The sequence below is a fragment of the Cuculus canorus genome, chromosome W (assembly GCF_017976375.1).
Source record: "Cuculus canorus isolate bCucCan1 chromosome W, bCucCan1.pri, whole genome shotgun sequence".
Taxonomy (NCBI): domain Eukaryota; kingdom Metazoa; phylum Chordata; class Aves; order Cuculiformes; family Cuculidae; genus Cuculus; species Cuculus canorus.
Window position 1 is genome coordinate 6,804,623 of NC_071440.1, and position 144,179 is coordinate 6,948,801.

Here is a 144,179-nt window from a genome sequence, read left to right on the forward strand (position 1 = left end):
GGGAGGAGACTGGCCTGGCTGAACAGGGAGCTTTGGCTGGGACTCAGGAAAAAATGGAGAGTTTACTACTTTGGGAAGAAGGGGTAGACAACTCAAGAAGAGTACAGGAACCTTGTTAGGTTGATACAATATGTGGAATATTTTGAAGTGGAATATTTTTATTTAAGCTAAAGTACAGTTAAGTTTCATCTAAGCAGTTGTGGTTTTTTGAAAGTTAGACAGAATGTCCCTCTGATAGTATGTTTTCTTTCTCTGACAGCATGTTTTCCTTAAAACAGTGTTTTTCAGACACTCCTTTCTTTGAAAACGGTAAGGTCTTGTGTTCAGTATGATATGTGCTGAACAGAATGTCCCTTCTTCCGTAATCACCTCTTGTTTGGAGCTTTGATCTATCTTAAAGCCAAAGCCAAGCAGAGAGCTGGAGCCAGCTCCAAATGAGCAAGAGTTTTGACTGTTGCAAAGTTTCATAATCCAGGAGGAAGCAGTTAACGATCTGCAACGCCATCTGGACACTCAAGTCTATGAGGCTGAATGGGATCCACCCAATGGCACTGAGGGAGCTGGTGGAGATGCTCGCCAAGCCAGTTTTATTTGCTGGCATTTGTGGTATCATTTTAGCACCCCAGATGGGACTTGCTTTCAGGATTTCAGATCTGTGGGGGTTGAGCATGCTCTAGCCGGCAACCCAGAACTTCTTGGGAGGGAACCACCACCCTCTCGGATCGCATCTTGGAAGTAAGGATTCCACTGCTAAGAATGAAAGAATTAAAGCATCCTTTCTGGATTTTGGCTTGGTTGCCTGCTCGTAAATCAGAGGCGAAAGCCCTGCAGGGTTGGGCTAGAAAGGTACTTAATTTGGGTTTGGGGTTAGAGTCCCCAGCTTGGTATTTTGCTATATTTGTTAATCTGGATTTTGGTATTTTGGTATCTTGGTTTGGGGTTAAAGTCCCCGATTTGGTACGTAATCATGATTTTGGTTTTGATCTGTTTCTTGTTTGTCTTTGTAATTGTCTGTGTGATTGTCTGTGTGAAGGGTTAGAGTCGTAACTGGTTTAAATTTGGAAAACTGACTTTGGCACAGCTTGCTCACCTGTTTTGTGTAAACTGACTTGGTATGGTTTGCTGATTTGTTCTGTTTAAGTTCTTGAGGCTGCAATCTGTTTTGGTTTGTTTGTGATTTGTCAGCAACCACCTGTTTTAATATGGGTGCAGGATTATTGCAAGAAGGTGTTTGTGTTGTTTAGAAATCCCCTCTGTCGTGCATTTTAATGCATTGGAAACAACTAGGTGAGCCTCCAGGGGGAACAGCAACAAAAAAAATTTAATTAAATACTGTAATCAGTGGTGGCCATAGTATAAATCAGATGAAGGAGAGCAATGGCCTGCTAATGGGTCACTGAATTATAATGCTTGGCTGCAATTAATGCTTTTTCTAAGAAGAGAACAAAATGGGATGAAACTATGTATTCAGATATGTTTTATACATCGTAGAATTACTCAGAGCAGCAAAAAGAATGTGGTATAAATTTAGCGCCTAGTAATCTCCTTGATTTAGCCTTGGAAAAAGATAAGGGAAAAGCTTTGAAAAATGTTGTTCTGCTTATAGTATTGGGCAAAGATGTTTGCAAGTTTATGAACAATAAGAAGGCAGTGAACCTGAGGACAAAATTGGCTTATTGATTGCTCCTGCATTCCATCTTGGAGGGTTTCACAATGAGGGATCAGAAGTAGATGAATGAGAGATGCTCAGGGTGGTCGTTCGTTAATGGGACCAGAAGGTTTCAGTCCGACAGCAGGGTGAACAAGAGGTAAACAGGGAGAGGTTATACAAACTCCCTTCTGTCAGGCTGTGGGAAATGCAAAACTGATGATTATAAAAGTCCCTATTTCCTGTTTCTATTACCGATTTGAACAATTGGAAGTCAGCAGCTGGAAATTATAGAGACGATCCAGATGGGACAGCCAGCGGGTTTGAGAGAATGGTTAAAAAGCAAGACTCTGACTGGAAAGACATTAAGGTGATTATGCAAGTGTTGTTTGATGATTCATAAAGCAGGTATCAGGAGTTTTGCAGGGAACAACGACTACTGTTTTCAAGGAGCTGAGGCATGAGACTCGGGAAAGCTACTGTGTGTTACTTGAGTGGCATGCAGAAATAGGGAGAGAAAAAGATTATTAGTGGTGCTAGAAGAGAACACTTGTGGAAAAAGAGGATATAAAGAGGATACAGGGGAAGGGGCCAAGGCTGGAGCCCCTTACCACAGAAAGTCCATGTAGAGTCAGGAGAAAATCAGTGTGCTTGATGTAAATAGGAGGGGCACTGGAATCAGGAATGCCCTCTTTTGAATTCAGGTACCCTTCTGAATCCCCTGTTCTCTGTAGAGCAGGGTTAAGGGCGAACGGAGGAATTTTCCACAGAACCTCTGGTTAAAATCAAGCCGGGAGAAGAGGAAACTGAATTTCTGGTGGACACCAGGGCTGTGTATTCTGTACTGAATACTTTGAAAGGATGATGGTAAATGAGGAGGGGAGTTAGCAGAACAGACACCTTGGAATTCCGGAGGGCAGACTTTGGCCTTTTTAGGAACCCAGTCGACAGAGTCCACTGGGAAGCAGCCCTGAAGCGCCAAGGAGTCCAGGAGTCCTGGATGTTCTTCAAGAAGGAAATCTCAAAGGTGCAGGAGCAGGCTGTCACCATGCACTACAAGATGAACTGGTGGGGAAGATGACTGGCCTAGCTGTACGGGGAGCTTTGTCTGGGACTCAGGAAAAAAAGGAGAGTTTACCACTTTGGGAAGAAGGGGCAGGCAACTCAGGACGACAACAAACATGTGGTGAGGTTATGCAGGGAGAAAGTTAGGAGGGCCAAAGCCCAACTAGAAATTAATCTGACTACCGTGGTAAAGGACAATAACAAAAGTTTCCATAAATATATCAGCAGCAAATGGAGGGATAAGGAGAATCTCCAGCCATTATTGAATGTGGAGGGAAACAGCGACAAAGGAGGAGGAAAAGACTGAGGTGCTTAATGCATTCTTCGCCTCAGTCTTTAATAGTCAGACCAGTTATCCCCAGGGTCTTCAGCTCCCTGCAGTGGAAGACAGGGGTGGGGAGCAGAATAACCCCCCATAATCCAGGAGGAAGCAGTCAACGACTGGCAATGCCACCTGGATACACACAAGTCTATGGGGCTGGAAGGGATCCACCTAACTGCACTGAGGGATCTGTCAGTGGTGCTCACCAAGCCACTCAATCATTTATCAGCAGTCCTGGCTGACTGGGGAGGTACTAGTAATCGAAGATTAGCAAATGTTACCCCATCTACCGGAAGGAGGATCTGGGGAACTATGGGCTGTCAGCTTGACCTCAGTGCTGGGGAAGGTCATGGAGTGGTTCATCTTGAGTGCCATCTCACAGCACACACAGGACAACCAGGGGATCAAGCCCAGCTGTCATGGGTTCATGAAGGGCAGGCCCTGCTTGATCAACCTGATCTCCTTCTTTGACCAGGTAACCCACCTAGTGGGAGCAGAACAGAGCTGGAAAATATTTAAGGATGCTTTCCATAAAGTGCAAGAGGGCTCAGTCCCTGTATGTAGAAAATCAGTCAGGAAAGGGAAGAGATCAGCATGGCTGAGTTGAAACCTGATGGTTAAACTAAAGAAGAAGAGGGAACTGCACAGTCAGTGCAAGCAGGGACAGGGAACCTGGGATGTGAATAGGGACGCTGCACAGTTGTGTAGGGATGAAGTCAGGAAGGCCAAGGCGCAGCTGGAGCTGAAATTGGCAAGGGAAGTAAAGACTAACAAGAAGGGCTGTTACAGGTACATCAATCAGAAGAGGAAGGTCAAAGAGAATGTACCCCCACTGATTGTTGGAAATGGTGAGCTCGTATCAATAGATGAGAAGGCTGAGGTACTTAACAACTTTTTTGCCTCAGTCTTCACTGATAATCACTCCTCACCCCTCCTAGGTCATGGGACATCAAGATGGTGACCAGGGGGGTAAACCCCCTCCTACTGTAGTGGAGGATCAGGTTCATGATCACCTGAGGAACCTGAATATATAAAAGTCTATGGGACCTGATGAGATGTATCCTAGAGTCCTGAGGGAATTGGCTGATGTGGTTGCCAAGCCACTCTCCATGATATTTGAAAAGTCATGGCAATCAGGAGAAGTCCCTGGAGACTGGAAGAAGGGTAACGTTGTCTCCATTTTAAGTAAAGGTAGAGAAGATGACCCTGTGAACTACCGACCTGTCAGCCTCACCTCTGTACCTGGGAAGATCATGGAACAGATCCTCCTAGAAGACATGCTAAAGCACATGGGGGACATGGAGGTGATTAATGGCAGCCAGCATGGCTTCACCAGGGGCAAATCCTGTATGACCAACTTAGTGGCTTTCTATGATGGGGTAACCACAGCAGTGGACATGGGTAAACCAATGATGTGATCTATCTGGACTTTTGTAAAGCCCTTGACACTGTCCCCCACAACATCCTTCTCTCAGAATTGGAGAGATGTGGATTTGATGGGTGGATGGTACGGTGGATAAGAAACTGGTTGGATGGTTGTATTCAAAGGGTAGTGGTCAATGGCTCAAAGTCCAGATGGAGATCCGTGATGAGTGGTGTCCCTCAGGGGTCCATACTGGGACCAGTGCTGTTTAATATCTTTATCAATGTTACAGACAGCAAGATCGAGTGCACCCTCACCAAGTTTGCAGATTACACCAAGCTGAGTGGTGCAGTTGCCACACCGGAAGAACGGGATGTCATCCAGAGGGACCTGGACAGGCTGGAGAAGTGGGCCTGTGAGAACCTCATGAGGTTCGACAAGGTCAGGTCCTGCACCTGGGTTGGGGCAATCCCTGTTTTCAGTACATGATGGGGAATGACGTGATTGAGAGCTGCCCTGCAGAGAAGGACTTGGGGGTGCTGGTTGATGAGAAGCTCGACAAGAGCCGGCAAGGTGCGCTCACAGCCCAGAAGGCCAACCCTATCCCGGGATGCAACAAAAGAAGCGTGGCCAGCAGGTTGAGGGAGGTGATTCTGCCTCTCTATTCCACAGATTTCAATCTGGTGAGACTACAGTCTGATCCCCAAACATAGCCACGGTCACTCGGATTTGATCCAACACACACCGTTACCAGTCAAGAAAACACTGTGAGATCAGTGAGAGAGAGAGAGTGGGAGGGAACATGCAGTCTCTCCAGTGGCAGCTCCAGTAGTAGCTTCTTCTGGTGGTCCAACTGGAGTGATGGGTGCACGCTTCTTGTGGCTGCTTGCGAGTTTTATAAGGTCAGTCTGTGCCCTATCAGCATGTGTGTGTGTGTGTGGGGGGGGTGTCTTGCCATGCTTTTGCAGAAACTCCTTTGGGAGGGTCTGGTGGTTCCAGGGCAGGCAGACGGGTCTGAGGAGGAGGGGGCAGTGCCTGCCGCTGTATACACACAACCCCATGTTGGGTGCCAAGAAACTGTCACAGTTTAGCCCTGGCCCAGCCTTAATGGCAGCTAAAACCGAGCAGTTGGGCTCCCAATTCACTGCCCCCCACCCCAGGGAAAGGGAGATGAGAGGAAAAGATCTGCGGCTTGGAATCTAAAATTACAGTTTTAATAAAATAATAATAACAAAAAAAAAACCCCAATATATATAAATACATGAAATCATGCCCTCAGCCCTTGATGATGGTACATCACCACAGATGCTGCAGAGCAAATTGGGGAAGGGCCCTGGGCTAAGAGGGAGCTGGATCCAGGAACTGGATTCAGGAACATGTGGATCTGGGATTTGGGGCAAACAGACAGACAAGGTCCTCACTGGACATCGGCCATCAAAGGAGAGACCCTTGTGATTCCCTCAGTTTATCCCGAGTATGACATGTATGGCAGGGAATCCTCTGTTGGTCAGGTTGGGGTCAACTCTCCTGTCTGCTCCTCCCTGCAGGTGTGACCCTTTTCCACCCATGTCCATTACAGCTCCACCAGCTCGAGGATGGCCTTGGTTTCCATAGGGATAAATGTAAGTAGTGGTCTTTCTCAATTGGCGTGTATCGGCAGCAGACATGGTAAGTGCTGCAGCCGGGCACTAGATAGAGGCAAAAGGGCAGTTGTCAGAATAGGGGAAGCCCAGGAACCCCAGAGGGAGCGTGGGGTGGGTGGCCCCTGACTCCCAGAAGCAGCAGTTCCTATGTGGTGGCTGACGCGGGATGGGGGGGGGTCCTGAAAGCAGCCATGGGAGATTTAAACAGCCCCGTGGGAGCACCAGCAACCGGAGCACTGCGAACAGGAGCAGGCAAACAGGTGCATAGTGCATCAGAACAGCATGGTGCAGCAGTTTGCGTGGCAGGGTGAGCAGGGAGGGCACTGGAGATTGGCCAGAAGGAGCAGAGTATCATGGTGGCCACTTGGCAGGAAATTAGGGCTGCTTCGAGCTCTGCACCAGCCATGACTGATGCAGCTTTGCAGACAGAGACCCAGTGGGTGCATGCTGACACCCAGACTGCAGGCTGCAGGGCGTGTCCCCCTCTTGCACTGATATCGGACACCAGTGGGGAATTCACCTATGGGAGGTGTGCTCGGGTGGGGGAACTCCTCTGCTTGGTGATGGAAGTCAGGGAAGAGATGAGCAGGCTGAGGACCATCAGAGAGTGTGAGAGGGAGATTGACTGCTGAAATAACACCTTATGCTCCCTGTCTCAGACCAAACAGGCAGGCATGTCTTGTATTACAGAGGACACCCCATCCTCTCTCCATTCAGCCAAGAAGAGAAATTCAGGAGATGGAGGGGAATGGCAGCAGGTTCCTGCCCACCTCAGCAGGCGTGTCTGCCCTGTGACAACCTCAGACTCCCAGGTTCCCTTGTGCAATAGATATGAAGCTCTGGAGCTGGAACCAAACCTCAGCAAGGATGGTATGTCTCATAGCCTAGAAATGTACCCTACATTAAGATACCCAAAGCCCTCCATCAAAACAGCATCTGATAAGAAGAAGAGGTGAGCTATTGTCATAGGGGACTCCTTTCTGAAGGGAACAGAAGGACCCATCTGCAGACCAAACCCATTACACAGGGAAGTTTGCTGCCTTCTTAGGGTCTCAGTTAGACATTGAGAAAACTACCAACTCCGGTCAGGCCCATGGATTATTATCCACTGCTGATCTTCCAATTACATAGTAAAGAAATCTCAACAAAAAAATTGAGAGTAATTAAAAGGGATTTCAGGGCCTTGGGAAGTATAGTGAAGGGTTCAGGGGAACAAGTTGTTTTCTCCTCTGTCATTCCAACTACTGGCAATGATGAGAGAAAGAATAGGAAGTGCTGGGAAAGAAATAACTGGCTCTGAACCTGGTGTGAGGAGTAAAATTTTGGGTTCTTTGACCATGGGTTGACGGGCAAATTACCAGGCTTGGTATCCAAGGATGGGGTACACCTGTCCCCTAGGGGCAAAAGAGTGCTTACCAAGAAGATAGCTGGACTCATTAATAAAGCTTTAAACTAGATGTGAAGGGGGGGACATAACCTGGGAATGGCACTCCAGTTTTTGAGGGATGATGTGCTGGCAAGGACCCTTGGTCTGCCACCTCACAGGAAGTGAGAAATAACACATCTAATGGCTCCACAGAAGGGTTAGATAATTCAGTGAGTAGTTGCTTAGGAATTAAGACTGCTCCCCTTAGGAGCGTAGTGGGATCAACAGCTCAACTGAAGTGCATCTACAACAATGCACACAGCATGGGCAATAAACAAGAGGAGCTAGAAGTTACTGTAAGGCAGGAGGACTACGATATAATTGCTCTCACGGAAACATGGGGAGATGACTCGTATAACTGGAGTGCTGCTATGGATGGCTACAGCCTCTTCAGGCGGGGTAGGTGAGGAAGGAGAGGCGGTGGGATAGCCCTCTATATTACAGTTGTTTGATTGCCTTGAGCTCAGTGATGGTGATGATAGGGTTGAATGTCTATGGGTAAAAATCAGCAGAGCACCCAGTAAGGCAGATATTGTGGTGGGAGTCTGCTATAGACCACCCAGCCAGGAAGAAGAGGCTGATGAGGTATTCTACAAGCAACTGGGAGAAGTCTCACGATTGCTAGTCCTTGTGGGAGACTTCAACCTACCATGTGTCTGCTAGAAGTATAATACAGGAGAGAGGAAACAGTCTAGGAGTGCATGGAAGACAACTTCCTGACACAACTGGTGAGTGAGCCAACCAGGGAAGGAGCCCTGCTGGACCTGTTGTTTATGAGCAGAGAAGACCTTGTGGGAGATGCAACAGCTGGAGGATGCCTGGGGCACAGCAACCACAAGATGATAGAATTCTCAGTTTTAGGAGAAGTAAGGAGGGGGGTCAGGAGTACGGCCACCTTGGACGTCTGGAGGGCAGACTTTGGCCTGTTGAGAAGTTGCTTGGGAGTCAGTCCTTAAGGGCAAAGGAGCCCAAGAGGGCTGGACACTCTTCAAGAAGGAAATCTTGGTAGCAGAAGAGCAGGCCATCCCTGTGTGCCAGAAAATGAGCCGGGGGGAAGAAAACCAGCCTGGGTGAGTAAAGAGCTCTGGGTGGAAATCAGGAAAAAGACGAAAATAGACAATCTTTGGAAGAAGGGGCAGGTAACTCGTGAGGACTACAAAGATGAAGTGAGATCATGCATAGATAAAATCAGGAGGGCTAAAGCCCAATTAGAACTTAGACTGGCCCATTCTGTGAAAGATAATAAAAAAGCCTTCTACAAATATATCAACAACAAAAAAAGGACCAAGGAGAGTCTCCATCCCTTCCTGAACGCAGGGGGAACAATACTGACAAAGGATGAGGATAAGGCCTTTCATGCCTTTGCCTCAGTCTTTAATATTAAGGTGAAATGTTCCCTGGGTACTCAACCTTATGAGCCAGTATAGAGGAAGAGCAGAACAAAGCTCCCATGATCCAAGAGGACATGGTTAGAGACCTGCTCAGCCATTAGACATTCAGAAGTCTATGGGGCCGGATGTGATCCACCCAAGGGTATTGAGGGAGCTGGTGGAGGTGCTCACCAAACCCCTTTCCATCATCTCCCAACAGTCCTGGCTGACTGTGAAGGTTCCACTTGACTGGAAATTGGCAGATGTTGCACCCATTTACAAGAAGGGTCAAAGGGAGGATCCGGGGAACTCCAGGCCTGTCAGCCTGACCTTGGTGCCAGGAAAGGTCATGGAGCAGGTCATCTTGAGTGCTATCTCACAGCACACACAGGACAACTGGGTGATCAGGCTCACTCAGCATGGTTTTATGAAAGGCGGGTCCTGCCAAACTAACCTTATCGCCTTCTATGACAAAGTGACCTGCTTGATGGACAAGGGAAAGGCTGTGGATGTAGTGGACTTGGACTTTAGTAAAGCATTTGACACAGTATCTCACAGTATCCTACTTGAGAAACTGGCTGCAACTGGCCTGGACAGGCACCCTCTGCTACATTAAAAACTGGCTGGATAGCTGGGCCCAAAGAGTGGCAGGGAATGGAGTTAAATCCAGCTGGAAACCAGTCACAAGTGGTGTCCCCAGGGCTCAGTGCTGGGTCCAATCCTGTTTAATATCTTTATCAATGACCTGGATGAGGGGATCGAGTGCACCCTTAGCAAGTTTGCAGACAACACTAAACTGGGAGGAAGTGTCGATCTGCTGGAGGGTAGGAAAGCTCTACAGAGAGATTTGAACAGGCTGTATTGATGGGCTGAGGCCAATGGGATGAGGTCTAACAAGGCCAAGTGCCAAGTCCTGCACTTGGGACACAACCCCATGCAGCGCTCCAGGCTTGGGGAAGAGTGGCTGGAAAGCTGCCTGGCAGAGAAGGACCTGGGGGTGTTGGTCGACAGCAGCTGAACGTGAGCCAGCAGTGGCTCAGGTGGCCAAGAAAGCCAATAGCATCTTAGCTTGTATCAGAAATACTGTGGCCAGCAGGACCAGGGAAGTGATTGTACCCCTTGTACTCAGCACTGGTGAAGACTGCACCTTGAATCCTGTTTTCAGTTTTGGGCCCCTCACTGTAATGAAGACATTGAGGTCCTGGAGCATGTCCAGAGAAGAGCAATGAAGCTGAGGAAGGGGTTGGAGAACAAGTCTTATGAGGAGCAGCTGAGGGACCTGGGGTTATTTAGCCTAGAGGAGGCTGAGGGGAGACCTTATTGCTCTCTACAACTACCTGAAAGGAGGTTGTGGAGTGGTAGGTGTTGATGTTTTCTCCCAAGTAATAGGTGATAGGACAAGGGGGGAATGGTCTTAAGCTGTGTCAGGGGAAGTTTAGATTGGATATTAGGAAAAATTTCTTCACCAGAAGGGTTATTGGGCACTGGCAGAGGCTGCCCAGGAGGTGTTTAAAAGACGAGTAGATGAGGTGTTTGGGGGTATGATTTAGTAGTGGACAGGTATGATTGGAGTTGATGATCTGAAAGGTCTTTTCCAAGCTAATGATTCTATGATTTTGCGATTCTGCATAGCAGCACCCTGTGTTATCTGTTCTAGAGAGAAACACTGTCTGAAACACATGCAGTTCACTTTCAGAAACTGAAGTTACTCAGAGGAGGCTTAGCTGAAAAGTTAGAAACTGATTCTGCTTCAGCGTAGACCACAACATTTGCAATTAAGAGAACAGAGAAGCTGGGTTATAAAGGAGAAATCTCTACCCTTTTGGAAATGAAATGCTTTGAGTTGTAGTAAATTTTAAAGAAATGACCAGTGCAGCATGAATGTATGCTGAATCAAATAACATGTGAAGGTTGGAACCATGGGGCGTTGTGTGTATGTCTGTGTGTGTAACTCAACACAATATTTCAAGAATTTTAGCTTGACATGTAAAATGAGAAGTGGCAAAGCTATGGCTATTCAGGAAAGCATGCTGCTATCACTAGGTAAATTTTACTAACTCTTTCTTTTCTTTAGCAAGCATGGATGCAAAAAATGTGATATTAATGCAGTTAGATAAAGGAACAGCAGTTATTTATAGTATAACAGAGGTCTTTTTCCTATCTCTCCTCTAGAAATGCTATCAAAATACCTCCACAAACACCACAAAAAAAAAACCCAAAACCCAAACCCTGACAACTTTCAAATATCCCTGCACATCTGACTTTGGAGATCACTATAGAATTTGGGAGACTTTTCTTGAAAGAGTGACATGAAAGAGAAGAAGTAATAATTTGTCTGGAGGTCATAAATCAGATGCTCCTGAATGACCTTTATCAAAGCCAAGGAGACATTACATTTCCAATATCTTTTTTGCTTTTAACAAATGTTGCACATATTTTTAATAGTACATAATTGGACATTTTGCTACAAAATAGTTCTGGAGTTAAGAATTTGATAGCATTTGAAGGATTAAATATTTATATGTTGTTTAAAATCATATTTTCACTGAACAGCAAACACTTTTAGAGAAGATATTAAACCTCAGGTTTAAACAATATAGTCTACAAACCCTATTTCATAGTCCTATACATGTTTGATTTAACTCTTCTTTGTACATTTTCTCTTGGCAGCCACCATCAGACATTGCAAACTTATATGGCAATTAGTCTTTTTGCTAAAGTACCTGAACATCTATCCCTAAATGCAATGAGCTTTTGTGAAGTTCCAGTCTATATACCTACTCAGCCCTGTTTAGCATTTTCTACTCTCTTGTCAGGGCCTGCTCCCGACACCACTAGTGTTTGCACGCTGTGCCCCCCTCCCCCCGCAGAGTCAAAGGGGGGGTCCTTTGAGATCTGCATGGCAACTCAGAGGCCAACAAGTCTCCCAGGGTAAAATCAAATGCAGTGTTTATTTTGGACACAGCCAAAATCACAAACCAGATACTTGGGTGCACTCTGAGAAGCAACTCCCCAAAGTTGCAAAACCACATCCCAGTCTGGTCAGATCACAATCTGATACCTTGAACACAGCCAAGGTCGTAAAACAAACTACAACACAACTTGGATTCAATCAGATACACACAGAAGTGCCAGGAATTAAAGAAGGTGCAGTAAGATAATTAAGAAAGAAAGAGAGGAAAAAAGTAGCAAGAGGGGAAGAAAAAAAGGTCACCATTCCAGTCGGGCATGGTGGTTCCTCTGGAAAACGTGGTCCATCTGGTCAGCAGCAATTCTTCAGGAACATGTGGTCCGGTAGTTCTTCAGCAGCACTTCTCCAGGCTGGTCCTATTGGGGTGATGGGCACGCACTCTGTGCCTTCTTGGCAAGTTCTATCTATAGGGCAAGTCTGTGTCCCATTAGCATTTGAGGGGTAGTTTTGCTGTGCATGCACAGAAGCTCCTTCAGGAAGGTTCTCAAACACCTCCTACCCACTCCCGCCTCCCCATGGCAGGTGAGGGGAGGGCTGGAGCAGTGCCTTCTCCTACACCTCCCCTTTTCATTGTTAACCAGGAGCCACAGAAAAGCCTCTCAGGCACAGCAGCCCTGCACTCAGACAATGCACTCAACACAATACTAGTAAATTACTGTCTTTACATCTCTCCTGAAGGTTCTGCCTTCTATTAGTAAACTTAGCCCAGTTTAACACATAATTAGCCATCACTTTCTGGTTATGATCCAATGCAGAAGACATGGAATAACTTTTACAGCAGTATCTTTATAAATGGTGGATAAGTAAAAACCTAGAGAGCATATGCAAATAGACTAATTTGCAGGAATGATCACATTTGTGCATGTATATATTTGTACAAATCTCTTTTTCCAGTTGCTTACATATCTGGGGCTATATTTTTTTCCATTGGCAAAAGAACTTTCTACAGAAGGTTTCCTTTTAGGATCTTTTCATATTGGCCAAATAGCTGGCAGTAAAAAAGGGAAGCATATTGACTTCCCTGGCAGGGGCCAGATGGGATCCACCCAAGAGTATTGAAGGAGCTGGCAGATGTCCTTTCCAAACCCATTTCCATCATCTTCCAGCGGTCCTGACTGACTGGGGAAGTTCCACTAGACTGGAGGCTGGCTAATGTTGTGCCCATCTACAAGAAGGGTTGCAGAGAGGATCCAGGGAACTACAGGCCTGTCAGTCTGACCTCAGTGCCAGGGAAAGTCATGGAACACGTAATCTTGAGTGCTATCATGAAGCACATGCAAGAGAACCAGGTGATCAGGCCCAGTCAACATGGGTTTACAAAAGGCAGATCTTGCCAAACTAACCTGATTGCCTTCTATGACAAAATGACTCAACTACTGGATGAGGGAAAGGCTGTGGATGTAGTCTTCTTGGACTTCAGTAAAGCCTTTGACACAGTTTCTCACAGCATTCTCTTTCAGAAACTGTCTGCCTCTGGCCTGGATGGGCGCACACTCTCCTGGGCTGAAAACTGGTTGGATGGCCGGGCCCAGAGAGTGGTGGTCAATGGAGTTAACTCCAGCTGGAGGCCAGTCACAAGTGGGGTTCCTCAGGGCTCGGTACTGGGTCCAGCTCTGTTCAATGTCTTTATCAATGACCTGGATGAAGGCACTGAGTGCACCCTTAGCAAGTTTGCAGATGACACTAAGCTGGGTGGAAGTGTGGATCTGCTGGAGGGTAGGGAGGCTCTGCAAAGGGATCTTAACAGGCTGGACCACTGGGCTGAGGCCAATGGCATGAGGTTTAACAAGGCCAAGTGCCAGGTCCTGCACTTGGGGCACAACAACCCTATGCAGTGCTACAGACTGGGGGAAGAGTGGCTGGAGAGCTGTACAGAGGAGAAGAACCTGGGGGTAATGGTTGACAGACGACTGAACATGAGCCAGCAATGTGCCCAGGTGGCCAAGAAGGCCAATGGCATCTTGGCTTGTATCAGAAACGGTGTGACCATCAGGTCCAGGGAGGTTATTCTCCCTCTGTACTCGGCACTGGTGAGACCGCACCTTGATTACTGTGTTCATTTCTGGGCCCCTCACCACAAGAAGGATTTTGAGGCTCTGGAGCGTGTCTAGAGAAGAGCAACGAAGCTGGTGAGTGGGCTGGAGAACAAGTCTTGTGAGGAGCAGCTGAGAGAGCTGGGGTTGTTTAGCCTGGAGAAGAGGAGGCTGAGGGGAGACCTTATTACTCTCTACAACTACCTGAAAGGAGGTTGTGGAGAGGAGGGAGCTGGCCTCTTCTCCCAAGTGACAGAGGACAGGACAAGGGGGAATGGCCTGAAGCTCCACCAGGGGAGGTTCAGGCTGGATATCAGAAAAAAATTCTTCACGGAAAGAGTCATTGGGCACTGGAACAGGCTGCCCAGGGAAGTAGTCGAGTCACCTTCCCTGGAGGTATTTAAGGAACGGGTTGATGAAGTGCTTAGGGACATGTTTTAATGGAGTGTTAGGAATGGTTGGACTCGATGATCTAGTGGGTCCTTTCCAACCTGGTGATTCTATGATTCTATGACTTTGTGCAACTGTTGAAGAAGACAGCCTTTCTGCTAGGTCGTCATATGTTGGCTTGCAATTATTTATATGTAGTTATTAATTTAGTTGAGTAGAACTTTAAATTATTGTGTAGTTAGATTATGTCTAAGAACAAGTAAGATCAAGCGCTAAATCTTATTTCTCATTTCCTCCTATAGTAGTTCTCATTTTCCCAGTAAACATCTGTTTTCACCTAGGTTATGATAGATGTAGATTACATACTGTACCTTAGCGTGGATGAAGCTCAAGATGACTCCACAAGTTGGGCTGTTCAGTGCAGTTATTATTGCTCCACTTCTGGACATTGGATGCTACAGAATCTTGAGGTCTATGTATGACAGTTTCTAGTGTAGGTTGGGAATATAATGTCTGATAAATGGTAAACATAAAAACCCTCTTTTTAGTTATCAGTAATGAAACTGGTTGCACGGTAGTGATTTCTTTTTGTAAGTGTCATGCTCCCAATCCAAAAGCTACACACTCAGGTCTGGGCTTCTTTCAACCTGCGCAGTCAAATGAAAGGGGTTTGTTTATCTGTGTGGTGATCCAGAGGCCGAGAAAGTCACTCTCAGGGCAAAAACCAAAAGCAATATTTATTCTGGCTCCAACAAAAATAAACAGACCAAAATACTCGGGTGCAGAGTTGAGATATGGGGGCGCAACTTCCCAAAGTTGCAAGAAACAGATTTCAATCTGTTCAGATCATGATCTGATCCCTGAATGCAGCCAAGGTCACTCACCCAGAGAGAGAGAGAGAGAGAGAGAGAAGAGAAAGAATCACCACATCGATGGACAGCAGCAGTTCCTCCAGAACACTGGAGGGGGAGCGCCTGCTGCTGCACCCCCTCCGCTATTTGTGACACAAAACAAGGGCACAAATGGCCAGCCTTTAGACAAAATGTTTAAGGCAAAGAAAAAGCAAAGTCAGACTTTACAGTGAGCCTTCCTCAAACTGTTGAGGAGTTTGATATGGAAATGTTGGGTTGAGGTTTTTAAAGTTACTTTTAAGGATCGGTATTTATGCAGTTCCTTCTGCTTATTCTTTAAAATATAAGACTCCTGTAACTTGTAGCCATTTCAGAAACTGATGAACTGTTTCTTGCATCTCCTAGTCTGACTGCTGTAGAGCATGCTTGTCGCTGTTGAGAGACGACATGGTGATGTGGAAGCAAGTTTCTTTATTGAAGTTACATGGCTGGCTGGCGCGTGCTTGTTCTTATATGCGCCTCTTATCCCCTTTATTAACACACGCATCTCCGCATGATTGGATTAGCTTATACATAAATCTGTGAATGGATGGTACTACTTTCATGCACGGTCCTATATTGTCTGCCCACTTCCCGTCCCATGATCTCCTTCCGGGTATGGTCAGCAGGGGTCCCCAGCCCGCTGTGGACCTCCACAATTCCCCCTTTTTGTATTTGTACTAAAGAAAATTGCCTGTTAAAAATTGCCTGTGTCGTCCACTGCGGGGCCCTTCACAGCAGACACACAATGCAGGGCAACATTGATAGCACAACCACAAACATACCCACTCTTGAAGCAGGCAAGTAAAGCAGCATCAGCATTTGACCGCGCTGAGTAATATCGTAGGTACATCTGAAAAGTATACAAGCATTGACTTATACTCCATTCCTACTGATCCTAACAGCTCTAACTCGTGGCTCCGGTACATGACTTATACTCTCTTTCTACTGATCCTAAAAACCCTAACTTGTGGTTCCGGTATACGATTTATACTCCAGTTGTTATGGCAGTTCTTTGATGTTAGCAAGGGTTATCCATCACACACATCTCCGGCTGTTTGATTCTCCACACATGGTCTCCATGGCTTATCCACAACAGGGCGAACACAATGAGCAGGGTACCACCGAGGTCCTTCATCTGTGGAAACACAAGCATACCCTCTACCTCGAGTTAATAGCTTGCACGGGCCTGACCATTGACCACTTTGAAGGTCCTTCACTTGAACCTTCACTCCATCAGAGATAGCTGTGGTAGCCTTCAAGGATTCAAAATGTCAAATCATTGGGGGATTCTGATGTTCCTCACTGATAGTTAAGAAATTTAATACATACATCACCTTGTTCAGCCTTGCTTCAGGTGATTCCCCAGACATTCCCGCTTTTTGTTTTTGTAAAAGGCACTTAAGTGTACCATGGGCACGTTCTAGGAGTGTCTGACTAGTGGGGGAGTGAGGAATACATGTAGAATGGCTGACACCCCAAGACTGTAAAAATGCTTTCACCCGCCCAAAAACATAAGCGGGACCATTGTCAGTTTTAATTTGTCGAGGAACACCACAGGTGGCAAAGGCTTTTTGCCAATGCCTAATAGCATCTTTTGCTGTTTCTCCAGTATGTGCAGTAGCAATAATGACAGAAGAAAAGGTATCAATTGATACATTTACATACTTTTGTCGGCCAAATTCCATAATATGAGTTATATCAGTTTGCCAAATTTGTAGGGCCTGTAAGCCTATAAGATTTACTCCATACACTGTTGAAAAATGTTGTCCTTGACAATCGGGACATGAGGCAACAATAGATCGAGCTTCAGTAGTAGAAAGTTGAAACTGTCTCTTGAGTGCTCTGTGACCCTGGTGAAAAAATTGATGAGAAGCAATTGCTTGTTGCATAATGTTTGGTACTGGTCCTAATGCTACCGCAGATACTAATTGGTCAGCCCAGGCATTTCCTTCTGCTATAAAACCAGGTAAGTCAGTATGGCTTTTTATGTGTAGAATATAATAGGGTAAACTACGTTTTTGAACCGTTTCCCACAGGAGCGTCAGAACTCCAAACAACAGGTGGTTTGTCACTTGTCCAAGAACTGTTTTATCCAATCTCTGCACTAGGCCTGCAACATAAGCAGAGTCAGTTACCACATTTATGGCTTGTGGGAACTGTTGAAATGCCAATGTGACTGCTCGTAATTCCACCACTTGTGGGGAGCCTTGTTGATGCTCAATTAAATGTTGCCAATTTTGTCCATCAAACCATGTAACAGCAGCTTTTCCTGTTTTCCCAGACCCATCTGTGAAAACTGTGGGTCCGTCAACAGGTGCTGTTTGGCTTAACAATTTCTGTGCGATAGAGATTTGAGTTCCCAGTTTACAAAGTGGATGGGAAGGAAAATGATAGGATATCTGGCCTGTAAAATTAAGTAGCGCAGCTTGAAGTGCAGAACTATTGGCAAGACACCATTCAAAATATTGAACTTGTAGAGGAATAACAATAAATTCTGGATCTCATGCCAATAGTTCTACACACCATGTTCGCATTTTTGTAATGAGTTGAGCTAACAGCTCATATAATCCTGGAGCAGCCTTTTGTGTTCAAAATGGTAAGAAGATCCACTCCAATATATGGAGGGGGTCTTCCCACCCCTGATCCCACTGCACGAGCACAGCGTAGGGCATTGTGCCTTCCACAAAGACCAATGCCTGCACAATTACAGTCAGGTCAATGCACCAGACATGCTTTTCCTGAATGGCTTGTTCTACAAGTGTCAGAACATTTCTGGCTTCCTTATTTAGAATCCTGGGTGCTGCAATATCTGTGTCCCCTTTTAACAGATCAACTAGGGGTTGTATTTGTGATGACATAAGGCCCAAATAGGGTCTCAGCCAATTTATAATTCCAACTATTTTTTGAACATCATTTAAAGTCTTGATTTCAGTTACTATCTCAATTGCCTGAGGTTGGACTGTTTTGGCCAGCACTTTCATGCCCAAGTACAATCACGGTTGAACATGTTGTACCTTTTCAGGGGCAATGACCAGGCCATAACATTCCAACGTTTGTCTAGTGTCCCTTTCCAATTCTCCTAATTGTTCTGACATTGCAGCAGCCAATAAGATGTCATCCATATAATGACAGCAATAGCATTCAGGATATTTCTGCCGCACAACACTCAGTGCCTGGGCTACAAACCATTGACAGATGGTAGGTGAGTTTTTCATCCCTTGGGGTAAAACCTTCCAATGATATCTGTTTGTGGGTTCTGCATGATTAGTCAAAGGAACTGTAAAAGCAAATTTTTCATCATCATTTTCATCTAAAGGAATTATAAAGAAACAATCTTTTAAGTCCATGACCAATATGTCCCATTGCATTGGAATCATTGTTGGGGAAGGTAGTCCCGGCTGTAATGCCCCTGTTCTTGCGAGCACTTCATTGATTTTTCGCAGGTCATGTAATAATCACCATTTTCCTGATTTCTTTTTGATCACAAAAACCAGTGTGTTCCAAGGACTGTGTGACTCTTCAATATGGCCTGCAGCTAACTGTTCTGCCACTAATGTGTGCAGGGCCGTGAGTTTCTCTTTGTTGAGGGGCCACTGATCCACCCACACCGGCTTGTCTGTGAGCCATCGCAACCTTAAAGTGGGTTTTTTAGTGCCCTGCAGGATAGTGACCCCTATGGAAAATCCGTTGTGATACAGACTCCCCATTGTCCCAAACAGTCTCTTCCCCAGAGGTTTAAGGGGGCTGGAGTAATATAAGGTCGTACAGTGGCATTTTGCCCTTCAGGGTTTGTAATAATTACAGGTTTTGCTGCTATGAGACTAGTAGCCATACTTCCTAGTCCCACTACTCCTGAAGTTGCAGGTACCACGGGCCAGGAATCAGGCCAGTCCCTTCGAGCAATGATAGTAACGTCAGCCCCTGTGTCAAGCAGTCCAGATATTTGAATGGAATGTGGATAAGCAGTGTTCACAACAAGGATACATTTCATTTGTGGCCTTGTGTCTGAGAGAGGTTGTGACCAATAAATTTGAGGTGGTCCAGTGGATCGGGGGGGGGGGGGGGGGGTGTGATAGTAGAAACCATTGCACAAATCTGTCCTGTGAAATCCTCGTCAATTACTCCCACATGAACTAGAATGTTTTGTAAGATAGCACTGGAACGTCTGATAAGCAAGGCACTGAGTCCATGACTGATGGGCCCCCACGCTTTCAGAGTGACCTTGTGTACTCCCTATGTATTAATTGTTACTGTGTGGACAGTGGATGCATTCATCTCTGATAAGAGGTCGCAAAGGCCTGGGGACGCATTGCAGGAGACCGAGTGTTCTTCATGGGCACGGGTATTTGTGTCTGGGCGCGCCCCCCTGTGCTCTGTCTCCCATTTCCCAGCTGTAGCAACTGTCCATTTATATGATATTTGGACTGGCATTGCTTAGCAAAGTGTCCAGCTTTCCCACACCTGAGACATCTGCTAACAGCTGATGTAATCGCTGATTTAGCAGTGACACTATTCATTTTTTGTCTGTTTGAACAGGCAGGTTTTAGATGCCCAGTCTGGTTACATTTATAACATACTTTGTCAGGTGTTTCCATGGCTGCCATAGCAGCAGCAAGAGCAGCCATTTTTTTGGTCAACCAACCCCATCTGGGCACAAGCCATGATCATAGTTTCAAGAGTCGGTTCACCTGGCAAGACGTATTATTTTTTGACAATCTGCATTAGCATTATCTCACGCCAGTTGTGTGATCAACATTGTTTTGACATAGTCATCAAAAACTTGGCATTCTATAGCAGCCCATAGCTTCTCTACAAATTGTAAAAATGGCTCTTGAACTCCTTGCTTAATTGTTGTATATTTATCCTTCGGTTCAGCGATCTTGGCTGTTCTCATCAGTGCAGGTCACATTCCTTTAAGGTTGCAGTTATTGCCTCGGGCAACGCCCAAAGTCCTTCCTGCATAGCCCATTGTTTTACCTTTTGCCAAAATAAACAGGGATCATATGGTCTCACAGCAACCTGTGCCAGGGGTAAATCCCATGCCTGAGGGGTTTGAGGTTTACTAGAGGAACACCCAGAGGTTGGCTTGGCGTTAGCCTTGATCTTTCTGTTTTTTGAAGCAGTCGCCTCACTGCCCGCCCCCACCACGGGATTGTCCCAATCGTCTGGCTCATCTGGCAAAGGTGGACGTACAAAGGGATTGTACGCTTTGGGCACTCCTTGCTCTTCAGGGGGCAGTGGAGGGGTTAACTTGCCATCCGCTTTGTTTATATATGGGACAAGACAACTTTTTTGTGCAGACCGAGACAGTTTATTCTTTGGGCGCGTTACTGGATTTCCTGAATTTAGATGTTGAAACTCAGATAGAGATGCAGAATCTGGATCAGCAGTTAATACAGAAAATTCCTCTTGCTCCTTTAACAGATCCTCAGCAGATGGAGGCTCATCTTGGGAGGCAAGGGGTGAAAGATCTTGCTCTGCCCAATCCTTCTGTTTTTAAAGTCTCTCAAAGTATCAAACAAAAAATCCCATGTGGTTAACAAGGATACTGACTATTTGTGTCCGTGTGAAGCGCTATCAAACAGCCTGTTTCCTATTTCTTTCCAATTCGAAACAGTAAATGATATTATTATATCTGGAGTATAACCCTGTCTCTTGCTCCATAAAAGCATCGTTTGCAACATCAATTCTTCTAGGTTTACCCCCTTCTTTTCTAGTATGTGGCCCCTCACCACAATAAGGATGTTGAGGCTCTGGAGTGTGTCCATGGAAGAGCAACAAAGTTGGTGAAGGGGCTGGAGAACAAGCCTTATGAGGAGCGGCTGAGAGAGCTGGGGTTGTTTAACCTGTAGAAGAGGAGGCTGAGGGGAGACCTTATTGCTCTCTACAATTACCTGAAAGGAGGTTGTGGAGAGGAGGGAGCTGGCCTCTTCTCCCAAGTGACAGGGGACAGGATAAGGGGGAATGGCCTGAAGCTCCACCAGGGGAAGTTCAGGCTGGACATCAGGAAAAATTTTTCACGGAATGGTTCATTGGGCACTGGAACAGGCTGCCCAGGGAGGTGGTTGAGTCACCTTCCCTGGAGGTGTTTAAGGGATGAGTGGATGAAGTGCTGAAGGTCATGGTTTAGGGAGTGATAGGAATGGTTGGACTTGATGACCCAGTGGGTCCCTTCCAACCTAGTGATTCTATGATTCTATGATTTGCTTCCACATACTTATAATCATTTCATCCTCTTTTGTTAATGAGGCTCCCATCTTTTTCCCCAGCAGCTCACCTGCACTCGGTGTCTTCTAAAAAGTCCTGTAACCGGAATTAAGCAGCTATGCTAGCTGCTCCTCTTGGCTATTCTCGCCGAAACTCTTTTAGCAGCTATACTCACCACTTCTGTTGGCTGTACTCGCCGAAACTCTCTCAGTGGCTGTGCCACCTCGGGGAACCCCCAAAATTAAATCTCTCGGCAAACTGCTATCTATATCACGTCGAGGTCAGCAGATGTCGCTGTTGAGACACGACACGGTGATGTGGAAGCAATTTTCTTTATTGAAGTTACATGGCTGACCGGCCCGCGCTTGATCTTACACGCACCTGTTATACCCTTTATTAACACATGCGTCTCCGCATGATTGGATTAGCTTATATACAAACTATCTGTGACTGGATGGTACTACTTTCTTGCGCAGTCCTGTATCGTCTGCCCACTTCCTGTCCCATGATCTTCTTCCAGGTATGGTCAGCAGGGGTCCTCAGCCCGCTGTGAACCCCCACACTAAAGCATGGTATTGTCTCCTGTGTTAATGTTCTGGTTATCTCCCGAGCGTTGGCTGTTCTAGTAGGGAATGCCTCCGGCCAACCTGAAAAGGTACCAGTTAATACCAATAAGTATCAACATCCCCCCTGTCTTGGGAGTTCCAAAAAATCAATCTGCCATTGTTGCCCAGGCCCATTGCCTCTTCCAATATGGCTCATATCTGGTTTGGGGTAATTTTGCGTTTAGTCTGGAGGCAAAGGTCACACTGCTGAGTCACTTGTCTCACAGTGGTGCATAAATTTCTAGCTGCAATCCCTTTAATTAGGTGTCTATATAAAGCTTCTGCCCCTGCCATGTCTCTTCCTGTGTTCTTCCCTCATCAAAGACCATGTTAAATAAGGGGGAATGATTAGTTTCCCTTGTGGAGTGAGGACCCACCCCTCTTTATTATATGACTCTTCCAGGTCTGTGATAAGTTTCTGATTATCTGATCTTCCTTAGTATATTCTGGCTTACCTTCTACGGAGATTCACCTGTCAGGGATCAAAGCCCCTTTTGATTTTACCTCACCTTTGGCTGCCAGTTTTGCCTCTCTGTCCGCCAGCTCATTTCCTCTCCCCAATTCCAAATTCACTTTCTGGTGCACCTTGACGTGCATGATTGTTGCTTTCTCAGGTAGCTGGACTGCTTCCAGCAGTCTCAGGATCCCTCTGCATGCTTGATGTTTTTGCCCTGGCATGTCTTTTATTGCTTAAGACATAGCTGCTTCCATCTGTGAACCAGCTTTCCGCGTCTTCCATGGGACTGTCTTTCAGGTTGGAACAGTTCAAGTATGTGGCCTTGATGGTCTCTAAGTAGTCCTGGTGCACTGGTTCTCCTGTATTTCCACTGAGAAAAGAAGCTGGGTTGATGATGTTAGTAACCACAATTCCCACATTATCATGTTCCAACATTATAGCTTGGTATTTTAGGAACCTTTGTGGAGAAAGCCAGTGCCCACCTTTTGCTTCCAGACACTAACACAGTCATTTTCTGGCCCAGGGTAGATCTTTGTGCCTCCTGGATGTTTAGCAGGATGGCCGAAACCGCTCGTAAACAACCAGGCCCTAGGGTAATCCCTTGCTTCTCATAAGAGAAAAGGAAAAAAGGCTTACTCACATCTGCAAGTCCTAAGGCCGGGGCTGACATCAGGACTTCCTTCAGCTTTTCTAAGGCTTGCGTAGCCTCTTTGCTCCATTGAAGGTATTTCTGTTTGGCGGTGGTTAGTGCATACAGAGGTTTAACAATCAGTCCATAGTTATAGATCTATAGCCGACACCACCCGGTCATCCCCAAGAAAGCTCTTAACTCTTCCACTGTTTATGGTCTCGGAGATTGGTATATTGCCTCTTTTCAGGCCTGTCCCAAAGTTCTTCATCCAGCACTGATTTCATAGCCCAAATAGATCACCTCACGTTGCATTAGTTGGGCTTTTTTTTTAGATAGCCGGTATCCCAGGAGCCCCAAGAAGTTTAACAGACTCATGATCCAGGTCATGCAAGTGTTGTCTTGGTGGCAATCAGGGTATCACCTACATACTGCAGCAGTCTCCCTTCCTCAGGTGGCGCTTCCAGGCCTCAAGATCCTTTGCAAGTTGATTACCAAATATCCAGGTGAGTTGAGTTCTGCACTCTCTTTCAGGGTTTTCCCATTGAAATGCAAATATTTTTAGTTCAGGTATTAATACAGTTAACAGGGTATATGGATTTGCCACCACCAGGTAAAGGTCTTTTGGTTATTTTATTTACAGCCCATAAGTCCCGGGCACATCGGTGGCCCATATCTCGGGGTATACCTGGTTCATGATTTCTTCTCTGATTTTTCCTTCTGTGGGAACACTGACTAAGGATAAACCCATTATTTGTATATACTGCTGGTCATTTACCTCCTGAGTAATCTCTCCCTTTTCAAATTTGATTATTGCACCCAATTGTTCTAATAAATCTCTCCCCTAAAGTGCCTTTGGGGAGTTGGGCATATACAAGAATCTGTGGATGCCCCATTGTATTCCCTGTTTATATCTTAGAAGTTCACAAAATAATGCCTTTTCACTTTGGCCAGTTGCCCCTTTTTCCACGATGTAGTCATTTCCTAGGGACATCAAAGCTTGGTTCAAAACTGAATATGTTGCCTCTGTGTCAACTAAAATTCTACTTTCTTCTCCTCTTTCCCTGGCTTCATTATAACTAGTGGATCCGCTAGGGTGGATTCCCCAGGTCCCCGTCAGTCTTCCTTCACATGAGTCACTATTCCTCTTTTAGTCTGGTCCAAAACCAAAAAAAACCCTAGTTGTAGTATTCCTACCCTTGACCCAGGATCCAGCGGTGTGTTGCAGCACATTATATCCCTCAGTCGATTTAGGAATTCAGGTGGTGATTTAGAGGGACCTTGTTTACTTGTTTGGGAATGGCCCTTTTCATTCCCTTCCAGATTCACTCCTGATATACCTGTAATTTTTCTACATGTTTAGATCTGTCTGGATCCCACATTGGGTCTTGGATGGGAAATAATCTTTCCAAATCCCCTACAGTTTTAAAATCAGTTTTGTTTTGTTTTGTTATTTCTTCTTGGTCTTCCCAGAGAGGTGCCTGCAAAACTGTCAAAGCAGACCTTTTCCTGACACAGGAAGATTCTGGGCTATCCAGGGGGTTAGGGGTCCTGTCCGAGCCTGTGTCCTATTCCTGTGATCAAGGGGGAGTCTTAAGCAAATCAGGTAAATCTTTTTCTGGCGTCTGGTGAATTTTATTTATTCTTGTGCACCTTTGTCCTATGCTGCATGCCAAGCAACACCGCCTCAGTTTACCTTTAAATTCTTTGTTATTTTCCCGCTCAAGGGTGAGTACCATAGGGTCCTGTGGCAGTACAATCCCACAGTCCCTTTGCCACTCCAGAGGGTTTCGGAGGGTGAAAAACACTTCATTCCACTTTCCCTCTCTCTTTAAAAAACAACATCAGTTGCAAAATGGTACTGCAATACTCTTCTTACTCACTGAGCCCCCAGCTCCCCCCGCCAATTCCTTCCAGTGCATTCTAATGGGCTTGCCCGAGGAAATTCTGCTCAGTTTTGCCCCCATTATACTACCTTCCACATCTATCTTTCTCTAACTTCCACACAAACTGTTTAAACACTTACAAATGGCTTGTCCCTAAGTTCTCAGGGACTTCCTACAAGACTAGTAGCAACAACAATTCCCGCCCACGGATTATAAACACTCAGGTCAATAGAGTGATCCCAACCTAGCTGAATAGCACAATAAAATCTTATCATAGTCTGAACACTGAAGCCTGATCCATTCCCACAACCTGCAGAATTCTGTCCCCCTTGTCCATGCAGACCTTTTTGCTTTTACACTTTCAATTTATTTATTTATCTATCTATCTATCTATCTATTTATTTATTTATTTTCCTCACACAGTACACTTAACTCGCGTTCCAGGAGGGGGAGTGTTAACTTATGAGTTAACACAATGAGTGTTAACTTATGAGTTCACAGCAATGAAACTGCTTAACAGATAAGGCTAAATTGCATTCCAGGAAAGGGGGGGGGGAAGGGAGGGGCACTCTGAGCTGCTTCTCCCATTTTTCTCCTTTTTTTTCCTTCTTCTATGCTAGGTATTTTAAAATTTCACCCTTTGCAACCTTCCATTCCAAAGGTCCAAGGTAAATATGCCTATCTTCTGGCTCAATGGATGTTTGGAATTGAAAGTTTTCATAGGTGCTTTCCTGGGATTAACCAAGACAGACAGGATTTCTAAACAATTTGCAAGTCTTTCAACATTTTGAGCACTTAGTCTGTCTCTGGCCCCCCTGTCTATGCAGGAATAACGTCCCCCGATAAGTTATCCCTCTCAGTTCCGCTGGTACTCTATTATACATCAAACAATTCACAGAGTACACTTATGACACAAAACACACAACATATAACAGTGATCTCTCGCTTCGTTCATCTCCATCTGCTTCCTTCACAGGAGAGCAGAACCGGGGATCATAACTCTGCACTCGCTTCATGCTCAATTGCACGTCTCATGGTACCATGCACTCACATACAAGCACTCCACAACATATGAGAAGTTTAAAATGAGCTCTTAGCGACGTTAGAATATGCACGATACCGGGACGGAAATCTTACAGTGCAAATATATGATGCTAGCTACCATACAGAGTGCTCCAGCTATCCCAGCGAGGAGTGCCCAAGTTACCATACCATACTACACCACACCATACCATACCACACCATACCATACTCGTGAATTCACTACTTTCCCAAGGATGGGCAATATCACTCCCTCACCACGCGAAAGGGGGGATTTATAACCCAAAATGGGTTATAAAGCAGGTATGTTTATTTCCAGCGCTGGGGTGCAAGGGGGTTCTCCTCCTAGCTTGCACACCGTATAACTTAACAAACAGCTACTTATAGTTTAAAGACATGCATAGGTATAAGCACCTACTACATATTCATAACTTTTTCCCGCTTCGTATTATAAATAGTTCTAGAAGGTTCTTTCCAGTCTTGCGACTGCATAGTGCCTCCTGGTGGTCATGGGCCGGGGTCTTAGGGATGAAGTGGGAAGTCTTCCTAAGGATGAATTTTTTTTCTCCTCGAACTGTGCACAGGCACAGTCCCTTCTGGTTGTTTTCAAACTCCTGAAGCAAATGCAGCCAACTTTCTGCATTCCAATGCCCGCTTATCAGTAAGCTTCTGCTAACTATCTCTCTCTTGTTATCAACTTCCAAGGTCTCCAAGGCCGTCTCTGACAAGCAGTGCCAAGTTCCAGTGAACATTCCCAACCCCCCCTGTCTGCTTTCGCTCATCAAGGATGTTGTGGGAGACCATATGAAAGGCTTTACATAAGTCCAGATAGATCACATCCATTGGTTTTCCCGTGTCCACTGATGTGGTTACCCCATCAGAGAAAGCGACTGCGTTGGTTAGGCAAGATTTGCCCTTGGTGAAGCCCTGCTGGCTGTCTTGGATCACCTCCCAGTACTCCATGTGCTTTAGCATAGCTTCTAGGAGGATCTGTTCCATGATCTTCCCAGGCACAGAGGTGAGGCTGACAGTTTGGTAGTTCCTAGGGTCATCTTTTCTACCCTTTCTAAAAAAGGGGACAATGCTGCCCTTATTCCAGTCACTAGGGACTTCCCCTGACTGCCAGGACTTTTCAAATATCATGGAGAGTAGCTTGGCCACCACATCAGGCAATTCCTTCAGGACTCGGATGCATTTACTTGTAGGATCAGTTTTCTGATGACTAACTAGATAAAATTTTAGCTGCTCTGCCAAGCTATGTTGCTAGAAGGGTCTTCAGTACTCCTCTCCTTCTCCACAGAAGAGGATGGTTTTCCCATAACTATTCAAATATTGAATTTAATTTAATATTATTTAAACATCATTTCCTCCCACGTTTTTTTCACAAGGCAGATAACTACCTGACAACTGCTGCCATCTTCTCCAAGAGTTCATATTTTCCATTCAATTAGGATTGCACAACATTGCAACTTCCCCTCCTTTCTTCATTTGCTCTTTGCTTCCAAATTACAGCAAAATGCATATGCTTTGTTTAACCAACTCTATTTAAAATTATTTTTTCTCAAGCTCTCATCTAGACAATTAATTTAGCTGGCCTAAGACCGTGAATTTATTACTTTGGTAATGAAGCTTAAGGAGGAACAGCAGTTGGGAGGACAGTTCTCATCTCTCTTTTCCTGGCATGCTCAAATGATTGGAAACTCAAGCATCCCCGATATTTATCACTCCACTCTTACTAAATAATTCTGTCTTAAATTTCAAAGATGACTGCATAACATTTTGATTCTCTATGCTTGTGAGAAAGGCCTTTAGAGGGATTACAAAATGTAACGCAAACATATGACAATATATTTTAGTACATAAAACAGAGAAGGTTACAAAACCCTATAATATGTTGTTAGTATTTTTACTGGCATCTCACCAGTAGTATAAGTCTGCATTTACAAATAGACTTATCCTAAGAAAGCAACCCTGTAAATTATTAGTTGGCCTCTAAAATGGGCCTATAATCCTGATTTAGGCCTGAATAAGTATCCACATCACAACTGACAGCATGACTTCACATTCTGTTTTGACAGCATTGCAACAGCAAATGACTGAATAAACACATTGAATACATGGTGGTTTTGGGCTGGAAAGATGCTTGTTAGAACCAGCTAACAAGCTAACAAGCAGCTTCCTATTGCCTTTGCACGGTCATTATCTATCTTGAGGTTAAACCACAGCAACCAAAACTTCTATCAGCAAAACGCTGTTAAAAACTTCTGAACAAGAAATGTTGTCATCTGCCTTATTTTTCCAGTCTTTCCCCATTTTCCTGTATGTTCATCATACATGATTTCATCCTTAGTTTCCACCAGCGATTGCTGCACCATAACAAGAAATCAAGTCTGTAATTTCTCTCTGTACCATTACTCAATTAAGTTGCATAACATAGAGAGATATTTCAAGTTATCCTGTTAAGAGTACATTCTGCAAGAATGTTGACTAGGGCATGGCACACCTTTACATTAAACTAAATTACATGCATTATTTTATAGACTAAATTTTTGGAAGAAGATGTGGGGTTATTTTGTTTCTCAGGGAGCAGAGATTCTTGGTATATCAAAACAGAAACATAGAGAACAGGAAGTTCAACTTGATCAGTAAATAAAAAAGAGATCCTTTTCAATTAATTCAAGCAGGCCTTGAATTAATTGAAACACAAGGAATACACTTCCCTGAGCTGCCACATGTGCCATACTAAAATTATAGTCCAGTTTGTATTTCTATATGACTTAACCTTTGCAATCTGAGAAATGACATTAAAGAGATGCACTAGATAATTATCAGTCTTCTGCTCCTCCTGCTTTTTACTTTTTGTTCTTTCTAGTCGGCTTTTGTTCAATTTTTCTCAACTTCACCTGCTGTGGTGAAACACAAGTTTTATGTTCCAGCCGCACTGGAAATTTTCTAATTTATCATTTTTAAATTTAAAACAACTAACAGTTTGGTATGATAAGATTTAGACACTGGATGTTTTTATAATGAAATGAATAAATTATATACCTCCAAGTTCTTTTATATTCAAGACTGCATTCTGGAATGGCACCACTTTTATGCTAAAACCTAAAAAGAGAAATTAAGAGTATTAGTAAGTTATTTTTTAAAGAGGCCATTTGAAATCAACTGCATACATTCACAAAAGAATATTTTTTTCACCAAGAAGTAGGATTTTGCATGGGAAATTCTGTTACAATACAATGTTTAAAAATATCGATTATAAGATGGGGAAAATAAATTAGTATTAACAATGAAATTTCCAAAGATACTATTATATAACTGACATATATTAAATTCAACACAAAACTTCCATCCAACCCATCTACCATTTGGTAAGGAGTTAGTACCGAATATACCTTTATAAAATGACCTTTGAATATATCTGGAACTAAAGTTTAGATTTCAAATTACAAGTAAATATGAAGTAATGCTTCCGCGATTTTTAAAAGACGTGGAAGAAAACATGTAATTCAAATAACTGTTATCTTACATTCAAACTTCACAGGTTTTGGTTAAACCTAGAGGAGTAAACCTCTGCATAAATGTTATTAACAGAAAGATGCGTTTACAGACCTGAGTGGTATGTATTAAAGTGGTTACAAGCATACTAGAAGCATCTATGAATCCTCTATTAGCCTATTCATAGAACCACAGAATCATAAAATGGTTTGAGTTGTAAGGGACCTTAAAGATCATCTAATTCCAATCCGCCTGCCATGGCGGATCACAATCCTTTATGAATAGTTCCTCTCCAGCTTTCTTGTAGGCCCGTTTCAGGTACTGGAAAGTCGCTAAAAGGTCTCCTCGGAGCCTTCTCTTCTCCAGGCTGAACAACCCCAACTCTCACAGCCAGTCCTCATAGCAGAGGTGCTCAAGCCCTCTCATCATCCTCGTACCCCTCCTTTGGACTGGTTCCAATGGCTCCATATCCTTCTTATGTTGGGGATTTCAGAAGTGGACACAATACTCCAGATGAGGTCTCACAACCGCAGAATCACCTCCCTCGACCTGCTGGCCACACTTCTTTTGATGCAGCCCAGGATACAGTTGGCCTTCGGGGCTGCAAGCGCACATTGCTGAATCATGTCCAGCTTCTCATTGACTAGCACCCCCAAGTCCTTTTCCACAGGGCTGCTCTCAATCATGTCATCTGCCAGTCTGCACTGAAACCGTGGATTGCCCCAACCCAGGTGTAGGACCTTGCACTTGGCCTTGTTGAACCTCATGAGGTTCTCATAGGTCCACTTCTCCAGTCTGTCCAGGTCCCTCTGGATGGCATCCCGTACTTCCTGTGTGGCAACTACACCACTCTGCTTGGTGTCATCGGCAAACTTGCTGAGGGTACACTCAATCTCGCTGTCAGTATCACTGATGAAGATATTGAACAGCACTGGTCCCAGTACGGACCCCTGAGGGACACACGCTTGTCACAGAGATCTCCATTTGGACATCGCACCGTTGACCACAACTCTCTGAATACAACCATCAAACCAGTTTCTTATCCACCGTACCATCCACCCATCAAATCCATGTCTCTCCAATTTAGAGAGAAGGATGTTGTGGGGGACCATATCAAAGGCTTTACCGAAGTCCAGATAGATCACATCCATTGCTTTTCACGTGTCCACTACTATAGTTACCCCATCAGAGAAAGACACTGCCTTGGTCAGGCAAGATTTGGCCTTGGTGAAGCCATGCTGGCTGTCTTCAATCAACTTGCAGTACTCCATGTGCATACTCCATGTGCATAGCTTCTAGGAGGATTTGTTCCACGATCTTCCCAGGCACAGAGGTGAGTCTGGCAGGTCAGTAGTTCCCAGGGTAACCAGGTCCCATAGACTTATATACGTTCAGGTTCCTCAGGTGGTAAGGAACCTGATCTTCCCCTACAGTGGGAGGGGCTTTACCCCCCTGCTCCCCTTCGAGCAGGTCTCGACTCGGCCATGCTGGTCTCTTCCCTGCCTGATTTCCTACATATGCTTAGGGACATGGTTTAGGGAGTGTTAGGAATGGTTGGACTCGATGATCCAATGGGTCCTTTCCAACCTTGTGATTCTGTGATTCTGTGATTCTGTGATATGGGAACTGAGCTCTCCTGTTCTTCATGGAAAGCATCCTTAAAGATCTGCCAGCTCTGCTCTGCTCCCTTGCCCCTGGGGACCATATCCCAGGGGGTCCTACTGACTGACTCTTTGAAGAGCTGGAAGTTTGCTTTCCTGAAATTCAGGGTCCTGACTAGACTCCTCGCCTGTCCCATATCCCTCAGGACCTTGAACTCCACAAGTGCGTGATCACTGTAGCCCAGGCTGCCTCCGATCTTGATGTCACTGATGAGCTCACTTGCGTTGGTGATCATCCGGTCCAGTATTGCATCCCCTCGGGTGGGGGTGTCTATTAGCTGGGTTAAGAAATTATCTTCAATGCACTCTAGGAGTCTCCTGGATTGCCTACAGCTCGCCATGCTACTTTTCCAGCAGATGTCAGGGTGGTTGAAGTCCCCCAGTAGGATGAGAGCTTGCAAGCATGAAGCTTCCTGTAGCTGGAGGAAGAAGGCTTTATCGGTAGGCTTCCCTTGATCAGGTGGCCTGTAGTACAAACCAACCACAAGGCTCCCTTTGTTGGTTGTGTTTTATAAATCTGTTGCCTTTGTTCAGCCTAACTGCTACAGTAACTGTTTTTATTTCTAAAATATGCTTTTATAAGGTGTTGAAGGAATTTCTTAACTTTCCCTGAACATATCTTTTGCTTCTTTAAACCAATGAAGACTTTCTGTAGTACAAACCAACCACAAGGTTCCCTTGCTGCCTCCATCTTTTATTCTGACCCACAAGCTTTTAACCTGTTCATGGCTACTCTTCAAAGACAGCTCTTCACACTCTGACCATTTCCTGATACAGAGGGCAATGCCTCCACCCCTCCTTCCTGGTCTGTCCCTTCTGAACAGCCTGTAGCCATGTAGCCTGTAGCCATTTTGGCAATATGTATAATAATTTATCATCTATAGATAAAGAACCCTATAAATGTTCTGCAGTCAGTGAGCTATCTTTTTATGAACACATTCTCTTCGGATGAACTGGTATTTGCAATAGTGCGTCACTGATGTGTGTTCAGTTTTTCTGCTCCAGTCATCCTCAATGAGAGACCCTGTGTAGTCATGTAGACCAACTAAGTTAGAGTTGTAAGGACTGTTTCCTTACTCAATGTAGTGATTTGCTTTTTGTTAAGATGGAAATAAAAATCAGTTAAATTAGCAATGAGCTCCAATTCAGGTGTGGAGGCTCAGGTTTGTATTGCTGAAGGGTCAGGAGCTGGTACTTTGTAAAGAAAGAATCTATGAGAGAGGAGTGGTTGCACAAATGTGTTTACCTTTCCTTGCTACAGCAGATATATTCCTCTGATATGAATGCAGCAAATATTGGGGAAAAAGATATTTATATGTATTGGGGTGGGGGGACCTACCTTCGACATTAGGGGCCTTGAACAGCCTTGTCTAGTGGGAGGTGTCCCTGCCCATGGCAGGGTGGTTGGAACTGGATGATCTTTAAGGTCCCTTCCAACCCAAACTATTCTGTGATTCTATGATTAGTAGGTAACTATATCCCATAACTTAAATATAGACTTTGTAGCTTTCCCATAAGGGAGTATTTTCAGGGTTATTTTACATAAATGTTTCCATATTAAAGATAAAGAAGGGTCTGATGAATTTTTCTAAGGGCTTAAGGGACCTTTTTTGATTGTCTTGGCGTAATTTGGCAATACTGTTTGAGATGTTAGCAAAACTCTGAAGTAGGCCTTGTGTAAGTGATTTTTATTTTTATATTGTCATTAATCCATACTTCTCCAGGGAAAGTGAGAGATCTGCAGCTTTATGACTAGAACTATGTCAAGCAAAATTTATTTTTTTACAAGTTGTACTCTTTAACACCTAATATTGTAAGGTAGGATGAGTGCTGTCCTCCTTCAAAACATGTGTCAAAGCAAGCCCAGGAAGGACATCAATGGAGCGAAGTTCTCTGATTCTTTCCTGTGACAACAGGGAGATCCTGGCCAGCAGCTGCTCAGGATCTGCTCTGATGTTCATACTAGGTATTGCATGCAATTAGCTCAGGAAGCACACTCATGCATACTCAATCGCAGAGTTGAGTAGAGCACGTGCCTATCTCAATGTACATGCAGTGTTCATGCTATTCAGGAAATGGATGTCACTTTCCTCAGTTTAGCTCTGAGGTTTAAATGAAATGTTAATGGGTATATTTATGTTTTCTTATAAAGCTCTTACTAATTTGAGTTGAGCTGATTTCAGTTTAATTCCTGATTTTCCCAAAATAGCACGTTGCAATAAAAATCTGCTTCTCTCTAGCACCTTTAAATTTATAAACTTGAATTTTAGTACTTTGTTAAAAAACATCTGCAAAAAATTAACTTCTTCCTTTTCTCTCCCCCCTTGGCAGTGTTTTAGAGCACTTTGCTGCAAGGGACCACTACCACCACAACCTGAATATGACTTGGTTTGCATAGGCCTCACCGGTTCTGGCAAGACAAGTCTTCTGTCACAGCTTTGCGGTGAAAGTCCAGAGGCTATAGTGTCTACCACAGGTAGGATGCTGCCTTTATTCCATGGTGTGCTGTAATGTTGCCTAAAGGTAACTTCTGAAACACATACATAGCAAAGACGGTAGAGTACTTCACCTTAGTTATCTTACTTTTGAAAGTACCTAATCAATTGCTTTGAAACTACCACTACTTACTTTTTCAGTATTTGGTCATACACTGGGGAATATCTGTGAAAACATACAATTTGGGATATTTTGAAAGTCAGAACATACATTGTGGTGTAAGTAGAATCTTTGGAAATAGACATTCAAAGTTTACTGTAGACAGAACTTAAAAGATTTGTTTCTTCTTTTTCGGTTTTTAAGCAGTCTTGTTAGACCAAAAAGGAGAATGTGATATAAAATAAAATGAGACAAATGATACTCTGAAACTTCCATTGCAATTTATTTCTTCTCCTACTCGGTCAGTACTGCCTTGTGGTATATGCTACCAAAAGATTAAAGGTAATGGAAATGTTTATTTCTGTTGATAATCCTTTCTTTTAGATGAGCAAAGAGACTTGTTTATGTAGTAAGGGTGGACTGAGATCAGAGAATCAATTTACAAAAAGCTCCAGTGACATTGGGAAGATACATAGCTTGAGCAACAAACATGAGGAGCTGGAAGCTACCATGCTGCTAGAAAGCTATGACCTCATTGCCGTTACTGAAAAGTGGTGGGATAAATCCCATGACTGAAGTGTGGCTATCGATGGCTACAGGCTGATGATGGCTATATCACAGAATAGTTTGGGTTGGAAGGGACCTTAAAGATCATCCAGTTCCAACCACCCTGCCATGGGCAGGGACACCTCCCACTAGACAAGGCTGTTCAAGGCCCCTAATGTCGAAGGTAGGTCCCCCCACCCCAATACATATAAATATCTTTTTCCCCAATATTTGCTGCATTCATATCAGAGGAATATATCTGCTGTAGCAAGGAAAGGTAAACACATTTGTGCAACCACTCCTCTCTCATAGATTCTTTCTTTACAAAGTACCAGCTCCTGACCCTTCAGCAATACAAACCTGAGCCTCCACACCTGAATTGGAGCTCATTGCTAATTTAACTGATTTTTATTTCCATCTTAACAAAAAGCAAATCACTACATTGAGTAAGGAAACAGTCCTTACAACTCTAACTTAGTTGGTCTACATGACTACACAGGGTCTCTCATTGAGGATGACTGGAGCAGAAAAACTGAACACACATCAGTGACGCACTATTGCAAATACCAGTTCATCCGAAGAGAATGTGTTCATAAAAAGATAGCTCACTGACTGCAGAACATTTATAGGGTTCTTTATCTATAGATGATAAATTATTATACATATTGCCAAAATGGCTACAGGCTACATGGCTACAGGCTGTTCAGAAGGGACAGACCAGGAAGGAGGGGTGGAGGCATTGCCCTCTGTATCAGGAAATGGTCAGAGTGTGAAGAGCTGTCTTTGAAGAGTAGCCATGAACAGGTTAAAAGCTTGTGGGTCAGAATAAAAGATGGAGGCAGCAAGGGAACCTTGTGGTTGGTTTGTACTACAGAAAGTCTTCATTGGTTTAAAGAAGCAAAAGATATGTTCAGGGAAAGTTAAGAAATTCCTTCAACACCTTATAAAAGCATATTTTAGAAATAAAAACAGTTACTGTAGCAGTTAGGCTGAACAAAGGCAACAGATTTATAAAACACAACCAACAAAGGGAGCCTTGTGGTTGGTTTGTACTACAGGCCACCTGATCGAGGGGAGACAACCAATGAAGCCTTCTTCCTCCAGCTACAGGAGGCTTCACGCTCACGTCCTACTGGAGGACTTCAGTCACCCTGATGTATGCTGGAAAAGTAGCATGACGAGCTCTAGGCAATCCAGGAGACTCCTAGAGTGCATTGAAGAGAACTTCTTAATTCAGGTAATAGACACCCCTACCTGAGGGGATGCAATACTGGACCTGATGGTTACCAACGCAAGTGAGCTCATCAGTGACATCAAGATCGGAGGCAGCCTGGGCTACAGTGATCACGCACTTGTGGACTTCAAAGTCCTGAAGGATATGGGACAGGTGAGGAGTATAGTCAGGAACCTAAATTTTAGGAATGCAAACTTCCAGCTTTCAAGGCGACAGTCAGTAGGACCCCCTGGGATATGGTCCCCAGGGGCAAGGGAGCAGAGCAGAGCTGGCAGATCTTTAAGGATGCTTTCCATGAAGAACAGGAGAGCTCAGTTCCCATATCACAGAATCACAGAATCACAGAATCACAAGGTTGGAAAGGACCCATTGGATCATCGAGTCCAACCATTCCTAACACTCCCTAAACCATGTCCCTAAGCATATGTAGGAAATCAGGCAGGGAAGAGACCAGCATGGCCGAGTCGAGACCTGCTCGAAGGGGAGCAGGGGGGTAAAGCCCCTCCCACTGTAGGGGAAGATCAGGTTCCTTACCACCTGAGGAACCTGAACGTATATAAGTCTATGGGACCTGGTTACCCTGGGAACTACTGACCTGCCAGACTCACCTCTGTGCCTGGGAAGATCGTGGAACAAATCCTCCTAGAAGCTATGCACATGGAGTATGCACATGGAGTACTGCAAGTTGATTGAAGACAGCCAGCATGGCTTCACCAAGGCCAAATCTTGCCTGACCAAGGCAGTGTCTTTCTCTGATGGGGTAACTATAGTAGTGGACACGTGAAAAGCAATGGATGTGATCTATCTGGACTTCGGTAAAGCCTTTGATATGGTCCCCCACAACATCCTTCTCTCTAAATTGGAGAGACATGGATTTGATGGGTGGATGGTACGGTGGATAAGAAACTGGTTTGATGGTTGTATTCAGAGAGTTGTGGTCAACGGTGCGATGTCCAAATGGAGATCTCTGTGACAAGCGTGTGTCCCTCAGGGGTCCGTACTGGGACCAGTGCTGTTCAATATCTTCATCAGTGATACTGACAGCGAGATTGAGTGTACCCTCAGCAAGTTTGCCGATGACACCAAGCAGAGTGGTGTAGTTGCCACACAGGAAGTACGGGATGCCATCCAGAGGGACCTGGACAGACTGGAGAAGTGGACCTATGAGAACCTCATGAGGTTCAACAAGGCCAAGTGCAAGGTCCTACACCTGGGTTGGGGCAATCCACGGTTTCAGTGCAGACTGGCAGATGACATGATTGAGAGCAGCCCTGTGGAAAAGGACTTGGGGGTGCTAGTCAATGAGAAGCTGGACATGATTCAGCAATGTGCGCTTGCAGCCCCGAAGGCCAACTGTATCCTGGGCTGCATCAAAAGAAGTGTGGCCAGCAGGTCGAGGGAGGTGATTCTGCGGTTGTGAGACCTCATCTGGAGTATTGTGTCCACTTCTGAAATCCCCAACATAAGAAGGATATGGAGCCATTGGAACCAGTCCAAAGGAGGGGTACGAGGATGATGAGAGGGCTTGAGCACCTCTGCTATGAGGACTGGCTGTGAGAGTTGGGGTTGTTCAGCCTGGAGAAGAGAAGGCTCCGAGGAGACCTTTTAGCGACTTTCCAGTACCTGAAACGGGCCTACAAGAAAGCTGGAGAGGAACTATTCATAAAGGATTGTGATCCGCCATGGCAGGCGGATTGGAATTAGATGATCTTTAAGGTCCCTTACAACTCAAACCATTTTATGATTCTGTGGTTCTATGAATAGGCTAATAGAGGATTCATAGATGCTTCTAGTATGCTTGTAACCACTTTAATACATACCACTCAGGTCTGTAAACGCATCTTTCTGTTAATAACATTTATGCAGAGGTTTACTCCTCTAGGTTTAACCAAAACCTGTGAAGTTTGAATGTAAGATAACAGTTATTTGAATTACATGTTTTCTTCCACGTCTTTTAAAAATCGCGGAAGCATTACTTCATATTTACTTGTAATTTGAAATCTAAACTTTAGTTCCAGATATATTCAAAGGTCATTTTATAAAGGTATATTCGGTACTAACTCCTTACCAAATGGTAGATGGGTTGGATGGAAGTTTTGTGTTGAATTTAATATATGTCAGTTATATAATAGTATCTTTGGAAATTTCATTGTTAATACTAATTTATTTTCCCCATCTTATAATCGATATTTTTAAACATTGTATTGTAACAGAATTTCCCATGCAAAATCCTACTTCTTGGTGAAAAAAATATTCTTTTGTGAATGTATGCAGTTGATTTCAAATGGCCTCTTTAAAAAATAACTTACTAATACTCTTAATTTCTCTTTTTAGGTTTTAGCATAAAAGTGGTGCCATTCCAGAATGCAGTCTTGAATATAAAAGAACTTGGAGGTATATAATTTATTCATTTCATTATAAAAACATCCAGTGTCTAAATCTTATCATACCAAACTGTTAGTTGTTTTAAATTTAAAAATGATAAATTAGAAAATTTCCAGTGCGGCTGGAACATAAAACTTGTGTTTCACCACAGCAGGTGAAGTTGAGAAAAATTGAACAAAAGCCGACTAGAAAGAACAAAAAGTAAAAAGCAGGAGGAGCAGAAGACTGATAATTATCTAGTGCATCTCTTTAATGTCATTTCTCAGATTGCAAAGGTTAAGTCATATAGAAATACAAACTGGACTATAATTTTAGTATGGCACATGTGGCAGCTCAGGGAAGTGTATTCCTTGTGTTTCAATTAATTCAAGGCCTGCTTGAATTAATTGAAAAGGATCTCTTTTTTATTTACTGATCAAGTTGAACTTCCTGTTCTCTATGTTTCTGTTTTGATATACCAAGAATCTCTGCTCCCTGAGAAACAAAATAACCCCACATCTTCTTCCAAAAATTTAGTCTATAAAATAATGCATGTAATTTAGTTTAATGTAAAGGTGTGCCATGCCCTAGTCAACATTCTTGCAGAATGTACTCTTAACAGGATAACTTGAAATATCTCTCTATGTTATGCAACTTAATTGAGTAATGGTACAGAGAGAAATTACAGACTTGATTTCTTGTTATGGTGCAGCAATCGCTGGTGGAAACTAAGGATGAAATCATGTATGATGAACATACAGGAAAATGGGGAAAGACTGGAAAAATAAGGCAGATGACAACATTTCTTGTTCAGAAGTTTTTAACAGCGTTTTGCTGATAGAAGTTTTGGTTGCTGTGGTTTAACCTCAAGATAGATAATGACCGTGCAAAGGCAATAGGAAGCTGCTTGTTAGCTTGTTAGCTGGTTCTAACAAGCATCTTTCCAGCCCAAAACCACCATGTATTCAATGTGTTTATTCAGTCATTTGCTGTTGCAATGCTGTCAAAACAGAATGTGAAGTCATGCTGTCAGTTGTGATGTGGATACTTATTCAGGCCTAAATCAGGATTATAGGCCCATTTTAGAGGCCAACTAATAATTTACAGGGTTGCTTTCTTAGGATAAGTCTATTTGTAAATGCAGACTTATACTACTGGTGAGATGCCAGTAAAAATACTAACAACATATTATAGGGTTTTGTAACCTTCTCTGTTTTATGTACTAAAATATATTGTCATATGTTTGCGTTACATTTTGTAATCCCTCTAAAGGCCTTTCTCACAAGCATAGAGAATCAAAATGTTATGCAGTCATCTTTGAAATTTAAGACAGAATTATTTAGTAAGAGTGGAGTGATAAATATCGGGGATGCTTGAGTTTCCAATCATTTGAGCATGCCAGGAAAAGAGAGATGAGAACTGTCCTCCCAACTGCTGTTCCTCCTTAAGCTTCATTACCAAAGTAATAAATTCACGGTCTTAGGCCAGCTAAATTAATTGTCTAGATGAGAGCTTGAGAAAAAATAATTTTAAATAGAGTTGGTTAAACAAAGCATATGCATTTTGCTGTAATTTGGAAGCAAAGAGCAAATGAAGAAAGGAGGGGAAGTTGCAATGTTGTGCAATCCTAATTGAATGGAAAATATGAACTCTTGGAGAAGATGGCAGCAGTTGTCAGGTAGTTATCTGCCTTGTGAAAAAAACGTGGGAGGAAATGATGTTTAAATAATATTAAATTAAATTCAATATTTGAATAGTTATGGGAAAACCATCCTCTTCTGTGGAGAAGGAGAGGAGTACTGAAGACCCTTCTAGCAACATAGCTTGGCAGAGCAGCTAAAATTTTATCTAGTTAGTCATCAGAAAACTGATCCTACAAGTAAATGCATCCGAGTCCTGAAGGAATTGCCTGATGTGGTGGCCAAGCTACTCTCCATGATATTTGAAAAGTCCTGGCAGTCAGGGGAAGTCCCTAGTGACTGGAATAAGGGCAGCATTGTCCCCTTTTTTAGAAAGGGTAGAAAAGATGACCCTAGGAACTACCAAACTGTCAGCCTCACCTCTGTGCCTGGGAAGATCATGGAACAGATCCTCCTAGAAGCTATGCTAAAGCACATGGAGTACTGGGAGGTGATCCAAGACAGCCAGCAGGGCTTCACCAAGGGCAAATCTTGCCTAACCAACGCAGTCGCTTTCTCTGATGGGGTAACCACATCAGTGGACACGGGAAAACCAATGGATGTGATCTATCTGGACTTATGTAAAGCCTTTCATATGGTCTCCCACAACATCCTTGATGAGCGAAAGCAGACAGGGGGGGTTGGGAATGTTCACTGGAACTTGGCACTGCTTGTCAGAGACGGCCTTGGAGACCTTGGAAGTTGATAACAAGAGAGAGATAGTTAGCAGAAGCTTACTGATAAGCGGGCATTGGAATGCAGAAAGTTGGCTGCATTTGCTTCAGGAGTTTGAAAACAACCAGAAGGGACTGTGCCTGTGCACAGTTCGAGGAGAAAAAAAATTCATCCTTAGGAAGACTTCCCACTTCATCCCTAAGACCCCGGCCCATGACCACCAGGAGGCACTATGCAGTCGCAAGACTGGAAAGAACCTTCTAGAACTATTTATAATACGAAGCGGGAAAAAGTTATGAATATGTAGTAGGTGCTTATACCTATGCATGTCTTTAAACTATAAGTAGCTGTTTGTTAAGTTATACGGTGTGCAAGCTAGGAGGAGAACCCCCTTGCACCCCAGCGCTGGAAATAAACATACCTGCTTTATAACCCATTTTGGGTTATAAATCCCCCCTTTCGCGTGGTGAGGGAGTGATATTGCCCATCCTTGGGAAAGTAGTGAATTCACGAGTATGGTATGGTGTGGTATGGTATGGTGTGGTGTAGTATGGTATGGTAACTTGGGCACTCCTCGCTGGGATAGCTGGAGCACTCTGTATGGTAGCTAGCATCATATATTTGCACTGTAAGATTTCCGTCCCGGTATCGTGCATATTCTAACGTCGCTAAGAGCTCATTTTAAACTTCTCATATGTTGTGGAGTGCTTGTATGTGAGTGCATGGTACCATGAGACGTGCAATTGAGCATGAAGCGAGTGCAGAGTTATGATCCCCGGTTCTGCTCTCCTGTGAAGGAAGCAGATGGAGATGAACGAAGCGAGAGATCACTGTTATATGTTGTGTGTTTTGTGTCATAAGTGTACTCTGTGAATTGTTTGATGTATAATAGAGTACCAGCGGAACTGAGAGGGATAACTTATCGGGGGACGTTATTCCTGCATAGACAGGGGGGCCAGAGACAGACTAAGTGCTCAAAATGTTGAAAGACTTGCAAATTGTTTAGAAATCCTGTCTGTCTTGGTTAATCCCAGGAAAGCACCTATGAAAACTTTCAATTCCAAACATCCATTGAGCCAGAAGATAGGCATATTTACCTTGGACCTTTGGAATGGAAGGTTGCAAAGGGTGAAATTTTAAAATACCTAGCATAGAAGAAGGAAAAAAAAGGAGAAAAATGGGAGAAGCAGCTCAGAGTGCCCCTCCCTTCCCCCCCCCTTTCCTGGAATGCAATTTAGCCTTATCTGTTAAGCAGTTTCATTGCTGTGAACTCATAAGTTAACACTCATTGTGTTAACTCATAAGTTAACACTCCCCCTCCTGGAACGCGAGTTAAGTGTACTGTGTGAGGAAAATAAATAAATAAATAGATAGATAGATAGATAGATAAATAAATAAATTGAAAGTGTAAAAGCAAAAAGGTCTGCATGGACAAGGGGGACAGAATTCTGCAGGTTGTGGGAATGGATCAGGCTTCAGTGTTCAGACTATGATAAGATTTTATTGTGCTATTCAGCTAGGTTGGGATCACTCTATTGACCTGAGTGTTTATAATCCGTGGGCGGGAATTGTTGTTGCTACTAGTCTTGTAGGAAGTCCCTGAGAACTTAGGGACAAGCCATTTGTAAGTGTTTAAACAGTTTGTGTGGAAGTTAGAGAAAGATAGATGTGGAAGGTAGTATAATGGGGGCAAAACTGAGCAGAATTTCCTCGGGCAAGCCCATTAGAATGCACTGGAAGGAATTGGCGGGGGGAGCTGGGGGCTCAGTGAGTAAGAAGAGTATTGCAGTACCATTTTGCAACTGATGTTGTTTTTTAAAGAGAGAGGGAAAGTGGAATGAAGTGTTTTTCACCCTCCGAAACCCTCTGGAGTGGCAAAGGGACTGTGGGATTGTACTGCCACAGGACCCTATGGTACTCACCCTTGAGCGGGAAAATAACAAAGAATTTAAAGGTAAACTGAGGCGGTGTTGCTTGGCATGCAGCATAGGACAAAGGTGCACAAGAATAAATAAAATTCACCAGACGCCAGAAAAAGATTTACCTGATTTGCTTAAGACTCCCCCTTGATCACAGGAATAGGACACAGGCTCGGACAGGACCCCTAACCCCCTGGATAGCCCAGAATCTTCCTGTGTCAGGAAAAGGTCTGCTTTGACAGTTTTGCAGGCACCTCTCTGGGAAGACCAAGAAGAAATAACAAAACAAAACAAAACTGATTTTAAAACTGTAGGGGATTTGGAAAGATTATTTCCCATCCAAGACCCAATGTGGGATCCAGACAGATCTAAACATGTAGAAAAATTACAGGTATATCAGGAGTGAATCTGGAAGGGAATGAAAAGGGCCATTCCCAAACAAGTAAACAAGGTCCCTCTAAATCACCACCTGAATTCCTAAATCGACTGAGGGATATAATGTGCTGCAACACACCGCTGGATCCTGGGTCAAGGGTAGGAATACTACAACTAGGGTTTTTTTTGGTTTTGGACCAGACTAAAAGAGGAATAGTGACTCATGTGAAGGAAGACTGACGGGGACCTGGGGAATCCACCCTAGCGGATCCACTAGTTATAATGAAGCCAGGGAAAGAGGAGAAGAAAGTAGAATTTTAGTTGACACAGAGGCAACATATTCAGTTTTGAACCAAGCTTTGATGTCCCTAGGAAATGACTACATCGTGGAAAAAGGGGCAACTGGCCAAAGTGAAAAGGCATTATTTTGTGAACTTCTAAGATATAAACAGGGAATACAATGGGGCATCCACAGATTCTTGTATATGCCCAACTCCCCAAAGGCACTTTAGGGGAGAGATTTATTAGAACAATTGGGTGCAATAATCAAATTTGAAAAGGGAGAGATTACTCAGGAGGTAAATGACCAGCAGTATATACAAATAATGGGTTTATCCTTAGTCAGTGTTCCCACAGAAGGAAAAATCAGAGAAGAAATCATGAACCAGGTATACCCCGAGATATGGGCCACCGATGTGCCCGGGACTTATGGGCTGTAAATAAAATAACCAAAAGACCTTTACCTGGTGGTGGCAAATCCATATACCCTGTTAACTGTATTAATACCTGAACTAAAAATATTTGCATTTCAATGGGAAAACCCTGAAAGAGAGTGCAGAACTCAACTCACCTGGATATTTGGTAATCAACTTGCAAAGGATCTTGAGGCCTGGAAGCGCCACCTGAGGAAGGGAGACTGCTGCAGTATGTAGGTGATACCCTGATTGCCACCAAGACAACACTTGCATGACCTGGATCATGAGTCTGTTAAACTTCTTGGGGCTCCTGGGATACCGGCTATCTAAAAAAAAAGCCCAACTAATGCAACGTGAGGTGATCTATTTGGGCTATGAAATCAGTGCTGGATGAAGAACTTTGGGACAGGCCTGAAAAGAGGCAATATACCAATCTCCGAGACCATAAACAGTGGAAGAGTTAAGAGCTTTCTTGGGGATGACCGGGTGGTGTCGGCTATAGATCTATAACTATGGACTGATTGTTAAACCTCTGTATGCACTAACCACCGCCAAACAGAAATACCTTCAATGGAGCAAAGAGGCTACGCAAGCCTTAGAAAAGCTGAAGGAAGTCCTGATGTCAGCCCCGGCCTTAGGACTTGCAGATGTGAGTAAGCCTTTTTTCCTTTTCTCTTATGAGAAGCAAGGGATTACCCTAGGGCCTGGTTGTTTACGAGCGGTTTCGGCCATCCTGCTAAACATCCAGGAGGCACAAAGATCTACCCTGGGCCAGAAAATGACTGTGTTAGTGTCTGGAAGCAAAAGGTGGGCACTGGCTTTCTCCACAAAGGTTCCTAAAATACCAAGCTATAATGTTGGAACATGATAATGTGGGAATTGTGGTTACTAACATCATCAACCCAGCTTCTTTTCTCAGTGGAAATACAGGAGAACCAGTGCACCAGGACTACTTAGAGACCATCAAGGCCACATACTTGAACTGTTCCAACCTGAAAGACAGTCCCATGGAAGACGCGGAAAGCTGGTTCACAGATGGAAGCAGCTATGTCTTAAGCAATAAAAGACATGCCAGGGCAAAAACATCAAGCATGCAGAGGGATCCTGAGACTGCTGGAAGCAGTCCAGCTACCTGAGAAAGCAACAATCATGCACGTCAAGGTGCACCAGAAAGTGAATTTGGAATTGGGGAGATACAGATTGCTGTGTATGAGTTAACACTCCTCCTCCTGGAACGCGAGTTAAGTGTACTGTGTGAGGAAAATAAATAAATAAATAAATAAATTGAAAGTGTAAAAGCAAAAAGGTCTGCATGGACAAAGGGGACAGAATTCTGCAGGTTGTGGGAATGGATCAGGTTTCAGTGTTCAGACTATGATAAGATTTTATTGTGCTATTCAGCTAGGTTGGGATCACTCTATTGACCTGTGTGTTTATAATCCGTGGACGGGAATTGTTGTTGCTACTAGTCTTGTAGGAAGTCCCTGAGAACTTAGGGACAATTCAGAGATATTCAGCTTCTAAAAGCATTAAAGCTAGATCTGTTTGCTATCAATCATACTCAGCCTACTTTTTCCAGTGGTGCCTAAGCCCTGGCTCTGTCACGTAATTTCCTCATTTTGTAGATAAGGGAGACCATTTGCACTTGCTTGTGGGTCATAACTTGAGTCCTGTGGAAGCTCAGATAGGGATTGAGTGGTAGCCATCTTTCCACTGTTCTTTGAAAACATTATTTTTCTACAATTGACTTTTTATGGCGTGAAGAGACAACCCATTGCTTATCTTATTCAAAACAAGTAGGAGCCATGTAAGCAACACCTATCAAAGCTATGTACAATAGGATAAACAAAACACAAAATTTCCTAGTTACATTTTTTGTGAGGTGGAGGACTGCTTTATTTGTTGAAGGGATGCTTTGTGGAGAGAAAAGCAGAAACTTTGGTTTGCTAAAAATTCTCTATCCATTTTCTCCATTTGCTCCATTTTCTGCAGGTTGAATCAAAGGGTACAGCAGGCTAGTTTAGTATCAGAAAAGATTCCTACGTTTTATGAACACACGCCATTCCCTCCACCCCTGAAAAAAAGTTTTTATTTTTTTATTCTAGCCAGAAATGACTTTGACCCTTTCAAAGGCTAAAGTGGATTCAAACTCTGTGAGCCAGTCAGCAGAAGGGCTTAGACAGACAGAATTAACACAGCTGTGGTATGTCTACTAGTCTTAACTGCCATAGAGATAGATGCATAAAGAGTGTCTTGAGCTTTATTTGAGATTACCTGCACTGTTACCAAAGGTGTGACTGCAGCTCAGAGGAAGGAACTACCCAGCTGTCAGCTTGGGTAGTTGTGCCTCTGCTTCTGAGATCCCAGTAGTTATAGAGTCCATTAGCGGATGTGGAGAGAGGGCAGAGATAGGGTAATAGGTAGAAAGGAAACTGGTAGGTGATTTTCTTGTTGCAAACCATTCACTTTGCTTGCCCCAGAGGACTTACTGTGTGTTTGTGCCTTTAAAAATTAAAAAAAAAAAGGGGGGGGAGGAGATGATTTTGAGAATGACTGTCATACATAAAGTCCAGTTTAGTGTGGTGTGCCATCTACTGCAAACTATTAAAGCTTTAGACTTAAATAAATTTTAGAGTATATTGCAGGGCACATATTTTCTTATCTTCCTTTTAAAATAATCTGTAAAATTTTTTATGAACTTTTATGAGCTTTTAATTAAGTTCATGGTCCTGACTAGAACAAGAGATTTTTCTTTCAAACTGCATGTTTTATTTTAAAATGGTAGTATAATACACATGCTGAAATAGATCAAACTGACTTTTTGCAGGCAAGTGTAAATATGGTGTTTTAAAAATTTCTAAGTGCTTGCAACCTAAATATTATTTTAAGTTTTAAATATCTGAATAGATGGAGGTTCAAAGTTGGAGACAGCACCTAAGTTACCTGATAGGGAAAATACTGAAGGCTTGACTTCCAGATTAATCTCACTGGGGAAGCCTGGAAGGCAGGCAAGAGATGACAGAGGTGATTTCCATAAGCTTCAATTTGATAAGAAAAGTAGAAATAATTTTCCATATTTCTGGTTTATGTATGTAGTGAAGATAAAGGGGGAGAATAAATATTCCTCAGCGTTTTTTGAGTTGTTTCTTTTATGCTGTTTTTTCGGTGTTGTTGAATTGCTGCAGTGAATATATCTGATCTAGCAATCTCAAAATGTTCTTCCTTGAGGGAAAAAACCCTGCCAATTCCCTGCTGCCATCCTTTGTGTATGATTGCAGGAGTACAGTGCCTGAAAAGTTGGAGAAAGCAGGTTGTGATTTCTTGGCTTAAACCCTAGGAAGCAAAAGTCCTGGAACTTTTGAACCTTAAGGAAGGTTTTTGCTTAGCATCTGTATTGCTGCTTAGCAATAAGTAGTAGCAATGCAAAATAGCCATCGAAGGGTGACTGACACTACACTCGCAGGAAACTTCTGTGTCATCTGTGTGTGTCCATGTAGACAAACTGCATGTATGTTCAAAGTGAGTATCTTAGAAAGGATTTATAACTTTATTTGTAATAAAAAGGAGAAAATAGGTTAAAAAATCTCATGTAAAAAATAAAAAATCTATATGCTGTATTTCTTCAAGGGGATTACTGGGAGATCTAAACAGAAAGTGTTACTGAGATAGATAAGAAGCAGCCAGACCTCTTAAAAATGTGTTAAAATTTCTAAGATTTCAAGCATCTTCCCGATTACCTAAGAAACATGGCAGTTTTCATTGTGAGGAAGTGATAAAAAGTGAAGTTGTAAATCCTATATAGATTTAGAAACAGTTATTTCAAAAGCTTTTTTTTTTTTTTTTTGAGGAGGGGGTAGGGTATATTTAAAAATGGAAAAAATATGCAGAAGTTGCTGTTGTTGGTGGGGTGTTTTTCCTTCCCTTCCTTCTTACTCCCCCACCAATAGGGGGGCAGTCTTTCAGGCAAGAAGATTTTTGTGGTGCAGTTGACATATTCCTTGTCATCTTTAATATTTTTACTGGTTATAAACTGTCTGTTTAACATCAACAGAGGAATTAGTTATGTAAATTTTATCAATTATATAACCTTCAAAACAGATAGATGTCTTTACTTCAGGTGAGTGGATATAATACTGGAAGTGGCAGAAAAACTGGTTTGGAGCCTGCATTCTTTCATGGCCCCAGGTTAACTGTTTTTGGTGGGAAGGAAAAAAAGTTCTTTCCTGGACTGAGAATATAACTTCTCTGGAGCTGTGATGCATTCCTCCTTCGGTTTGAGGTGAATAAGAGCTTTCATGCACAGACTAGACATTTGTTGTTCTCTTGATGTAGACTTATTGCAAGTTTGACAACTAACAAATTTGACACCTTTAAATTGCTTTCAGTAATGCTATGTTCTGTTCTCCTGAAAGTACTGAAAAGGAGGAAATTGAAGGTAGCCTCAGAGTGCTGCAAATGAAGATGTAAACAGAAGTATTTGTAGTTAAAAGGAAGATTTGCAGCTCTGCATTTTGCATATTTACAGGAGTGCATCATTGTGTGACCTGTTCTGGATGTGTACTAAACTGCACATAACTCAAGCTTTTTTCCCCAGCTTCCAAGGGGCATTTGAGAGGGTACTTATTGACTACAGCCTTTCTGATTTTCTCTCTTCATGACCTCACTTCATCCCTGTAGCCCTCCTGAGACACCTGCCCCTTCTTCCAAAGCTCATAGACTTTCCTCTTTCTGCAGAGATCCACACAGATCTCTCTGCTCAGCCAAGACAGTTTTCCTCCCCCCTGGCTCATTTTCCTGTGCTTGGGGATGGCCTGCTCTTGCGCCACCAGGATTTCCGTCTTGAAGAGCATCCAGTCCTCTTGGGCTCCTTTGCCCCTAAGGACTGTTGCTCATGGAACTTTGTCCACCAGCCTTCTGAACAGTCCAAAGTCTGCCCTCTGGAAGTCCAGGGCGGCCATTCTGCTGACCACCCTCCTCACCTTTCCTAGAACTGAGAATTCTATCATCTTGTGGTCACTGTGCCCCAGGCATCCTCCAGCCGTCACATCTCCCATATGGCCTTCTCTATTCACAAACAACAAGTCCAGCAGGGCTCCTTCCCTAGTCCACTCACTCACCAGTTATGTCAGGAAGTTGTCTTCCACACACTCCAGGAACCTCCCAGACTCTTTGCTCTCTGCTGTATTATATTTCCAGCAGACGTCTGGTAGGTTGAAGTCTCCCACAAGGACAAGGGCTAGTGATCATGAGACTTCTCCCAGTTGCTTGTAGAATATCTCATCAGCCTCTTCTCCCTGGCTGGGTGGCCTATAGCAGACTCCCACCATGATATCTGCCTTTTTGGGTACTCCGATGATTTTTACCCCTAGACACTTAACCCTATCATCACCATCACTGTGCTCGAGACAATCAAACCACTCTAATGTAGAGAGCTACCCCACCACCTCTCCTTCCTCACCTATCCCGCCTGAAGAGTCTGTAGCCACCCATGGCAGCACTCCAGTTATGTGAGTCATCCCACCACCTTTCCATGATGGCAATTATATCATAGTTTTCTTGCTGTACAATGACTTCCAGTTCCTCCTCTTTGTTGTCCACGCTGCGTGCATTGGTGTAGATGCACTTCAGTTAGGCTGTTGATCCCGCCATGCTTCTGAGGGGAATAGTCTTAATTCCTATGTGACCCCTCACTGTTGTTTCTAACCCATCAATAACCTTTGCATCTTTGCTGCCACTTGGAGTCCTGTCTCTCACTTCTTCTGACGTGGCAGACCAAAGGGCCTCGCTGGCACCCTGTCCCTCAGACACTGGAGTGCTGTTCCCAGGCTTTTTTCTAGCAAGTCTGGGTTTGTCGCCCTCGCCCTTCATATCTAGTTTAAAGCTATATGGATGAGCCCTGCTAGATTCTTGGTAAGCATCCTTTTGCCCCTTGGGGACAGGTGCACCCCATCATTTGCCAGCAAGCCTGGTGTTGTGTAGGCCATCCCATGTTCAAACAACCCAAAGTTTTGCTCCTCACACCAGGTTCAGAGCCAGGTATTTATTTTTTGGCTCTTCCTACTCCTTCCTTCATTGTTCCCTGCAATAGGAATGACAGAGTAGAACACTACCTGTGCACCCGATCCCTCCACCATTCATCCTAGGGCCCCGCAGTTCCTCTTAATTGCCCTCAGGTTTCTTGTTGGAGTTTCATTGCTGCCTACTTGGAAACTCAACAGTGGATAATAATCCATGGACCTGACCAGAGTTGGAAGTTTTCTTTGCACATCTCTAACCAAGGCCCGAGGTAGGCAGCACTTTCCTATGAAATGGGTCCGGTCTGCAGATCGGGCCTTCTGTTCCCTTCAGAAGGGAGTCCTCTGTGACGATGACCTGTCTTTTCTTGTTTACCAAAACTGTTTTGGTGGAGGGCATACGGTGTCTTAACCTAGGGAATGTTTCTAGGCTGTGAGAAGCATTATCCACGTTAAGGTTGGGTTCCACTTGCAGAGCTTCCTATCTATTTTGCAAGGGAACCTGGGAGGCTGAGGTTGTCACAGGGCAGACACGCCTGTGCGCCACGTAGGAACCTGCTGCCATTCCTCTCCATCTCCTGAATTTCTCTGTTCAGCTGGATGGAGATAGGATGGGGCGTCCTCTGTCGTACAAGGCACGCCTGCCTGTTGGGTCTGAGACGAGGAGCACAGGGTGTTATTCCAGAGGTCAATCTCCCTCTCACACTCCCTGATGGTCCTCAGCCTGCTCACCTCCTCCCTGAGTTCCATCACCAAGCGGAGGAGTTCCTCCACCTGAGCACACCTCCCACAAGTGAATTCCCCACTGGTGTCCGATACCAGTGCAAGAGGGGGGCACGCCCTGCAGCCTGCAGTCTGGGTGGCAGCATGCACCCTCTGGGGCTCTGTCTGGGAGGCTGCATCAGTCATGGCTGGTGCAGAGTTGGAAAGGCCTTCATTTTCTGTTGAGTGGACTTCAGGCTGAGCTCCAGTGCCCTGCTTGCGCACCTTCCCTGCATGCCCTGCTGCACCATACCATGTTTGCCTGCCCTGTTCACTGCACTCCTGGTTGTTCGCATTCCCTAAGGACCATTTACATCTACCATGGTTGCTCCTGGCAACACCCTGCCACAACAGCCACAATTATGAGATCTGCCAGCTCCTAACATGATCCCCTCTACGCCCATGGGCTTCCCTGGTTTGGGACACCCTCCTCAACACATGCTCAGCCACGGAACTTAATAGTCACAACAGTTGTGACCCATCTTCCTTGATAGCAGCTATACGATTATTTTTGCAATTCCATGATACAGAGATTGGCTGTGCCACCTTGAGCAGCAACCCATTCTCCATTTCAGGGATGCAGAACATTCTATGTTGTCAAAGCAGGCCTCTTCCATGGCAACCACATTCCTTTCCTAGAAGCAGAAACCACATTTTACACTAAAATGGCTTAATATTAGACCTTAGGGAAACTTGAGGGAAACCTGGGGTTCTCATTTCCCCCATTTTCCATTATTTTCCCATACCAGCTAAAGAACTTGAAACAAAAAGACAGGGCCATAAGATTAACAAATCAGCATACTGCTTTTCTGTCTCCAGCGTCTCACGTAGGGATCCGTGTGCTGCTTTCTTCCATGTACCTGGATGCAGGAGTTTAAATGCTCTTGCTGTTCACCATGGTTTTTTTTCTTCTTAGAAAAACTACAGTTACAGAGATAATGCTGAGGGTCTGGCAGTGATGTGTGGTTGAAAAGTAGCTGGCAGAAGCTTACAGTAGATTAGATAGAAGTAATATTGCTAGGGAAAAAAATAGACCTTCATAGAGCTAATCACGGTGATGTTGGTCTTTCAGTTCATTGAAAACTGTTCTCTACAAGTTTTTAAAGTAATGTGATATTCATTAGCCTGTGACACTGATGTGTTTGGCTATGTAAACAGTGTCCCTCTGGAAACTTGCTCAACTTGGTTCTGACATAGCTGTTTGGAAAGACTGGGACATCTAACAGATACTATGAAATTCTTTACAAGTACAATTGATACATATTGTGGTGGTACAGAAACATAGAATTAGCTTTCAATGCAATGCCTCTTCTGTATAAGTAATATTGATCTTCAGAAACTGATAAAATAAATGAAAAACCTGTACTATTTGTGTGCTGTTACTTTGAGTCTGGTTAAATTAATAGAGAAGTTAAACAAGATCTTGACTAAATCCCATGACCATTTACCTTTAACCATCTCTAGATCTCTTGCGGGAAAACACTGTACAGGTCTGACTTCAACAACTATAGGAAAACATGTATGTCCACAATATTCATTAGCCACCTAAATTGTGCTAGGTGCAGATTATGTTGCATTAAATTCTCCTTTTGTGCCTACATTTTGCTCAGAAATTTTGTGTAGTTGTTTTGTTCCACTAAAAAATGGAGTTTATTATCAGCACTTTGTGTCTACATTAAAGGTCACTTCTCTCTATCTCAAAGTAAGAATAATGTCTGTAAAGGATACTTTCAGCACATTTCTGCAAATTACTGTCTTGCAGACATGTCAAACTTTCTGCTAGAGTATTGCTACTTCTGTTCACTACTTAATGTTAGTCCCCGTGAGTGTAGTGCCAGATTCAGACATACAAAGAATAGTCCATATCCAAATCATAGTTTAGACAGTTTGTCAGCTGTCAAATACATTTTTTAATCTTTTTTTTTCCTACCTCAATGTTAAAAACATATACTGGGGAAATGAAAGCTTTCTACAGATAACCTTATTGCTTGGCTTCTGTTGAGATGGCTGAGTGCTGCTGAACCATGTCCTAAAAATTACTGCGGCATATAAGCCTGTATAGTCACTCATGCGTCTACTATTGGGCTCTTCCAGAATCCTTAGTGTGCTTGATAGAGCAAAGGTAGGTGAAATGAATGCTTTTGCACGTTGTCATTGTTCAACTCACTATTGTATCACCATTCTCTTCATTAAGTGTCTAATTGCAACTTCAATAGACTTTACTGACACCTTTTTTTTCAGTTATGTAGTGTTTGCCTGATAGTTTGGAGACGAACTGGAAGACCTTATCATGCTCAGAAATGAGCAACTGCCATGACAGAAGCTACAAGTTATGGCAAGGAGCTGCAGGGCTAAGGAAAAACAAGTGGGCAAAGGTTTATATATTAATATCACAATATTTCAGTGAGAAGGTATAGAGTTAGGCTAAGTGGCACTGGTAGCATGGTAGTTCTGCCAGTACTCATTAATGGAGCTGAAACTTTCAGGAATAAAGAACTGCACTGAGTCAAATTCCTTCCTTATTTAAACAATTTTAGTTTGACGTTTGTGTGTGTGTGTTGGATTTATGGTTGCTTTTTTTCCTTCTCATTCTTTCAAAGATATATATTTAGGAAAGAAAATTTAGTCCATTGCTTTGTCTAAGTAGGAGTTATTTTCAGATAATAGTCTTAAACCTGTTTAGCTATACTTTTTTAAATTAATTCTTATTATTGTCTTGAAAGGGACTGACAATATCAGGAAATATTGGAGTCGTTACTACCAAGGATCCCAAGGAGTAATATTTGTATTAGACAGTGCCTCCTCTGAAGATGATCTAGAAACTGCTAGGAATGAACTGCATTCTGCTCTCCAGCACCCACAGTTATGTACTTTGCCGTTTTTAATATTGGCCAATCATCAAGACAAGCCAGCAGCTCGCTCCATACAAGAGGTATGTTAACATGGCAGTATCTTGCCTGTTTTTATTTACTATCTGCACACCACTGACCCAGTATTACATATTACCCTGACATCCTGGTTAAAGTCTGGCCTCAGTTACTCTTTGCTGTAAGTAAACAGACCAAGAACAGTCTCAGCTCCTAAGAACTTAGTCCAGTGCACTCTATGCAGGCTTAGTTGTTCTGAAAAACAGACAAGTAATACTTGGATATAAACACAGTTCTCCTGCTTTCACCATATTTTGCTTAAGGAAGAAAAGATCTTTTTAAACTACTCTTATCAAAAGCTGCTGGGACAGTTATTTTTTGTTTTTCTTAAGTTTTGATTTGCTATTAGTTTTAATTTTGCACTATCTAATTACTCCATTCTTTGCAACTGCTTAAAACAATAGATTGCAGTCATGGGTAGTCTTTTATGTAAAAACTTTTTTATTAACTCTTATGTACTGATGCGAGGGCAGAGTTGCAATTCCTATTCTGCAGTCCTTAACCTGTTCCAATTTTCTTATTTTAAGGAGTAATGTCGTAAATCATATAATTGTTCTATTCAATGTACCTTTTGTTCTTAAGTTTCTGAAAGATTCTTCCCTACTTTCCTATCATGTCACATACCTTTGAGGAAATGATGAAAGTTACTGATTCTTCATGAGAAGTTCCGTTTATTCTTCTGAAGTTGCAGGAAGAAATTAAACTTTGATTGTGTCATTCTGCATAAAAACATTATTTAAAGGACTCTTTCAAATTAAAGACTGTATGTGAAATCTCCTGTTTGTTCCATGAGTGGCATTTTTTACTGTAGCAGAGCCAAAACTATTTCAGCACCTTACTGTGCTGTTTTGTATTTAAAATTATTGCTTTCTTAGATGTACTTTTGTCTAAAATACAGTCTTTCTGAAGAATGCCTATTTGATCCAATGCGAAGCTTACTGATCTGTAGGTATAACTGCTGTTTGTATGGTATAGTTTTTTGTACATTCTGTATTGCTTTATTGCTATTTATGCCTCTTTAATTAGCAAAAAGAAATAGAGGGTAAAACATTATGCTTATTATGTGTTAAGAAGGAGAAATGTAAATGTGGCTGGGGCATAGTGATGCTTTTAATATCAGAGAAAGTGAGAATTGTGTAGGCTATACTGTAAAAATTTTTATTAAATTGTTGGTCCTTTCCTCCAAGAATCTGTGCTTAGAAAAGAAAAGAAAGAAAAAAAAAAAACAAACCCCAGAACAAAAATCAAACCAAACAAACAAACCCACCCTGAAATAAGGAATTTGGGTTTACTATATCAAGTTATGTAATAAGGTAAACTGAAATGATGCAGGGATAGAATCTACAAGTTCTAGGTCTTGTTCAGCTAAAAATGGATTTAGGAAGAAGTAATGAATATTTAAAGGAAATGTAATATGGATTGTAATATATCAGTTTCTTAGTTTTGTCTAGTTTATTGTGCAGTGTAAAAGTAAAGCATGTATGTCTAAGCCTTGCACTTAGAAAAATGACACTGTCCAGAGGCACAACTGGTTTCATTTCATTAATTCAAATATACCCAAAGTGTTTTGATTTTACTTATTTTCATGGAGCAATGCAGATTATTCCATCAATGGAAATGCTTTTTTTCACAAGATTAAAGTATTTTTAAGCCTTTATTATTTTACTACTTTTTTTCCTTTTTAAAACCTCCAAATTGTAGATTTTGATTATAAATCTCATTTAAGAAATGTTCCTTCTCTGGTTTCATGAGAATAGGGAATATAGGAGAGGAACAATGTCTTTATGCCATATGACATTTGCCAGTTAGTTTGCTTTACAGCAAGTTATAGACTTAACTCTTCATTTTGTAGTTGAGCCCTTGTGTATAGACTTCTGGGCCTGTACTGAATCTTTTGTGTATTTAGAGTTAGCATTTCTTCTCTTTTGACAGTACCTTCATTTTCTCCTTATCCCTCTGCATCATTACCAACTGCTTGATATCTCAGTAGAGGAATAGAACTTTATGTCCTTACAATAGCATTTCAATATGTTTCTACTGCAGGCTTTGCTGTGTTTTTGTCCTCATTATTGAGATGTTAAATGAGGAACAGGCTGTGCTGAGCAAAGACTCATCTGAATTTGTTGAGGACTTCTGGAAGCCATGTAGGACTGGCCAAAGTAGAAAACAAATCTAACCTTGAAGCTTTGCCAGTTTGATGATGAAGCAGCTACGTGTCTGGGTGGTGGGGTGTTGGATTTGGGGAATTTCTTTGTTTTTTCAGTTTTTTTGGTTTATGAAAAGAGCCACCTAAGTGATGTGGGAGCTAATATCTTTTACCCTGCCAGTTTCTTATCTGTTGTGTTTTTTATGTCTGGAAATAATTTTTTGATAAACAATGTTGTCTTGATGCCTCAAGTATCTTAATGCTAAATAACCATTGCAGGAGAATGTCCAGGTTTGTCAGCACCTGTGGAGGCCCTTGCTCATGCAAGGGAGCTGGAGCACTAAAGAAACTGCACTTTCTGATCCTGTTAATGCTTTATGGTCTGAGTTGGCTGTGTATATGACAAGTTTAATTCCAGGACTTAATTACTTATTTGTATTTTATGTGTGGGGAGCAGTATCTTCATACTATTTTGCCATAGTTATGCCTTTTGTAGCTTCTGCTAGTTTAGGGGAAAAAAATTTCTTTTTGGAAACCCTTTTAACTTATCAGTGTGTGAGTATTATTTTAGATATCATTGCTAACAATCTGAAAAATTGTGTTGAACAGTGACACATGAGGAGGCTTAGCTTCAGAGTGTGCACTATATCAGCTAACAGCTTTGAACAGATAATGCCTCCAGCACTAATTACTACAAAAACAGCCTGAAGCAGAGAGTGAAAATGGAAGTGCTCTTTGCAGACTGTCCTGTTCTCACCCTGGTCAAGCCTCTTGAATTAATTAACCACTCTCGCTTTTTAAAGACCAACTGCTACAAATCTGTGTACTTTGACAGGGACATCTACAGCAAAGTTAAATCGGGGGTAGACTTTTGGTTCCTCAAGAAACTGTTTCTGAAATTATTTATCTTCAAATTACTGTAGCAAATAGACAAAAATCTGGATTCTTGCCCTGTTTTGAGATCATGGTAACCTTAATGACCTCAATATTTGCAGTCCCCTCACTGCAAATACTTCTCATCGAAGGCATATTCCCTGATATTTGAAGATTATTTTGGAGCCGGACTCTGCTATTTTGAGTATTGGCTACTTGCTTCACAACTGTGGCTTTTGTGGGAACAGAGAAATTATTTGTCATATTTCAGTTCTGAACACATTTGCAGGAGAGGAGGACATTATTAAACTGATGATTAGGAAATATTTGTTTTGCCACGTTTAGAACAATGCATTAATAACTTCTATTTACACATCTCGTAGGAAATCCCTTTCTGAATATAAAGAATATCTTCATAGCTCTTAGGGAGATGATTTAGATTAAAAAAGATTGTAAAATTAAATAATGTAAATACATATTTTTTTTTTTATTTTTTAAATTATTTCTTTATATCGTAAACAGATCCACATCCTAGCTGGATGTGAAGAGCGAAAAAATTTCATACAATTGCAAGTGTGTTCATTGTAAATATTTAGCAGGTAGCGTTTGCTTTAATCATTGCATATTTAGAATGATCATACTAATAGCAAGTTGGGTAGTAAATATTTATTGCTGCAAAATCCAAGTGACCATATAAAGAAATTAAAATGAGAAAATGAAAATCTTGGAGGAAACTGCATTTGTCTGTTGTCTTTGAGTCACTGCCATGGGAGGAAATAATGGTGAAAAGAAAAAAAAAAGATTATCTGAAAAGTAATTTATAAAAAGGTGACATCAAGAATCCATACAGTAAGCATACTCTTGAAAATGGATTTCTGTTTCAGTTACTGTTTTAAAATAAAGCCACGACAGATAAAATCCCCAATATATTTTCATTAGGTCAAAAGATGAATTGGGATTGTTGATAATTTTAGGTGAATAACACAGCTTACAGATAACTGTGTTGTATGAATTTTTGTGTCTGATTTAACAAATTAATATAAATCTCTGAATAGTAAATTCCTAGTCCTGCTTTTGAAAAAGAAATAAGTCTGCAAGGAACTGAGTTGAAAGAGTCCCCCTAGAAATTTTGAATTGGAATGACCCTCCCAAGATACAAAAATACTTGAGCATACCTGCAAATGTGCACTTATTACACAGCGTACAGGGAGCTGAAGAACAGGTGCAGAGTAGCTGAGACAGGAGTTGGAAGTACTCCCCTCATATACCAGTTTCATGACATCAAATCATCTCTAGAAAAGTAAATCTTGAGTAGCGCTTGCAACTAATTGTGTAAGGTACAGGTCTGCCAAAAAAATTGCATGTTTTGGAGTAGATTTTGAAGGATGTTGCTGTGCATAGCTTTTCAACATCAGTAGCTTGATTTTTAAAATGCTGTTTGTGTCTGCAAATGGTTGTTTTATATATGTATAGATGAGTGTACTTTGTTTCTTTTGTCAGTAATATTGACTTGCATGCTGGCTTCTGCCTATCCCATCCTTCAGGTGTGACAGTCTGTGTGGCCATATGATGAGCTAGTTTGGGAATAAAAATTGCTTACTGCTCCTCTCCTTCCTTGTCTTATCCTCAATCAGACTCAGCTCACAAGACAATTGGATATGAATTTTCCCTGAATTTCAATAGTATGAGCTTCTCTTAACATTACTCGCAATGTTCATTCTTCTCGTTCTTCTAAAAAAGGTTCCCAGAACCATTTTTAAGGGTTCTGAAAGTGAAGTGAAATACACAAGTCTGCCTCAGGGTTTACAGTATGATGAGGAGAAAAGCTACAATTTTCTGAATGGATCAGTCAATCACATTTGTTGCAGTTGTGCAGCTGTTTGGATCCTCTGATCTGCCTGGCTCTGAGGAGAAGAGAAGCAGCACCATACTGGATGTGAGAAGGCAACTCTGCTTAGTCTCCCTTGCAAGAATGAGGATGAGATATAAAGCTAGACTTGCAGGATTTGGGTTCAGTGATCAAAGCCCAGAGTAAATTTTCCAAGAAACTATAGTTGGTTTAATTACTGTATTATCTTTGACCTCTTTCACAGTGTAGCTGAATTAAGGAAAAGACAAACAAAAACCCCCTTTCAGAATACTTTGTTCTTCTGGCTTTCATTTAGTTTTATATGTGTGAGGCAGGATTTTCTGGTGTTGTTTCTGACCCTGTGTTTTTTTCTCCAGTTCCTATGTCCTTCCTTCTCTCTCTCATCCTTTTAATCATACTCTCATCTCAATGTTTTTTACCAAATATTCTTTGTTTGCAGGAGAGTGCTCTTTGCTCAGTGAAGGTCAATATCAACACCAAAGTAGTACCACTTTTCCAAGGAGAAGTTTCATTTAGTTGTTTGGCTGTTTTCTTCTGGCTGTCTCCTTGTATGAGATCCTGTTACAGCGCTGCTGATTTTGTAGAGATACATTGTGTCAAGGTGGGGAGTAGGCAGCTATTTCTTAGGTACAGAAAGCAGGCTTCTCGAACTCTAAACACAAAATCTTTTAGAGAATGTTTTAAAAATTCTTCAGATTTATAAAGAACTTTGCAAACCTAATGCTTTACCTTCAGTACTGTAAAAAGCATTTCTAGAATGCACTGTCATTTTCTTGTTTCAGCTGTATCACTGAAAAGTAAGGTGTAAAAGTGGTCTGTGAAGAAAATGCTTCTGAAAGCTAGTAAACTTCAGAGTATTAAGAAGTAGTCTAGTTCTATAACTAATGCCTAGCATCACAGTTACTTCCATTAAATAGGTTAAAATATAATTCAACACCAACACATTTAGATTTATTAAAATAGAAAGTACAAGACAAAGCAGTGCAACTGTTTGCTATCCAGGAGAGTTGCAAAAACCTTTGGAATGGTGCACGCATGACTAAGCCAATCTGGTAACCCAAATACAAATGTTTGAGAAATAGCTCCTAACCCAGAATCTTCTGTATAAGGGTGGGCTTTGCCAATGAAAAAAAAAAATCATTTTTTCTGAAGTAAAGAACTTGATCAGGTTTAGAGACAATTAATAAGATATGTCAAGTTTTTGAAGTCCATAATAAACTGAGGAGTGAAAAAGCTTCACTTAATTCGATTTAGACTTTTTTCAAAAATAAAATTTATCTGCTTTTTAAAATGCATGTATTGGGTTTGCATGGCAGGGCTTTGGTAGCAGGGAGGCTACAGGGGGGGCTCTGTGAGAAGCTGCTGGAAGCTTCCCCCATGTACAACAGCCAGTGCCAACTGGTTCCAAGACATTCCCACTGCTGGCTAAAGGCCAAGCCCATCAGCAATGGTGGTAATGCCTCTGGGATAACGTGTTTAAGAAGGGGAAAAATGTGCTGCGCAACAGCAGCTGGGAGAGAGGAGTGTGAATATGTGAGAGGAACAACCCTGCAGACTCCAAGGTCAGGGAAGGAGGAGGGGAGGAGAGCAGAGATTTCCCTGCAGCCTGTGGAGGTCCATGGTGGCACAGGTGGATGTGCCCTGAAGGAAGCTGTGACCTCATAGAGAGCCTGTGCTAGAGCAGGCTCCTGGCAGGACCTGTGGACACGTGGAGAGAGAGAGAGAGAGTAGTCCACTCTGGAGCAGGTTTACTGGTAGTACTTGTGACCCTGTAGTGGACACACACTGGAGCAGTATGTTCCTGAAGGACTGCACCCCATGGAAGTGTCACATCCCGAGGGAGACAGAGTAGGACCCAGAACTGTATTTAAACATTTAGTTTATTGCCTATAATGTTACAATTCTAAGTCAAGAATATTAAGCTTAAGTCTAACCAATATTAGCATCCTATAAGGATTTGTGAAGGACCATACGACCTGTAGGGAGTTCGGTGATAAAGTCTTTAGATGTTTCCCCGAAGAAGTTGCTGCCAGTGAAGTTTCTGCAAACGCTCTGGTGGTCGGTGTTCGTAGATTGTTGACGTCGGTGGGGGATCTCAGACCAGCTGAGAGGGAGCTCCAATTAAGGCTTGCTCCTCTCATTCTCTTATAGTCCATTCTGGAGTGATAACATCTCGGGTACCAGTCGGCCCATCTCCTTTACTTTGGTCAGTGGCGCCTGATGGTATGGGACACAGTGGATTGCTTAATCCCCACCAATGGTGTAGGAAACCAGAGTCATAGATCAGGATGTTTCCATCACAAAAACTCATAGTCTAAATCATCCAAGTGCAACATATGTAGATTTCTTTTCACAAATTTTATTAATACTTTTGTTTTGAGGATCACCTCTGAGTCTTTGTTCTGAAATCTATGGTGTAAATCTGATAAGGGAGGGGATGACCAGGTGCCAGTTTAGTCATCCTGATAGGCAAACGAGTGGCAGAGACATAATGGCTCATTCTCCCCTACTCATCCTTGCTGCACAGGTGGGCTTTGATATGTACTCTGATGTGGAGTGGCCACCAGACCTCCGTCTGGCCCCTCTCCACCCTGCGACTCAAAAAGACAGCAGCCCTCTTCAGCAGCTTCAAGAGAGGGAGGGATATGTCATGAAGGGAACCACACTGGAGCAGGGGAAGTGCATGAGGAGTCCTCCCCTTGAGGAGGAAGTAGCAGCAGAGCAGCAGAGACAATGTGTGATGAACTGACCAGAATCCCCATTCCCCATCCCCATGTGCCAGTATTTGGAGGGAGGAGATAGAGAAATCGGGAGTGAAGAAGAGAGGGATGGGGGAAGGTGTTTTAAGATTTGGGTTTATTTCTCCTTACTCTACTCTGTTTTGAGTGGCAATAAATTAAACTCATTTCCCCAGTGGAGTCTATTTTGCCCATGATGGTAACTGGCCACAAAGTGCCCACCAAGCCACTTTGTCACTCCCCTCCTCAGCTGGACAGGGCAGAGAAAATATAACAAAAGGCTCGTGGGTCAAGATAAGGGCAGGGACTGTTTCCAGGGACAGGATCTCCACTACCTCCCTGGACAACCTGGGCCAGTGTCTCACCACACCCATTATAAAACATTTCTTCCTTATATCCAGTCTAAATCTCTCCTCCCTTAGTTTAAAACCATTCCCCCTTGTCCTGTCACAACACACCTTTGTAAAAAGTCCCTCCCCAGCTTTCCTGTAAGCATCCTACAGGTTCTGGAAGGTCTCCCCACAGCCTTCTCTTCTCCAGGCTGAACAACCCCAACTCTCTCAGCCTGTCCTCATAGCAGAGGTGCTCCAGCCAATTAATCATCTTCGTGGCCTCCTCTGGACCTGTTCCAGCAGCTCCATATCCTTCTTATGCTGGGGATTCCAGAACTGGACAAAGTACTCCAGGTGGGGTCTCAAAAGAGCAGAATAGAGGGGCAGAATCACCTCCCTCGTCCTGCTGGCCACGCTTCTCCTGAAGCAGTCCAGGACAGGGTTGGTCTTCTGGGCTGCAAGTGCACATCGCCAGCTCATGTCGAGCTTCTCATCAAGCAGCACCCCCGAGTCCTTCTTCAGGGCTGCTCTCAATCACATCATCCCCCATCCTGTATTGAAACCACGGATTGCCCCAACCGAGGTGTAGGATCTTGCACTCGACCTTGTTGAACCTCACGAGGATCTCACAGGCCCACTTCTCCAGCTTGTCCGGGTCCCTCTGGATGACATCCCATCCTTCTGTTGTGGCAACTGCACCACTCAGCTTGGTGTCATCTGCAAACTTGCTGAAGGTGCACTCGATCTCTCTGTCTATATGATTAAGTTTTAGCTTAGCTTAGCCCACTCCATAATATTTGAAAAGTCATGGCAATCAGGAGAAGTCCCTGGTGACTGGAAGAAGGGCAACATTGTCTCCATTTTTAAAAAGGGTAGAAAAGATGACCCTGGGGACTACAGATCTGTCAGCTTCACCTCTGTGCCTGGCAAGATAATGGAAAAGATCCTCCTAGAAGACATGCTAAAGCACATGGAGGACAGGGAGGTGATTCAAGACAGCCAGCATGGCTTCACCAAGGGCAAGTACTGCCTGACCAACCTAGTGGCCTTCTATGAGGGAGTGACCACATCAGTGGACAAGTGAAGAGCTATGGGTGTGATCTGTCTGGATTCTGTAAAGCCTTTGACACAGTCCCCCACAACATCCTTCTCTCTAAATTGGAGAGAGATGGATTTGATGGGTGGACGGTTTGGTGAATGAGGAATTGACTGGATAAGCACATCCAGAGGGTAGTGGTCAACAACTCAATGTCCAAATGGAAATTCGTGACAAGCTATGTCCCTCAGGGGGCCGTACTGGGACCAGTGCTGTTTAATATCTTCTTCAATTATATTGACAGCAAGATTGAGTGCATCTTCAGCAAGTCTGCAGATGACACCAAGCTGAGTGGTGCAGTTACCACACCAGAAAGATGGGATGTCATCCAAAGGGACCTGTAGAGGCTGGAGAACTGGGCCTGTGAGACACTGAGCCTTGTTGAACTCCATCCAGTTGGCCTCAGTCCACCAATGCAGCCTGTCCAGGTCCCTCTGCAGAGCCTTTCTGCCCTCAAGCAGATCAACACTCCCACTGAATTTGGTGTCTCCTGCAAGCTGACTGAGGGAGCACTCGATCCCCTCATCCAGATCATTGATAATGATAGCAAACAAGACTGGCCCCAGCACTGAGCCCTGGGGACACTGCTTGTGACTGGCCGCCAACTTGATTCCACTCGATTCACCACAAGTCTCTGGGCTTGGCCATTCAGACAGTTTTTTACCCAGCGAAGAGTTCGCCTGTCCAAGCCATGAGCTGCCAGCTTCTCCAGAATGCTGTGGGAAACAGTGCCAAAGGCTTTACTGAAGTCCAGGTCCACTACATCCACAGCTTTTCCTCATCCACTAGGCAGGTCACCTGGTCATAGAAGGAGATCAGGTTGGTCAAGCAGGACCTGCCCTTCATGAACCTGTGCTGGCTGGACTTGATCCCCTGGTTGTCCTGCACTTGCCTCCTGTGCGCACTCAAGATGAACCGCTCCATAATCTTCAATAGGCATCACACTGGCAAGCCTCCAGTTGTCTGGGAGCTCCCCAGTCAGCCAGGACTGCTGATAAATGATGGAGAGCGGCTTGGTGAGCACCTCCACCAGCTCCTTCAGTGCCGTTGGGTGGATCCCATCCAGTCCAATAGACTTGTGAGTGTCCAGGTGGTGTTGCAGGTTATTGACTGCTTCCTCCTGTATTATGGGGAGTTATTTTGCTCCCTGCCCCTGTCTTCCAGCTCAGGGGGCTGGAGACCCTGGGGATAACTGGTCTGACTATTAAAGACTGAGGCAAAGAAGGCATTAAGCACCTCAGCCTTCTCCTCATCCTCGGTAGCAATGTTCCCCTCCATACCCAGTAAAGGATGGAGATTCTCCTTGACTCTCTTTCTGTTGTTGATGTATTGGTAAAAACATTTTTCATTGTCTCTTACAACAGTGGCCAGATTGAGTTCAAGCTGGGCTTTGGCTTTCGAATTGTCTCCCTGCATGACCTAATGAGATCCCCGTACTCTTCCTAAGTTGCCTGCCCCTTTTCCCAAAGTGGCAAACTCTCCTTTTTTTCCTGAGACTCAGACAAATCTCCATGTTCAGCCAGGCTGGTCATCTTCCTCGCCAGTTCATCTTGTGGCGCATGGGGACAGACTGCTCCTGCACCTTTGAGATTCTTGAAGAATGTCCAACCTTCCTGGACCCCTTGGCCCTTCAGGACTGCCTCCCAAAGGACTCTCTCAGCCAGTGACCTGAAGAGGCCGAAGTCTGCCCTCTGGAAGCTCATGGCAGTGGTTTTGCTGGCCCCCCTCCTTACCTCACTGAGTATCGAGAACTCTCATTTCATGGTTGCTAAGCCCAAGACAGCCTCCAACTTCCACATCTCGCACCAGTCCTTCTCTGTTTGTAAGCAGCAGGTCAAGCGAGGCACCTCCCCTGGTAGGCTTGCTTACCAGCTGTGTCAGGAAGTTCTCCTCCACACACTCCAGGAACCTCCTAAAGTGCTTCCTCTCTGCTGTGTTGGATTTCCAGCAAATGTTCAGTAAGTTGAAGTCCCTCACGAGAACAAGGGCTAGTGACTGCGAGAATTCTGCCCGCTTGCAGAATGCTTCGTCTGCCTCTTTATCCTGGTTGGGTGGTCCTGTAACAGACTCCCACCATGACATCTGTCTTGTTGGCCTTCCCCCTCATCCTTACCCATGAGCACTCATCCTTATCCTCACAGTCATTGAGCTCTGTACAACTGAACCCCTCCCTAACCACCTTACTGCCTCTCCTTCCTTGCCTGTCCTGCCTGAAGAGCTTACAGCCATCCATTGCCTGAACATACTGAAAACATGCAGTTTACAGTGGAGATGTGATTTTTTTTTGTTGTAGGCACTGCTATGCCCTTCTAGTAAAACCTCTTAGGCTCTTTTTCACCATTTTGTCAGCTAGAAGATTAAGTTCTAGCTTCTAGGGATGCAGGAATATAATAATCACTTCATCTAGGTTTCCATTCTAACTCCATCATGTAGGCAGTTTGGCAACATAGCAGTATTTGGTCTCTGGATAGTTATGTTGAAGATGCGATGTTAGAGTCATAGCCCTCTATGACAGATGGTATAAAAAGGATCACCGCAACTTACCCATCACTATTTTTTATACCATTCAGAAAGCAGCAGCATAAAAGATTGGACAAACTTCAGTAGGGACCTTGCTCAGCTTTGTAAAATGTCACTCTCCACCTCTTATTATCTTCAGTCTTGACACTTTGAGACTATAGACCACTTTGTTTATTGCTTCCAGATGCAAAAAATTATAAATCTACTTGTACAACTAGAGGTTGGGTGAGCTATTTCTGGAGGAAGAACAGTAATTCTTACTAACCCAGCTCAGTCTATGTGTTCATCTGCACCTTGATGGTGCCACTGTGCACACAGCAATAGGAAACACTCTTCTTACTAGAAGAGAAGAAATGAATTCCCTGTCAAACCTACTGACTGACCAGAACAGATTCGTTATTCAGGACAGGCTCAGTTTTGTAAAACCACCGTGAACCAACCTGCTGAAGCTAATATGATATCCATTCCCTGAGCAGAACTGCGAAGAATCCTTAAAAGAAAAAGCATCTGTATATCTTTATTTGTTATTGAGTGAGTAACATCTATTGGGAATTACAACTCAGCTGTGGATAAAATGGGATGGGATGTAGAGAGAATACCCAGTGCTAGGCATGCAAATGTCAAACCAGTTGGATTCCCTCAGGGAAACATTTGAAACATAAGTTTATTTGATTAAGAAACATTTTAATCTTTATTTAGCTAGAATGTAAGCATTTCTTCCTATCACTGGATTAGCATTTGCAAGGTACCAAAATGAGACCAAACTGTTGCTTCTTCTACAGTTGCTGTTTCATAAAAAACTACCTGTGCAAGAAATCTTTACCTGCTGTGCATATGCCATATGTGCACAGTCAGAATACTTAATTCAGAGCTGTTAGATTGTCTTCATTGAAGTCCCAGGTATTTCTTTCACTTCTAAATCTGTTAAAAGCTTTATAATAGTAGGATACTGTATATCTGACAAAGAACAGCTAATTTGTGGAAATAATTCAAAGTAGATATTTTACTGTATTTTACTCTGTATTTACTGTATATAAATACAGAGTAAATATTTACTGTATTTTACTCTTGGACATGACTTACTATCTGACTGAAGATTAAAGTACCACTTTAAGTATTTCCAAGAGAAGCTGCAAGAGCTTTTATGAAATAAATCTTTATCTGATTGGGAGGAAGGTTCTCATTTAGCTGTCTGTTAATGTAGAAAGAGTATTTGAGTTAGCGATCCATATGGATTAATTTTGGGAGAAAATGCGCAGCATTGCTTGCAAAATGGTTTATTCTTTTATGCTTTCAAAAAAAGCCAGTTACATCAATCAGATTGTGAATGTTTTGGTAAGATATATGTCATCGAAAAATGTTCTAACATATACAGTATATGAAGACTTTTTAAATAGAATTTAAATGATTGACATGGAAGGCTACAGATATTTTAAGGAGAAATTTTGCTTGGGAACTGAAGTAAGGTGGGCTACTCTTGGTTCTCAAGAAGCAATTTAAAAGGCTTATAAAAGGTCCTATATTCACACACAAAGATAACTTAAGAAACAGAATTAATGAGTCAAATAATCAGTCCCCAGTCATTTCACCTATGATGCTAGAAAGGAAGGGCTCAATAACTGCAGAGTACACACATCACAATTTTTTGAGACTATAACAAGCTGGATGGATTGCTGTCAAATACAGAAAAATGTTGATACTTGATGAGTCTCACCAGGTCTCAGAGAAACAGTAGGAGAGCTTATTTGGATGAACATAAGATTGCAAATTTTATTATCAGCATCACTGCAGGTGAAGGTTGTAAGAACAGCCTTACATATACTGTAACAGGATCCTTGCACCAGACAGTCTCTGAACCAGGATATCAGTCCAGAAATTCTAGCATATAATAAAGGCAAAATCTGTGTTCAAGAAAAATGGATGTGCCCAATGGCACATGACTAAGTATTCTTAGTTCCTTCTTACGGTCCAAGGATTTCTCTAAAACTGAAGCAAATTTTACTGATTCCTGGTGATGCTTTGAAATCTAGAGTTTGCAAATTCTGCTCTGCAGGATGGCATTGGAAATTATATTAGGTTGGCACAAAAATAATTGCTGTTTTAGTAATTGTAAACTGTGAATCTCTGTAAACTGTGCTCATGTTGGATAAACCTTTATTTAACTTTGTCCATGCAGTACACCATTTTAAAGTGCAAAATACCTGAAGGGGGCGTGCAAGTAAGCTGGGGAGGGGCTTTTTACAAAGGCATGTAGTGATAGGACGAGGGGGAATGGCTTTATATTGGAGGAGGCAGATTTACACTAAGCATAAGGAAGAATTTCTTCACGATGAGGGCAGTGAGGCACTGGAACAGGTTGCCCAGGGAAGTTGTGGATGCCCTGTCCCTGGAAGTGTTCAAGGTGAGGTTGGATGGGGTCTTGGGCAACCTGATCTAGTGGGAGGTGTCTCTGCCCATGGCAGGGGGGTTTGAACTAGATGATGTTTAAGGTCCCTTCCAACCCAAGCTACTTTATGATTCTATGTTTCAAACGCAGAATGTGAGTTAGCTTCATTTCAATATGATGTAAAACTAAGAAAATAAAAAGCACTCATAATTCCCATGCAGTAATCGGTTTTCAGTCTTCCACCAAAGAAAAGTTTAAATATCAATAGCTCAATATGTCAAATAAGAAATACATTCTCTGAAGAGATGCATAGACTCAGCCGAAGATTAAAAAGTATCTTTACACAGCATTTTCCAGACAACTGCAGGCGAATTCTGACTGTACTCTGAGTCACACAGTTGTGTTAGTGTGGCACTGAGCTCGGGATGTCTTGGCACTCAGCGTACCACTGGAGGTACTCTCCTCTTGGTCTGAATTCATGACTCAGCTCTACATCAAAGGAAGTTCAGGTCTGCCTTCAAGATAGATTTGGAGATATAATGTAATTCGGAGATGTAATGGTCATTGTGGTATAGTAGCATAAAATATGCATTAATAACAAATAATTTGGGATTATGTTTTCATAGAGTAGAATCAAGATCACATTAACTTAGGCATATCCTGTCTCAACTGAAAGGTGGAGCCACTGTATTCATTAACGTCTTTAGTTTCATGCATAGTGTATAGAGACTTTTTCTACTACTGGTCATTAAGCTTGTAATTAATAGAGAACAAAAGATTACACTGCATTCAAAGAAACAAATAGTTTGCAAAGTACAGAACTGGCAGATGAATGTCACTGCTGCTTCATCACTCAAAGTGCAGTCACTTGCAAAGTAAAACTCTTCTGTGGTCGGATTGCAGGGCTTGATGCTGTGCCTGCTATTGCAGTTAGAGAAAAACAGTAATTCTTGTTTGTAAACAGTTTTAAAGTTACATGGCTTATGCTGGGTTTAGCAGCCTTGACAATATTTGCACAGAGGTGACCAAAATCTGGAGATGTGCATTTAGGGAAGAAAATGAGCGTTGTGTTATATTGATCTTGTTTGCTGTCATGCAGCATCACTGCAGACATAGGTGCCTTATGATGCGATGGGTAGTTTGCAAATAGCTAATTGACTCTGATCTTTGTTAATTAGTGAATCTTATAATGAACTTTGAAGGGATCATCTGAAGTAGATGAAAGCTGAGGCTTTACTCAGTGTCAGGGCCTTGGTATTCAGTCCTCTGACCCAGCAAAAGGAAGACTCACAGATAAGGTGATCTTATTATAGAAACTTATATTGTTGTGCTATTTTGCAATTTGCATGAATTCTATCACCACCTCTGTTTCACTGTTGCTGTACTTCAGCACAGAAAGTAACTAAATCAAAACCTCAGGAATGACACTCCTGCGTTTTGCTTGAGACACAGTTTAAATACAGAAATTTGCTTTTGAAATATAAAGAAATATTATTAGGTTGGTGCAAAAATAATTGCCATTTTAGTCATTGAAACTGTGATGCTCATGTTGGATTAAACCTTTATTTAACTATGTCCGTGCAGTACACCATTTTAAAGCACGAAATCCACTTTACTTATTTATGCTAATGACTTTGATTTCACCATTTATTCTTTTTTATATTACACTGTCAAATTAAAGATGGAAAGAAAGCAAATTTGAGCAGATTTGTTGTATGAGCTCAAAAGGGCCCGTAAAGCAGTGGAAACTGCCAGCAATATCAACCAAGCATTTGGCCAGGGGACCGTCAACAAACGTACAGCTCAACACTGGTTCCAATAATTTCATAATGGAAAGGAGAGCCTTCAAGAGGAGGAGGGTCACGAACATCCTTCTGTGACAGAGGACAACCAATTGAGTGACAGAATTGAAGGGAACCCACCCAAAACAGCTCAAGAGGTTGCAGAAGAACTCACTGTTGACCGTTCAACAGTTGTTTGACATTTGCACCAAAGGGGAAAATCAGAAAACCTCGACAAATGGGTGCCACATGAGCTGAACGAAAATCAGAAAAAAGCACCATTATGAAGTCTGGTCTGCGCTGCTTTTGCGCAACAAACCCGATCTCTTTCTTGGCCACTTTTTGGGACATGTGACAAAAAATGGATTCCATACGACAAACATCAGACTTACACACAGTGGCTGGATGGGATGAAGCACCAGAATGCTTCCCCAAACCGAAGCTGCATCAGAAGGAGGTTACGGTCACTGTTTGGTGGTCGGTAAGTGGAGCCGACCACTACAGCTTCCTGGATTCTGGCAAAACCATTGCAGCAGAGACATACTGTTAGGCAATTGAGGAAATGCACTCAGAACTACAACGTTTACGTCCAACACTGGTTGATCGAAAAGGACCAGTTCTCCTCTATGACAACGCCCAACCATATGTCTCACAAATGACTGCAGCAGCTGCCCAAACTGGGCTACGAAACTCTCCCTCTCCCCACTTACTCCCCAGACCTCCCTCCCACCGATTACCAGTTTCAAGCATCTCCACAACTTCCTGCCAGAGAAGGTTTTCCACAGCCAAGCAGCAGCTCAAAACGCCTTCGAAGAATTCATCAGTTCCAGGACTCCTGAATTCTCTGCCATCGGAATAAATCGACTGGTTTCTTCTTGGCAAAAATGCGTAGATTCTAATGGTTCTTATTTTGATTAACACATTTTATTCTAAGCTGAGATATACTGCTTTGAAGTGGATGGGGGAAAATGGCAATTATTTTTGCACCAACCTAATATTTCTTTTTCATTCTAAGCCAAAATTTGGCAGAGTTTGGTAGGCATCATGTACTGTCTGTGATCTGTCAAAGAAGATTAAATTAACTGGAAGTGGGTGGGGAAATATTATCCCTGAGGATCTTGCCTGGAAATAAAGCCTGGAGTTTTTGAAGTTCCTTGCTAAGAAAACTTAAAAAGAGCAACAGAGAAAGAACAGTCACAGCAGGTACGTAGGAAGCACAAGATCCAGACTAAAGTTCTGCTTCCAAATCAGACATTAAGGCCTGGTTCATTTACATACAACACGAATACCTTAACAGTATCCAGATTCATTGCTAGCTTCAGTCACTTCTTTGGAGCAGTCTTATTCTGTGCAGATAGCTGTGTATTAGTTGAGTCAGCAAAATGGAGAGGAATTCCTTAGCCTACCTGTCAGGGAATTCACTCTGGATGTAGCAGCAGCAGGTTCCAGTCCCTCGACTGTGCCATCCTAGACATTTTACTTTCCAGCTGTTGGCTAGTCTCATGTAAGTCCAGTGTTTTTGATCTGAAGTTATGCCTGGGCTGCAAAATATTTCAAAACTGATATTTACTTAAGCCAGAATTTTCCCACAAATCACAATGATTTCAACAAATCAGCATTTCCCAATATTACTTAGTTTTTTATAGAATATTTTTCAAGCTGCCAAGATTCAGAATAAATTCATAGACTAGTGTATTTATATTAAAACATGACATTTTAAACACAGAAATTAATCTTCTGTTACTGAAAAGGCCCTTGACTTCACCCCCTCTGAAGTTTTAGATGAATCTCTAACAATGTCTGATAGCAGACTGATCATATGAGGAGATTAATGACACGGACTCCGATATCTTGGATTGAAGACCTTTATTGCTCTTAGTGAGCTCCTTATATACACAATGTTATGTTGCATCTAAAACTTGGCATCATTTGATTGGTTACAAACAACTGTTCACGCGTATAAGTTTATACTACTATTGGTTAATTGCTACTGTCCACGCGCCTAGATCAGATGCTTAGTTGGTTAATTAGCTTTGCATATTTTACATGCTTTTCCCCTAAGTTATCATGATTTCTACTTTTCTAACTTACACCTCCCTCTCAGCTTCTGGGCATACAGCCATAGCTTACTGCTGCTATCCATTGTTTCCTCTTACTGCACTGTTCATGGTCCTTCAAGGGTATCGTGGCCTTCGGTAATATAAAATGTTTCTACAATCATATTCACATTTTATCAGCCTAACCTTCAAGGTGTAGGAAGTAATACTTTCTAAGCTAAGGTCTCAGTTAGTAATTAATTTTTTATGCTGTATAATTTGCTTATTCTATCAAAGTATACATTCCATGTTTTATACATGGGTATTGAAAAAATTTCTAGAAACTGTTCAGGTGTCACATTTCAATGATTAGAAAGGCTAAAATGAAAACTGGAACACTCTCAATCCCAAAGAGATTTTGTGATGGAAAAAATGTATAGGCATTGAATTTCAAGGCTTTAGATATTTCCCAGAAATAGAAACTAATGAGCATGTGCAAGACTGAGTATTATATGAACAGGAAATACTGTAGGTCATCTTTACTGTAAATTCCTGATGATATGTGCTGTTTGCTCTCTATGACCTGGTAATTTGAAGCAGATTTTTTGTGTGAATCTAGCTCTGTCTTCTTTATAGTGTTTTGCGGAATCAAACCCTATAACCCAAAATGAGTTATAAATCAGGTATGTTTATTTCCAACACTGGGGTGCAAGGGGGTTCTCCTCCTGGCTTGCACACTGTATAGCTTAACAAACAGCTACTTATAGTGTAAAGACATGCATAGGTATAAGCACCTACTACATATTCATAACCTTTCCCCGCTTCATATTATAATTAGTTCTGGAAAGTTCACTCCAGTCTTGCGCCTGCGTAGTGCCTCCTGATGGTCGTGGGTCGGGGTCTTAGGAATGAAGTAGGAATTCTTCCTTGGGATGAATATTTTTCTTCTTGAACTTTGCTCAGACTCGGTCTCTGGCTGTTTTCAAACTCCTGAAGCAAATGCAGCCAGCTTTCTGCATTCCAAGGCCCACTTATCAGTAAACTTCTGCTAGCTGACTCCTTCATTATCAACTTCCAAAGTCTTCAAGGTGAATAATGCCAAGCTCTAACGAACACTCCCAGCCCCCCTTGTCTGCTTTCGCTCATCAGGCAGGAGCAGAACAAAGCTCCCATGATCCAAGAGGGCATGGGTAGAGACCTGCTCGGCCATTAGACATTCACAAGTCTATGGAGCCAGATGGTATCCACCCAAGGGTAATGAGGGAGCTGATGGAGGCGTTCACCAAACCCCTTTCCATCATCTACCAGCAGTCCTGGCTGACTGTCCAGGTTCCACTTGAATGGAGGTCAGCAAATGTGATGCCCATTTACAAGAAGGGACAACGAGAGTATCCGGGGACCTCCAGGCCTGTCAGCCTGACCTCAGTGCTTGGGAAGATCATGGAGCAGGTCATCTTGAGTGCTATCTCACAGCACACACAGGACAACTGGGTGATCAGGCCCAGTCAGCATGGGTTTATGAAAGGCAGGTCCTGCCAAACTAACCTGATCTCCTTCTATGACAAGGTGACCCACTTGATGGATGAGGGGAAGGCTGTGGATGTAGTGGACCTGGGCTTTGGTAAAACCTTTGATATTGTTTCCCATAGCAATCTGCTTGAGAAAGTGGCTACCACGGTCCTGGACAGGCATACCCTCTGCTAGGTAAAAAGCTGGCTGGATGGCTGGGCCCAAAAAGTGGTGGGTAATGAAGTTAAATCCAGATGGAGACACGTCCCCGGGGCTCAGTGCTGGGTCCAGTCCTGTTCAATATCTTCATCAATGACCTGGATAAGGGGATTGAGTGCTTGTAATTCATAAAATCTGTGATGTGAAACTGTGCTGAAAAGGATGTATTGAAATTATGAGAACAGGTTAAAAAGCATGGAACTATGTGAGGGAAAATATATGGATTATTGACACTATTTTAAGACTGTATGATAAGAACAAGAGTTTTGCTTTACTACTTGTGCTTTACATAAATTCAGTTTACTTCTGTTATCCATCATGTGAAAATAATCTTCCCATAACCCAGGGCTGACTGCTAAGAAACCCAACAGCAGTCTGTAAATTTAAAGAATTTTATTCTGTTTTCCTTTTTTTAGGAAAACAACCAGGAAGTTCGGGAGGTCTGAACTTTGTTGGCTGCAAGGGGTGTGCTGTGTACGTGACTTCCTCCACTTCGTTTTTTAGCTCATCTGTGGATATCTTTTGGTAGCTCTAAGTGATGTTTAAACTATTTATGGCTATTCACACTATGCTGAATACCCTGCACTCAGAAAGCCTCTGAAAGTCAAGTCTAACAGGCAGCTATCCATAGTACAAGGTTAAAGCACATACTACTATTGTTTTTAACCAATGTAATATTAATAAAATAAGGCAAAATGGTATATGATAGAAACCTAAAAGTGCCATCCTAATCATGTAGAAGCCTAATTACTAATGTTTTATACCTGAGGAATGTTTCCTCCTTCCCTGCAAGAGCACTCATAAATGGATGGCACCCTATCACAATATCATTTCTTTTGGCACAGCCTTGCAATCTTCTCCTGAAGTGCAGGGATTTATATCTCCTGATGTTTTAGCCTACCAGTCCTTTTGGAAATTTTATAATTAGTTTGTGTTGGTAGAAAGCTGCAATTGGCTTGCACCAATTAATATTTTCAGTAATGATTTTTAATCTCTATTTAATTTTTATTTTATGACATCGAGTTGGTTTTCTTCCTTGTTTAAAATGAAAAAGACAGACCTTTAATACCATTCAATTCTTTCAGGTTTTACCTTATTTTTCCCCTTAAAAATTTGAAAACCAAAGTCCCAAATTCTGTTTCCTAGCTCTATTTCGTTATAATGATGTTTGTCCTTATTTACATTAGTGCATGAGGGGAGTGGAGCCCCACAAGAACATTTACTGTGTGGTGTTGGTTTGGTTACATTTTTGCTCCTTTAAAAGAATTACTTTTTAATGTTAATCAAAATTGTACCCTCCCTCCTACCATCTGGCATAATTTTCTTGTCCAGAAATAATTAATCCTCATTTCATGTCCCTCACATCTTGTTTGTATTCCTATACTGTACTATATAGGTATGGTCCAAAGGTGAGCAACACAGGTACGCAGAGTTGCTAGTGGTGAAGCATGAGTATACAGAGTGACAGTGAGATTCATGTAGTCATCTGTACATTGGTTTCACTAGTCGGTTCATCATTCTCAGTCGATGAGAATCAGTGGCAGGGACAGTAAGTTCTGTAGCTGGCCGCTAGATCGAGGCAGGTTGGCAGTCCCTGGAGCAAGGGAAGCCCAAGAGGGAGCTAGGGGTGGGTAGTTCCCGACTCCTGAAAGCGGCAGCTCACACATTGGTGGCTGACATGGAAGGGGCATTCCCAGAAGCATCTGCAGGAGATTTAAATGTCCCCTAAGGAGCATGAGTGACCAGAGCTCAGAGACCAGGAGCAGGCAAACAGGGGCGGTGCTCGTGAGAAGGGCGTAATGAGGCAGTTTGCAAGGCAGTTCCTACAGACAGGGCAAGAAGGCAAGGGTGTGGACATGGCACTAGACCTCGATCAAAAGTACTAGGGAAGCATGGTGTCCGCTCAGCAGAAAATTGAGGCCTTTCCAAGCTCTGCACCAGCCATGACTGATGCAGCCTCCCAGACAGAGCCTCAGTGGGTGCATGCTCCCACCCAGATGCTGGGCCCAAAGAGTGGTGGTGCATGGAATTAAATCCAGTTGGAGACTGGTCACAAGTTGTGCCCCCAGGGCTCAGTGCTGGGTCCAGTTCTGTTCAATATCTTTATCAATGATCTGGATGAAGCGATTGAATGTACCCTTAGTAAGTTCATGGATGACACTAAGCTGAGAGGAAGTGTTGATCTGTTTGAGGGTAGGGAGGCTCTACAGGAGGATCTGAACAGGCTGGATGAATGGCCTGAGACCAACGGGATGAGATTCAACAAGGCCAAGTGCCGAGTCCTGCACTTGGGCCACAACAACCCCCCTGAAAGGAGGTTGTAGCGAGGTGGATGTTGGTCTCTTCGCCCAAGTGCAGGTGATAGGATGAGAGGGAATGCCCTCAAGTTGCACCAGGGCAGGTTCAGATTAGACATTAGGAACAAATTCTTCACCAAAAGGTTTCTCGGGCACTTGCAGAGGCTGCCCAGGGAAGTGGTTGAGTCCCCATCCCTGGAAGGATTTAAAAGATGGGTAGATGAGGTGCTCAGGGAACTGGTTTAGTAGTGAACAGGTACAGTTGAGCTTGATGATCTCAAAGGTCTTTTCCAACCAAGCGATTCTATGATTCTATGATAAATGACATTACATTTCTGTTGATATGTAAAATGCATATGTATGATACACAAGTAAAAATGACATAAAGTAGATTGCACTGCAGGTAAAAGCTTTAATTTGGAACTGCAAAATTAGAAATGCCACTCACACGAATAGTATAAGAGCTGTTGCACTGGGTCACACCAAAGGCTTATTTTTTCCTGGCTCCCCTTTCTGACCATGACTGTCTTGGGCTCCCATTGTACAAGCGTAAGAACATGTGATTTATGCAACAATGCTTCACCTGTTCATCCAGTACTCTTTAGTTAAGGGATTTCCTAAGCATGGAGATTGCATTCACACCTTCCTGCCTAATGGATTGTTTCTTCCATTAATTTGTCAAATTAATTTGTGAATATATTCATATTTCTGGCATCCATAACTTTCCATGGTAGTGAGTTTCATACTTTGACTGTACTTAGTCTGGGAAATACGCTTCCTTTAAAGGACTTATATTCATGAGTAGGTAGATAATTCCACCATATATTGCCATCACAGAAACTTGGTGGGACAAATCCCATGATTGGAGTGTGGTTATCGATGACTGCAAGCTGTTCAGAAGAGATAGACTGGGAAGGAGGGGTGGAGGCGTTGCCCTTTATCTCAGGAAAGGGACAGAATGTGAAGAGCTGTCATTGAAAAGTAGCCACGAACAGGTTGAAAGCTTGTGGGTCAGAATAAAAGACAGAGGAAACAACAGGAACCTTGTGGTTGGTGTATACTACAGGCCACCCGATCAAGGAGAGCCAACCAAAGAAGCCTTCTTCCTCCAGCTACAGGAGGCTTCACGCTCAGAAGCTCTCATCCTACTCGAGGACTTCAACCACCCAGACATATGCTGGAAAAGTAGCATGGCAAGCAGTAGGCAATCCAGGAGACTCCTGGAGTGCATTGAAGATAATTTCTTAATCCAGCTGATAGAGACCCCCATCCGAGGGGATGCAATACTGGACCTGATGGTCACTAATACAAGTGAACTCATCAGTGACATTAGGATTGGAGGCGGCCTGGGCTGCAGTGATCATTCACTGATGGAGTTCAAGGTTCTGAGGGATATGGGGCAAGCGACGAGTATAGTCAGGACCCTGAATTTCAGGAAAGCAAACTTCCAGCTCTTCAAGAAGTTATTCAGTAGGACCCCCTGGGACATGGTCCTCGGGGACAAGGGAGCAGAATGGAGCTAGCAAATATTTAAGGATGCTTTCCATAAAGAGCAAGACCGCTCAGTCCCCAGATGTAGGAAATCAATCAGGGAAGAGAAGAGACCAGCGTGGCTGAGTCAAGACCTGCTGGTCAAACTCAAGAACAAGAGGCAAATGCACAGGCAGTGCAAGCAGGGACAGGCAACCTGGGAAGTGTATAGGGATGCTGCCCAGTTGTGTACAGATGAGGTCAGGAAGGCCAAGGCACAGCTGGAGGTGAACTTGGCAAGGGAATTGAAGACAAACAAGAAGGACTTCTACAGGTAGGTCAATCAGAAAAGGACAGTTAAAGAGAACATACCCCCACTGATGGTTGAAAATGGTGACCTCATATCAACAGACGAGGAAAAGGCTGGGGTACTTGAACAAATTTTTGCCTCAGTCTTCACTGATAAATGCTCTCCTCACCTCTCCTGGGTCATGGGACAACAAGATGGTGACCAAGGGGGTAAAACCCCTCCAACCGTAGAGAGGCTAGGTTTATGACCACCTGAGGAACCTGAACATATATAAGTCTATGGGATCTGATGAGATGCATCCCAGAGTCCTGAGGGAATTGGCTGATGTGGTTGCCAAGCCACTCCCCATGATCTTTGAAAAGTCATGGCAATCAGGAGAAGTCTCTGGTGACTGGAAGAAGGGTAACATTGTGCCCGTTTTTAAAAAGGGTAGAAAAAACAACCCTGAGAACTACCAACCTGTCAGCCTCACCTCTGTGCCTGGGAAAATCATGGAACAGATCCTCCCAGAAGACATGCTAAACCACATGGAGGCAACGGAGGTGATTAATGGCAGCCAGCATGGCTTCACCAGGGGCAAATACTGTATGACCAACTTAGTGGCTTTCTATGATGGGGTAACCACAGCAGTGGACGCAGGTAAACCAACAGATGTAATCTATCTGGACTTCTGTAAAGCCTTTGACACAGTCCCCCACAACATCCTTCTCTCTGAATTGGAGAGATATAGATTTGATGAGTGGACGGTATGGTGATGATTGTGTTCAGAGAGTAGTGGTCAATGCCTCAAAGTCCAGATGGAGATCTGTGACAAGTAGTGTCCCTCGGGGGTCCGTACTGGTACCAGTGCTATTTAATATCTTCATCAATGGCATAGACAGCGAGATTGAGTGCACCCTCAGCAAGTTTGAAGATGACACCAAGCTGAGTGGTGCAGTTGCCACAACAGAAGGATGGGATGTCATCCAGAAGGACCTGGACAAGCTGGAGAAGTGGTCCTGCATGAACCTCATGAGGTTCAACGAGGCCAAGTGTAAGGTCCTACACCTGGGTCGGGGCAATCCTCGATTTCAATATAGGATAGGGGATGATGTGATTGAGAGCTACCTTGCAGAGTACTTGGGAGTGCTGGTTGATGAGAAGCTGGACATGAGCTGGCAATGTGCACTCACAGCCCAGAAGGCCAATCGTATCCTTGGATGCATCAAAAGAAGCGTGACCAGCAGGTCGAGGGAGATGATTCTGCCCCTCTGTTCTTCTCTTGTGAGACCCCACCTGGAGTATTGTGTCCAGTTCTGGAACCCTCAACATAAGAAGGATAAGGAACTGTTGGAGTGGGTCCAGAGGAGGGCTACAAAGATTATCAGAGGGCTGGAGCACCTCCCATATGAGGACAGGCTGAGAGTTGGGCTTGTTCAGCCTGGAGAAGAGAATGCTCTGAGGAGACGTTATAGCGAAGTACCTGAAGAGGGCCTACAAGAAAGCAGAGGAGGGTCTTTTTACAAAGGCTTGTAGAGATCGGACTAGGGGCAATGTGTATAAACTGGAGAGAGACAGATTTAGACTAGACATTAGGAAGAATTTCTTCACCATGAGAGTGGTGAGACACTGGAACAGGTTGCCAAGGGAAGTTGTGGATGTCTCATCCCTGGAGGTGTTCAAGGCCAGCTTGGATGGGGCCTTGGGCAGCCTGCTTTAGTGGGATGTCCCTGCCCATGGCGGGTGTGTGTGTGTGTGTGTGTGTGTGAAACTAGATGATCTTCAAGGTCCCTTCCAACCCAAAGTATTCTATGATTCTATAATATAAACTCTTAGTGCACTACAATGCAAGGCTATGTGCAAGATAGACCAGTGACTAGTGGCATAGACCAGTGATGAGTGGCATTCCTCAGGGGTCAGTATTGGCACCAGTGTTGTTTAACATGTTTGTTGCAGACATGGACAGTGGGATCGAAGGCACCCTCAGCAATTTTGCTGATGACGCCAAGCTGTGTGGCGCAGTCAACACACTGGAGGGAAGGGATACCATCCAGAGGGACCTGGACAGGCTGAAGAGGTGGGCCTATGCGAACCTCCTGAAGTTCAACACCTCACCTGGAGTTCTGAGTTCAGTTCTGGAGACCTCAGCACAGGAAGATGAGGTGCTCAAGGATGTGGTTTAGTCGTGTACAGGTACGGTTGGACTCTGTGATCTCAAAGGTCTTTTCCAACCAAATAATTCTATGATTCAGCAAAGCTCTTGAACAGACTTATTTTTAGAGAAGATAAAGATTTCATCTCTGTTCCTTAAAGCTCTTCAATTTGTTTTTAACCAGCCATAGGACTGTTTAAATAATTGAAGTTCAACATGTGCTTAAAAGCCTTACTAAATATGGGAATTTTGCTTAGTGCTTTAATTAGTCTTGGTCTTTGGTGGTGCATTTTAGAGCAATGGGAAATGTAAGATCTTTGAAGACAGGAATGAGATCAATTTGGGAGGATGTGCAAGGCAGCACACAAAGAATTATATAGTTGCAGTAATTAAATGTTTTTCTATCTGAGTGCCTTTGGCATAGAATTTTTTGTCTAATGCTCAATAAATCGGTCAAACCTACCCTTTTTGAGTTTCATATTTTGTGTTCTCCTAGTTCTCTTTTCTTCATATCCAACTTGAGAGCAATTTTCTATGTTAAATGCTGTCAATCAGAGATTCAGTAGGCACTTTGAATCTAGAAAGTACTATAAAATGCTAAGAACTTTGACAAATCAGACAATGAATGTCTGGAGCTTGGAATAAGTAGAAAATTTTTGTCTTTATTTCTGTAGAACATTTTTTTTAAGATGTTTGGTTTGTTCATTTCACAGCTGGTATTGTTTTCATGCAGTTTCTGTGTATGTTTATCTGTTTCTTTTCCATGTGAATAATTTACATGAGCCTCCGGAACTCTTAATAAGAAAAGATGTGGTCTCAAGCACGAGATATGGGAGAGTTTCTATGAAATATAGAGATATAAGGTATCAGTAGGAAAGTCCCTCTGTTGACTTCATGTGATACCTGGACCTTTTTCAAGAAAACGGTTTTGAAAATATTTGAGGAGTTGTTTGGACTTTTGTTTTCAATTTGATCAATTTTTTGGTGTTGTGTTTGTGTGTCTGTTTAGGGAGAGGATGAGGAAAACATAAGGGAAGCTCAGTATATAAACATCTTTCTTGCTATGATTTAATTGCCAGAATAACTTCTACTACATAGTAAGCAGGAAACAAAAAAGAAGCATACAATGTAATTCCATCTGAGTTCTTCTGCTGTGGAGTTTATTAATTTTTATTATTCAAAGATGTTATCTCTCCTTCTCTGATAATTTTTATATCTGTTTGTGAAGTCAACTCACATAAATGTATGCGTGCTTTACTGACCTAGAATTAATTAATCAAATCACTAATATAACCATTGCTTTAGCACAACACAGTGTTAGGACTCCAGGTTTTGGATATATATGTTTCAAGAGATCCTCAAGAAATGCAAAGAAATGTGTTTTTATGATACCATTTTGTTGTTTGGTGTAGTTTGATGAAGCATCATTTAAAAAATACGTTAACAAAAATTAGTTGTCCAGTGTTAAACTGAATTGCACATCTGTTCTTTCTGAATTTCCCAAAGTTTCATTTTGGTCAGCTGCTAAAAGGCACTTATTTGTCATAGCTGTCTGCCTGAAAATATTTAGATGATTTGAAAACAAGATTTGCGGAGTGGCTGTTATATTTATATTACATATAATATATATATTAATATATATATCAATATAATAAGAAGTAAACAGTAAGATCGTTTTGGCAGGGGAGGAGGACAACAAAAACCTACCATTAGCGTTTCCATACGCAGCTAATGTTCTGCCATTCTTTTGTATTTACTTGGAGAATCCTTGATTGTGTTCATAAACTCTTCGTCCATGAACTTCTCAAACGTGTTAGTAGCTAAAATCAATTAATATTAGCTTTGTAATGTCACAGAACATAAATAAGAAAGCCATCTGGTAATATTTTGATTACTTCAGAGAATCTCCAAATTCCATAGAATATTAGCTTGAGAAATACAAATAAAATCTATGCTAATTCTAGTCAGATTCTTTTTTTGGGGGGGTTGTTTTTTTTTAATTACCTATAAATACTTGAATGTCTGTAGACTCTTTTCACCACTATGTATCTAACACAAGTCAGCTATATTCTTGTACGTGTTTAAATGACCTATTACTAGTCTGCTGCCATGGGATTCTTTAATTCACAGTCATAATACACTATTAATAGGCTTTAGTATCTTTTCTTCTTGGCTCCATGCCAAGCAGAGGTCTTGGCTGTCTTTTCAACAGCTATACGTGTGGCAAATACATAGCACTGGGACTTCTAATACAGCTGTAAATGTGAGGTAATGGGGCAAAATTTGGTTTTTTATACATAAGAGTAATAAGTAAATATGCCAACAAAAGACTGTTTATATAAACTTGACCTTACTTTATTTTAAACTCCTTGTATTTGCATGTTCAAACTTATCTGGACGGGAAAAGAAAATTAGCACTCTATATGGTCATATGACAATGATATGAAAAAGCTGAGAGATATGGATAAGAAAGAGTACTGTATTTAAAAGTAGTATAATTGATTGTACTAATACATATTAGGGAAGAGATTAGTAAAAAAATTCTAAATTTTCCATAATTTACTGCTTCCCAATATTTGATCTAAAGAGAGAAGGGTTATCTTTGTGTTTGGAGCAAAGCAGTCCCCTACATTATTCCTGTTGTTACCTGCCTGGCAGTCTAACTTTTGGCAGTTTTAACTGAGAGCCTGTGTGTATTCACTCCTTTACAAGGAATTTACTGAATAGCTAGATCATAATAATTCCCCATGTTTTCCAAAAAGACAAGGACCTAAGGAAAATCAAGAAACATGTCATGGCTCCTTACCAACTCACCTGTCTCATTCCCTTTCTGGGGTCACAAGATGTGCCAGATCCAGGTGCTGACAGAGTCCATTTGTAAGTGAATGTATTTTAGACTATTTTTAGGATACAGTTTCTGTGTAGAAATGACAAGTTTCCTGAACTTGTCCAAGGCACAGACTGAGAAAAGAACAAGCTTCAGATGGCATCAGTTCCTAAAAAGAAGTGTAGTTTTCTTCTGGCTAGTCATTACCTGGCTGATCTTATTACTTGGGATGGGAGTGGATGGGAAGAACTGTAAAAAATTGCTTGCAAGTCAGAAGTGAAGCATTTACTCACCTGAATGAGACTGCTCTCAACTGATAATCAAACATTTGATGAAATAAATTGTCAGTTTGAGGATTTTACTCTCTACCTTCAGCTTTCCATCTGTAAAACTGAGAAAATAGTACTTATTTATGTCACAGGATGATATGACATTTCCTTCATTAATATCTTTAATGTCATATGATATTTTTGCACAAAAGTCTTACAGAATCCAACAATTTTTGAAAGCAAGATCTGGTATCCCTATTGTAATTTGCATCAATCTGGAGCTTATTTATACCTGCCTAAGTGATGCCCCAAATAGATGTGCATGTAAATATGAAAGGAAGCAATGTATCAATAAACAAACCAAATTTGCTGAACTTATAATGCACATGGGTTGTGTGTTTAAAAAAAAAGAAATAAATTCTGAATTTTAATTTTATTGAAGACATGCTTTGAATGTTTTACCTTCTATTTAATTATCGTATATGATTCTAGATATTCTATTAGCTGAATAGTAGCTCCTGTAACTGGATATGAGGATGGTAAATGTTACAATATTGTTTTATTAGCCATACTTTCAGGGAATGTCATGATGATTTGCAATTGGTAGCGGAGTTGCTGAACTAACATCAATAATAAAAGCTTTACTCACATTGAAGCTTTTGCAGATTAAGGTGGGTGTGAAAGGCACAGAATAATATGGTATTCTTTTAACACGAAAGTACAATTTGCAAAATATACGTTTTTTAACCTTTGGATTGTGGCCCAAAATATGGGCTTTATGGAATGAGAGCTGACTTCTGAAATGAATGGGAAGTACTGGAGATAAACAAGTAGCTGTAATGGAAGGTGGAGTTCTCATACAATAAAGCCTCGTATCAGCCTCTTGCAGTTTCCAGTGAACAAAACTAATTTGAAACTAATCATGATCTGAACGTTCTGCTTTGAGTTCTATGTCTTCTGTCTTAACCTGTTCCTAATATCTTTTGATAGTGCTTGCCTCTATTCTTCACCATTTCTTCACCTGTTCCTACCACTTGTGGGCTCTCTTTTGAGCTGAATTAGGGGAAGAGAGAAAAAGTTTTTAAAAAACCCACAACTGTAGAGTCTCCTTACCTCTTTTTACTTCCATCTCTTCTGGCTAAACTTGACTTAATTTTGATGTATGCCCACAACTGGAGCTCCAGTCACCATGCATCATGGAGGGCCTCACTCCTGCAGCATTCACTTTTGTCCAAGAGTCACATGGACAATTCTACTTGTACAGTGACATTTGAATAGCAAATGAAGCAGATTGAGCTCATGGCTAGTGAACACAATGAAAATTTGCTCCCCTTGCTCCAGCTGGCCAGTCAAAGCAAGGAAGGTGATCCTTTATCCCTGGAGTCCGGAGCAAACTTTTTCCTCTTTGACTGCTGGAGATTCTCATTTTTCATCCTAGCTGATCACCATAGTCTCCTGAGAATGTTGTTTTGGTCTCTCAGACCATGGTCTGCCCTTATAAGTAATACTGTAGAGTCCTTAGTGAACTGCAACTTTGTGAATGTCATGGGAGAGACCTGCTATCCAGACTCCTGTCCCTCTGCTAACTTTCAAGTCAGTCCTAGGAAACAACCCATTCTTAGTTTTCCAAAAGGAATGATTTCATGTCTAAAGTTCTATAGTTAAAAAAAAAAAAAAAGTATTTGTACTAGTTTAATGGATTTTTGTTGTAGTTTAGTCTCAGCCAGCAAACAAAGAACCATGTGGAGCCTAGCTGGTAGGAAAGAACCATGAGGCCACTCACTCACTTCTCCCCACTCCCAGATGGAGTGGGGATGAGAACTGGAAAGAAAAGGTAGAACTTGTGAGTTGGGATAAAAAATTGTTTAACAGAGCAGCAAAAGAGGAGAAAATACAACAATAAAAGAATACACAAAATGAGTGATACACAATGCAGAACACTCACCACCTGGGAAACAATGACTGCACATGCTCTCAATATGCAATCCTGTGCTGTGCTCTGCAGCTACACACCCAAAAACATGCCATGAAAACCAGCCACAAAACTGGACCATGATTACTGTGTTGCCAACTGTGCCATGAACCGCATCACCAACTACTCCCCCCACCCAGGCTAGCTACCCTTCACATATATACTGAGCATGATGTCATGGTATTGAACATACCTTTCTCCAGTTTTGGTCAGCTGTCCTGACTATGTCCCTTCCCAACTTCTTGTGAAAATTAGCTATTTCCCCGCTGAAGCCAGTAAATTAACCCTTTCCCAGCCAGAACCATGACAATTTGTTAATTTGTCTCAATTTCATGTATTTGTAATAGCAAATATTCTCTAATACATTTTTAATTAGCTCATGAAAATTAAATTATCAGTTTGAGGTTATCTTTTGTGATACAGTTGAAACCAGGGCTGGAATACTCAAACATTAACTACTGAAGAAAAATTTACTGAGAAGCCTTCTACTGAGCATGTTATACTGCAGATGTGTGATAGGGAAAATAAAACTTCCTTTTCTGTTACTTCAACTCCAAAACAGGTAAACTGTACCTAAATCACTTGCCACATAGTCAGTCCCTAAGCATAAGCTGCAGGTGAGCTTTCCAAAACAAGTCCCATCTTTCTTCTATGAACTGTGTTTTTTAGAATTGGAGGAAATCTCCTTATCAACATTGAATTAACAGATGCAAAATGCTCATTCCATATATTTTTTTCTATGGCCCTGCTTAATTAGCAGATGCATTTGAATTGCCTTACTTGTGTACAGAAGCACAGTAGTTCAAGATTTATTTAATATAAATCTGGCATTACAGTGCTATTATATTGAGTAGTTTATAGTGGATGTCACCCTTTTATTGCAAATGCTGACAACAGAGTTTAGTTTTGGGTTTACCACTTTGTTGAACCTGAAGGTGCACAAGTCCATGGGACCTGATGTAAAACATCCACGGGTCCTGAGGAAACTGGCAGATGAAGTTGCTAAGCCACTGTCTGTCATATTTGTGAAGTCCCCACTGACTGGAAAAGAGGAAACATAACCCTCATTTTTGAAAAAGGAAAAGAGGAAGACCTGGGGAACTCCAGGCCAATCAGTCTCACCTCTGTGCTGGCAAGATCATGGAGCAGATCCCCCTGGAAACTCTGCTGAAGCACATAGAAAATAAGGAAGTGATTGGTGACAGCCAACGTGGCTTCATTGAGGGCAAATCGTGCCTGACAAATTTGGTGGCCTTCTATGATGGGGCTACAGCACTGGTGGATAAGGGAAGAGTGACTGACATCATCTACCTGGACTTGTGCAAAGCATTCAACACTGTCCCACACAATGTCCTTGTCTCTAAATTGGAGAGACATGGATTTGATGGATGAACCACTTGCTAGATAAGGGATTGGCTGGATGGTTGCACTCAAAGAGTTGTGGTCAGTGGCCCAATGTCCAAGTGGAGACTTATGTTTTGCTGCTGAAATCTGTATGCTCTGTTGTTAGTATTGTATTCTGAAGTAAACCGTGATTTTCTGCAGTCTATTAAAAGAAAAAGCTATGGAAATTCTGAAAGTCTCTGAAAGACAACTGTTTAAAGGTCTCAAGTGTTGAATTTCTACTAGTTTGTGTTCCTTGCATTAATTAACTGAAGATATAACAGAAGAACAAACATGAGCAAGAGAAGGTAGAGAGGAATGATGGTATAGTATGTTGACCTAAACTCTAGACTACCAAGTCCATTAACGCATGGCTCCGTGATTGGTGTCATCTCCACAATTTTGGTTTCTTCGATATTGGTGTGGCTTACACAGCACCAGGCCTGCTGGTGTCGGATAGGTTTCATCTTTCTCAGAGGGGAAAAAAGGATCTTTGCTCACAAGCTAGCGGGACTCATTGACAGAGCTTTAAACTAGACTGGAAGGGGGAAGGGAATAATATCAGGCTTGCCCAAGATGAGCAGAGGGATGATGTGGCAAGGTTAGAGGGACCAGGTGCTAGCGAGGGCCCTCAGCCTGTGTCTCTGAGACATGCTGGGTACACTGGAGCACAGTTGAAGTTGTACAGGAATGAGCCAGGCCTCCTGAGGCAATAGGAGCCAAGGGGGAAACACCAGTAAAACACCTCAAAGGAATTCCGGGGCGTTCCTCTAAGAAGGTGACACAGCCTATAGCTCAGCTGAAGGGCTTCTACACCAATGCACGCAGCACAGTCAACAAACAGGAGGAGCTGGAAGCCACTGTGCAGCAAGAAAACTATGATATAGTTGCCATCACGGAAACGTGGTGGGATGACTCTCATGACTGGAGTGCTGTAATGGATGGCTGCAAACTCTTCAGGAAGGACAGGCAAGGAAGGAGAGGTGGTGGGTTGGCTCTTTATGTTAGGGAGTGTTTGGAGTGTCTGGAGCTTAATGACAGTGATGACAGGGTCAAGTGTTTATGGGGAAGAAACAGGGGGAAGGCCAACAAGGGAGATATCATGGTGGGCGTCTCACACAGACCACCCAACCAGGATGAAGAGGCAGACGAATTATTCTATAAGCCCTTGTTCTTGCAGAGAACTTCAATCTACCAGATGTCTACTGGAGATACAACACAACGGAGAGGAGGCAGTCTAGGAGGTTACTGGAGTGTGTGGAGGAGAACTTCCTGACACAGCTGGTGAGGAAGCCAACCAGGGGAGGTGCCTGCTGGACCTGTTGTTAATGAACAGAGAAGAACTTGTGGGAGATGTGGTGGTTGGAGGCCATCTTGGGCATAGCAACCATGAAATGATAGAGTTCTTGATTCTTGGAGAAGTGAGGAGAGGGGTTAGCAAAATCACTGCCATGGCCTTCTGGAGGCCAGACTTTGGCCTCTCTAGGAGCCTGGTCAACAGAGTCCCCTGGGAAGCAGCCCTGAAGGGCAAAGGGGTCCAGGAAGTCTGGATGTTCTTCAAGAAGGAAATCTCAAAGGCGTAGGGGCAGGCTGTCTCCATGTGCCACAAGATGAACCAGCGGGGAAGACAACTGGCCTGGCTGAAAAGGGAGGTCTCCCTAGCCTGCCTGCAGTACTTCTCTTGCAGCTCAGCCAGTTCCCTAACAGTGCATGGGACTTCCTTTGTCACAACAGAGGGCACAGACTCCTCTCTCTTGTAAGTAACCTCTGTTTTAATCAGGGATTGGAGCTTGGGGGCAGGATGAGGCAGTGAATCAGGTTTCACCATCCCCTCATCCCAAAGGCAGGTTGCCCCTTCCCCTGCCAGATCAGGGGCCTTGTCTGTAAAACTCAAAAAAAATACTGGCCCAATCACCACCAAGCAACTGTAATATCAGCCTCTGCTCGCATGCGTGAGCATCTTCTAAGTTATCATAGTATAGTTAGGGTTGGAAGGAACCTTAAAGATCATCTAGTTCCAACCCCACCCCCGCCATGGTCAGGGACATCCCACTAAATCAGGCTGCCTAAGGCCCATCCAACCTGGCCTTGAACACTTCCAGGGATAGGGCATCCACAAACCTCCCTGGGCAACCTGTTCCAGTGTCTCACCACTCTCATGGTGAAGAAATTCGTCCTAATGTCCAATCTAAATCTGCCCCTCTCCAGTTTATACCCATTCCCCCTGGTCCTATCCCCACAAGCCTGTATGAATAGCCCCTCTCCAGCTTTCCTGTAGGCCCCCTTCAGGTACTGGAAGGTTGCTTTAAGTTACCTCGCAAAATCTCCTTTGTCCTTTACAAATCAACCAGTGACTTTTGTGCTCTCAGCAGAGCTGCCCGCTCTGCCTCCAGGTCTGTCTCCAATGCCTCATTCACTGTTTTCAATGCTTCATTTTCTCTCTCAGTTTTAAGTCTCTCCACCTTCCCTTTCTGAGCAGCCACCCACATGACTGCTACTGGGACTCCAAGCATCACCAACAATGCTAAAGACAATTTGAAGCAATAAACATCAGGCATATCCCAAGGAGCCATCGTGACAATTTTCTTTCTATCTTTCCAACTTTTATCCCTTAACAATTTTGCCCTGTCACCACTGCAAATACATAAACCCTGCTCGCTGCACTAAAAATGTCACACCCCAGATCCACAAGCTATCAACTCGCGTTCAGGCCTCTTTCAACCTGCGCAGAAGAATGAATGGGGTTCGTTTATCTGTGCAGCGATCTGGAGGCCGACAAGGTCACTCTCACAGTGAAAATCAAAAGCAAATTTTATTCTGGCTTCGCCCAAAATAAACAAACCAAAATACTCGAGTGCACAGCCGAGATATGCCGGGGGGGGGGGGGGGGGGCAACTCCCCAGAGTTGCACCTGCACCTTACTCCTGCATCTCCCTTCCCATTGAACCTGGTGCCAGAGGAGGCTCTCAGGCGATATCGTAAGATCAGTCTTTGGGGAGCGCCTGCTGCTGCACCCCCTCTGCTCTTTGTGCCTACAAGGGCACAAATGGCCAGCCTTCAGACAAAATGTTTAACGCAAAGAAAAAGCAAAGTTGGGCTTTACACAGAGCCAGGACTTGCAGCTCCACATCAGTCTCCCCCAGCTGGTGATACCCCACTGCTATGTGGAATAGGTTTTGCTTTCCCAATGATGCCCACTAAGCAAGGGTAGCACTTTAGCCAAAGGCAGCCCTCTTCAGACTGTTTTTTTGAGCTTCTCTTTCTGCAGCAACCCTTTGCACTCAGACAAAACCCCTGCCCAAATTTTGCAGCCTCATTGCTCAAGGAGGCTGGGGCCACAAGGGCAACTTCTGCTCAAGACCTAGCCTTCGAGAAGCAGCCAAGGACCATGCAGAGGCAGCATGGACATCAGCCTGAGCCTCCTCATTCTGCTCTAGACTGCATTTCCCCTCTCCCCACTGACAGGGGAGAGACCTGGGCATTACCAATTGCTGAGCACAGCAGTCAAGGCAGGTGTAGATCTGGGCCAGGACCCTCTTGGAACAGGATCATAGCATCATAGAATCACCGGGTTGGTAAAGACCTCTTGGATCATCAAGTCCAACCATTCCTATCTGCCACTAAACCATTTCCCTGAGCACCTCATCTACCCATCTTTTAAATACCTCCAGGGATGGTGACTCAACCACCTCCTTGGGCAGACTGTTCCAGTGCCTGATGACCCCTTCTGTGAAAAATTTTTTCCTGATATCCAATCTGAACCTCCCCTGGCACAGCTTGAGGCCATTCCCTGTTGTCCTATCACTTGTCACTTGGGAGAAGAGGCCAGCACCCTACTCTCTACAACCTCCTTTCAGGTAGTTGTAGAGAGAAATGAGGTCTCCCCTCAGCCTCCTCTTCCAAGGGTAAACAACCCCAGTTCCCTCAGCCGCTCCTCGTAAGACTTGTTCTCCAGCCTCTTCACCAGCTTCGTTACTCTTCTCTGGACATGCTCCAGAGCCTCAACATCCTTCTAGTGGTGAGGGGCCCAGAACTGAACACAGAATTCGAGGTGCGGTCTCACCAGTGCCAAGTACAGGGGCAGAATAACCTCCCTGGACCTGCTGGTCATGCTGTTTCTGATACAAGCCAAGATGCCATTGACCTTCTTGGTCACCTGGGCACACTGCCAGCTCATGTTCAGTCAGCTGTCAACCAACACCCCCAGATCCTTCACCTCCATGCAGCTTTCTAGCCACTCTTTCCCTAGTCTGTAGCACTGCACAGGGTTGTTGTGCCCCAAGTGCAGGACCCAGCATTTGGCCTTGTTAAACCTCATGCCACTGGTCTCAGCCCATCGGTCCAGCCTGTTCAGATCCCTTTGGAGAGTCTCCCTACCCTCCAGCAGATCAACACTTCCTCCCAGCTTAGTGTCATCTGCAAACTTGCTAAGGGTGCACTCAATGCCTTCATGCAGGTCATTGATAAAGATATTGAACAGGACTGGACCCAGCACTGAGCCTTAGGGGACACCACTTGTGACTGGCCTCCAGCTGGAGTTAACTCCATTTACCACAACCATCCAACCAGTTTTCCACCCAGGAGAGTGTGCGCCTGTCCAGGCCAGAGGCAGACAGTTTCCTAAGCAGAATGCTGTGAGGAACTGTGTCAAAGGCTTTACTGAAGTCCAAGAAGACTACATCCACAGCCTTTCCCTCATCCAGTAAGCGGGTCATCCCACAGCCTCCTGGAGGAGGGAGAGGGCAGTGGGGGGACCAGCCTCCAGCTCCTGCAGCTCTAGAACAGACTCAACATCTCAGCTCTGCAGCTCCCCTTCCTACCCTGCCCGATCCCCAAACAAGCATATGTGCCTTTTTCTTCCCAGTGCCGTAGGGACCTGCCTGATCCCCTCCATACCAGCCATGCACAGCAGGGTGGTGCCAAGCTGCCATCTTTCTTTTGATGATGTTGCAAGACAACAAGACACTTGATAGAAACATCTAGCAGAATAATAGCAGCTTCCAAGCCCAGATACCAAGATGCCTGCCTTGACCCAGAACAAGGGCAGAGGTAGGCGCTGGGCAGGTCCACCTGCACATTCATGCATAGCGAAGGTGGTTGCAAATGGGGAAGCACAAACAGAATCTCAGAAAGACTTTTTCCAGCACATCTGGACCATTACCCAGCAGGATGCTTTGGGATATTAATTCAGGTATATTTGTAGTGAATAGTATTTGCTTTTCATTCAATCCCCTTTTCAAGCTTCCCTCTGAGGACACTCTCACATGCCCATGTCACCTTTACATTTGCCACCTCTCCACTGGAAGCACTGTCACCACCTTGGAGGCTTTTGAGAGGCCTGTGGGCAGGAGCTCCTGCTTTCCTTCCTCACAGGAAGGCCCTGCATCAGCCTGAGCACAGCAAGGCGGCACTGGCTGCCCCTGGAGCTGCAGGGGTTGTCAAGACAGTGAGCAAGGGAAAGCCATGAGCAGGACAGGATGCAGCAGTCAGATGAGGTCAATCATCTGCTGCTGTACCAGGCTACAAGGCCGCACAACAGTTTTGCATGTCTCCTGCAGCACCTTAATCCAGTGGGACCGATGTGCTTGCAACGAGGCAGATGCCAGAAGACAGACAGAAGAAAGGAAAATCCTCATAAGCCCCCTGCCAGCCTTCCACTTTATACAAGATCACACCTACCTAAAGCCACAGACAGGCAGAGGAATCCAGTGATAGTAGAGAGAAAGGCTTAGCTGGGGAAAAAAGCAGAGAAGCTCTTTGAATATTGAACAGCAACACTGAGACCCAGAGGCTTAGCCCAGGCCCTCTTCCAAAGGAAGAGCCCAGAGAATCCTAAGGGCCGGTTTGCTCGGGAAGAGCAATCAGGATAAGGGCAAGGAGAGGGGGCCCTGGGACAGGAGAGCATGCCAATATGAGTTCCTCCTCCACACAAACCTTGCAGGAAGGCTGCTGCAATGCACAAGATCTCCTTCAAGTCCTTGGCACTCTGTACAAGGGGCACGAAGGCCCCCTTGGCAGGCACTCACCATGCTTTGAACAAGGAGAGGAGTTAATTCTTCCTGCTGCTGCAGCAAGCTCTCCCCGGGTCCTGGGAATACACAGAGGAAGGAGAGCAGGGAATGCTGAAGGGAAGCCGGAAACACTTATCCCAGTGCATAGGGAAACAGAAGTCCCACCAGACTCTGATAATGCTCTCTGTGCTGGGGAGCGATGTCCTACCACCCTCTCACTTCAACTACAACCCACATGCTGCAGTGATTCCTGCCTGGCTCGGGGCAAAACCTCCCAACCTCAGAGTGAGATGCATCTCGAGGGGTTCCTGACAATGAGATGCAAGTGCTGTCAGAGGGCATTCAAAAAGGTAGATCCCTCAGTAGCCTTCATGCAACCTGGCCCTCCTGATCATCAGCAAAGGTTCTTCTATGTCCCACTGCTCACAGCTTACACCCTAGAGAAGCTGCAAAAGTCCACTCACAGTCCCCTTCCAGCCTGCCCAAGTCACCTGTCTAGCACCTTGAGGTCCAGAGCCCTGTCAGGCAGGAGATATTCTGGGACACATTAAAATGCTCAGGACCATTATGTTTGGCTGAGTCACCAGGGAGAGGACTCCTCATGCTAGGTAGGTGAGTGAGTCAACCAGGGAGGGTGCCCCACTGGACCTGTTGTTAATGAACAGAGAAGGACTTGGGGGTGATGTGATGGTTGGAGGCCGTCTCGGGCATAGCAACCATGAAATGATATAGTTCTTGATTCTTGGAGAAGTGGGGAGGGGGTTCAGCAGAACAGCCACCTTGGAATTCCGGAGGCCAGACTTTGGCCTCTCTAGGAGCCCGGTCAACAGAGTCCCCTGGGAAGCAGCCCTGAAGGGCAAAGGGGTCCAGGAAGGCTGGATGTTCTTCAAGAAGGAAATCTCAAAGTTGTAGGAGCAGGCTGTCCCTATGTGCCGCAAGTCGAACCAGCGAGGGAGGAGACTGGCCTGGCTGAACAGGGAGCTTTGGCTGGGACTCAGGAAAAAACGGAGAGTTTACTACTTTGGGAAGAAGGGGTAGACAACTCAAGAAGAGTACAGGAATCTCGTTGGGTTGATACAATATGTGGAATATTTTGAAGTGGAATATTTTTATTTAAGCTAAAGTACAGTTAAGTTTCATCTAAGCAGTTGTGTTTTTTGAAAGTTAGACAGAATGTCCCTCTGATAGTATGTTTTCTTTCTCTGACAGCATGTTTTCCTTAAAACAGTGTTTTTCAGACACTCCTTTCTCTGAAAACAGTAACGTCTTTTGTTCAGTATGATATGTGCTGAACAGAATGTCCCTTCTTCCGTAATCGCCTCTTGTTTGGAGCTTTGATCTATCTTAAAGCCAAAGCCAAGCAGAGAGCTGGAGCCAGCTCCAAATGAGCAAGAGTTTTGACTGTTGCAAAGTTTCATAATCCAGGTGGAAGCAGTTAACGATCTGCAACGCCATCTGGACACTCAAATCTATGAGGCTGAATGGGATCCACCCAATGGCACTGAGGGAGCTGGTGGAGATGCTCGCCAAGCCAGTTTTATTTGCTGGCATTTGTGGTATCATTTTGGCACCTCAGATAGGACTTGCTTTCAGAATTTCGGATCTGTGGGGGTTGAGCATGCTCCAGCCAGCAACCCAGAACTTCTTGGGAGGGAACCACCACCCTCTCGGACCGCATCTTGGAAGCAAGGATTCCACTGCTAAGAATGAAAGAATTAAAGCATCCTTTCTGGATTTTGGCTTGGTTGCCTGCTCGTAAATCAGAGGCGAAAGCCCTGCAGGGTTGGGCTAGAAAGGTATTTAATTTGGGTTTGGGGTTAGAGTCCCCAGCTTGGTATTTTGCTATATTTGTTAATCTGGATTTTGGTATTTTGGTATCTTGGTTTGGGGTTAAAGTCCCCGATTTGGTACGTAATCACGATTTTGGTTTTGGTCTGTTTCTTGTTTGTCTTTGTAATTGTCTGTGTGATTGTCTGTGTGAAGGGTTAGAGTCGTAACTGGTTTAAATTTGGAAAACTGACTTTGGCACAGCTTGCTCAACTGTTTTGTGTAAACTGACTTGGTATGGTTTGCTGATTTGTTCTGTTTAAGTTCTTGAGGCTGCAATCTGTTTTGGTTTGTTTGTGATTTGTCAGCAACCACCTGTTTTAATATGGGTGCAGGATTATTGCAAGAAGGTGTTTGTGTTGTTTAGAAATCCCCTCTGTCGTGCATTTTAATGCATTGGAAACAACTAGGTGAGCCTCCAGGGGGAACAGCAACAAAAATAAAAATAATTAAATTAAATCAGTGGTGGCCGTAGTATAAATCAGATGAAGGAGAACAGTGGCCTGCTAATGGGTCACTGAATTATAATGCTTGGCTGCAATTAATGCTTTTTCTAAGAAGAGAACAAAATGGGATGAAACTATGTATTCAGATATGTTTTATACATCGTAGAATTACTCAGAGCAGCAAAAAGAATGTGGTATAAATTTAGCGCCTAGTAATCTCCTTGATTTAGCCTTGGAAAAAGATAAGGGAAAAGCTTTGAAAAATGTTGTTCTGCTTATAGTATTGGGCAAAGATGTTTGCAAGTTTATGAACAATAAGAAGGCAGTGAACCTGAGGACAAAATTGGCTTATTGATTGCTCCTGCATTCCAATAACTATTGTTTTCAATGAGCTGAGGCACAAGACTCGGGAAAGTTCCTGTGTGTTACTTGAGTGGCATGCAGAAATAGGGAGAGAAAAAGATTATTAGCGGTGCTAGAAGGGAACACTTGTGGAAAAAGAGGATATAAAGAGGATACAAGGGGAAGGGGCCAAGTCTGGAGCCCCTTACCACAGAAAGTCCATGTAGAGTCAGGAGAAAATCAGTGTGCTTGATGTAAATAGGAGGGGCACTGGAATCAGGAATGCCCTCTTTTGAATTCAGGTACCCTTCTGAATCCCCTGTTCTCTGTAGAACAGGATTAAGGGCAAATGGAGGAATTTTCCACAGAACCTCTGGTTAAAATCAAGCCGGGAGAAGAGGAAACTGAATTTCTGGTGGACACCAGGGCTGTATATTCTGTACTGAATACTTTGAAAGGATGATGATAATAATATCTAAAATATATAATAAAATATAAATCTAACAAAATAGAAGCATTATTGGTGCAAAGGGAGCACCAATCTTTGAAATTTTAATTAGGAAAACAGTGGGTAACTCATCAGTTTTTGTATTTGCCAGGCTCCCTAAAGCCATTGTTAGGAAAGGATTTGCTTGAAAAATTAGAAGCTCAAATAAGATTCGGAGAAGGGGAAGTTGAAGTTTATATACCAGAATCTAAATATATCGAAGCAACAGCTTTATTAGTACAGCATGTCAACATTCAAAGAAAATAATCCCTCAAGAGGCTGGAGTCACTGTGGTCCCGACAGTGTGAGTTGGAGATAGCTGGGAGGTCCAAGTGAGTCCAACATGTAAGTGGTGATTTGAAACCAGGATCAGTTCCGGTAAGAATTAAACAATACCCTTTAAAATTAGAAGCCAAGCTTGGCTTAATATCGGTAAATCAGAAATTCTTGAAATATAAGTTGTTAGTGGAATATGAGTCAAAATATAATATCCTGATTTTAGCAGTTAAAAGGCAAATGGTAAGGGTTACCATTTAGTACAGGATCTTAGAGCAATGAATCCAGTTGTTCAGGACACACATCCAGTGGTTGTGAATCCCTACACACTTTAACAGCTTTAACTGAAACATGGGGTTGGTTTACAGTGCTAGATGTATAGGATGCCTTTTTCTTCATTCCCCTTGAAAAGCGAAATCAAGAGCTTTTTGCTTTTGAATGGGAAAATCCTGAAACTGGCAGAAAAACTCAGTATACATGGACTGTTCTAACGCAAGGATTGAAAAACAGTTCAACAATTTTTGGGAATCGATTAGCCAAAGAACTAGAAATATGGAAGAAAAAAAAATGATGGCGGAACAATATTACAATATGTGGATGATATCCTCATTGCCACAACTGCTAGAGAGAATTGTTTGTGACTGACTACAAATCTTTTAAACTTTTTGGACTGAATGGATACAGAGTTTCCAGAGAGAAGGCTCGAGGAACTGTGACTTGGATTTGAGATACAACAAGGACAGTGACAACTGGGAACGGAAAGCAAAGAAACTATTTGCCGACTATCCCAGACAGTTTGTGAGTTAAGAACTTGGCATGGTGGGATGATGTTGGCTCTTGATTTCAAATTATGGACTGTTAGTAAAACCTTTTTATGATATATTGAAGACATCTACCCCTGAGCACCTGGACCGAACTGATAACAGCAGGACAGCCTACAAATATTTGAGCACTTGAGTTTCCAGACTTATCAAAATATTTTGATGAGAGGCATGGGACAGCCCTGGGAGTGCTATCGCAATTTCTGGGAGAGCAGAGACGAGCAATGGCCTATCTCTCAAAACAACTGGATAATGTCAGCCAAGGATGGCCGATCTGCCTGAAAGCAGTTGCTGCCACAGTAATATTGATCCAGGAAGCTTGCAGATTTACAGTGGGTCAGAAGATGACAGTATATATACCACATGTGATCATCATTGTCTTGGAACAAAAAGAGGACATTGTCTCTCTCCTAGTCGAATGTTAAAGTACCAGGGGATATTATTAGAGAGAGATTATTTCCTCCTTAAGACCACCTCAGTTGTAAACCTGTCAGTGTTTCTCTCTACTGACCATGTGGAAGGGACTCCTGAGCATGACCTTAAAGATCAATGACTTGAGAATCTGGACTGGTAATTATTTACAGATGGGAGCAGTTTTGTGTGAGGAGGAAAAAGGTTTTTGGGGGGTGCAGTTACCACAATAAGCTCTGTAGTGGCCCTAAGCAGGGCCTTGGATTCGAGTCAAGACAAGTGTCAATACAGGGACAGATTCTAAATATGCCTTTGGAGTTGTGCATGCCCATGGAGCCACATGGAAAGAGAGGGGACTTTTAACAACACAAGGGCTGGAATCAAGCACACAGAATAAATTCAAAATTCCTAGCCAGAAACCTATAGAAGTGGCTGCTATACATTGTAAGGCACATCAATTGGAGACATCTAATATTGGATTGGGAAATCGATTGGCTGATAAAGCTGCTAAAGAGTCTGCAGAAACAGGCATCATGGCTTTTGTGCCAGAGAAAGAGATGAAATTGCCAGAAACGGCTCCTAGATAGGATAATAAGTACTTAGATTCATTAAGGCATTGCAGGTGAAAGAACAAAATTGTGGTGGTTTGTCACACTCACCAGGCAGGTGGTAATACCTCCTTTTCTTTTAAGGGAATTGGCCAAAAGGGAACATGATAAAGTACATTGGGGAATCTTTTAAAATGTTTGAAGAAAGCAGTTATAGGAAGGGCCATGACAGAAATTGTTTGTTCAGTTACAGAAAAGTGTGGGATATGCCAAAGAAATGATCCCAATACCAATATCGAGTAATATTTGGAAATGTTAGGGAAGGAAAGTCCCCTAGAAATTACTGGCAAATAGATTTTACTGAGTTATCCTGAAAAAGGATACAGATATATTCTAGTTTTAGTAGATATCTTTTTGAACTGTCCAGAGGCTTTCCCTGCTCGCACCAATAGGGCAAGAAAAATAGTAAAATTTTACTTAAAGAATTTATTCCAAGGTTTGGGGTGACTTTAGGGATGTCTTTGGACAGACATCCCTATTTTGTGGCAGAAGTAAACAAACAACTAAGCAGTGTTCTGGGATATCCTACAGGTGTAAACTAGAGAGGATGGCTATAAACTGGAGAGGGGCAGATTTCGACTAGACTTTAGGAAGAATTTCTTCCCCATGAGAGTGGTGAGACACTGGAACAGGTTGCCAAGGGAAGTTGTGGATGCCCCATCCCTGGAGGTGTTCAAGGCCCAGTTGGATGGGGCCTTGGGCAGCCTGATTTAGTGGGATGTCCCTGCCCATGACAGGGGGGTTGGAACTAGATGGTCTTTAAGGTCCCTTCCTGTAAATTTGCCTAATGTACATGGGCCTCATGAAATATAGGAAGGAATATCTGCCCATGCTCTATCTCCTTAAATAAAATACAATTCTATTGGTAATTGCAGGGAGATGTTGTTAGATTTGGATATATTTGTAAACTGTGTAATTACATCATATAAAATCATTTCTACACACACCAAGCAAAGCCTTAACATTTTATATAAGCATTACACTTTTGCCTATATAACTAAAATATTTATTAAAATCTACTTTTATCACACCTAATAAAGAACATCATCTATCGGCAAACCTACTAAACAGATCCTAAATGGATCGGTTAGTGTTGCTACTGACAAACACAATGAATCTTGCCCTGCTGCATTGGCTAGGGTTATCCAGATATTTTCTTTGGATTGTGCGGGGATCCATGGAATGGTGGTTGCACAGCACAAAATCCCCACAATTATTGCAATGCAGGTCGTACACATCTTGCTGGCATCCATTGTGGTCCATGATCTGTAGAGACACAAGCATACCCTCGCCTCCACTTTATTAATGGCCATGGACCATCCCATTGTCTCCTTTCTAAGTTACGTATCATTACTTTAGCTTTACTCATGTTATCATTTGATTTCACAGTAAAATGTCGCTCTATTGGGGGAATATTGTCTTGGCAATGGCTTAAAAAATTTAGACCATACATAACTTTTAATAGTCTCTCTTGAGGGGCGTATCCCATGCTCCCCCTTTTTTGTTTACAATCATCACCGCCTTCAAAGAACTATCAATTTCTTGTTGTACAATTCGCAGAAAGCGAGGCAAACGTGACTATGAATAGAAATATACCAATACAGAGTAAAGCTATTCTGACTAAAGATTTCGGCCATCCCGTTAATCCCCAGCTATTTAGTAAGTTTTATAACTCAAAGAAACTATCACGCTTTTCTAAATTTTTTGTTCTGTCTATTAGTGTTAAGCACTTAAGCAGCCTCTAGAATCCTTATAAGCAAGGCCACAGTACCCTTGAGCATAGCTGTTATAGAACAACAGGATATAGATAAAGAAGTACAAAAAATCACAAAAATGTATCCTAAGGAGGAGTTGGCCTTTAACGATGTAGCAAATAATGAGCTTGCTTTTTGCAATATGTATGAGCCTTAATTATCTGTAACTAGTAGTATAAATATATGTTAGCTGCGCAATAAAGACGACATTTGCTTGCATCTCTCAATCGCGGCAGACAAGTATGAAAGGGCTGTTCCAGCTGAGCCGTTGACACACAAAAATTTGTCTGATTCAAAGTTTTCCCTAAAAATACCCGAATATTGTTACTGTGGATAGGAGGAATCAAACCTTTACCTATCCCCAGCATCACTGCTGCCCATGTTAGTATTACTGTCATCTTCACCATGATTACCACTTCTGTTCAAATATGGACAGACACACTGTGCTGGCATCCACCTTTTTCCAGAATCTGTTAAAACACAAGCACAACCTCTTCCCCAAGTGAGTAGGTCAAATGGACTTTCCCATTGGCCAGACTGTAGTGATTTCACAAAGACCTTGGCTTTTTTAGTTTTGCCCAAAGTTTGTTGTGCTTCACTCATAAGAGTACGAGGTGCTGTTAAAGCCGTGTCTCCCTTAAGAAGATCAAATAATGGACTTAGTTCTGCATTAGTAATACCCAAATAAGGTCTAACCCAATTGATTGTTCCTAGAAGCCTTTGCAAATCATTTAAAGTTTTAACTACTGTTTGCAATTTGACTTGCTGAGGTTCAATTGTGGCATCTAAAATTTTCCACTCAAGATATTTCCAGGTTTGAATTTTTTCAGATGTGACTTGAAGGCTAACTTTCTCTAATACAATCTTTGAAATGGTATTAATTAAACAATACAACTGCTTTGGGTGATATACACAGGTGGAAAAGGAATATAAACCATAGCTTGTATTTGTCCAGTAAAATCAGAATTAATAACACCAGGTTACACAAAAAGACCTTGCAAAGTAACACTCAAATGACCCACTAACCAAGCACTTAAACCATTACCGATAGGACCAAAAGTTTGGAGTGATATCTTATGAATGTGTTAATCCCTTATTGCAGTTGAGGAGGCTGTGGAGAAGATCCAAGCAGGAGCATTTACTGTTGTCACGCATCTCCGCCGCGCGCTGAGTTGCTGGTTTCCTTGGTTCTTTAATGTTAACGGTTTGCTCCCAGTATCATATTTGAAACGGCACTGATTTGTGAAGTGACAACCTTTTCGATATTTTTGGTAACGGTCCAGGTGTTGCTGAATCCCTGGTCCCTTTTGTCCGTTTTTACATGTATGGGAATTCTCAAGGCTGCAAATGCATTAACTTTTCTATTCCTTTGCAGTTTTTTAATCTCAGAGGATACTGCTTTTGGACTCTTAAAACACGCTCTCATTAGTGTCTGGCTGAAATCCCCTTTACCATTATCTGCACTAGGACCCAGCAGTTGCTGATCTGATAAGCAGAGTGTTCTTCATAAATTGTTACTCCCCTAGAGAGAGATAACTACACCCAAGCTGAAAGAAAAAAACCTTCACATTTAAGGAAAAAGGGAGGAGAAGGGGCGGGGGGGGGGGGGGGGGGGGGGGGGGGGGGGGGGGAGAAGGGGGGGAACTCACACACAGCCACGGGGCTGGGTTTTTTTCCATTTTTTTCTTTCTATTTTCCATTTTCTTTTTCTGTTTTCTATGTTCTTTTTTCTATTTTTCAGTTTTCTATTTTTTCTGTTTCCATTTTCTTTTCTGTTTTCTTCCTGTATTTTCTATTTTCTTTCTTTTTTTTTCTATTTTTCTTTTCCATTTTCTTTTTTTCCCTTTTTTTTTCCATTTCGCTAGGTATTTTAAAATTTTGTCCTCTGCAGCCTTTCACTCCAAAGGTCCCAGGTAAATCTACCTGTTTGCCAGCTTAGTGGACGTTTGAGATTGAAAGGTCCCAGAGTTGCATTTTTAAGATTAACCAAGACAAGCAGAGGCTCAAACCCCTGTAACAAAAAACAGTTTTACGAGTTTTACAAACGTTTGAAGATCTTCAAAAACACACATACACACACACACACAGCCACTCGTTTAAAAGCTAGCTTAATATGCCCATACAATGTTGGTTACAATTAGTCAATAATAACAGCATGAGTTATTCACTATTGGATCCACAATTTTCCGATGTTATGGATATTTAAACTATACACGGTACCGAAAACATACAACACTTAAAATATGCACATGTATTATAAAATAAGGTTCGTATCGATTATTTAACAAGTAATAGTCTTTAGTTGCTACAGCATTTTTGTGGCAAAGGACTATCCTGTGGTCTCTGTGAATTATTCATGTATGCGATAGAGCCGGCGGCTGCTTCAGGAGCTGTGGCGCGGGGGCGCCCCCCCCTCTGCCGGCCGGGCAGCACTAGGACCCTCGGTAGCGCTGGGACCCGCAGCGGGTGGCTTGGCGGCGAAACAGTTAGTACTTTCTCTTTTTACAGCTTTTCGAATCTCTTTTATCGCTTCGTAACTGATTCCCAGCAAGGGTCTGCGTTTCGTGAATAAATCATGGGAAAAACTTGCAACATTTCAACCTTTCCCCGCAGCTGCGCCTCCCTCCTGACTTGCGCCCATCTGTCTGAGGGACAGGGTGGAAATAGATCAGGCTCCTTCTCGGGATCTGTCGGACCCGGATCAAAGGGGTTGTCGGCATCCCCTTCGGGGGTTGCAGAGGCAAGCACAGCCAGTTTAGGGGGGTGGGGGGTTAGTGCAGCTGTTGACGGCCCTGCACTCGGTTCGGAATCCTCGCTGTGCTCTTTGGAGCCGGCATGCGCCTTTAGCGCTTCAACAACAGTCCGCCAGGGACCGAGCAACATAGCAGCCGTTTTATCCGACTGAGTCGCTTGATCCCATAGTCGAACTCCGATCTTATCCCAGGTTTCTTGCTCGAATGCTGAGCGAACGTCAAAAGAAGGCTCCTGATCTCGAGCCCGCGCCAAAAGCACTTTAAGATCATTAGTTTCTAGCGTTCGGGTTTGTTTCTTTAAAATATATTTAAATAAGTCTATTACATCTTTCTGTTCCTGGGTTATCATGTTCCCCATCACCTTATCGGCAGCTCACCTTCTGTCCAGCGGGCAGGTGTCTACGGGTGCACCCTGGACTTCATTTCAGCCCCTCCAAATGTTCTGCTGATGTACACCACTGGACCATGCTTCTCACGCGAGCCTTCGTTCAGACCCTAAATCGGGCACCATCTGTGGCGTATTAACAAGCACGGACTCAGCTTTCATTTCAAGCTAAGACCAAGTTTATTGTTACAAGCTCGTATTTATACCTTACAAAAAATGTCAACACCAGTCCCACAAGTCCTTCATAAAAATTTCCACAGCATGTTCTTCTCCTTCCAAGCTCCTCGTGACCACTGTTATTGTTTTCATGCCTTCTTGTTTTTGCTACCAATGCTGATTATTCTCAGGCCAGAGGCTCGCTTGATATCAAACGCTCTGCACTCCTGCTTCAGAGGTCCAACAACACTTGTGGCTATTTCTTGCTCACTGTCTCTCCTGTCGCTTTTTCGGCGACATCCGGCAGCAGGACGGTGAGTACTGCGGTGGGGTGGCCATCTGAGGTGGTGGGGCACTTCCCTGTGACGGGAAAAGCCTAAGAAAACCTAAACGGGAGCGGGGCGGGCGGTGCTCGGCTCCTGACACGCGGCAGCGGACGGTCCCGCGCGGTGCCTGACGGGAGGGGGCGGTCCCGGCGGATACCGCGGGAGATTTAAACGGTCTCTTGGGAGCGCGGCGAAGAGGAGCGCGGCACGTTATTACGAAGGGGCAGTTTGAGCGGTCAGGGCGAGCAGGAAGGGCTCAGGGAGAGGCTGGTGGCTGACCATGGTGGCTACCAGACAGAAGATTAAAACTGCTCCGGGTGCTGCAGCGAGCAGGATGGATACTGCCACCCAGACAGAGCCTCAGTGGGTCCATGCAGCCACGCAGACCCTGGGTTGTAGGCAGTGCCCCCCTCCCACACCAGCCCGTGCCTCTGATACCGGCTACGCTTGTGGGAGCTGTGCACGAGTCGCAGAACTCCTTCACATGGTGGCAGAGCTGAGGGAGGAGGTGAACAGGTTAAGGACTATCAGGGAACGTGAGAGGGACGTAGATCTTTGGAGCAGTGCCCTCGCACAAACCCAGCAGGCTGCTGGAGCCAGTGCGGCGGAGCAGCTCGATCCTATAATCTGTGAGGCAGGGGGAACAAGAGATGGGGGATGGCAGCAGGTTCCTGTCCGGCGCAGGAAACCTGCTCCCCCCACCCAGACAATTAACCCCCAGATAGCCCTCAGAAATAAATATGAAAAGCTGCAGGTAGAACCTATTCCCCAGGAAGAAGCAGTGGAAGAAGGAGATGGTCCCCACAGCCTGGAAACATTCCCTAGGCTCCAGCATCCTTGGAGGGCCCTAAAAACATCCTCTGTCAAGAAAAAGAGGAGAGTGATCGTCTTAGGGGATTCCCTTCTTAAAGGAATGGAGGGTCCCATCTGCAGACCGGACCTGCTCCACAGGGAGATCTGCTGCTTGCCGGGGGCTTCAGTGAGGGATATCAATAGAAAACTCCCTTCCTTGGTGAAGGAAACGGATTACTATCCCCTGTTAGTATTTCAAATAGGCAATGATGACTTACAGCGCAGAAAGCTGAAAGCCATCAAAAGAGACTTCAGGGCTTTAGGGAGGATGATGGAGGGCTCTGGAGCACAAGTGGTGTTTAGTTCTATCCCAGTACTAAGGAATACGGAACAGGAGGTCAGGGGCAAACAGATGATTAATGCCTGGCTCCAAGCCTGGTGTGAGGAGAGAGGCTTTGGCTTCTTTGATCATGGGGTGACCCACCCACCCCCAGGTTTTCTTACTAGGGATGGGTCATACTTGTCTCCAAGGGGGACTAAAGTTATCTCTAAAAATCTAGTTAGGCTCTTAAATAGAGCTTTAAACTAGATGTGAAGGGGGAAGGGGAGGAGACCAGGCTAGTTGGGAATGAGCCTGGAAGTGGGAAACCGGCGGCTGAGAAATGGTGTGCTGGAGAGGACCACCAGTACACCACAACAGGGCAAGTGAGGGCGAGTACAAGTGGGGACAGTAAGGATGAAACTGGGTCTGTGGAATTAGTTATTCCAAGGACCAGTCAATCGAGAATAAACTCTCTTCCCTTTACCAGGGCTGAAGGTTCATCAGCCCAGCTGAAGTGCATTTACACCAATGCACGCAGCATGGGCAATAAGAAGGAGGAGCTGGAAGCTGTTGTAGGGCAAGGTGACTACGATGTCATTGCCATCACAGAAACGTGGTGGGATGACTCACATAACTGGACTACAGCTATGTTGGGATATAAACTCTTCAGGCGGGACAGGAAGGGTAGGAAAGGAGGCGGGGTAGCCCTCTATGTCAAAGAGTGCTTTGATACTCTTGAACTGGATTACGGTGAGGATGGGATCGAGTGCCTATGGGTTAAAATCAGAGGAGCCCACAAGAAAGGGGACTTTGTGATAGGAGTCTGTTACAGACCACCCAGCCAAGAAGAAGCTGCTGATGAACTCTTCTATAAACAGCTGGGGACAGTCTCTAAATCTCTGCCTCTTGTCCTTGTGGGAGACTTTAACTTTCCGGATGTCTGCTGGGAGTACAATACAGCAGAAAGGAAACAGTCTAGGAGGTTCCTGGAGTGCATGGAAGACAACTTCCTTGCACAACTGGTTAGCGAACCAACAAGGGAGGGTGCCTTCCTAGACCTGCTGTTTGTGAATAGAGAAGGTCTTGTTGGGGATTTGACGGTTGGAGGTCGCCTGGGATTAAGTGATCATGAGATGATAGGGTTTTCAGTTCTAGGTGGGATTAAGAAGGGGGTTAGCAAAACAGTCACATTAAACTTCCAGAGGGCAGACTTTGGCCTGTTCAGAAGGTTGATTAGCAAAGTCCCGTGGGAAACAGTCCTTCAGGGCAAGGGAGCCCACGAGGGTTGGGCGCTCTTGAAAAATGAAATCCTAGCAGCTCAAGAGCAAGCCATCCCTGTGTTCCAGAAAAGGAGCCGGCGGGGGGAAAAGCCAGCTTGGTGGAGCAGGGAGATCTCAAGATGCGTCAATAAGAAGAAGAAGCTCTATGTGCTCTGGAGGAAAGGACAGGCATCTTGGGTGGACTACAGGGACGAAGTGAGATCGTGCAGGGAAAAAAATCAGGAGGGCCAAGGCCCAACTAGAATTAAAACTCGCTAAGTCTGTGAAAGACAACAAAAAGTCTTTCTACAAGTACATTAACAGGAAAAGGAGGACGAGGGAGAATATCCAGTCTCTAGTGGATGCAGAAGGAATAACAGTGACAGGGGATAAGGACAAGGCTGAGGTACTTAATGCCTTCTTCGCCTCAGTCTTTAATAGCAAAGAAAGTTGTTCCTTCTGTTTACAAATCCAAGAGTTAGAGGGGCAGATTGAGGCTCCCGTGATCCAAGAGGAGGCGGTTAGAGACTTGCTTGCCCAGCTAGACGCCCACAAGTCTATGGGGCCGGATGGGATCCACCCAAGAGTATTGAAGGAGCTGGCGGATGTCCTTTCCAAACCCCTATCCATCATCTTCCAGAGGTCCTGGCTGACTGGGGAAGTTCCACTAGACTGGAGGCTGGCTGATGTAGTGCCCATATACAAGAAGGGTTGCAGAGAGGATCCAGGGAACTACAGGCCTGTCAGTCTCACCTCAGTGCCAGGGAAAGTCATGGAACAGGTAATCTTGAGTGCTATCATGAAGCACATGCAAGAGAACCGGGTGATCAGGCCCAGTCAACATGGGTTTACAAAAGGCAGGTCTTGCCAAACTAACCTGATCACCTTCTATGACAAAATCACTCGACTACTGGATGGGGGAAAGGCTGTGGATGTAGTCTTCTTGGACTTCAGTAAAGCCTTTGACACAGTTTCTCACAGCATTCTGCTGCAGAAACTGTCAGCCTCTGGCCTGGACAGGTGCACACTCTCCTGGGTTGAAAACTATTTGGATGGCCAGGCCCAGAGAGTGGTGGTCAATGGAGTTAACTCCAGCTGGAGGCCAGTCACAAGTGGAGTTCCTCAGGGCTCAGTACTGGGTCCAGCTCTATTCAATGTCTTTATCGATGACCTGGATGAAGGCATTGAGTGCACCCTTAGCAAGTTTGCAGATGACACTAAGCTGGGAGGAAGTGTCGATCTGCTGGAGGGTAGGGAGGCTCTGCAAAGGGATCTGAACAGGCTGGACTGCTGGGCTGAGACCAATGGGATGAGGTTTAACAAGGCCAAATGCCGGGTCCTGCACTTGGGGCACAACAACCCTATGCAGCGCTACAGACTGGGGGAAGAATGGCTGGAGAGCTGCACGGAAGAGAAGGACCTGGGGGTGCTGGTTGACAGCTGACTGAACATGAGCCAGCAGTGTGCCCAAGTGGCCAAGAAGGCCAACGGCATCTTGGCTTGTATCAGAATTGGGGTCACCAGCAGGTCCAGGGAGGTTATTCTCCCTCTGTACTCAGCACTGGTGAGACCTCACCTTGAATACTGTGTTCAGTTCTGGACCCCTCACCACAAGAAGGATGTTGAGGCTCTGGAGCGTGTCCAGAGAAGAGCAACAAAGCTGGTGAGGGGGCTGGAGAACAAGTCTTATGAGGAGCGGCTGAGAGAGCTGGGGTTGTTTAGCCTGGAGAAGAGGAGGCTGAGGGGAGACCTTATTACTCTCTACAACTACCTGAAAGGAGGTTGTGGAGAGGAGGGAGCTGGCCTCTTCTCCCAAGTGACAGGGGACAGGACTAGAGGGAATGGCCTGAAGCTCCGTCAGGGGAGGTTCAGGTTGGATATCAGAAAAAAATTCTTCACAGTAAGAGTCGTTGGGTACTGGAACAGGCTGCCCAGGGAGGTGGTCGAGTCGCCTTCCCTGGAGGTGTTTAAGGAACGGGTGGATGAAGTGCTTAGGGACATGGTTTAGGGAGTGTTAGGAATGGTTGGACTCGATGATCCAATGGGTCCTTTCCAACCTTGTGATTCTGTGATTCTGTGATTCTGACACCTTCCAACCTTAACTATTCTATGATTCTATGATTCTATGATTTGTGTACGCCTTATAGGCCTCAGTCTAGTGGGAAAGTGGAAAGAATGAATTATACTTTGAAATTACAGTTGAGTAAAATATGTCAGGGTAAAAGCACTACCTTTAGTGGTATTAAGAATTCAAATTCAGCCTCGACGAGGAGGCCTTAGCCTGTATGAGCTATTGTATGGAAGGTCTTATCAGATGCTACATGTGCCAGGAGATAACACTGTTAAAGGGAATTTGGACATTAATAACTATTTGATATCTTTAGGAAAGACTCTCCAGGAACTGCAGAAATTAGTGCTTGTTAACAAATCCCTAGAGCTTGATACACCAGTGCATCCCTTCCAGCCTGGAGACTGGGAGTATATCGAGTCCTGGGACTCGGAACCATTAACTCCTAGGTGGAAAGGACCATATCGGGTACTTTTAACTGCATTCACAGTCATGATGCTATCTGGAAAAGGACCCTGGACTCATCATACACAGATTAAGAAGGTTCTTGTTTGGATGGATGGCAGAACAACACCCAGCTGCTCGCCACACAGCAGCTGAGTGGGTATCGCAGCCTGAGTGGAAAATCCAAGGGGACTCAGGGAACCCACTAAAAATGAGGATTCAAAGAATTAAATCACAATGAATTTTGGGATTATGTTTCAAATGACTGTTATTACAATGATAATTTTGAGTAAAAAGGGTGAATTGGAATGACAACAGCATATTGGAATTACTAAAAGGTAATAACGTCACCAAAGCACTAAAAGAGGCTGATGTGAGCTATTATTTATATAGCAAGAACCGTTGCAGACAAAGAGGGAGTGACGCATTGCAGGATGCAACACTTTGGAGGCCAGGAAGTACCAGGAGTGGTTTGGGGCATCGTGCTAACACTCCTTGCTCAAAGGAGTCCACCCCATTAGACCACCATTTCTTAAACTGGGTTGCAGGGTACAGCGAGACACAAGTCGCTGCTGGATTAATGACCCTATGTATTACCAACTGCAGCAGTGACATGACTGAATTACCAGAATGTAATATATAGAGAGAAGGCTCTGGGACTTGGAACAAAAAGCTACAAGGAGATTGGAGATATAATTTGAATCGGTGCCTTAGATGGGGAAAGAAAGGTAAATTTGATTACCCCAAGCTGTCCTGGAACTGCACATAGAAAATCACATGTAACTTTGCCAGGGGCAGATGTAATAACAACAGCCTTCCCTTTATTATAAAAAAGAGCATTAGAATTACAAGAAGCCTGGAGCAACACTTCCAGCTGTTCACAGGCCAAAGTGCCAGCCCCTGGATACAGCGTATGGGTATTGGGAAGTGGGCCTTGGACTACCAGATTATCTTTTACTGAAGAAAGTACGCCTGTAACCTTAGGCCTCCTGGAAGCAAAGTGAAGCCTGATAAACCCTTGGTATTGAGGAAAAAACAAAAGAGCCAGGGATGGGGATAATTGGCAAGGGCCAAATTTTTTACTCCCAGGATGGACTGCACTGGAAAATCGGATTCTAATTGAAATCTTACCTGGCAAGTGGAAACACTGGCCAGTTCTGTTGCTAAAGGATTCAAATTGATTAGTCAGGAAGTACAGGCCAATACAAAGACGATGTTATGACACCACCTGCTTTTAGATCTATTGCTGGTCAAAGAACATGGTGTCTGTGGGGATCTGAAATTGGACATGGATCATTGTTGCATCCATAGCCCAAATGTAATGGAAGATCTTAATAAGCGGATAGAACAAATTCAGGCTGTTGCTTGACAAGATCGGGATCTTAGAGAGGATGCAGAAAACAATTGGCTGAAAAAAAATTTAAACCGTATAGGTGGAATATCGCTGACCAGGTGGCTGGCTTCCTTGTCACAAACTTTACTGTTAATCACTGTCATAATAGGGATCGTCTTCCTGGTTTAAAGTTGTGTAAAAAGCATAGTTTTGAAAAGGGATCACATTTCTAAATAGATGTAGATAATCTATATTGGTGTTATTCTGCCTTGCTTGCTGTTCTGTGCGAAGAAGGGTGGTGTGGACCTTTGGATAGGAATCAAAGGTCCAAAAAAAAAAAAAGAAAAGAGGGATCTGATACAATATTTGGAATATTTTGATTTAAGCTAAAGTACAGTTAAGTTTCATCTAAGCAGGTGTGGTTTTTGAAAATTAGACAGAATGTCCCTCTGTTAAAATGTTTTCTTTCTTTCAACAGCATGTTTTCCTTAAAATGATGTTTTTCAGACACTATCCTTTCTTTGAAGATGATAACGCCTTATGTTCAGTATGATCGGTGCTGAACAGATGTCCCTTCTTCTGTAATCACCTCTTGTTTGGACCTTTGATCTATCTTAAAGCCAAAGCCAAGCAGAGAGCTGGAGCCAGCTCCAAATGAGCAAGAGTTTTGACAGTTGCGAAGTTTCATAACATTAAAATTAGACCTTGGAAAGTAATAGAATGTGCATAAGATTTCTGGGGAAATTTCTACATATGCATATAAGTGGGAAATATATTCTGTCCCCAGCTCTTGTCTCGCTGCACATGATTGATGGACATCACTCCTACATGTTGCCCAGACTTGATAAAGGATACTTGCTTTCTAAAACTCCAAAACGAGTCTTAGAGAGTTTTATGTGCTGGCATTTTTGGTATCAAGGTCATGCAGGGAGATAATTTGAAAGGCAAAGCCCAGGTCAAACTCAATTTGGCCACTGTTGTAAGAGACAATGAAAAATGTTTTTACCAGTACATCAAAACCAAAAAGAGGGTCAAGGAGAATCTCCATCCTTTATCAAATATGGAGGGGAACATTGCTACTGAGGATGAGGAGAAGGCTGAGGTGCTTAATGCCTTCTTTGCCTCAGTCTTTAATAGTCAGACCAGTTATCCCCAGAGTCTCCAGCCCCCTGAGCTGGAAGACAGGGGTGGGGAGCAGAATAGCCCCCCATAATCCAGGAGGAAGCAGTCAACGATCTGCAATGCCACCTGGACACTCAAGTCTATGAGACTGGATGGGATCCACCCAATGGCACTGAAGGAGCTGGTGGAGGTGCTCACCAAGCCACTCTCCATCATTTATCAGCAGTCCTGGCTGACTGGGGAAGTCCCAGATGACTGGAGGCTTGCCAATGTGACGCCCATCTGCAAGAAGGACCGGAAGGAGGGTCCGGGGAACTATAGGCCTATCAGCCTGACCTCAGTGCCAGGGAAGATTATGGAGCAATTCATCTTGAGTGTGCTCAGCAGGCAAGTGCGGGACAACCAGGGGATCAAGCCCAGCCAGCACAGCTTCATGAAGGGCAGGTCCTGCTTCCAACCTGATCTCTTTCTGTGACCAGATGACCTGCCTAGTGGATGAGAGAAAGGCTGTGGATGTAGTGGACCTGGACTTCAGTAAAACCTTTGACACTGTTTCCCACAGCATTCTGGAGAAGCTGGCGGCTCATGGCTTGGACGGGCTGGATAGCCGAGCCCAGAGAGAGAGGTGGTGAACGGAGTGGATCCAGTTCGTGGCCGGTCAGAAGCGGTGTCCAGACAACACCAAATTGGGTGGAAGTGCTGATCTGCTTGAGGGCAGGAAGGCTCTGGAGTGGGATCTGGACAGGATGAATTGATGGACTGAGGCCAACTGGATGGAGTTCAACAAGGCTCAGTGTCAGGTCCTGCACTTGGACTACAACAACCCTATGCAGCACTCCAGACTTGGGGAAGAGTAGCTGGAAAGTTGCCTGGCAGAAAAGTACCTGGGGGTGCCCAGTTGGCCATGAAGGCCAACAGCATCCTGGTTTGGATCAGAAATGGTGTGGTCAGCAGGACAAGGGAAGAGCTATAGATGTGATCTATCTGGACTTCTGTAAAGCCTTTGACACAGTCCTCTACAACATTCTTCTCTCTAAATTGATTTGATAGATGGACTGTTCAGTGGATAAGAAATTGGTTGGATGGTGGCACCCAGAGGGCAATGGTCAGCAGCTCCATGTCCAGATGGAGATCCATGACAAATGGTGTCCCTCAGGGCTCTGTTCTGGGACCAGTGTTGTTTAATATCTTCATCAATGACACAGACAATGGGATCAAGTGCACTCTCAGCATTTTACCTTTTTAGCTGCATAGTTAATTTCCTGTTTACTCATTTTATGTATTTTCCCTTTTTGAAACTTAATGCTAAGTGATGGACTTTTGCCTTTTTCTCTTCTCCAAAGCTATTGAATTTGTGCATGCTTTGGTCACTGTTACAGGCAGCTCTTCTGTTGTTCATGGATTTAGCAATCAAAATTGTCTTTCTCTCCTCGGTCTTCTAAACCGTTGCAACAAAAGGCAGACTTTTTTTATGGTGTCCAAAAATGTAATCTCAGTATCACAGTTCAATGAAACATTTACAGTATGAATTTGGGGAATTCCAGTCTCCTATATTGCTGCATTTTTTTTATCCATGCAAATCTGAGATAAATGGTTAATATATTAATTCAACAAATTAGGTAATTTTAGTTTAATTCATATCTTTACCACCCTCTTGCAGTAGTGCTTGCTTAATCCTGTAAATATCTTTGAAAAATTCAGATTAATGAGGACACTGACATGGCTGTGGAGCTTTTGACTAGATATAATATACACGTGTCATTACAGATTTTTTTGTTCCCAGCAAAATTGTTCAGTAAAACAGCAATGGATGACAAAATATTTTATCCAATAAATTCTCTAAATACAGCCTGGTAATATAAGTGACTGCCTACGTTTTGTATTTGTTTACAACAGATTAACCAGAGTGAGTTGGAGCCTTTTTGTGGTGGTGAAATTCCATATTAAAATTTTGAATTCAAATGAAAAATAATACTTTCAAGCAGGTTTTTTTTTTCGTGTTTAGTAATAGATAGAAATGTTTCTATTCGTATGTTACAGTATCTAAGTTTTCCTATATGTCTTACGCTCATGTGTATTGTGAACTGGCTGGTTGACAGTAACAGAACATATAAAAGCTTTCAGCAGGGCCTGATTACGTAGCTGAAGTACATCAATTTGGTTGCATCAGTTCCATGATGCTATGCTAATTTACACCAGCTGAGGTTCTGGGCATGAATCCTTTTGTTGTGTCTTGACTTTTCTAGCATGCAGTTTAAGCAACATTTGATAACCATATGCTTAGTGTATTGTGCCAGTAGAATGGGACTTAGAAAGGGGTGTATGGGAAGAGTGGGAATAATTGGAAATGTGTGTTGTTAGATTTTATTAACTTCAGAATGTGGCATACATACAATGTCAACTTCTCTATGAAACAAGGGCCCCATGTGAAGTCAAAACATAGAGTGAGATCCTGTAACACAGTAGTAAAGAAATCTTAAAATTCTGTTGATTTAATTCTTTACATTTTCTTCTAAGGTTATATCTTAAAAATTTAGCAATCTCAAAGTAAACACTTAAAAATGCAAAGACAGTATGTAAATGAACATCTAATGTGTTAGACATCTGAAGCATGTTTGAGTCTTTATATTTTGCTTTGACATCCATGAACAGGAAGAATGCTTTTCACCATTTATGTGAGGGGAGAACAAAAGAGCTCCTTTTAGGAACTCACACCTTTTGTAGTAGTGCAGTTGAAGGAAGCTGTAAAGTAGTTACTGCTGATTATCTGATTATGCATGAACTACCTAGGTGAGCATTCAGAGAATTTCAGCTTCCTTCGGCCATTTTTGTTGATTAGTATGCATCCTTGTAGGAAATCTGGTGGGAAACAAGTGTAACTGATGGCCATCGAGGCAAAAAGCAACTAGAGAAATGAAAGGAAAGTGGATGGAGATCTGAGAGTATTCCAGTGGAAAACTCAACTGTATAGTGTTGGGCATCTGATTGTGTCAGTCTATTTTCATGTAGTTGTTTTATCTCTTAAATGTAAAACAGTATTCCTTTTTAACTCTGAAAAAAATTACTTGTTTTTAGAAATGACTGACATCTTCTGAGTTAAAGGGGAGAGCAGTTACAGTAAATTGGAAAATATTTGTGTCTGCAAACTTCTTTCTGGAGCTTTCAAAGTAGTAGAGGCCACTTGCAAAGCTCTAGGGTTTAGTAAACTCCATTGTAGTGTGAAGTTAGTAACATAACATACAGTGTCCTTTGGGTTGTAGATGATCACTTTTTTGCTACTACTGGTTTAGTTATTTATTATTTGTAAGCCAATTAGCATTATTCTTCTATATTTGGATTAGAGACAAGTCACCTACCAAATCTTTTTTCTCTGTAGACATGAACAAAATAGCTGTTACTTATGTGAATACAAGCAGTTGTACTTTCATGTCATTATCAAAATTTTCTATTTCAAAAGCCACTGCTTAACGATCACTAATTTCAGCATTCATTTAGGACATATTAATGCAGATACTCTGAACTGTTCATTAGGTGTCAAAAATGATGACAGCACGTTGCTGGCTTTGTTATATTTTGATTATACACCAAGAAACAGAAAAAATAAATTTGAATCAATGTTGGACACTGAGATAAATAATTTCTCTGCAATAATTGTTTTACTAAATCGATTGTTGCTGTTTTACTGCTGAAATAGAAATTTTATATTTAATGCTTTTAAACCCAAGTGCAGTCCTTACAATGCAATGACCTTTTCCTAATATTTTTTTTCATATGGTATAGCCTTAATTCAAAAGGCTATGTAAATAGGATTGTGGACAGATTTCAGTGAATTGAAGAGGCTGATGGTGATACTCTTCCAGTAGAGAGGGTGTGGTGGACATCGTCTAAGTTGTGGGTCCAAAACCATTTCAAATTACTCAGCCATATTTGTCAGCTTAACACCAGCAGGCTGCTCTATCAGCTAGTTGCACTGACAACTTGCTTTGTTATGTTTCGGTTCAGCTTTCACTTCCTCCCTTATTTAGCAGTCAAAGAGGCTGTTGCTGAAACAGGCAAGAGAGCTTTCTTACCCTGCTTCTCTAATACTATTATCAGTGCCATTTATTCGATATATTAATGGGGGTAAATTAAATTTGGTGTCACTTGAGCTGCAGGAGACACTGCAGTATATCCCTTATAGAGACTGATATTTAGGTTCTGATTACATATAACCATGCTAAAATATCAGATATTATTATGGCACTGAGATAACAATGTTAAAAAAATAAGTATGCTAATATTAAAATACTGATTGTTGAATTCCCTTTTATTTCAACTTGTGTATTTTCTGAAATTTGTTTGAGGGGAAGTGAATGTCAAGTACTGCACTTCATTTTCAAATGTTCGCAGGTTGTTATTGATACAATTCTGCTTTGCTGGAAATAGATTTTAAAAGATTTCACTTGTATCTTAGGTGTGGGAAGCAGAATTTCCCATCTCAAAGCCACTTTTTTTTCTAATATCTGTTACTAGAAGCTCTGCTCAAAATTCCTTTCTAAGAAATAAGAAACCCTTCCTGACACATTGTCACAGTTGAATACTGATTTATGTGAGTTGATACAACTGCAGTCAGTTTCTTCTATTAGAATTCATTATTAGATAAACAAAATTGTTGTATAGACACTATAAGAGCTTCATAGAGATGTTGCAGCTTGTTTGGGCTTCGGAAGCCTTTTTTTCTTTTTTCCCCCCTGTACATGGAGCCTCGCACAGTGTAGCTCCAGTTGCTATCTGGGGCCTCTACTGCCTATCACAATATAAGTAACTTCTCCTGTTGTTTGGCATATTTGTGACTCAGTCTGTGGTAAAAGAAAACTAAGAATATTTGGCAATAACTGCAAGAACCAAGAATGTGCAAACTAAGTCAGCACTAAATATTTCTGTTGATATATAGACAATAGCAAGTATTGATGGATATAATTTTTATGAAAATGGTAATCTGTGGATCAAAATATCCTGCAAACTGCTGTCTTCTCCTAAGAGGCATTAATAGGATTAAAATTATGGTTTTTATATTGTACCTGCTATTTTGGAAAGAGATTGGAGTATACTACTAAATCAAAATCTTTTTTTTCTCAGTCTTTCTATGGTTCTGTGTTTCTTCATTGACAGTTGGTAGCATCAGTGACAAATGGTCTTTCCAAGAAATTGCATCTTCCTCAGTTATTTTGTCAAAGGCTTATAATTACCTTAAAACATTGCAATTATACATTGCATCATATTCTTATGCCTCCTTACTGCATGGCTGCTGCAGAAATAAAAATGGAATTAGTTTAATTAAAATACTTCCTTCTTTATAGGCATTATTAGGTATTGCTAATGAGCAGCTGAAGTCTGCTGGAACATGCTAGATTTTTAACAAAAACCATCATAGAAAATCATCATGTCTGACATATAATACTTATTACTATTCTAATTAAACTAGTGTGCTAGTCTTCTATGTTTAATTTGAAAACCAAAATTAATTTAAGAAACAAATTCTGCATCTTAAGTGTCTACCAATAATGGTATGATAAAACATACAACTTTAAAATTAAAGTACAAATGTAACCTAAAATTTCTTAATTTGTTAAATTTGTTACTTTTGCTGATTTGTCTATGTTTTTGAACACTTGCTTCATGTGCTTTGCTCTTTGACTTAAGTTTGTGTAATTCTTCTCTAGACCTCCCATGCTGTTAAATGCATGGGTAGAATTCTAGCTTCCAAGCAGGTCACTCACCTCTAAAGAAGACACTTTCAGGTCACATTATATATCCTGTATTATAAGAAGAGCTGTGGGTACGATTCTAGAAGTTAGTAACCTGATCTTTTACATGTTTTTTGATGGTTTGGATGGTAATGTTTTTTTAGATGACAGAGACAGTGTGTTGTCATTATAATATTAACACATTGGTGTGTCTTTTTTTCTTAATAGATCAAAAAATATTTTGAACTTGAGCCACTTGCACGTGGAAAGCGCTGGATTCTTAAACCCTGCTCCTTGGATAATATGGAGGCAGTAAAAGACAGCTTCTGCCTTCTTATAAACTTGTTAGAAGAGAGAGACTTCGAACCTTCAAGAATGTGAAACACAAGAGAGAAGAGTAGTTCTCCAGGCATCACTGTACCTGGTCATTTTGCTTGCAGCTTAATTATAGTGTGGTGTTAAGACTGTGCTGTGATATGCTGTTCATACACAGTGCAGAATGTCCTTTTGTTAAAATAAATATTCTGTGAATCAGGTACATGAATATTTCCAGTAAAGATGTCTACACTACTGAAATAGGGGATTCCTCTTGGTTTACCACTAGTTCTGAACACTATGTTGCTTTCTTGCGTTACCATCATCCTTGATAGGAAATGTTGCATGCACAAAATTGACATAGTCTGCAAAGGAGGAATTCTACCTGCTACCTTGTTTTTTTTTAAAAATAACTACTGCCTGAAGGATTTGTGAGACTAATTTGTATTAGCTTGTTTACTGAACCCGCAGTCTGGAAAGCACAGCCACTGAAAACCTTAATAGGATACCTTAAAGTCAAGGAGTTTCATGTTAATGTAAAAGTCAGTCTGAAGTTTTACTAAATGAAAACACAATTGACAACTTAGTTAATTGCTATTATAAAGTCACTGCATAGCCTTGTCAAAGGCAGAACCATTATTTTGCTGGATTTTTCATGAAAGGGAAATTAGCACACAAATATGTGCAAGTAACAGTATTTGGAAGAATAAGTGACATAAGAAGATGATCTAAGTAACAATATTTTTAGAAAATACACAATAATTGGATAAAGTAATAATTTTCATTGAAAGTAGTTTTCCATAAGAGAAGCAAAGCAAGTATCTGCTAATTCAGCTGTGGAGGTTTGTAGCAATTAAAGGCCCAATTAAAGGCCCAACCTCCGTTTGAGTGCCATAAGGAACTCCCCTCATTATGCACAGGCAAAGCTTCATATACCCTTATCACCTCGTTAGCAGCTACCCCGGTGATTTGCCACTTCTAAGCAATTAGGCCTAACTCAGCTGGCTACAATTCTTTTCACAGATCCCACAACTCCCCTTTCTTTGTTTGCAACTTGTAAAACATTAACTTTCTCCTTCAGGACTTTTTCTTTTTTATAAGATTCTTCAAGTCTTTCTCTGTCATCTTGCTCCCTTTGCTCCTTCAAGCGCTCTATTATTTTTTCCTTTTCTGATAAAGCTTAATTTCTTTGCTGCTTTGCTGTCTTTCCTTACATTGAATGTGGCAGTCTCATTTAAAATGTCCCTCCTTGCTACATCTACAACAGAATGTCTTTCTGTCCCGGTTTGTAGCCAGAGCGGCAGCCATTAACTGTGCTTGATAGGCAATTGACCCCACCTGCTGGCATGCCTGAATCATATTGACAATTGTAGGATTCTTTCAGACCATGCAATATTTGCCCGCATTCTCCACCAGCGTCTTCTATCGCTAACTGCAAAATTAAAGCCTCTTTAGCTGCTGGGTAGTCTACCCGCTTGTCAAGTGCATCCTTCAGTCTGTATTCGAACATTAACTACCGGGTAGATAATAGACTTGGCACCACAGGGTCATCTCTGGTAGCCACGTCCCACAGTTTAACTCCTGCGGTGTTCCAGACCTTTATATTACATACATAAGTCACATCTAAACCTGGTTCCCGACTCTTGTTGTCCAGATTACTTCAGTGCTCCTCGCTGGCTTTATTACGTTCAAGTTTTTTTTTGTTTACTTTTCAGTTTTCATGGTTTGGAAAACTGGTAAGGTCCTTGTTTAATTTTGTGACAGAACAGGCAGAAAGCCTGAAGGACATATCTTCTTACTTTGCTTTTCTTCTCTTTCCTGCCACATCAATTGCCTCACTAGTCATACTCTTGGAAATACCCAAGAACTGGAACTGTTCATTTTAAAATACAGTGAGGAGCCCGATATTGGTTCTATCTCTCTGTCAGTTTAGATGGGACTCAGCTGCCCATCAGTTTCTCTTGTACAGGTTAAGGAAGTTCCTTTCTCTGGATATGAAGAACTGGATCTGATCTACAGTTCCAAATTCTCTCTCTTAGCTGACATGATCTTAGAGGTTACAGAGTCCCCAGATTTCCACAAGGTCCCTGGATTTCTTTCCTGTTTAGAGACAATGACGAATAAGAAATGGTAGAAAGGCGTGAGAGTATTATTTCTCAGAGAAGGCAGGCAGCTTGGGGAGGTAAAAAGGGAATCAGAGCTTTTACTGCTTTTCCATTGAGCGTTAATTAGAGGATGAGAGAGAATTTTTTTTCACTGTTTTTCCTCTTCTTTCCCATATGTTATGGACCAAATGAATTGAAAATAAGCCCAACTGTATTGCATTCTTGGAACTGTACTTACTTGTATCATCAGTGAGTCTAGGCAAAGTTATATTTTCATCACGATTTCCCAACTATGCACTGTTGGAAGGTGCTACATGACTAACGTACAAAAGGCCCAACTAGTTAATGAGAATATGGCTTTGGCATACACCAATATCCTCTTGGACTAGAACCTTTTGATGCTTAATGCTTTTTCTTTAGCAAAATGGCAACTGCACAGGAGTAGTGATTTTTTTTTTCTTCAAATTTATTTGAATATACTTTTTCTTACTAATATAGTGATCATTCCTCACCACAGGTTGAAACAATACTTCATAGCTACTTAAGGCTAAGACGAATGCTTTACTTTGAATGTAGTTCTGTGGTTTTGTGTTGCAGATGGACTTAATGGATGTGTACCTTTTTAATGGCTATAAACATCTTCAACCTTTTATGGAAGAACTAAAAATTTTCATAGCAGCGCATGTCACACTTCTTTGTCTAAAGTGTTCTTGAATGTTCCAACTATGGTAGAAAATGTAAGCACCATGCAGGTTTTATTCAGATGACCAATCTCAATTGCTTTTTTTTCCTTTTTCATTTTTTAAAACTATTCACATGTATTCATCATTTAGATGAAATAAACTTGGGCACTAGGCTCTACTTTCCATGCAAGTTCTTTAAGGAGTGAACATTGTCTTTTTAAAAAAGGTATTGTGCTTTAACATTCTTTAGACATTTGTTAAATTACTTTGTGTGTTTATGTATGTATATGTGCCCACATTGGGCTTCTTCTTAGACCTGTGGCTGTCCGCAGTGTCTCAGCCATCAAAATGAAAATATTATCAATCAGTATCCAACAACAACTGGTTTTGATAAGCTTCTTTGTCTACCCACTCTGAGCTGGTAATCTTACTGCTTCCGTGTTGTGTCTTGTACTTGTACTTCTAACATTTGTATGGAAGAACATTAAATCTTAGCGACTTTTTATATTCTTTCTTGATGTATAATGTTCCATGTTTATCTTAGCTTGCCTCTTCAAACACGCTATACAAAAATCTATTTCAGTTAGCTTTGTGCATTTCATTATATTTTTTGAAGTTGCAGATTTTTGTACCATATTAGTTAATACAGTTGCCCTTTTCTAATGGCAATTAATTTATATTACAAAAGTTTGCATCTTTACTGTTGAAAGTATTAGTTAACTGGCATATTATCTTGACCTTATACTAAATATACAGTGTCTTCAAGTGGACAACTGCTGACACGAGGAATTTGTACTCTGTGATTTATACATGATTTCCACTATTCCCACCCCAAAAAAAAAAAAAAAAAAAAAAGCTACACATTTACATACATATATATATAAAATAGAACTTCCAAAAATTGACTGATTTATTTCCACAGCAAGATGTTGTTATTCCAGAAATCCAGAAATATATCTTGAAAGATATTGCAGGTTTATTGCTAGAACAGAGATTGGAATAATCTTTATACAATTATTCCATAATGTTAAACTGGGGCACGTGTTTACATGACTAGAAATTCTTTTTAAATGGAGTGACACAGCAAAGTACATACACCAAAAAAATTTTACAGAAGTTAAGCAAAGGAAAATGCTATGAGAAAAACAAAAGCTTGCTGAGACAACTTAATGTTATCCTATCAAACACTGTTGAGTAGAACAGATGCTCACTATGCAAGTTGTAAGAGCTGATGGAAGTACATCACTGCTAAGCAACACTGGAGTTGCTGATTCAGCTCCTGAGATATGCTTTTTTCATGTTATTATTTTTAAAGCTGTCTTTTACCAAGACTGAAACAGATTTAAAAGATCTGTAAACTTGGAATATTTTCTTCATTCTTTTGTTTCTTATAAATAGGAACTGAAAAATCTGGTAATCATGCCTCATTTGATAGCACTTGAAAGAATTTTCATTAGCTCATTAGCCCTTTGACTTAGGAGTTCAACCAAATAAAAAACAATCTGTTTGTGTCAGCTGTAGGTTAGTCATCCAGGACCTAGGATAACGCAAGGAAGAGAGAGTTGTTAATTTTTATCAATATACCATGTAACTATAATTTCAGTGTGCATTGGAAAATATTTGCGTGCATTAAGTAAAACAAGACTGTTTTGCGGAATGAAAGCCTATAACCCAAAATGAGTTATAAAGCAGGTATGTTTATTTCCAGCGCTGGGGTGCAAGGGGGTTCTCCTCCTAGCTTGCACACCGTATGACTTAACAAGCAGCTACTTATAGTGTAAAGACATGCATAGTTATAAGCGCCTACTACATATTCATAACCTTTCCCCGCTTCGTATTATAATTAGTTCTGGAAAGTTCGTTCCAGTCTTGTGCCTGCATAGTGCCTCCTGGTGGTCGTGGGCCGGGGTCTTAGGGATGAAGTAAGAAGTCTTCCACAGGATGAAAAAAAGTGGGGTTTTTTTCCTTGAACTGTGTACAGACACAGTCTCTTCTAGTTGTTTCCATCCTTCTGCATTCCAATGCCCACTTATAAGTAAACTTCTGCTAGCTGGCTCCTTCATTATCAACTTCCAAGGTCTTCAAGACGAGCAGCAGTGAACATTCCCAACCCCCCTTGTCTGCTTTCGCTCATCAATTCCCCACTGTCTTTTAACACGGGCAAATTCATTTGCCAACTGAGTAATTTATCTCTCAAAGGGGAATTGGATGATATTTTGTTGGAAAATTACCCTTTTAACGCATTCTCATGGGCACTAGACATAGAAGTCAAACTTGTTAGTCGTTGTAGCATTCTCCAATTCCAAATAAATAACATAGCAGAGGAAACAAAGCTAACTAAAACTAGCATTAGAAGGACAATAACGGGGTGACACAACTTATTTGAATGCCAGTCGCGGTAGGGGGCAATCCAAACATGTCCCACCAACGATGGTTCACATGCCTTTTACCCTTTTTAGGACCTCATTTCTTTCCTCTGTGTCATGGTGGACTGTTATCAGGGGTTTTTACCACTTTCCTGGACCTCGTCCAGAATTATAATCAAGTCCTGATGTTTCATTAACTGTTTCATTAATTATTTTACCAATGTAAGATTCATTTCAATAGGTATAGGTGATAATTTGTGAAATATTGTATAACTGGATTTTATCAGCAGATGGGATACAACTGGTGCTAAATAAGAAAAGTCACACCCAACAATCTTAACTAAATTACAAATACAGAAATTAAAAATTAGAGTGATTCTTGCTATCCATAATTCTCTCATCTATTACTACAGAGGTACAAACAGTTCTCAAACACACACAACCCTGGCCCATATATACAAGTACAGTCCTCGGATTAGCATCTAGATGGATCTCAAAATGACAGATGCTTTGCTCAGTGTCGAGGCAGATGTCTTGAGCATCGATTGCATCATTTAGCAAATGAATACTTATTGTTTTTGTGTAATGCAAGATTCTAAATTTACAGTTTGCCATTTCCCTTTCATTATTTGTGCCCATGTTCTATATTCGGAAGAATAGAGCACAGTTTTATCATGGCTGAATCCTAATGCGATGATGGGGTGGACTACATATATTGAAGTGTTACACAAAGGCTGTGGCTGTATTAGTGATGGGGTCGTGGGTGAAATTTACCAGAGTCTACCAGGGTTTAAGCTTCCTCTCTAAGCCAGTGGCACTGGTCCAAACCACTTTCCAGATTTCAGTGGGAAAATTCCTTCACCACCTTCATTATAATTAAGAAGGCCACTGACTGCATCCATAATTGTGCCTGTATACAGCTGAGGGACAAAGAAAGATCTGGATTACACCGAGTGCGTTTCCTATTAATTCATGGTCTTGTTCCTCCACCTTTTCCCACTTTGGTAACACAGATATAACATAACAGATTAGTTCCTAAAGCTAACAGAGAAGACTGTAAAGGTTGTCTTAATTTTGTTAAATCACTAGTTGTGGTGGCCAATTTATTCATTAGTATTTCTGAGTCAATTCCATTTAGGACTCCCAGTCCCGTCTCTAAAGTTCCCTTTGTGTTCTGCCCCTGAAGAGTACTTGTTTTCACAGCCAGGCTGTCCAGTCCTCAAAGGATGTTTTTAGAAAATGAGAGCATGCTGGTTGAATTTCAGAAATATCAGTTTGCATTAGCAGTTCAATACGTTTAAGAGACCACTCTGGGTTGAACAGCATTTGCTATAATATTTATTTTAAATTTGAATGAGAGCCCAATGGTATCATAGGCCCAGAGACAAACCATCTTAACAGTCTGGACTAATGTAAAATTATGCCAACAGTCTAATTCATTGGAAATACAGGTCTTTGTATTCTTATCTGTAGGTGTAGTTGAGATAGTAATTTGGGATGCCTTTTTATGGATAGTCCTATTAAACATTTGGAATCCTACTTTGATTTCTCCTCCTACAGTCCCCTGAAGTTGCTGATTCCCCTGTTCTCTAAACACATTCCATTCTTGCCTCACATATACTTGATTTTCATGCATTATCACAGTTGATGAATTTAAACCCTTTCAATCAGAATATTTCCCAGAGCTCCAGTATACCAAATAAAACTTGAGAACAAGGCCACTCAGTATTCTTTTGGCTAGAGGTACTTTTTCCTCCCTGGATTGTAATTATAATCATGAGAAAAATAATTTTCCTGGTTGGACTTGCGTGACCCTCCATGGAGATCTATGTGCCTTTTTCACTTGGGTGCGATGGATCCTTGCACTCTGCTCCTTGATTTCCATTGCTGTGAAGGAGGCAAGGAACATCTGGAATGGTCCTTCTCACTGCGGATCCAGAGTCCTCTCTGCAAGAGACTTTACATATACATAATCTCCAGGTCGTATGTTATGCACAGGTTCATCCAAACCCCTACTTTGTGTCTCAACCTCATGTTTTTCAATCTTTTGGAGCTGTTTGTCCAATGCCACCATGTAGGAGGTCATGATTTCATATGCAAATAGTGACTGATCTGTTGCACTACTTCTGAGATAAAATGTGGTCCCCTATCAGGAGACATAGTTGCTGGAACCCCAAAGCGTGGTATTATCTCCTGTAGTAATGTTCTCGTTATCTCCTTGTTTTAGTAGGGAATGCCTCCGGCCAACCTGAAAACAAACCAGTTAATACCAATAGGTATCAACATCCCCCCTGTCCCCCAGCCCAAGGCTGTTGCCTCTTCCAATTTGTCCCATTTCTTGTTTGGTGTAATTTTGGGATTAGTCTGGAGGCAAAGGTCACACTGCTGAGTCATTTTCTAGCTGCAATCGCTTTAATTAGGTGTATATATAAATCTTCTGCCCCCCCATGTCTCTTCCTGTGTTTTTCCCTCATCAAAGTCCATGTTAAATAAAGGGTAATGATTAGTTTCCCTTGTGCAGTGAGGACCCACCCCTCTTTACTATATGACCCTCCCAGGTCTATAATAAGTTTCTGATTATCTGATCTTCCTTGGTATATTCTGGTTTACCTTCTAGGGAGATTTGCTTATCAGGGATCAAAGCCCCTTTTGTTTTTACCTAGCCTTTGGCTGCCAGTTTTGCCTTTCTGTCTGCCAGCTCATTTCCTCTCCTCAGTTCCGAATTCACTTTCCGGTGCACCTTGATGTGCATGATTGTCGCTTTCTCAGGTAGCTGGACTGCTTCCAGCAGTCTCTGAATCCCTCTGCATGCTTGTTTTTTTGCCTTGGCACGTCATTTCTTGCTTAAGACATAGCTGTTCCCATCCGTGAACCCGCCCTCTGCATCTTCCATGGGACTGTCTTTCAGGTCCAAATGGCTCAAGTAGGTGGCCTTGATGGTCTCTAAGCAGTCCTGGTGCACTGGTTCTCCTGTGTTTCCGCTGAGAAAAGAAGCTGGGTTGATGATGTTCGTAAACAAAATTCCCACATCATCATGTTCCAACGTTATAGCTTGGTATGTTAGGAACCTTTGTGGAGAAAGCCAGTGCCCACCTTTCACTTCCAGACACTAACACAGTCATTTTCTAGCCCAGGGTAAATCTTCATGACTCCTAGATGTTTAGCACGACGGCTGACACCGCTCATAAACAGCCAGGCCCTAGGGTAATCCCTTGCTTCTCATAAGAGAAAAGGAAAAATGGCTTACTCACATCTGGAAGTCCTAAGGCCGGGGCCGACATCAGGGCTTTCTTCAGCTGTTCAAAGGCTTGCACAGCCTCTTAGCTCCGTAGGAGGTATTTCTGTTCGGCAGTGGTTAGTGCATACAGGGGTTTAACAAGCAGTTCATAGTTATAGATCCATAGCTGACACTACCCAGTCATGCCCAAAAAAGCTCTTAACTCTTTCACTGTTTACAGTCTCGGAGGTATATTGCCTCTTTTCAGGCCTGTCCCAAAATTCTTTGTCCAGCGCTGATTTCATAGCCCAAATAAATCATCTCGCGTTGCATTATTTGGGCCTTCTTTTAGATATCCGGTATCCCTGTAGCCCCAAAAAGTTTAACAGACTCACCATCCAGGTCATGCAAATGTTGTCTTGGTGGCAATCAGGGTATCACCTACATACTGTAACAGTCTCCCTTCCTCAGGTGGGGCTTCCAGGCCTCAAGATCCTTTGCAAGTTGATTACCAAATATCCAGGTGAGTTGAGTTCTGCACCTGCTTTCAGGGTTTTCCATTCAAATGCAAGTATTTTCTGGCTGGCTTCATGGAGAGGGAGGCAACAGAAAGCATCCTTCAGGTCTAAAACAGTAAGCCAGGTTAGTTCTGGTATTAATACAGTTCACAGTAATGGATTTGCCACCACTGGGGAAAGGTTTTTGGTTATTTTATTTACAGCTCATAAGTCCTGGGCACATTGGTGGCCCATACCTCGGGGTATACCTGGTTCGTGATTTCTTCACTGAGTTTTCCTTCTGTGGGAATAATGACTAAGGATAAACCCATTATTTTTATATACTTCTGGTCATTTACCTCCTGAGTAATCTCTCTGTTTTTTTAATTTGATTATTGCACCCAATTGTTCTAATAAATCTCTCCCCAAAAGTGCCTTTGGGGAGTTGGGCATATACAAAAATCTGTGGATGTCCCATTGTATTCCCAGTTTATATCTTAGAAGTTCACAAAGATACGCCTTTTCACTTTGGCCAGTTGCCCCTTCTACCACAATGTAGTCATTTCCTAGGGACATCAAAGCTTAGTTCAAAACTGAATACGTTGCATCTGTGTCAACTAAAATTCTACTTTCTTCTCCTCTTTCCCTGGCTTCATTATAACTAGTGGATCCACCAGGGTGGATTTCCCAGGTCCCTGTCAGTCTTCCTTCACATGAGCCACTATTCCTCTTTTAGACTAGCCCAAAACTAAAATCCCTAGTTGTTGTATTCCTACCCTTGACCCTGGATCCAGCGGTGTGTTGCGGCACATTATATCCCTCAGTCGATTTAGGAATTCAGATGGTGATTTAGAGGGACCCTGTTTACTTGTTTGGGAATGGCTCTTTTCATTCCCTTCAAGATTCACTCCTGATATACCTGTAATTTCTCTACATGTTTAGATCTGTCTGGATCCCACACTGGGTCTTGGATGGGAAATACTCTTTCCAAATCCCCTACAGTTTTACAGTCACTTTTGGTTTGTGTTTTTTTTCTTTTTTCTTTTCTTTTTTCTTTTTCCTTTTTCATCTCGTTCTTCCCAAAGCAGTGCCGGTAAAACTGTTAAAGCTGACCTTCCCATGATGCAAGAAGATATTGGGCTATTCGGGGGACCCATCTGAGCCCGTATCCCGTTCCTGAGATTGAGGGGGAGGCTTAAGCAAATCAGATAAATTTTGCTCTGTTCTGCTGTCCAGTGAATTTTATTTATTCTAGTGCACCCTTGCTCAATACTGCACGTCACTCAACATTGCCTCAGTTTACCTTTAAATTGTTATTTTCCCGCCTAAGGGTGAGTACCATAGGGTCCTGCAGTGACAAAATCCTACTGTCCCTTTGCCACTCCATATGGTTTCAGAGGGTGAAAAACACTTCATTCCACTTTCCCTCTCTTTAAAAACACTGCAATCCTCTTCTTACTCATTGAGCCTCCGGCTCCCCCCACCAATTCCTTCCAGTAATATGCATACTAATGGATTTGCCCGAGGAAATTCTTGCTCGGTATGCCCCCATTATACTACCTTCCGACTCTACCTTTCTCCAAGTTCCACAAACTATTTAAACACTTACAAATGTCCTGTCTCTAAGTTGTCAGGGACTTCCCACAAGACTAACAACAACAACAATTCCCATCTACAGATTACAGACACTCAGGACAAAAGAGTGATCCCAACCTAGCTGAATAGCACAATAAAACTTTATGATAGTCCGAACGCTAAATCTGATCCATTCCCGCAGCCTGCACAATTCTGGCCCCTCTGTCCATGCAAACCTTTTGCTTTTACACTTCCAAATTATTCTTTTCTGTCACACAGAACACTTAACTCACATTCCGGAAGGGGAAGGGTTAACTCTCTCACTCACACACACACACACACACACACACAGCACCTAACTCACATAACTTGCATACCAGGAAGGGGGGGAGAGGGAGGGGTACTCTTAGCCACTTCTCAGCTTCTCCATTTTTTCTCCTTTTTTTCCTTCTTCTATACTAGGTATTTTAAAATTTCATCCTTTGCAGCCTTCCATTCCAAAGGTCTGAGGTAAATATACCCATTTGCCGGCTCAATGGACAGTTGGAATTAAAAGGCTTTGTAAGTGCATTCCTAGGATCAAAACAAACAGGGCTTCTAAACAATTTGCAATCTTTCAACGTTTTGAGCTCAGTCCACCTCTGGCTCCTGTCTATGGAGGAAGAACATCCCCATGTAAGCTATCCCTTTCAATTCCACTGGTACTCTGTTATATGTCAAACAATTCACAGAGTATACTTATGACATAAAACACACAACGTATAGCAGTGATCACTTGCTTCATTCGTCTCCAGCTGCTTCCTTCCCAGGAGAGCAGAACTGCAGATCAGAATGCTCAATTGCGCGTCTCATGCAACCACGCACTCACATACAAGCACTCCACAACATATGAGAAGTTTAAAATGAGCTCTTAACGATGTTAAAATATAGACGGTACCAATACTGAAGATTTGCAACAAGTGTAGAAGATGATAGCTATCTCATATGCAGCGCTCCTGCTTCCTCAGCAAGGAGTACCCAATTAATAATTGTATATACTATAATATTATCTTATCTATAATACAATATATACACTGTAATCCCTCACTACGCATGTCCGTCTAACAAGAATCTTGGGATTATCCCCCAATCCCTCACTCCGCATGTCCGTCTAACAAGAATTTTGGGATTATATTTCACCTGGTGCTTTGCTATCACAGCAGGGAGCACCCACAACAGCAAATTCACTGCTTTACCTGGGGGCGGGCGGTGCCACCTCATCACCCGGCGTAAAAGGGGATTTTTATCCCCCTCAAGGTCTTATGAGATCTGGAGTGACCCCTACCCTTTGTCGCCACGTGAGGCGTCCCATCCACGATTTACGGACTCGTCCCCCCCTTATCCTGCAGGTACATCCAAATTATCATACATAAATCAAATACCTGGTGCGCCCGCTGATGGGCCGTCACTCCCCCGCAGCGATCGGATAGAGATGGGAGATTCTCTGGAGAAATAGCTTACCAGGGAATGCCTTAGAATGTCCCACTCCCCACCGATCCTGCAGCCGGGCAGAGAGAGTGTCCCATCTGGGGTGCCAAATTGTTTTGCGGAATCAAACTCTATAACCCAAAATGAGTTATAAAACAGGTATGTTTATTTCCAGCGCTGGGGTGCAAAGGGGTTCTCTTCCTGGCTTGCACACCTTATAGCTTAACAAGCAGCTGCTTATAGTGTAAAGACATGCATAGGTATAAGCGCCTACTACATATTCATAACCTTTCCCTGCTTCGTATTATAATTAGATCTGGAAAGTTTGCTCCAGTCTTGCGCCTGCATAGTGCCTCCTGATGGAGGTGGGCCGGGGTCTTAGGGATGAAGTAGGAAGTCTTCCTCGGGATTAATGTATTTCTTTTTGAACTTTGCGCAGACTCAGTCTCCTCTGGCTGTTTTCAAACTCCTGAACCAAATGCAGCCAGCTTTCTGCATTCTAAGGCCCACTTATCAGTAAACTGCTGCTAGCTGGCTCCTTCATTATCAACTTCCAAGGTCTTCAAGGCGAACAACGCCAAGCTCTAGCGAACGCTCCCAGCCCCCCTTGTCTGCTTTCGCACATCAATATGAAGCAGGGATAGAGTATGAATATGTAGTAGGCGCTTATACCTATGCATGTCTTTACAGCATAGACTATATAAGCTGTACGGTGTGCAAGCTAGGAGAACCCCCTTGCACCCCAGCACTGGAAATAAACATGCCTGCTTTATAACTCATTTTTGGGTTACAGGGTTTGATTCCACAAAACAGGATGAAGACAAGGCTGAGGTACTTAATGCCTTCTTTGCCTCAGTCTTTAATAGTAAGTGAAGTTGTTCCCTCTGTGTACAAACCCAGGAGTTAGAGGAGCAGAATGAGGCTCCCATGATCCAAGACGAGGTGGTTAGAGACTTGCTTGCCCAGCTAGACAACCACAAGTCTATGGGGCTCGATGGGATCCACCCAAGAGTATTACAGGAGCTGGTGGATGCGCTTTCCAAACCCCTATCCATCATCTTCCAGCGGTCCTGGCTGACTGGGGAAGTTCCACTAGACTGGAGGCTGGCTGATGTTGTGCCCATCTACAAGAAGGGTTGCAGGGAGGATCCAAGGAACTACAGACCTGTCAGTCTGACCTCAGTGCTGGGGTAAGTCATGGAACAGATGATCTTGAGTGCTATCATGAAGCACATGCAAGAGAACCGGGTGATCAGGCCCAGTCAACACGGGTTCATGAAAGACAGGTCATGCCAAACTAACCTGATCGCCTTCTATGACAAAGTGACTCAACTACTGGATGAGGGAAAGGCTGTGGATGCAGTCTTCTTGGACTTCAGTAAAGCCTTTGACACAGTTTCTCACAGCATTCTGCTTCAGAAACTGTCTGCCTCTGGCCTGGACAGGCGCACACTCTCCTGGGTTGAAAACTATTTGGATGGCCAGGCACAGAAAGTGGTGGTCAATGGAGTTAACTCCAGCTGGAGGCCAGTTACAAGTGGGGTTCCCCAGGGCTCGGTACTGGGTCCAGCCCTGTTCAATGTCTTTGTCAATGACCTGGATGAAGGCATTGAGTGCACCCTTAGCAAGTTTGCAGATGACACTAAGCTGGCTGGAAGTGTTGATCTGCTGGAGGGTAGGGAGGCTCTGCAAAGGGATCTGAACAGGCTGGACCGCTGGGCCGAGACCAATGACATGAGGTTTAACAAGACCAAATGCCGGGTCCTGCACTTGGGGCACAACAACCCTATGCAGTGCTACAGACTGGGGGAAGAGTGGCTGGAGAGCTGCACGGAAGAGAAGGACCTGGGGGTGCTGGTTGACAGCCGACTGAGCATGAGCCAGCAGTGTGCCCAGGTGGCCAAGAAGGCCAACGGCATCTTGGCTTGAATCAGAAATGGGGTCACCATCAGGTCCAGGGAGGTTATTCTCCCTCTGTACTCGGCACTGGTGAGACCGCACCTCGAATACTGTGTTCAGTTCTGGACTCCTCACCACTAGAAGGATGTTGAGGCTCTGGAGCGTGTCCAGAGAAGAGCAACGAAGCTGGTGAAGGGGCTGGAGAACAAGTCTTATGAGGAGCGGCTGAGAGAGCTGGGGTTGTTTAGCCTTGAGAAGAGGAGGCTGAGGGGAGACCTTATTGCCCTCTACAACTACCTGAAAGGAGGTTGTGGAGAGGAGGGAGCTGGTCTTTTCTCACAAGTGACAGGGGAAAGGACAAGGGGAATGGCCTCAAGCTCCACCAGGGGAGGTTCAGGCTTGACATCAGGAAAAAATTTTTCACAGAAAAGGGTCATTGGGACAGTAGGTGGACTTGATCTTGTGGATCCCTTCCAACTCAGGGCATTCTATGATTCTATGATCTTTCTGTATTTCTATATTTGCATATTTTGGTTTGGAACTCTGGTTCATGCAAGAACTGATCTTTGATGATTGACTTATTTTTTACTAAAGCAGGAGTTATTACAGGAAGACTAGCTCTGAGGTTCAGTTTTAGGATTTAAATTACAGATTACAATGAAAATAATAACTAGAAAATGTTACTGTTAGTCAGTGGGTTTGAGCATAACTAAAAGCCAAGATCAGGCATGTCCAGTTCCAGCTGACTGATGCTGAAAATGGATAATCCTTGTAATTAAACCAGAAACGTTTTCATTTGATAATCCTTGTAATCGAACCAGAAAAGTTGCCAAGAACAGACATAGGCTAGTTCAGCAAGAGGGGCACGGGATGTTAGTCCGGTGTAATTCGAGACACAAACCACTGTTGTGAACAGCACGAAGACCTCCGGCTCTCTGATGGGAAGCGGGGATTACCATCTGCCTGAACCAATGACCCGTAAACCATAAGATATTTAACATGTTCTCCACAGAGCCTGAGGGGAGATGCCAACTTGAGGAGATACTGATAGCGGCTCTACCTCACCAGGCCATGCTGACCCACATTTTCCTCCAGAGAGGGGTTCAAAATGCACAGCAGCCACTGTCCCGGCAGAACCCACTGCTCACCTGTGGCATGGCTCTAGTGTGGGAGTCCCACACAAGTTGTTATGAAGTGCGTGGGATTCAAGAGCCACAAGCTGTCCATGCATAGCTTACTGAGATAAACACTTTTCAAGACAATGAAAGAAATGAAAGAAACGTGAAAACTGGTAATAGTGACATTCCTCCACACCTATCATGCTGTGCTACATTTTCAGTCTTTGATTGTTGATCCCATAGATATGTCTTTTTTTTTTTCATGTTATTAAGACAATTACAGTTAGTATACTAAATTTATCCTTTGTGAAGGGAGTAAGAACAAATGAGGAAGGATTTGCATACAAATTGAGCCTGGATATGGGGGGAATCTCAGCAGGCCTGTTTGGCAGACAGATGAGGCAGTGAGGAGACATAAAGGAACATGGGCAGGAGCCACTCTCCTTTGCAGCCTTTTGCTGGCAACCCTTTGAGAAATGTGTCCTAACTGTCTGGCAGATTAATTTGAATGAGAGACAGTTTGGTGCACTGTACAGTTTGGTACACCAATGTGAGCAATGAATTCTTAAATGTGAGTCCTATCTCTGGCCCTTGCTTCCTTGATTCTCTGAGTCTCTCCATGGATGTGATACTGTTTTGCTGCTACTTTGGATGTCGATATGGGGCTTTAGGGGTATGTTAACTTTTGTGAAGTGCTCAAATACACCAGAATGCAGGATTTTCTGATAGCTATGGGGGTCATGCATTTATTGGCATACTAAGATATAGTCTATAAACTTTGTGCTGGACACCTTCCACCCAGACATATAGAAAGAAGTTTCTATGTACTTCCCCCAACCTGCTGGCCATGCTTCTTTTGATGCAGCCCAGGATACGGTTGGCCTTCTGGTCTGTGAGCGCACATTGCCAGCCCATATCCAGCTTCTCATCAACCATCACTCCCAAGTCCTCCTCTGCAAGGCAGCTCTCAATCACATCATCCCCCATCCTGTATTGAAATCGGGGATTGCCCCAACCCAGTTGTAGGACCTTGCACTCAGCCTTGTTGAACCTCATGAGGTTCACGCAGGCCTACTTCTCCAGCTTGTCCAGGTCCCTCTGGATGACATCCTGTCCTTCTGGTGTGATGACTGCACCACTCAGCTTGGTGTCGTCTGCAGACTTGCTGAGGGTGCACTCAATCTCGCTGTCAATATCATTGATGAAGATATTGAACAGCACTGGTCCCAGTACTGACCCTGAGGGACACCACTTGTCACGAATCTCCATTCGGACATTGAGTTGTTGACCGCTACCCTCTGGATGTGCTCATCCAGTCAATTCCTCATTCGTCAAACCATCCACCCATCAAATCCATATCTCTCCAATTTAGAGAGAAGGATGTTGTGGGAGATCATGTCAAAGGCTTTACAGAAGTCCAGATAGATCACATCCATTGGTTTTCCTATGTCCACTGCTGTGGTTACCCATTCATAGAAAGCCACTAAGTTGGTCATACAGGACGTGCCTCTGGTGAAGCCATGCTGGCTGCCATTAATCACCTCCATTGCCTTCATGTGATTTAGCATGTCTTCTAGGAGGATCTGTTCCATGATCTTCCCAGGCACAGAGGTGAGGCTGACAGGTCGGCAGTTCTCAGGGTCATCTTCTCTACCCTTTTTAAAAATGGGCACAATGTTGCCCTTCTTCCAGTCACCAGGGACTTCTCCTGATCGTCATGACTTTTCAAATATCATGGAGAGTGGCTTGGTCATTAGGCAATTCCCTCAGGACTCTGGGATGCATCTCATCAGGTCCCATAGATCTATGTTCAGGTTCCTCAGGTGGTCATGAACCTGATCCTGATCCTCCTCTACAGTTGGAGGGGCTTTACCCCCGGTCACCATCTTGTTGTTTATTGACCCAGGAGCGGTGAGGAGAGCAGTTGTCAGTGAAGACTGAGGCAAAAAAGTTGTTGAGTACCTCAGCCTTCTCCTAATCTGTTGATATGAGGTCGCAATTTTCATCCATCAGTGGGAGTATGTTCTCTTTAATCTTTGTTTTCTGACTGACAGGTCTGTAGGAGCCCTTCTTAGTCTTCGCTTCCCTTGCCAAGTTCACCTCCAGCTGTGCCTTAGCCTTTCTGACCCCATCCATACACAACCGGGCAGCATCCCTACACTCTTCCCAGGTTACCTGTCCCTGCTTGCACTGCCTGTGCAGTTGCCTCTTGTTCTTGAGTTTGACCAGCAGGTCTCAACTCAGCCACACTGAGTCATGGAACAGGAAAGCCTTTGACACAGTTTCTGATAGCATTCTGCTTAGGAAACTGGCGCACACTCTCCTGGGGGGATAACTGGTTGGATGGCCAGACCCAAAGAGTGGTGGTCAATGGAGTTAACTCCAGCTGGAGGCCGGTCACAAGTGGTGTCCCCCAGGGCTCAGTGCTGAGTCCAGCCCTGTTCAATGTCTTTGTCAATGACCTGGATGAAGGCATTGAGTGCACCCTTAGCAAGTTTGCAGACAACACTAAGCTGGGAGGAAGTGTTGATCTGCTGGAGGGTAGGGAGGCTCTCCAAAGGGATCTGAACAGGCTGGACCTCTAGGCTGAGATCAATGACATGAGGTTTAACAAGGCCAAATGCCTGGTCCTGCACTTGGGGCATAACAACCCTGTGCAGTGCTACAGACTAGGGGAGCAGTGGCTAGAAAGCTGTATGGAGGAGAAGGACCTGGGGGTGCTGGTTGACAGCTGTCTGAGCATGAGCCGGCAGTGTGCCCAGGTGGCCAAGAAGGCCAGTGGCATCTTGGCTTGTATCAGAAATGGCGTGACCAGCAGGTCCACGGAGGTTATTCTTCCCCTGTACTCGGTACTGGTGAGACTGCACCTTGAATTCTGTGTTCAGTTCTGGGCCCCTCACCACAAGAAGGATGTTGAGGCTCTGGAGCGTGTCCAGAGAAGAGCAACGAAGCTGGTGAAGGGGCTGGAGAACAAGTCTTATGAGGAGCGGCTGAGGAAACTTGGGTTATTTAGCCTTGAGAAGAGGAGGCCTCATTGCTCTCTACAACTACCTTAAAGGAGGTTGTAGAGAGGAGGGAGCTGGCCTCTTCTCCCAAGTGACAGGGGACAGGACAAGGGGGAATGGCCTCAAGCTGCGCCAGGGAAGGTTCAGGAAAAATGTTCTGGACATCAGAAAAAAATTTTTAACAGAAAGGGTCATTGGACACTGGAACAGGCTGCCCAGGGAGGTGGTTGAGTCACCATCCCTGGAGGTATTTAAAAGACGGGTGGATGAGATGCTCAGGGGCATGGTTTAGTGGTTGATAGGAATGGTTGGACTTGATGATCTAAGATGTCTTTTCCAACCTAGTGATTCTGTGATTGCAATGATGTCATAGCCCTGTGACTGCACATAGATCTCTGGTTCTTCCTGTTTCTCCCCCATGCTGTGTGCATTGGGGTACGGGCATTTCAGAAAGGTAGTTGTGCATGCAGGTTTCCCTGGAGGGGTTCAAGAGGGTCCACCATAGACATACACACCCTTGAGATGGTTGACCTTCTGGTTCTCAGTTTGGGAGGCGTCTAAGGAACATTTGTTACTGCTCTGGTTGGCCTGACTTATTCCCCAGTTGGATGCACAGTCTGTACTCTTCACGAGTTTTGGCACCTTCTCAGCAATGTCTCAAACTTTAGCCCCCGGAAGACAGCGTACCTCTTGTGATTCCCTCTCAGGCCAATAGATGGGTGCCTCAGTGCCCTTTAACAGAGTCACCCACTATGAGTACTCTTTGTTTTTACGGTATCCACTGTGTGCTACTGGTACAATTTCTCCATGCAGACCTTGTTTGTGGGTGTCTTTAGAAGGCCACTAGGTTGGTCAGGCAGTACTTGCCCTTGGTGAAGCCATGCTGGCTGCCAGTAATCACCTCCCTGTCTTCCACGTGCTGTAGCGTATCTTCTAGGAGGATCTGTTCCATGATCTTCCCAGGCACAGAGGTGAGGCTGACAGGTCGGTAATTCACAGGGTCATCTTCTCTACCCTCTTTAAAAATGGGCACAATGTTGCCCTTCTTCCAGTCACCAGGGACTACTCCCTACTGTAGTAACTTTTCAAATATCATGGAGAGTGGCTTGGTCATCCGGCAATTCCCTCAGGATGCTAGGATGCATATCGCCAGGTCCAAGAGACTTATATATGTTCACGTTCCTCAGGTGGTCACAAACTTGATCTTCCCTTACATTCGGAGGGGCTTTACGCCCCTGGTCCACTTCTTGTTGCCCATTGACCCAGGAGGGATGAGGAAAGGGGATTGTCAGTGAAGACTGAGGCAAATCCGTTGTTGAGTATGTCAGCCTTCTCCTCATCTGTTGATATGAGGTCACCATTTCCATCAGTCAGTGGGGGTACGCTCTCTTTACCCTTCATTTTCTGTCTGACAGGCCTGTAGAAGCCCTTCTTGTTAGTCTTCACTTCTCTTGCCAAGTTCAGCTCCACCTGCACCTTGGCTTTCTTGAGCCCATTCCTACACAACCGGGCAGTGCCCCTAGACTCTTTCCAGGTTCACTGTCCCTGCTTGCACTGCCTGTGCAGTTGCCTCTTGCTCTTCAGTTTGACCAGCAGGTCTTAACTCAGTCATGCTGGTATCTTCCCTGATTTCCTACATCTGGGGATGGAGAGCTCTACTCTGCCCCCTATCTTGATGTCACTGATGAGCTCACTTGTGTTAGTGACCATCAGATCCAGTACTGCATCACCTTGGGTAGGGGTGTCTATTACCTGGGTTAAGAAATTATCTTCAAGGAGTCTTCTGGATTGCCTACAGCTCGCCGTGCTACTTTTCCAGCAGATATCAGTGTGGTTAAAGTCCTCCAGTAGGATGAGAGCTTGTGAGTGTGAAGCCTCCTGTAGCTGAAGGAAGAAGGCTTCATCAGCTGTCTCCCCTTCATCAGGTTGCCTGTAGTAGACACCAACCACCAGGTCCCTTTTGCTGCCTTGGTCTCTTATTCTCACCCACAAGCTCTTGACCTGTTTGTGACTACTCTTCAATGACAGCTCTTCACACTGACCATTTCCTGATATAGAGGGCAACGCCTCCACCCCTCCTTCCTGGTCTGTCCCTTCTGAACAGCCTGTAGCCATCGATAGCCATGCTCCAGTCATGGGATTCATCCCACCAAGTTTCAGTAACGGCAATCAGGTCATAGCTTTCTAGTAGCACGGTAGCTTCCAACCCCTCCTGTTTTTTGCCCAAGCTGCATGCACTTGTGTAGAGGCCCTGCATCTGGGCCGTTGGCCACATCACCTTCTTAGTGGAACGCCCCGTATTTCCCTGAAGGTGTTCAATGGAAATTTCCTTGTTGGCTTCTACTACCTCAGGAGACCCCCCTCATCTCCACAAGACTTCAACTGTGCTGCAGCGTCCCTGGCGTGCCTCAGGGAACAGGTAGAGGGCCCATCACAGCACCCCATCCCTCCAACCATTGTGTGTCCTCCCACAACCTGTCACAGGCAAGTGAGTTCAGTCTAGGTTGATGGATCCTTTCTGTCAGGTGCATAGTATACAGCCCCCCACCAAGTGGATACCGTGGCTTGGCTCCCTCTCGCCCACTGAACTTCCTAAACTTATCTCCTGAGCTCAGAGAGACACTTCGCCCTCCTTGGACACTCTGCTAGCACAAACTGCTGCACAAACTGCCACACCATGACCTTCTGCCATGCTGCACTCTGTTTGCCCGCTCCGTTTGCCTCACTCCTGATCACTTACTCTCCCTAGTGGTCATTTAAATCCCTTTCAGTTGCTCCTAGCAATGCCCCCACTGCGTCAGCCTCCCTTGCAAGGGCTGCGGGAATCCCCTGCTCTGCTCTTCCAGGGGCTTCCCTTGCTCCAGGGATCCCTTGTCAGTCTCAGTGTAGCACTCAGCTACAGGACTTACCATTACTGCCACTGATCCTTGCCAACTGAAGATCAACCTTTAGGAATTTGAAATCAGCTTTTAACAGATGGGTTTCAAAATAATTTTCATAATAGAATTATGAGGCTGATTTTTTAGGTTTTTTTTTACAATAAGTAAAACACTATTGTCATGTATCTTCATGTATCACATGGAGTCTCTCTCTGCTTTGACAATGGCAATTCCAGTCAATAACTCTGTTGTCTTTGCTTGTGTAGCTATGAAGTCCAACTCAACCTTGAAAGTCTCGTTTTCTGTAATAGTAGTATCAAAGTCTAAACAGATCAGACTTGATTTTGGCCGCCCTTATAACTTACCACCAGTGTTGTTCATTTAAGCATTCTTGGCTGCACCTGAATAGCAGGAAAGAGGACTCATAGGGAATGTAGCGGTGTATTGCGTTAGTGATCCATGATTTTAAGTACTTTGAACTAGGCTGCAAGTTAGAGTTGTTGCAATATATTGCACTAAGAATCCCAAGATAAGAAATTCCCTTTTATGGTCAAGTGTGACAACAAACTGTAGAGCTGTTCCATATAAATTACCTAAGGTTTGGCTGCATGTCCTAGTCTTACTTTGATAAAACACTGGTATGATGTTAACAAATGATAAATTAATCAGGAAAAGTATATGCAGTTAATTAACAGAGATTGTCTAGTCCTAATCCTTAAAAAGAATAGAAGCTCTAGCACATTTCAGGATGGTTTGCTTTTAAGGTCTGGGTCCTGTAAGCAGTTGTGCACACTCTCACCTTCGTTTCTGCCAAGTGTCAGGAACTTAACAGATGAAGTTAAATGTGTGTGTAGAATTTGACCAATGCTCTTAAAAACCTCAAGCAAGTTTAGCAAACAAAGCCAAATGTAGAAAGATTAAGATTTATTTTGACAAGTATAATATAAATTTGTCTGGACTGCGTTAACAGAAAGAATTTTAAGTCTTCAACAAAGTTTAGTAAATGTCTTTAAAGCCCTAAGCATTTTTTAAAAATGCAAATGTCATCCTTCTGGGGGAGGGAAAAGGGAGCTGACATGAGAACTGTCACATTAAATAGGAACGGCTCTGACAGGTGACTGAGTTGCCACTATTGAAGCTGGTTACATGATTTTTATATTGATTAAATATCCATATTCATATAGATTCTGGGAAACACATTACATATTCATTATTTTTCTTGGAATAGGTGTGTCTATTACCATAAGTTCTTGGAGTTTATTTACATAAGTTTCCTCCCCTTGGCACACACGCTCTGCCCTCTGGGGGTCTTCTTCAGGGGTCTCTGGATGAAGGCCCTAGATCTTCCTCACGAAAAGCAGAAAGTAGCTCTAAGGGTCCTGGCTCAATGGTTGGGACCCTATAAGAGGACTGTAGCTTACTTCTCCAAGCAATTGGATGAAGTAAGCACAAGATGGTCAGGATGCTTATGAATGGTGGCAGCAACATTAAAGAAGCCCAAAAATTCACTTTGGGCCAGAAGATGACAGTGTTAGTCTCACATACAGTATCTGCTGTGTAAGAACAAAAGGGAAATCACTGGCTTTCCCCATCTAGGTTTCTTAAATACTGAGACATCCTGGTCGAACCAGATTATATCGAAATTGCAGTAACTAACATTGTGAACCCAGCTTCTTTTCTCAGTGGAACGATGACCGAACTGCCGACACATGACTGTCCTGAAACAATAGAAGCTATGTATTCCAGCAGACCAGATCTGAAGGAAGAACCTCTGGATTCCTGGTTTACAGATGGAAGTGGTTTGTCCAACAAGGTACCCGTAAAGCTGGTTATGCGGCTAGGGACAAGGTAACTGAATCCCAACCATTATCTGCTGGAACTCTGGCTCAAAAGGCTGAAATTATTGCCTTGACCAGAGCCTTAGAACTGGCAAAAAGGAAAAAGATAAATATACGGACAGATTCTAAATATGCCTTTGGAGACTTTCATGCTCTCGGAGTGATTTGGAAAAGAACAAGGGCTATTGACAGCACAAGGAAAACAGATTAAACATGTTGAAGAAATACTTCCCCTATTGGAGGCAGTACAATTACCAACTAAATTCGCCACTATGCACTGTTGAGGGCACATGAGAGGTAACACTGACCAGGAAACAGGTGATAGACTGGCTGATTATGAGGCTAAATGGGCAGCAGAAAGAATGCAAGAAGAGCAAATTTTAGCTCTAATCCCAGATAATAGAGAGAAAACTTGGAAAATCAGGAAGGTATTAAACACTCCAAATCTGATCAGGAATTAATACAAGAATTTGGGGGACAAGTCCCTTCCTAGGGGTGGGCACAATTGTACCTGCCAGCTTGGTCTGGGAACTTGTCAAAAGGGAACATAATAAAACCCATTGGTGACCAGACCCCTTATATAAATTCTTAAGTCAGAAATAGGGAGGAATTTATCTACTACGGTTCAGCAAGTGACTCAACAGTGTAAAATATGTTTAAAGAATAATCCCAGTATAGGAAATGGGATACAATTAGGAATAAATAGGAAGGGAAAGGTGCCCAGACAGTGTTGGCAAATCGATTTTTCTGAACTCCCAAGAAAAGGGGGGTACAGATACTCGTTAGTATTCACAGATACCTTTTCTGGATGGCCAAAGGCCTTTCCTTGAAGGACAAATAAGGCAAAGGAAATGAAAAAGATTTCGTTGAATGAAATAATACCCTGATTCAGAGTATCCATGATTATTTAATCAGATAAAGGCACTCATATTTGTGCACAAGTAGTATAACAAGTTAGTAAAACATTAGGGATTGATTAGCAATTGCACACTCCATATTAACCCCAGGCAAGTGGGCAAGTAGAGGAAATGAATCAGTTAATAAAACAGCAAATAGCTAAAGTATGTCAAGAAGAAAATTTATATTGGTATCAAGCTCTACCCATAGCCTTACTTAGGCTGTGTGTAAAGCCAAGGACAAAAGAGAATCTGAATCCTTTTGAAATTTTATATAGGATACCATATCAGATGAGGTATAAAGGAGAATATTTAAATTAGCTAGGGAGTTCTTACTTGTAACAATATGTCCTTTCTTTAGGAAAACAACTGGAGAAAATTAATAAAGCTATGTTGGGGACCAGGGCCAAGGGGTTGGATCATCCCATCCATCCATTTAGCCCTGGGGATTGGGTTTATGTTAAGAATTTTATAGGCAACCTGCCTGAGAAGTGGAATGGACCATATCAAGTATTATTGGCCACCTTCACCACGATCAAGATTAAAGAACAACCCACTTGGATCCACTATTCCTGAGTGAAGAAGGCTCCAAAAAAACATTGGAGTTCTGAAACTCTAGGGCCCTTAGAGCTGAGACTACAATGACAATAAGATGAAGAATCCACAAGTATTGATACTAATAGCTGGTATTGTTAGCATTATAAGTGCTTGGGATCAAACTATGTATCTGCGATTAGTACAAGAAGTGGGTAATAGTCTTAACTTGTCAGATTGCTTGGTATGTACAGCTCCTCCCAGAGGAACTATGCAGTTCCCTTTATTTGAGATTCTGATAAGTTATGACAATTGGAATTAGTTGGGCCACAGATGTCAGCAAAAGGAAAATTATACCAAAGGTCCTCAATTTGAATTGAAAAGCCTGGAAAATGCCACCTTTATAAGGCAAAACTATTCTGATACCTTAAAAGTAAGGAATTTTCAAGTCTCATTCCCTTCCAGAATTATTACACATGTCCTGGAAAAGAATTGGCTACAGTGTAAAGAATCTGTTAATAGAATGGCCCATGGGATATCATAGTTTTGTTAGGTGGTTCTTCTCTCAATTGGGAATGAGTGTTGGACAACACCTCATATGGATTTCAGGAAATCTGGGAAAAGCTTACATCCTGGCTGCCAAATCTGAACTGGCTCAAACAAATCTTTGTAGGAATTATTATATCAGTAAGCTTAGGTATCATAGTCTATATAATACTTAAATGTTTCTTATGGTGGTGTCAAAATTCAACAGAAAGTTATAGTGATTAGAAGCGAAAGAAAATCAGACACTAAATGAAAACATAAAAATATTTTGCTAGGTCCCTTGTAAAAGATGGTATCTTATCAAACTGCAAAAGAATTTGCAGTGAAATTGATAAGGGGGGAACTGAAAGAAGAAATTATTTGTTATAAGTTCCTAAACTATTGTATATTTCAATATTATGTATAGTTTTTGTGATTTTAGAATTACAACGTAGGATTAGCTTGAATAATAACTTTTAGCCAGCCTCCCATTCAGTCATGAGGTTCAAAATGGAACCCCCTGCTTTCTAAGTGTCCCCTCAGAGAAAAGCCCAGGTGTGGCTAGATCCTGTCTATAGTCCCAGACCTCGTCGACAGTTTATGACTAAAGGATTATGTGGTTGTACAAATGCATGTTAGCTGTTTTGCAGAATCAAACTCTATAACCCAAAATGAGTTATAAAGCAGGTACGTTTATTTCCAGCGCTGGGGTGCAAGGGGGGTCTCCTCCTAGCTTGCACACCCTATTACTTAACAAGCAGCTACTTATACAACTACAGTCCTCGGATTAGCATCAAGATGGATCTCAAAGTGACAGATTCTTTGCTCAGAGTCGAGGCAGATATCTTGAGCATCAATTGCATTATTAAGCAAATGAATCCTTGTTGTTCTCGTGTAATGCAAGATTGTAAATTTACAGTTTGCCATTTCCCATTCACTATTTGTGTCCATGTTCTATGTTCAGAAGGACAGAGCACAGTTTTATCAAGGCTTAATCCTAATGCAATGATGGAGTGGATTACACATATTGAAGAGTTACGTATGGTCAACACAAAGGCTGTGGCTGTATTAGTGATGGGGCCATAGGTGAAATTTACCAGAGTCTATCAGGATTGAAGCTTCCTCTCTAAGCCAGTGGCACTGTCCCAAACCACTTTCCGGATTTCGGTGGGTAAGTACCCTCATCACCTTCACTTATAATTAAGGCAGCCACTGATTGCATCCATAATTGTGCCTGTGATTGATTTTGATTGCTGTGAAGGAGGCAAGGAACATCTGGAATGGTCCTTCTCACTGCGGTTCCAGAGTCCTCTCTGCAAGAGACTTTACATATACATAATCTCCTGGTCATATGTTATGCACAGGTTCATCCAAACCCCTACTTCATGTCTCAGCCTCATGTTTTTCAGTCTTTTGGAGCTGTTTGTCTAATGTCACTATGTAGGAGGTCATGATTTCATAGGCAAATAGTGACTGATCTGTTGTACTACTTCTGAGATAAAATGTGGTCCCCTATCAGCAGACATAGTTGCTGGAACCCCAAAGCATGGAATTATCTCCTGTATTAATGTTCTGGTCACCTCCTTGTTCTAGTAGGGAATGCCTTCGGCCAATCTGAAAAGGTACCAGTTAATACTAATAAGTATCAACATCCTCCCTGTCTTGGGAGTTCCGAAAAATCAATCTGCCATTGTAGCCCAGGCCCATTGCCTCTTCCAATTTGGCCCATTTCTGGTTTGGTGTAATTTTGGGATTAGTCTGGAGGCAAAGGTCACACTGAGCCACTTCTCTCACAATGGTGTATAAATTTCTAGCTGCAATCCCTTTAATTAGGTGTTTATATAAAGCTTCTGCCCCCTCATGTCTCTTCCTGTGTTCTTCCCTCATCAAAAGCCATGTTAAATAAGGGGGAATGATTAGCTCCCCTTGTGGAGTGAGAACTCACCCCTCTTTACTATATGACTCTCCCAGGTCTATTATAAATTTCTGATTATCTGATCTTCCTTGGTATGTTCTGGCTTACCTTCTACAGAAATTCGCCTGTCAGGGATCAAAGCCCCTTTTGTTTTTACCTCACCTTTGGCTGCCTGTTTTGACTCTCTGTCTGCCAGCTCATTTCCTCTCCCCAATTCCAAATGCACTTTCTGGTGCGCCTTGATGTGCATGATTGTCGCTTTCTCAGGTAGCTGGACTGCTTCCAGCAGTCTCAGAATTCCTCTGCATGTTTGATGTTTTTGACCTGGCATGTCTTTTATTGCTTAAGACATAGCTGTTTCCATCCATGAACCAGCCCTCAGCGTCTTCCATGGGACTGACTTTCAGGTCTGAATGGCTCAAGTATGTGGCCTCGATGGTCTCTAAGCAGTCCTGGTGCACTGGTTCTCCTGTATTTCCACTGAGAAAAGAAGCTGGGTTGATGATGTTCGTAACCACAATTCCCATATCATCTTCCAACGTTATAGCTTGGTATTTTAGCTTGTGGCACGATGGCCACAACCGCTCGTAAACAGCCAGGCCCTAGGGCAATCCCTTGCTTCTCATGAGAGAAAAGGAAAAATGGCTTACTCACATCTGGAAGTCCTAAGGCCACGGCCGACATCAGGGCTTTCTTCAGCTGTTCTAAGGATTGCGTAGCCTCTTTGCTCCGTAGAGGTATTTCATCCAGGTCATCCAAGCGTTGTCTTGGTGGCAATTGGTGTATCATCTACATATTGCAACAATCTCCCTTCCTCAGGTGGGGCTTCCAGGCCTCAAGATCCTTTGCAAGTTGATTACCAAATATCCAGGTGAGTTGAGTTCTGCACCTGCTTTCAGGGTTTTCCATTCAAATGCAATTATTTTCTGGCTGACTTCATGGAGAAGGAGGCAAAAGTAGGCATCCTTCAGGTCTAAAACAGTAAGCCAGGTTAGTTCAGGTATTAATACAGTTAACAGGGTATATGGAGTTGCCACCACCGGGTAAAGGTTTTGGTTATTTTATTTACAGCTCGTAAGTCCTGGGCACATCGGTGACCCATACCTCGGGGTATACCTGGTTTGTGATTTCTTCGCTGATTTTTCCTTCTGTGAGATCACTGGCTAAGGATAAACATATTCTTTGCATATACTGCTGGTCATTTACCTCCAGAGTAATCTCTCCCTTTACAAATTTGATTATTGCACCCAATTGTTCGAATAAATATCTCCCCAAAAGTGACTTCAGGGAGTTGGGCATATACAAGAATCTGTGGATGCCCCCTTGTATTTCCAGTTTATGTCTTAGAAGTTCACAAAAATACACCTTTTCACTTTGGCCAGTTGCCCCTTTTACCACGATGTAGTCATTTCCTAGGGACATCAAAACTTAGTTCAAAACTGAATATGTTGCATCTATGTCAACTAAATTTCTATTTTCTTCTCCTCTTTCCCGGCTTTATTATAACTAGTGGGTCCACTAGGGTGGATTCCCAGGTCCTCATCAGTCTTCCTTCAAATGAGCCACTATTCCTCTTTTAGACTGGCCCAAACCAAAACCTAGTTGTTGTATTCCTACCCTTGACCCAGGATCCAGCAGTGTATTCAAAGAATCACAGAATCACAGAATCACCAGGTTGCAAAGGACCCACTGGATCATCGAGTCCAACCATTCCTAACACTCCCTAAACCATGTCTCTAAGCACTTCATCCACCCGTTCCTTAAACACCTCCAGGGAAGGCGACTGACCACCTCCCTGGGCAGCCTGTTCCAGTACCCAATGACTCTTTCTGTGAAGAATTTTTTTCTGATATCCAACCTGAACCTCCCCTGGCGGAGCTTCAGGCCATTCGCTGTTGTCCTGTCCCCTGTCACTGGAGAGAAGAGGCCAGCTCCCTCCTCTCCACAACCTCCTTTCAGGTAGTTGTGGAGAGTAATAAGGTCTCCCCTCAGCCTCCTCTTCTCCAGGCTAAACAACCCCAGCTCTCTCAGCCGCTCCTCGTAAGACTTGTTCTCCAGCCCCTTCACCACCTTTGTTGCTCTTCTCTGGACACGCTCCAGAGCCTCAACATCCTTCTTGTGGTGAGGGGTCCAGAACTGAACACAGTATTCGAGGTGCGGTCTCACCAGTGCCGAGTACAGAGGGAGAATAACCTCCCTGGACCTGATGGTGACCCCATTTCTGATTCAAGCCAAGATGCCGTTGGCCTTCTTGGCCACCTGGGCACACTGCTGGCTCATGCTCAGTCGGCTGTCAACCAGCACCCCCAGGTCCTTCTCTTCCGTGCAGCTCTCCAGCCACTCTTCCCCCAGTCTGTAGCACTGCATAGGGTTGTTGTGCCCCAAGTGCAGGACCCGGCATTTGGTCTTGTTAAACCTCATGTCATTGGTCTCGGCCCAGCGGTCCAGCCTGTTCAGATCCCTTTGCAGAGCCTCCCTACCCTCCAGCAGATCCACACTTCCAGCCAGCTTAGTGTCATCTGCAAACTTTCTGAGGGTGCACTCAATGCCTTCATCCAGGTCATTGATAAAAACATTGAACAGAGCTGGACCCAGTAATGAGCCCTGAGGAACTCC

The 144,179-nt window shown here is 43.2% G+C and overlaps 1 protein-coding gene across 1 annotated transcript; it reads left to right on the plus strand.

Moving 5' to 3' along the window:
* Nucleotides 1–31,513: 31,513 nt before the first annotated feature.
* On the plus strand, nucleotides 31,514–115,110 carry LOC128850204 (ADP-ribosylation factor-like protein 15). The gene is made up of 5 exons (XM_054053189.1): nucleotides 31,514–31,551; nucleotides 33,381–33,586; nucleotides 37,820–37,879; nucleotides 52,692–52,900; nucleotides 114,958–115,110. Exons 1-5 carry the CDS (start codon nucleotides 31,514–31,516, stop codon nucleotides 115,108–115,110), a joined length of 666 nt encoding a protein of 221 aa, XP_053909164.1.
* Nucleotides 115,111–144,179: the final 29,069 nt, after the last annotated feature.

Bases quoted from the DNA above. Each gene is read 5' to 3' on its own strand.
- LOC128850204 (XM_054053189.1), top strand. From the start codon at position 31,514: ATGAAGCTTCCTGTAGCTGGAGGAAGAAGGCTTTATCG. The intron at 31,552-33,380 runs GTAGGCTTCCCT...CTTGAATTTTAG, and splicing joins GGAGGAAGAAGGCTTTATCG to TACTTTGTTAAAAAACATCT. The intron at 52,901-114,957 runs GTATGTTAACAT...TTTTCTTAATAG, and splicing joins CAGCTCGCTCCATACAAGAG to ATCAAAAAATATTTTGAACT.